The sequence below is a fragment of the Salvia splendens genome, chromosome 7 (assembly GCF_004379255.2).
Source record: "Salvia splendens isolate huo1 chromosome 7, SspV2, whole genome shotgun sequence".
Taxonomy (NCBI): domain Eukaryota; kingdom Viridiplantae; phylum Streptophyta; class Magnoliopsida; order Lamiales; family Lamiaceae; genus Salvia; species Salvia splendens.
In genome coordinates, this window is record NC_056038.1 from 27,444,090 (window position 1) to 27,586,251 (window position 142,162).

A 142,162-nucleotide genomic window follows, 5' to 3' on the forward strand; every position below is an offset into this window, starting at 1 on the left:
CGCGCTGGCGAAGGCGTGGATCAGTGTAGTGGAGGATCCATACGTCGGGGCGAACCAACACATCGACCGGATGTGGTGGCGCATTAGCCAAAGCTACCTTCAGTTCAAACCGCCAGGGGTGAAGCCTCACAACGCAGAGCAATGCCGGAAACAGTGGGATCGGTTGAAGAGGCAGCTCAGCCGATTTGCCTGCATTTACACAAACAACCTCCGTTCGGCAACCAGCGGCATGTCTGCCGAGGATGTGAATCTGTTGTCTCATCAGCAGTTCCCCGACGCTGACAAGGGCTTTGGGGAATTTAAATATTGGTCTGTGTATCTTGTGGTGCAGTCCTCGCCCAAGTTCAATGCGGGTGTTGAATTTGGCTGGCCGAAGCGAACGAAGATCAGCGCATCCGGAGAGTATAGTAGCAGTGCTGGTTCCGCGGAACTCCCCCCCGCCGAGGCAGAGTTCCCCACACCCACATCGTCGACTCGCCGCCGTCGCCCGGTTGGGAAAAAGCCCGCGGCGCGGATGTCGAGGGGAAGCACCAGCGGATCTGCCTAGGCCCAATCGGCAGCACCCCCCAAAACAATCCCGAGAACCCCTCATTCGCCCGCATCGCGGCACATGAAACCTTGTTACGTGCGATGGTTGAATGGCGCCAAGCGACCGACCCCCATTACAAGCGGAAGCTTAAACCCCTCCTCAATAGTATGCGGCGAGATTTGGGGTTCGACGAGATGTCGAATAGCGACGGCAAGGGGGGCGGGGACGAGGACGGCGACGGGGAATCCGAGGAGCGAGAAGCCGGTTTTTATTTTAATAATAATGTACTTTTTTTAGTAATTATGTATTTTTTATAATGAAGTATGTTTGCATTTTCTTCGTATTCCCGTCGAAATTTAATTCCGTAAATTGTTTTATTCCGGAAATGGTTTAATTTGTGCATTTGTGAATTTTTTTTATTGTGGGAAGTCCGTCGGGAATTTCGCGGGGAATTCCGCCACTGTACAGTGGGAAGTCCGTATAACGTGGCAGTGCAGTGGGAAGTCCGTATGACGTGACAAGAGGTGTTTCTGGGAATTCCACGGGGAATTCCGCCGGGAGCTCCGTGCCATTGTTGATGCTCTTACATTACCTACAAGCACAAGTGCCACATCAATAACAACCACACAACACACTCTACAAATTTTCATGGAAATGTGCACTGAACTACCGAACATCCATCAATTTATATGATTCACGATTTAAGTAAAATGCTCATAGCATAATAGTTTGTGAATTTCTCTTCAGCAAAACAAATTATCTAGTACGTGTTCCACAGTCCAATGGGCGAAGCAATTCAATGAAACGATACCAAGTTACTAAATCTTTCTAACCCTAAATCAAAATGCTAACCACAAACAACCCAATGACAATTCGTGATTCTCTCAAACTTAATCGAAAAGAACACGAAACAAAATTTCATACCTTGTGGGCAAAGCATGGCAGATTGCATTTTTTTTGGTGGCAAGAAGGTTTGATGAGAAGTTCATGCTTTTGCCCCCTTGCCCCCTTTTTATTAACGCCCCCAAATCAAATGAAAATTGGAATGAAAAAAATTTGTCACGTTTAATTTCACAATTTACATTGTTTGTTTGACCTGAAGCAAACAAACTTGTCAAAACACAAAGAGAAAAATAAATGTCATAAATTGAATTAGTGGGCCCCATCACTCATTCCTTGGTCAGTGAACGTGTGATTTGATACAAATATATATGTGCCACGTCGACCTAAATCATACTCCCTATGCATGCACAAACCGAACCGGATCATCGGTTAACTGATGGTTCGGAACTGTCTGCTCACAAACCGGAACCGGAACCAGAACCGGCACCGGCGGTTCGACGATTCAAGCGGGTCGGTTTAGGTTCAAAAAAAGCGTGAACCTTAACCGGCGGTTCAGCGGTTACAACGGTAGGATTCCAGCTAGGGCGTAGGTTTTCAGGCTAGGTGTATAGAAAAATCGGCGGTTTCCGACGGTTCAAGACCTTTTTCAGGTAGCAGTGTATAGGACTGAAATCCGGTCAGAAACCTCCAGGTTTCGGCCAGAAACCGGCGGTTTCCGTCAGAAACTGTGGACTGAACCGCTGGTTCAGGCGGTAAACCGGCCGAAATTTGAAATTTGAATTTTTTTATTTCATCTAATTTTACTCATATAAATACTCCACTTCCCCCCATCATTTTTACTCACCCTATTCTTGTGTTAACAAGGATTTCCTTCTCAATCTCAATTTCTCTATTCTCTATCCTCATTCTCTCTAATTACTCAAGTTGTTTACTACTATATTTGTTGTTGTGTTCGTAATTTACCATTTATTCAATACTTCATATTCCATACTAATTTCATTTTGCATTATGTCTTCTTCTCGTGGTGGACCGGGACGTGGTGATTGGGGCAAAGGAATTGCCCAAGATCAAAGTAGTCGTCCCCAAAGATCAAACGACCTAGTCATCAAGAAGTTATGGAAGAGGTTTCCCGAGTGGCGGTTGAACGCATGCAAGTAAGTTCTAAAAAATAAAATTATTTTTACAATTCATAATTTCATAAGATTGAGTTTTTAAATTTTTTTGTATTCCTAATTAAAACTTCAATTTATATAATATTTATAGATAAAAGAAGATCATAGGACCGCCATGCTACTCGCTCAAATGCATCAAGGTGGGGGAGGGGCGGTGGTAGTTCTCAACAACAAGATGACGAGTACGACTTGTCTATATGTCGGACTCGGATAACAATGATGATAGATCTCATTCTCGTATTCCGTCTAGCACCGGCGGAAATGAGGACATGCCTCCCCTCCAGTCCAGAGCCTTTGTCCTAGCGGCAAGGAGCTTAGTCATTATTGCATGAGGTGCTGAGTTCGAACCCTCTTGACATCAGTTGTAATTTCCTCCTATCTTTAGTATAGAAGTTTATTTGTAATTTCATCCCTTATATAGGAGTTAATTAAAAAAAAGACATGCCTCCCCCTTCACCCACTAAAAAAGCATTGAAATCTAATATTTTTGTTAAACACTACAAGAAGGTCCCGGTGGTAATTCCAAGTCCTAATGATCCGTTCTCTCAACAAGAGACATCGGTGTTTCATGCATATTGTAACAATTGTGATAAAGTCTACAAATTTGGGAGTGGTGGGGAATATGGCACCCTCCGTCGTCATTTGGTGACAAAGCATCCGGTAGAATGTGGCACTGCCTCTACCCAAACCCAACTAAACTTCCAACCCGGTGGCTCAGGTTCGTCAGGTACGCCTCTTTTTAAATATGATCCTAAAACTTTTGCTGACGTTATGACTAGATGGGCTGCAATGAAGCTTTTTCCTTTTAATGTTTATGATGACAAAAAATTTGAGGTTACTATGCAAAGTGGGTTGAACGTAGCTGTCAAAAGAGTAGGTTGAATGACCGTTCAACGATCTACCGTTCGACAATGTTTGGAGGAAAAAGTTGAATTATCACGTTATTTACTCAACTTGGGACACAAAGTGAACATTTGCTCAGATGTATGGACATATTCTTTTAATAGACATTCATACATGGGCATTACGGTTCACTTTGTGGACAATAGTTGGACTTTGAATAAGCGTTTGATCGGTTTTAGAGAATTTGAGACACCACACACTGCACCCGAAATTGCTTCTTTAATTATTCAAGTTTTGAATGAATTTCAATTATGCAATAATATATTTTCTGTTGGTTTTGATAATGCAACTGCTAACACTGGAAGTATTAATGACTTGATTGCGGCATGTGCTTTGGTTATTGGTGGTAAGTATTTTCATCAAAGATGCATATGTCATATTTTGAATTTATGTGTACATGATGCGCTTGAATTATGGCAAAAGCATGTTAGTACTATTAGAACTGCAGTTAGATTAATCCATCAAAAGCCGTCTATTGGCAAAGCTTGGAAGAAGTATTGCCATCAAAAGAAGGTAAGATATACGAATTTTACCATGGATGTGTCTAATAGATGGAATTCGACATATGATTGTCTGAATTCTACTTTGGCGCATAAAGATTTTTTGTGTGATTTTTTTAGAACCTATCCCGTTTCTGATTTATATCTGTCGCATAGTTGTTGGGATCATAGCGTGAGTTTATTTAAATTGTTCAAATATTTCAAAAATGCGACTGTTGAATTATCAGATGTTTATTATTGCACTGATGTCGTGTTTTAGAGCATTGCATGTATATATCACTTGGTTTTAAAACTGCGATGGCTTGCTCTTCTCCTGAATTGATGTGTTTTTATATTATATGATTGACAAATGGCTTAAGTATTTTAGTGAGATTCCAACGGTATTTTTGATTGCAAAGGTCTTGGATCAAAAATGGAAATTAGCCGGTACCTCTAAGATTTTAGATTTTTATTATAACAATTTGAGTTCTATTGATCTTGATCCACTTCAAGCATTGCAAGGGGATACCAATGACCAATGGAGAGTAAACCTAACCTAAACATTTTAAATAAACCTCCCGGACTAGTCAATTGTCCAACAAACCTTCGAGTTTACTTCGTGCTCTCTACACCGAATATGAAATCAAGTAAAACAGTACCCACCAAGTCAGAAGACATACCCCTCCTCAACAACATAACCCCGACACGCAATCCCAATTAGCCGACCTATACAGCTTCAGCATCGGCGTAAGGTCGACCTCAGGTATGGTAAGTGAGTTAGATTTATATTTCGATTCACTCTTTTTCTTTGGTGATGAAGGTCCTACTCCTCCTGCCCAAATCGACGTCCTCGATTGGTGGGGAATACACGAGAAAGATTTTTCCATACTTGCGTTAATGGCCAAGGAGATTTTTTCGGTTCCGGCTTCCACTGTCGCCGTCGAGTCCTCTTTCTGTGTTGGATCACGTGTGTTGGATGAATCAAGAAGTAAGCTCTCCGCGAAAAATATAGAAGTCGTGATGTTACTTGATGATTGGGCCAAAGCTGACGTCAGAGAACAAGAAAATGATTGGGATGATCGTCATGAGGAATTACAAGAAGAATTCACCGGGGATGAATCGTAGGCCAACCGTCAACCGCCGGACAAGCCAAATAGATAAGTAAGGTAAGAGAACTACGTAGGCTTTGATTCCCTAATGCAAATGAGCATTGAGGATACGTATGCACCTCAACTTAAATTTTAAATTTAAGTTGAGCTCAAGTCCTTTTTCCTTTATTTTTTTTCCATTTGTTTCTACTTTAAAAATATGCAAATACAATAATTGTATTTGTATATACTCTAGTCGGCTAAGTAGATTTCTTTATAAGGCTAAATCCGGGAGACTTTTGACAATTCTAATATAATTGTTGATTGTTAGACTAAACTCAACATTTAAGGTTGAATTGCTAAAGGTGTCCTCAATTTAGTTATGTAGAAACATCTCCTTCGCCGACTAAGAGTATACATACTTATAAATTTATTGTTCAGAACTTCAAGTCTTTTTTGTAATTTATAATTAGCTTCGTTGTAGACTAGTAGTGTCGTTGTATTTAAATTTTTTGTTTAAGACTTCAAGTTTTTTGTGATTTGTAATTGTTGTAACTTGTAAGTAATCTCAATAAAATTGCAATTTTCATCGTGATTTTTTGAATTTTATGTACACACATTTCATAGATAAATAAATGAGAAAATGCAAAAAAAAAAATTTACGAACCTCCGAACCGGCCCTTGGCGGACCGGTTCCGAACCGGAACCGGCGGTTTTTGAACTGTGTGCATGCCATTACTCCCTCTGTCCCATAAAAGTTGAGTTACTTCATTCCGAGCATTCATTTTGAAAAAATAGTAATAAATAGTTAAAGTGGATAAATAGTAAAGTAAATTTGAAAATAATGTAGAGAAGACTCTTATAGTATATGTTATTCTCGATTTTACTTTACTATTTATCTATTCTAATTATTTATTATGATTTTTCCAAAGTAAATATAAAAAATGAAGTGACTCAACTTTTATGGGATAGAGAGAGGGGGAGGACCATGTTTTATTTCTGCCCTACCCACGTCTCACTAGGTGAACAAGCCCTTAAGGAGCTGTTCAGATTCATAGATATACCAAGAATTGGGGTCAATTCTTGAGAAATTCTCCCGTTCAGTTTCATAGATTTATTACTTCAAAGCCCTAGAAAAGACAAAAGCCCGCACTATTTACTCATGAAATGACCAATTTTAAAACACGGCTCAGAGGTAGTTTTTGTATATGGGAAAGTTGCCCACACCCAGAATTGATACATTTCTACCCATGTGAATCTTATAGATTGAAGACAAGAATGAGAAATGTGTAAGGGCTTTTTGGTCAACATCCTCAAATAAGTAGCTGTCTTTTTCTAAAATACGTGGCCAAAACTTGTTCCGTGAACATGCAAATTGAATTCTTTAGTGGTGGGTCCTACCTCCAAATTCTAGCCAAGATTTATTTCTTGGCTTTAACATGTAGGAGAAAGTGAACACGCCTATGCTTATTTGACTTGGAATTACTACGGAGAAAGTAGGAGTAACTAACTCGGCTCGGAGTAACTAACTCGGAGAAAGTAGGAGTAACTAACTAAAAAAAAAACTCGGTTAACCACCGTCAGCAATACGGCAATACCAGTTTTACAAAATTGGGCAAGTTTTCAACCTTATCTAATTCATACGTGTCAAATAACGAATAAAATTGTTAAAACCCAATAATTGAAAACCTTATTCATCCGGTGTTTAAAGAAAGTCCTACCACGATGCCTACACGTGGCAAAGATACTGTCCAAATGCCTGATTCGTGTCGGGTCGGGTCGGCGCTTGAAGGCCGTAATTAACAAAACCGTCCGTTTCAGTAAGAGCGTCCACTATAATGTGGACGCGGCTATAGCCGCGTTTGGGGCGGAAGCGGGGCGGAAGCGGGGCGGCTATAGTGGGAAAGGTGGGCGGACAACACGCCGCGGCGGTGGGGGTGGCGGACGCGGGATAGCCGCGTTTGGGGCGAGCCCGCGGCTGGGGTGAATGGAGGAAGAATGGGTGGGGCGATGGCCGCGGCGCCCTATAGTGTGGAAACGGGGCGGATGCAGGCGCCGCGGCGGTGGGGCGGCTGTGCGAGAAGGGGGTGCGGCGCGGCGGTCGGGCGTCCGTGCCATAGTGACGCCGTTGCAGTGTAAGGCGGTTAGAAACCACGTGGCGGAAACCGGTTTGCCCCACGACGTAAGCAAAATTTTAAATTAGAAATGACACTTTCTTTTTTATATTTTCAAAATAAAATATTACTGAATAGTTTTGTCCTACAAAACCTTGAGGCGATCACCACATGTGCACCACCACCCAACACCGCCGTGGACGGCGGAGCAAAGTCATCGGACAGATACCTCAGGGCTCTATTGGATCGATTCGAGAGCCTGGAGGCCAGCCACGAGAAGCTCAAGGAGCAGTTCCAAGTTGTCGTGCACGAGAAAGCAGAGAGGGAATCGCCGCCAGATTCCGGCGGCTCGAGGCGGTATCCTGGATGGGGAGACATGCCGGGGGCCTACTTCGCTGAGAGCCCGTACAGGAGAGTGCTGGAGTACATGGGTCATGCGCTCCACGTCAGCAGAGTTGGCTCCGACGAGATCATTTATTGGTACAGCTTTTTAACCTCGCAACTTGATTCAATCCGATTACAATTTTCAAATGAATATATGTTGAAGTTGATTGTTTGATTTGATTTGTTGGTGGTAGTTTGTTTAATACGGCTAATTGGTTGTTGCAAGATCAAGTTGGTTTGAATTACGTCAAATCTGGTTGGGGATGTTATCGTGGGAAATAAAGATGATTTAATGCTGTGCAGAATGTTTTTTGCCTTAATATTGTGAGTATGAACATCTGGCAGTTGATTTTTTTTTAAGTGAGAACTCTCCAGCATTGATTTTGGTGTGAAGTATATAGAAGAACAGTTAATATGGTTTAATATCACTATTTATGTGTGCTGTCATGGTAGGAAAGCTTCATATTACTGTTGTTTGGATTCGTTGAAATTTGAGTAAATGGAACATGTTCAGCTATCACAATCAAAATCCTCTAAAACTGGAATAGGTTGGATAATATTGGATAGTAGTTGCTCATTCTTCTACCTATTGAATCTTTGAACCTCCAACATCCTTATGCTAATAAAGAGTACAGGCATTTGCTACATAGAATAAGGGGGAAAATCTCATGTTGCAGGAATTGCGCTGCCGAAAAATTGTTTGGGTATAAAGACTCTGAAGTAATAGGACAGGGAGCAGTTGAACTACTTTTTGATGAAGAGCATCATAATTTAGTTCTAGCAATCATGGAGAGAATGAGAATTGGAGAATCATGGTCAGGGCAACTCCCTCTCAGGAAGCGATCTGGTCAAAGTTTCATCGCGCTAGTTACACTGAGCCCACTGTATGAGGGTGAGATTACCGGAATAGTTACTGTATCAAGTGATACTGCTGTGTTTAATAAGACAAACTCAGGAAATATGAGAACACGTCAAGATAGTGCTAATGAACAATCTAATTTCCTAGAATAAATTTGAAGAACATCTCGTGGCATCAACGACCACAAATAGCAGGAGTGCCCCACCTTGCATCTTCTGTTTCGAATTTGGCGCTTACATTATGTCCCTATGTGTCTTTCCGCCTCATGTTTTGTCCTCCTTTTCGCATACATTAGACTTTTCTGATAATTGGTCAGGCCTCAAAAGTTTTATCTCGGACACGAGGGAATGTTCCCTCCTCCTCTGATACATATAGAAGTGCAAGAGATGCCGAGGAAGCTGAAGCAGAAAGTCAAGACACAAGAGCAGATAGACCACCAAGAGCCCCTGTGAGTATTAGTTAAGCAGGTGGTATTGATTTATTAATAGGGAATGTAAACTGAGAACTATTTGCAGATTACTAAGGGTGCTTTCGGCTTACCCATAGGGAGGAGTAGAAATGACGGCTCATGCTTTGAAATGGAAAACACAGCATCTGAACTTTCTCAGCCTTCAAAAATTGTATACTCTATCCTCCATTGTTCCTAAAGTTTCCTTACTGTCCAACCTTGTCCATTGGCAACATTAGTGTTGTGACAGAATAGGGCAATTGTGTAATCGACAAACAAAAGAACGTAAGGAGACACATAATTTACGTGGTTCGCCAATTGGCTACATCCACGGGCAAGAACGGATAACAAATTGTATTATGACTGCAGTTACAGATCTAAGATCACGGTCACAGAATTATGTGGTCTACTCACATATAAATAGGCACACATGAGATCTTATTCTAATTAGGAAACATAATCTTATCCCAATTAGGAAGCATAATCCTATCCCAATTAGGAAACAAATTCAAGGCATACTAACAATTAGCTTCTCCCCTTTGCCTTATAACTGCCATTATATCATTCAGTTATAGCAAGAGTTTGTTTCTGTTGCATTCTTTAAGAGCAGTATCGGCTTAGCTCAATTTTAGGCCTTCTGGTAACTCGTGCTTTAATTGATTTTGTGAATGGATTTTATATAAAAATAATCTGGTTTATTTGATCTCATGTAACATTTACTTGGAAGCTTGCTCAGTGGTTGCATGTGAACTGTATTGTAAATTTCCAATCAGTTCGTCTACTGTAAACTGCAGGCAGTAAAAATCTTAGAGAAGTTTCAGATAGGAGCAAGCAGCAACTTGGAAGGAGTCGTGGACGAGAGAATACAACAAAATGGTTTTGAAGATAACTCTGGGAGGAAAGAAGCTGCAAATGGGACATGTTCACCAATATATTCGATGCAAAGTGCTTCTAGTCTTGATACCGGCAATAATGCAGTGGATGCCATGAAAGAAACTTCTGATGTTGCAAATAAAAAAGAAACAAATATGCATAGGAATCCATTCTTTGATAAATGAGAGGCCCTCGGGAGAAGCGTTTTCAGGTGCATATCATGAATATTTTGAAGTTCAAAGACATGCCGATCAGTTTCCTGGAACAAGCTTCCAAACTGATGGAAACAAGTTCGTGGCCAACCCTCCAAATACAAAGTTACTAAATACGGAAGATGTTGATCATGAGCAATTGGATCCTCAAAAGAATCCAGGTTCGGCAGAGAGTTATGGCAGTGGACATGGAAGCTCGTCGAGCAAAGGTGAAAATGATCTCCCTCTGGTCGGTAGTTCTGCGATTCAATGGGAGGATCTACAGCTGAAAGAGGAAATTGGGAAAGGTAAAGTTTAAGGAAATTGTGTTAGAAGCTATGTGTTCAATGCAACATTGAGATACATTCAGCAGGCCAGAATTGGAGTGATGCATGTCTGATTTCTTGATTAGTGTATTATTGATTTTGATGAACAGTGTCTCCTTTCAGGTTCTTTTGCAGTTTTGTATCGTGGAATCTGGAATGGATCGGTATGTAGCCGTATACATTAGTAGCCTAATTACTCGAACAGCAGAGAGCTTTCTCGTCTCTGAAACTTATTATTCTATTTTCTTTATACTTTTCAGGACGTTGCAGTCAAGGTTTACACTGGTAGTCAGTATGATGAGACATTGCTCTACTACAAAAAAGAGGTGTATCTACATTATACATCATGATGTAGTTGTTTCAAGTAACTCATGCAATACTGACTTTGAAGTTCACCATGTTGTTTAGATTGATATTATGAGAAGATTGAGACATCCAAATGTATTGCTGTTCATGGGAGCATCGTGCACGGAGGAAAAAATTGCCATTGCCACCGAATACATGACCAGGTAAGTCGATCTAACAGTGCAATTTGCTTTTGAGTTGTTCCCTGTCAACTATGCAGCATTTATAGCTGCACAAGTCTAATGAATATGATCAGGGGGAGTCTCTTTAAAACATTACATAGGAGCAACCAATCGCTGGACATCAGGCGTCGTCTAAGGATTGCTCTTGACGTGGTATGTATGTTCTCAAGTCGATGATTTACCATCAACTTCTCTGTGTTTGTGGGACAGCCATGTGCATAGCTGGTTGAAGTTATTCACTCTCTTTGATCATGTGTACAGGCTAGAGGGATGAACTATTTGCATCACAGAAATCCACCAATAGTGCATAGAGACCTGAAATCTTCAAACCTTCTAGTTGACAAAAGCTGGAACGTCAAGGTATTTTGTAGGAATATTTCACTGGATCACATCATTTTACTGCATCCAAGTATTTAGAAAAATCAAAAGTACTTCTTTCCAGGTTGGCGACTTCGGCTTATCAAAGCTGAAACATTCAACTTTCTTAACAGCAAGATCTGGAAGAGGCACAGTTAAGATCATTGCCTGTGCCCCCTCTTATGCCACATTTCTCTATCTTGCTTGAGTCTTTTCTTCGCACTATCTGATATGAGTTTCATGAATTACTGCAGCCTCAGTAGATCGCCCCTGAAGTCCTCCGGAATGAACTTTCAACAGAAAAGTAATCCATGACAACTAATGATTTGTAATTTTTGTATTTGAATATACTTAATCTCTGGTATTAATTGAGTCGGACATAAAGGGTGGGGTTTAAGAGGGTGACATGAATCAAACATTACGCTCTAACATCTTATAATATATTTCAAGAGCTTATAAGTTGTTAAATTGGTCGGATAATTTGAGCTTATTATTAGAGGGAGAATTGTGTTAGAGAGAAAAAGAGAACCATGAATAATGAAATGGGAAGGGTATAGGATGGCAAAAACTAAACATAGTAGTGCTATTTTTCCCAGATGATTGTTGCTTGCTAAATCATGAGAAATGGAACGAGGTTGATGAACTTATTGGTCAGGTACCTTATTAGTTATTGGAGTTTATGCTTTAGATCTTATAAGTTGTTAATGAACTTATTTGGCAGACAAATTTCTAGAGTTTTATGGAGTTTATAAGCTCAGCCGAACACACTCTAGTAAATGAAATATTGGATAAGAGGATCCGCAGCCGCAAATACTAGTAAACCGTACACGACCAAATAAGCAAATTGTAGGCATTATATCATACTAGGGGATCTTAGCATAAAAGGGGACTTATTTCTTTGAATAATATGATTTTGACCTTTTTTAACAGGTCCGGATGTCTATAGCTTTGGTGTTGTCCTGTGGGAACTCATGACCGAACGGATTCCATGGAGCGACCTGAATGCACTGCAGGTAACTTAGCTCTAAGCAACCCCTACCACTTGCGAGAATGATGTATTTTCATGGCATGCCATTCTGTTTCTTTCCCATCAAATATTTCTTGTTTATGCTTATAAAGGTCGTTGGAGTTGTGGGCTTCATGAATAGCAGACTAGATATTCCAAGTAGTATCGATCCCCAAATAGCATCCATCATATCGGAATGTTGGACAAGGTAATCAAGCTGTAACATGTGGCTATCAACATGCCAAATATAAAAAATTGATGATTACTGTTGAACTTTCTGCAGCAACTCGGAAGATCGGCCGTCGTTCAAAGACATGATCCCAAAACTGGCAGACTTATTAGTACAAGCAAGTGGTGGAGGTTTGAATAGAGCAGGTTCCCAGACTTAAATTTGTTGATGTTGCCGTGTCACCGGCTGGCCAGAGCAGCACTTGCTCTAACATGAAAGGAAAAGGAATTTGAATGTGCTGTGTTTTTGGTTTTAGATGCTGCTTTTCCTTCTCTTGTAGTTTGATAACCACGTTTATATATAAATACCTCCAACTGTACATTATTGAAATTATGTTTATGAGTTCTTATGAATGAGGCTAATAAAGATATACTGGGCTTTTATCCTCAGCAACGGGAGGATTGCGGAATACTCCCTCCGTCCCATGTTACTTGAGGCGTTTCTTTCAGCACGGGATTTAAGAAAGTTGTGTTTAGTGAGTGAAATAAAGTAGAGGAGAGAATAAAGTAATAGAAAGAAGATAATAAAGTAAAAGAAAGAATAAAGTATGTGTGATTAGATGTTTTGTTTTAAGCAAAAAAGAGAAATGATTTAAGTAACTTAGGACAACTCAAAAAGAAATACGGCTCAAATAACTTGGGACGGAGGGAGTATGTAATATGATGTGGTTTTAATTAAAAGATTTACTTGGGACGGAGGGAGTATGTAATATGATGTGGTTTAATTAAAAAAAATCTTTTGGATGCTTTGGGTCGTGTGGTCATGTTGTGGGCTTTTCTTCTCGTTCCTTGTTAGCTTAGTGGTCTGGTAAAAGATAAGTTGTTCAAGTATAGAATTAATATTTTCGGAATAAAATGAAAACTATTTCTAATTATCTATCCTTGTGTATTTATTATACTATAAGAAATAGACAAAATAGCTTATAACATCACATTTTATCACATAGTCAATTAATTGACTCAGTTAATAACCTTGTTTATTCGGATACTCATTCAATCCAAGCAAGAAATTATGTTCTTGCAGCGTATATATTATTTATCCCTTTAAAAACAAATGGAACTCTCAAGCATAGCAAGGATAAGTGAGAAAATAAAGATCAGGACAAATATAAATTTAATACGATATTTCTTTGTCATTGAATAGGAATTTTATTTTTCGCATGTGTTTTAAGAAATGTTAAAAAGTGTTAGTGTATATGAATCACATTTGTTTATACTCCGTTAATTATATAAAATGTATTACCCTCGTCCCACATTAGGAGTCACATTTAGTGTGGGTGTGGATTTTAAGAAACGCAAATAAAAGTTAGCTGAATGAGTTAGTGGTATAAGGGTCCCTCTTATATATATTAATTTTATAATAAAATGTGAATGAAATTGGTTGGTGGAATGTGGAGTCTACTTAACATTTATGGTAAAAGTGAGATGTGACTCTTATTATGGGCAAACCAAAATAGCAAAATATGACTCTTATTGTGGAACGGAGTTAGTAAGTAAAAAGAGTTAGTGGAATATGAGGTCTTGTTACCACTTATGATAAAAATAAATCAGACTCTTATTAACAGACGGATCGAATTAAAATATTAGGACTCCTATTCGTAGATAGAGAGTGACTATTCTACCTTTATTAGATTGCACAATGCTTCAAAAAATAAACTACTAGAAAAATCGCATTTCAGTGCAATAAGTTACACAATCGCGAATAGGAGTCCCGGTTTATTTTTACTCTAAATGGTAATAAGGTCTATATTCCACTAATTCATTCTACTCATATTTCATTTAAAACTAACACTCCATCCATCTCAAGGTAGTTGTGTCGTATTTCTTATAGGATTGTCTCAAGGTAGTTGAGTCATTTTTTTATTTTTGGCAAAAAAATCTCTCTTACTTTACTTTATCCCCACTCTTACTTTACTTTCTCCACTATAACATTTTACCACATCACTTAAATTTAGGGGTGGGCATTCGAGTTTTAGTTCGGTTTTTTGCCTAAACCGAACCAAAACTGAAAAATCGAATTTAGTTCAAAACTCAAACCGAACCGAACCCGAAAAAACCGAAATCGAAAAACTGAAAACCGAACTTCAAAAACCGAACAAAACTGAAATTTAAAAAAAAAACTGAAAAAAATATAGAGTATATATTAATATATAGGGGAGTGATCAATTGCTAACTCACTCTCTAGTTGCTAACTACAACTAATTTAAAACCATAGGATTTTAGAAATCTAGTGGTCTAAAATTTGCCACATTTAATTTTCGTTTTTATTAATTAAATAAAAAAAAGATAAAAAAAACTACCAAATTAGGGTTTTTGATGAAAATGTCAATATAGTGTTTTGAAAATATCAACACAATGCTTTGAGAATGTCAACCCATTGCTTTAAGAATGACATTATACATGTATTATATTGACATATTTTATATACTATGTTGACATTTGTTGCTGTACGAAAAAATTGAAAATTTTCAAAAAAATTGAAATTTTCGAAAAAAATTTCAAATTTTGATATCGGAACATATGCAAGTGAGATCTCGTTATAATCCTTATGAAATTATCTTTAATTTGATATATGTTGTGCGAAAAAAAAAATTAAATCGAGAAATTTATATGCGTTTTAAAGTTATGTGATATTTTTTATAAGTTAGTTACAACTAATTGGTTGTAAATTGACCTTAATACCTTTATTGACGTTTTTTGTTGATCGTATTGACATTTCGGGACTTATGATCTAGGCCCTTTATTTGAATATCTAAGGGCTATTATTTAATTGTAGTTAGCAGTTAAGTATTGAGTTAGCAATATAACACACCCTTTAATATATATATATATATATATATATATATATATATATATATATATATATATATATATATATATATATATATATGGTAGTGTTAAAATCCTATATACCACTTAGATTTAAGTTCCGTTTTTATTGGGATCGTTGGATCTTGAGGATGAACGATCTAGATTTAATTCTTATAGTAGCATTCCGTAGTTCATTATTTAGTTTATTTCGTGCATTATGAGGGTGAATTAGTAATTATATGTGCTCAGATCTGGAGAAACCGAGGAGCCGAGATTTTAGCGGGATACACCCACTACTTTCCATGTACTCCATGCCTCATTCATCATCATCCTTAATTACTCCAGCTTCTCTCTCCATTTTTGACTTCTCAAATTCCAGCCAAACCCTAGCCGCCTCCACCACCGTTTTCGCCGATACAAGCTTAAATTCATCCGCTGTTACCTTCGATTTCAGTCATCCGTTCTGTTCTGAACAATACTCCACCGCCACCATCACCGTTTTCGCCAATAAGAAGAGGTAGGGTTTTCGAATGTGTATGTACTAGTTTAATTTTCGAGTTGCAACAACCCTTTCTCCAAGTTTCGCCTGTAACACACCACAATTCAACTGCATACCACCGACCGGCCGTATTTGTTAATACAGTCTAATTCCCCTTTGTTTCGTTGGATTCCTTCGCAGTTCTTAAAATGACAAAAGAGGACGACCAACAAATTCACAACAATCCCAGCAAGAGGGTGAGCCTTTGTTTTTCATTTGCAATTCGAATTGATGTTTATTTTGGATTTTACTCCGACATGGTTTAACATAATTTTGCAATTCGAATTGATATTTTATTTGTAAAATATCTGCTTGTTCTGTACTTGTTAAAATCTCTTCATTATTTGCCAATGTTACTACATTATTTGAATATGTGAATGCATTATGGTCATTTCTGTTTTAAATTGTCAGATAACAAATGTAATATTAGTATACTCATTAATTCATATAATCTCTGCATTATGTTCAAATGTGATTGCATTATTTTACTATATCCTTGAATTATGTGTAATGCTGTTTTATACAGTAAAAGAGGAAAGGTATTTAGTGTTACATTATGTGTATTAAAACTGTATATCAATGCATTATTTACATATATGATTACATTATGAATGTTGTTGCTGTGGGTATAGATTGCGGAAGAGTAAATTGAAAATCTGCTTGTTTATTAATTTTTAAAATCTCTTCATTATTTGCCAATGTGTCTACATTATTTTAAAATGTGAATGAATTATGGTCATTTCTGTTTTATATTGTCAAATAACAAATCTAAAATTAATATATTCATTAATTCATATAATCTCTGCATTATGTTCATATGTGAATGCATTATTTTCATATATCCTTGAATTATGTGTAATTCTGTGTTATACAGTAAAAGCGGAAGGGTATTTAGTGTTAGATTCTGTGTATTAAAACTGTATATCAATGCATTATTTTCCTATATGATTACATTATTAAAGTTGTTGGTGTGGTTATAGATTGTGAACGAGTACATTGAAAATCTGCTTGTTCATTACTTGTTAAAATTTCTTCATTATTTGCCAATATGACTACATTATTTGAATATGTGAATGCATTATGGTATATTATTTCATTATTTGGATTTGATAGTGCATTATGTAGCCTGTTTTTTACATTACGTTTGATTTTGATATGCAGAGATGCAATTGTGTATGAGGACAACTAAAAACAAACGGTGCAGAGTGAGTTCCTTTCGTTGGAACCGTTCAAAGCTGTCAGCCCGGTCATTATAGACACTTGGTGCTCTTACTTGAATAACATGGAGAAGCTGAAGGCACCAGATAGTAGTTGTCATTATTTTGGTTGTTGTAGGAAATACGAACTATCAACGGGCTGATGAGTACTTCAATGAGTTAACCGCACAGTTATTAGAGTAATTCAGTGTTATAGAATCCAATAACGAACAAAAATTCGGTGCATGTATCAGTTTAAACGTTGTTATTATTGAGTGCGTACTACACCCTAACCCCTACACTTATTAAACCCTTAGGGGTAACAAGAAACGTGTGGCAAACATCGAAACACACCACATCTTATTCGTATACATTGTAGTTCAAATATGGTGCATTATATAGTCAATAAAATCCATTACTCGTTAACATTCGGTGCATTATTCGTATCAGTTCGTTTCCATTCGGTGCATTATTCGTATCGGTTTAAACGTTGTTATTAATGAGTACGTACTATACCCTAGCCCCTAGGCTTATTAAACCCTAAGGGGAAACAAGAAACGTGTGCCAAATATCGAAACACGACACATCTTATACGTATACATTGCAGTTCACAAATGGTGCATTATATAGTCCACAATATCCATTACTCGTTACCATTCGGTGCATTATACGTTTATGTTTAAACATTGTTATTAATGAGTACGTACTATACCCTAGCCCCTAGGCTTATTAAACCCTTAAGGGAAACAAGAAACGTGTGTCAATCATCGAAACACGACACATCTTAATTGTATACATTGCAGTTCATATATGATGCATTATATAATCAATAATATCCATTATTCGTAACCATTCGATGCATTATTAGTATCAGTTTAAACGTTGTTATTTATGTGTACGTACTATACCCTAGCCCCTAGACTTATTAAACCCTAAGGGGAAACAAGAAACGTGTGCCAAACATCGAAACACGGCACATCTTATTCGTATACATTGCAGTTCACATATGGTCCATTATATAGCCAATAATATCCATTGTTCGTTAACATTCAGAGCATTATTTGTATGTTCATTACTTGACTGATTCTGAACATTATTTGGCTATTTGAATGCATTATTTATCTTGTTTTATGCATCACGTGGTTGCTGTTGTACGTACTAGACCCTAGCCCCTAGGCTTGTTAAACCCTTAGGGAAAACAAGGAACGTGCACCAAACATCGAAACACGACACACCTTAAATGAAACGGGGCTGGATAAATGTTCATTACATATCACAAATAATGCATTACAGAAACTAAAACCACGCATTACACTACATAATATGTACATTATGTATATCTGTTTTAAAAAATGCCTACGCGCTATGCATGTGCAACCCCGAGCAATTACTGCAGCTCGTGTATTTGGACAACGTTTTTTAGACTTAGAACATACTACACCCTAGCCCCTAGGCTTGTTAAACCCTTAGGGAAAACAAGAAACGTGGGTAAAACATCGAATTACGGCACAACCTAAACTAGGGGCTAGGATAAATGTTCATTACATACCACAAACAATGTTCATTATAGAACCTAAACTAAACGGGTAAGGATAAATGTTCATTACATACCACAAACAATGCGTTACAGAAACTAAACTACGCATTATACTACACAATATGTACATTATGTATATCTGTTTTAAAATATACCCACGCGTTATGCATGTGCAACCCCAGACGAATTACTCCAGCTCGTGTATTTGGACAACATTTTTTAGACTTAGAACATGCTACACCCTAGCCCCTAGGCTTGTCAAACCCTTAGGGCAAACAAGAAACGTTCGCCAAACAACGACACATGGAACAACTTAAATTATAATATTGTCAAGGAGTTGATCGAATATTTGTTTGTTCATTACTTGGTATAAGCTGTTCATTATTAGGCGATGTGATTACATTATTTGCCTATGTGCATGCATTATGTTCATTTCTGTTTTTAATTGTCAACAGCCAAATGGAATATTTGTTTATTCATTACCTCATATAATCTCTGCATTACGTTCATATGTTAATGAATTATTTTCATATATGCATGAATTGCCGTTGGTCATTGTTGAAATAGCTTTATGCTCATTAAGTAAATGATTATGTTCATTAATGTGTATATTTGTATTTATTATATGTCATGTATCATGCATCATGTCAAAGTTTTTTTATATTGTCAAGGAGTTGATCGAATATTTGTTTGTTCATTACTCGGTATAAGCTCTTCATTATTAGTTGATGTGCTTACATTATTTGCCTATGTGCCTGCATTATGTTCATTTCTGTTTTTATATGTCAACATGCCTCCTTCGAAGCTAAATATGGCTGAGATTAAAAATTAAACGAAATCTGCATAAAATAATATAAAAATCTGCACAAATACTTAGTGGGAAATCTGCATAAAATAATACGGCTAAAATTATGGAGCATTCCATAACTAACTACAAATGTTAATCTCTATTATGCCCTTTAAACGTTTAAAATTTAAGAAATTAACTAATTATCTGTCAATGTTTTAACCATCCGATCACAACAAATCCACGGCTGAGATTAAAAGGGAGATTGGATTAATAGTGGAAAAAGGATTTGAATACAATCCTATATATATATATATATAGAGAGAGAGAGAGAGAGAGTTGTGATCCATTGAGATTTTTTAGCCTAATTAAGAATTGAGATGCATTATCAATCACTCATTTTTTTAAAATGAGTGGTCTAGAATTTGCCACATAAAAAATATTTTTAAATTAATTAATTATAAAATGGTAGAATGGTAATTTTATGTTTTAATTTACTCTCTAGAGCTTCGCAAATTTGTCCAAACCAATCGATCCTTCCTCCCAGCTGCAGTTTATGCACACTCATATCCATCAATCGATGCTGAATCATGCATATGAATAAAGGCGGGGTTTTAATAGCTATACACATTCGTCAAATCGCCATTAATCAGAGCTTGAAATGAAAGCAGTAATGGCACTGAGACGATTCCGCTCAATCACTGCCGATTCTGCCTTCCTCCGCCGCTTCTGCCTTCCTCCGCCGCTTCTACTCTGCACAGCCGCAGCACGACTACGTTTCGCCGCCGAATCCCCAATCTTCCAATCCAGATTCTTCCGAAGATGAAACTGAGGCTGGCTCCTTCTCCGCCGCAGCGTCTCCTTCACCACCGCCTGCAGGTATGGCAGATCGTCGATCTGCGCTTCCTCAAATCTGTTGCCTTCTCCGACTACGCGGCGGAGCTCTTCCTTCGCCGCCGGGTGGCGGAGGAGCTCCACCATCGCCCACTCGATCGTGTTGCTCGGCGTTTCCAATCCGGCGAGGAAAACCTCCTGCGGTAAATTGAATCTCAAATTCAATGAATTAGGAGTTTAATTCATCGTTTAATTCGATCAATTACCATGGTGATAATGTGGAGTTGATGATCGGAGATCTGATCGCACTCGTCGTCGTTGTTTCCACGATATTCTAGAAGCACTTCGAGAAAATCCTTTCTAGAGCTAGGGTTTAATTTCGTTTCCCTCCTCCGTTTCTCGACGAATTCGGCGACGATCTTCAATGTTTTCTCCATTCCTCGATCAATCTTCCGCCGCAGCCCCTACGGATCAATCCGCCGGAGGAAGGGGAACAAAACCGAAGAGGAAGAAGGAGTATGTGAGGGGGAAGAGTGAGAAGATGGCGGTTGCGAATAGTGAACCGTTAGATTCAAGATTTAGCTATATCCTTTTTTAATGTTAATTATGCACGTATAATGTCAACTACATATATAATCTATTTCAACCACATATATAATTCATGTCAACTACACACATATAATGTCAACATTATATATACAATTCATGTCAACTACACATGTAATGTCAACTTTGTGTACAGTCCATGCCAACTATATATACAATTTATATCAACTACACACATATAATGTCAACTACATATATAATATATGTCAACCACATATACAATTCATGTCAACTACACACATATAATGTCAACTATATATACAATTCATGTCAACTACACATATAATGTCAACTTTGTGTACAGTCCATGCCAACTATATATACAATTTATGTCAACTACACACATATAATGTCAACTACATATACATTTCATGTCAACTATACACATATAATGTCAACTATAAGTTGTTGACATTTGATGTGTAGGCTATTGACATTTGATGTGCAGGCTATTGACGATAATACCCCCGAGTTGATATAATTTACTTGCAGTTGACATTTCAAAAATGTTGTGGATGAGTGGCTGAAAATGCATATCAATTCTTAATTAAGCTAAAAAATCTTAACCTAATAGGACCCTATATATAATATATTTATTTATATATACTAATAGAATATAAATATTCTATATAATATAAAATTAATAGAATATATATAATACTCCCTCCGTCCCATTAAATATGCAACATTTGTTTTTCGGCACGAGATTTTATGTAATGTTATTTTGTGAGTTAATGAAGAGAGAGTAAAAGAAGAGAGAAGAAAAAATAGAGAGAGTATTGTTTTCATTTTTAGAAACGTTTCATTTTTAATGGGACAGACCAAAAAGGAAAACGTTTCATTTCTAATGGGACAGAGGGAGTACATATTATATAAATATATTAAAAGAATACATATTATATAATATATTAAATTAATAGAATAAATTTATATAATATTATATTTAAAATATAATTCGGTTTTTCTATTTTTTCGCCCGAACCGAAAAACAGAAATTTTGTATTTTTAAAACCGAACTGAACCGAAAAACCAAAAAAACCGAACCAAATTTCAAAATTTCGGTTTGGATCGATTCAGATATTCAGTTTTCGGTTTTTTTGCCCACCCCTACTTAAATTCCATGTCCAAAATAAATTCTCAAACTAATTTAGGATGGAGAGAATATATACTCCATCTGTCCCACATGAATATGCATTCTTTCCTTTTTAGTCTGTCCCACGAGAATATGCACTTTCTAATATTGGAAACTTTTTTCTCTCTATTGAGTTGAGATTCATTTTCACTAACAATGTTTAATTACTTTTTCTTTCTATATCTCTCTTACTTTATCATTTTTGCATTAAAACTCTTGTCCAATCTAAATTGCATATTTTTGTGGTACAGAATAAATAAACTTTTAACGGCGAAATAAAACTAAAACATGTATGTATACGTGTGTCTGTGTCTGTGTATGTGAGATGGAGAGTGGTCTACGTCTGTAGAGAACTGAGTTGACGCAGAGCTAGTGACGAGGGTTCCAGTCTGTACACTTTTACTTTTCCCTTTTTTCTAAAAATACTTCGAAATTTAACTAATGAATAAAAAAAACGTGAATTTGGGATAATAGTAAGTAGTAGTAGTACTCCCTCCGTCCCGGGCTACTCGCTCCTTTCCTTTTCGGCACGGAGATTAAGGAATGAGTGTATAGGAAAGTCAAAAATTACGGCTGTAGGTGAAATTTTTTACTAAAAATGGAAAGAGTGCAAGTAACTTGGGACGCCCAAAAAGGAAATAAGTGCAAGTAGTGCGGGACGGAGGGAGTACTATGTTAAAAGTTTATGATTTAATCCAGTTTTTAAATTTATTGAAAATACCAGAAATAATACGCCTATGCGAGTGTTAGTGTGTGAAAGGATAATATTCATTAATATCCATTTAAAACCCTTTTGCAAGAAATAATACGCCTATGCAAGTGTTAGTGTGATACTGCTATCTATCCTATATGATATAAATGTACAAAAAAAATGATTATGAACAAAATAAGAAAAGTAAACAGATGCATGTGATCTTTGATACACCAAAATAGTAGTATCAGTGAAACTGTTGTACTTTTACATTTCTTATTTTAGATGGTGAGTGTGAGGGACATGAATATGGTGAAGCCAACAATTATTTTTTCTTTCTACCAACAATTTTTCATAAAAATCCAATAAAAGCTTACCTACTTGCTAATTGGCTTTATCATTCTCTCGATATGACAATTCAAAATCATTTGAGATAAATAAAATTTTTAATTTATCGTAGCACTATATTTTATACGCATGTGACAGTCCATAGCCCACTGTAGCAGTTGGATAGTAGGGTTATAACCATCACGCAATAGCTTCACGGATCACATCTTTTAGAGCACCCGCAACGGCAACTTTTAGAGCACCCGCAGCCGTTCCAGAGGAACGGTTCCGCGGCGGCACGCGTTGCAGCCGCCGTGTCGTCGCCAAACCGTGCCCATGCCGTGCCGGGTGTCGTTGCCGCGGCCCGAGGCACGACACGTTCCGCCACGCACCGACGCGTGACGGCCACTCTCTGCTCCGCGAGTGGGTTTCGTCACGTGACGCAATAATTCATTTTTTTAAAAAAAAAATTCAAATTTAATTAAAAAAAAATTGCAACGGTATTGTTACCGTTTTTTAGCCGTTTTGTAATTTTTTAATTTTTTTATAATTTATTTACTCTATAAATACTCCTATTTCATATTCATTTCACTCACAAACACACATCTATTCCCCTCAAATCCTCTCTATTTCCACCCCAATTTTCATCTCAAATCAACTCTGTTTTTCTTCTCCCAAATTTAATCAAATTAATGGATCCTTTTGAACAAATGCGTCAAATATTGGAACAATCACTTGAAGAAGATCGACGACGGGAGGCGGAAGAAGCCGGGCCGCCCCAACGACGCTCTCGTACGTACATCCATCGTAACCGGGAGGAAGCCGCCGCAAGGTTAGTACACGGCTACTTCTGCGATAATCCGGTTTGGGGAGATACGTACTTCCGTCGCCGTTTCCGCATGGGGAAACCGTTATTTCTCCACATCGCGAATACTTTGGCAGCCCGGGAAGAGTTCTTCCAAGAAGGGTTCGACGCGGTCGGCCGTCCCAGCCACACGACTGGACAAACGGCCGACATGTTCGACGAATACCTCCACATCGGAGACAGCACTGGGCGAATGTGTTTGCTCAAATTCTGCAAAGGCGTCCGGGCAGCCTTCACCGACGAATTTCTCCGGAGGCCAAGCACGACCGATTGTCAGTTCCTGCTCGACCTTCACGAAACAGTGCACGGATTCCCCGGGATGCTCGGCAGCGTCGATTGCATGCACTGGCAATGGAAGAATTGCCCGGTGGCGTGGAAGGGGTCCTACACGAGCGGCCACAAAGGCACCCACCCAACCGTTATACTTGAGGCCGTTGCCGACTACCGCCTTTGGATCTGGCACGCGTACTTCGGGGTCCCCGAGTCGAACAACGACGTAAACGTGCTCCACCAGTCCGACCTCTTGACCGAAGTTTTGGATGGTAAAGCGTCGGCCATCAACTTCGTCGCCAACAACCGGCTTTATAAAATGGGGTACTATCTCGCCGATGGCATCTACCCGAAGTGGCCTACCTTCGTGAAGACGTGCAGTGGGTCTGCGAACCCAAAGCAGGCTCTTTTTGCGCAGAAGCAGGAGGCTGCTCGCAAGGATGTGGAGAGGGCGTTCGGGGTTCTCCAAGCGCGCTTCAACATCATCAAAGCTCCGGCTCGTACGTGGTTCATGGAGAACATGGTCGACATCATGTATACGTGCATAATCTTGCACAACATGATTGTCCAAGACGAAGGACCCGAGGCGGGAAATTGGTTCGACCCCGAATCCCCCGGAAGCTCAACCGCAAGTAGTCCGCCTCGAAGTGGAGCGCATCCGTCTATACAAGAACGGTTATCTCTTCGTGCAAGGACACGCGACTCTAGCCCCCACACCCAACTCCAACAGGATCTAATTGAGCACATTTGGGCAAACTTTGGCGGATGAAATTATTAAAATTGTGTAATTTTATTTTTTTTAGGATTTTAATTGTGTGCATTTTATTTTTTTTAAGTTTAAGTTGTAACTTTGTTTTAATGTTGTGTGTTTTTTAATAAAGTGTTTTGTTTTTTATTAAAGTGTGTTGTTTTAATTGAATTGAGTTGGAAATAAAAATAAAAAATGAAATTGAATAAATAGTAATTTAAGGAACGGTTAAGGAACGGATGGTTGCAGGTTCCGTTCCTTAGTTAAGGAATGGAGTAAAAAAATACAGTGGGGCCCGCAAATAGTAGTTTAAGGAACGGTTTAGGAATGGTATAGGCAGGGACGGAGCCAGGAAGTCTACATAGGTGGGGCAAAAATATACATAGAGATATTTTAATACATTAAGAAGGGGCAAAAATAAGGAAATTTAAAAAAATTTAAAATTAACTATTAAAAATAGCATACATGAATTTTTTTTAGGTGGGGCAATTGCCCCTTGTGAATGCAATATAGATCCGTCCCTGGGTATAGGAACAGCGTTGTGGATTGCCTTACCATTCGACAAATGTAGTATAGCAATTACTCATTATATTCTCTTTTTTTGTAATTTGGTACTAGTATGAAAATTAGCAATCCTCCTTTACTTATATTTTCCATCTGTCACCAAAATCGCATTTTGTAATTTTTAGATATCAATTATTTAAATACATATTTACCTCTTTTTATTTTTAGTAAGTTTCATACTCTTCTAACTCATTCTACTATAAAATTAATAGAGTACTTATATATAAATAAAACTCACGATCCAATAACTTTTTTACTTCTTTTTTAATAAAGTTAAATAATTTTTAAAATTCGCACGAAGACAAAATCCACCTTTAATTGGCGGACGAAGAAAGTATATATGAGATATAAATCATATACTCCCTCCGTCCCACTGTAAGTGGAACATTTCTTTTCGATGCGAGATTTTATATAGTGTTATTTTGTGAGTTAAATGAAGAGAATAAAGTATTCCCTCTGTCCCAACTAAGTTGAGTCGTATTTCTTTTTGGGATGTCACAACTAAGTTGAGTTGTATTCATTTTTTGATGTCCCAACTAAGTTGAGTCATTTTATTTTTGACAAAAAATAAAACATTCAATCACTCTTACTTTATTTCATCACCTACTTTACTCCCTCTTTATCTTTCCTGCTTTTCAACACAATTTCTTAATCTTTATGCCCAAAAATTTTGACTCAACTTAGTTGGAACGGATGGAGTAAGATAGATGGAAAAAATAGAGAGTGGAAAACAGATCTCATGTGCACAGCAGGGCTGTGCCATTTCAAGACGCACAATTGAATAAAAGAAAATGAAAAAGAAATAGAATAAAAGAAAGCATACATGCATTTCATTCATAAAGTGTTGTGTTTTGAAACACAACCCCTGCTCTGCACAGTAAGGGGTCCTCGCCCGAGAGAGTGATCTTTTCATTTTTAGAAATGTATCATTTAAAGTGAGATATCTTAATCTATAATATTATTCTTAATTACTCCGTATCCATAATATTTTATGATGTCGACCTAAAGTCTACATGCATCTATTATTTAATTCTCAATCTAAATCGAGGCCAACCTATAATAATATTTCCCATCTTTTGGTTATGGGTGGGTGCAGTCTAGTATATAAACGTCACATGGAATTCTAGTTTTAGAGAGCAAAATCATTTGGTATGTTAATTTTGCAAAAACTTTGATATTTTTTTAAAAGTTCTGTCAAAATAATAAAGTTGGTAAAAATTTATTCGTTTGCAATCAGCCGTATTATGAAATGACTCAATGAGTCAAACGAGCATAATACTTGTATATTTTTGCTAAAAATTGACTGTAAGAAATAATTTGCTACTTTCTTAAATTCATACCAACAATTTACAGTTTTACACATAAATCCTCCTTAAATAATACTCCATCCATCTCACAAAGTTAGTCTCATTTAACCAATTTCGTATATCTCACAAAATTTATCTCAATTGAAATCTTTCCAAAAATAGACATTAAATACACTCTCCAATCTCATCAATTCAATATTGCAAATTGGAAGAAATAGCAAATTGTTTCTTTGTTTGGGGGTCCTTTATTTTTGTTTACTTTATTTCTTTAAATTATTTTATTTGCCTTGTTCAGCTTGGTATTTAAAAATCCACTTTTCATTTTTACTTGTTAATTCTTTGTTTTCTTTTGATTAATTATTCTTAAAAAATTGATAGCATGTATTTTTTTTATAAAATACTATTTAAGTTGCAAAATAAATATACTAAATACAATATCATGTTATAAGTACTCACACAATATTATTAGAGCCACAACACATGAATAACTACATTTGATTCGACTTCAAGAAACCAACAACTATCCTTTAAAATCATTAATTTATTAAGTGGAATGGGAAAAATCCCAAAAATGAAGTAGATGAGTTTACAGCTGAAATTTATGACATCAAATGTTGCAGTTAAAACATGGGTGAAGTTTATATGTTGAGGTAAAATTTTCAAAACAACAACATTGTCCAAAATAATTAAAACATGGAGTATTATATTTTATGCTATCCAAAAAAGATACTCCCTCCGTCTCATTAAAGATGACCACCTTTCATTTTTTGTTCGTTCCAATCAAAATGACCATTTTCTAAATTTGGAAATAACTTCCTCTCTCCTTTCTCATCATTAAAATATTCAACTATGTTTTTCTTCTCTACTTTATTCCATCTAACAATACTTTCTAAAATCTTATGCCAATCAAGAATGAATGAGGACATCTTGAGAAGGACGGAGGAGGGAGGGAGTAAAACATAGTAGTAGTACTTAAAAATTTAAGTTTCATACACAGAAAAACAGTAAAAGAATATAGTATATGCTGGACCTCATTATTCCACCTGAGTTGCTGCAGGCTTCAGACTGGAATATATTAAATGCTACGCTAATCCCAAATTTAGTACCCAAGAAATATAAAAAAATTAAATATTTAAGTGCTCTATGCTACTAATACATAAGGGGACTCACAATGGAGGCTTATATCCGAAACCATTTCAAAGCCTATCTCCATTATCTCTTGCCACGTCAATAGGCCCATTTCAGAACCTCTCTCCCTACAATAAGAGCTCATCCCAGATAAGCATGCACAAACCGAACCGGCCCGGCGGTTCGGAACCGCCGGTTCATGAACCGGAACTGGCACCGGCGGTTCAAGCGGGCCGGTTCAGGTTCGGGAATATGACGAACCGTAACTGGCGGTTCAAAATCGATGGTTCGCCGGTTTGAACCGACGGTTCAACGGTCCCAATGGGCATATTCCGGCTAGGGCGTAGGGTTGCAGGCGAGGTGTGCAGAAATGCATCAAGATGGGGGAGGGGCGGTGGTAGTTCCCAACAACAAGATGATGAGTACAACGTGTCTATATCGTCGGACTCGAACAACAATGATGATAGATCTCATTCTCGTATTTCGTCTAGCACCGGCGGAAATGAGGAGATGCCTCCCCCCTCCACCCACTAACACTACAAAAGCTTTGAAATCTGATATTTTTGTTAAACACTACAAGAAGGTCCCGGTGGTGATTCCAAGTCCTCATGATCCGCACTCTCAAGAAGAGACATCTGCGTTTCATGCATATTTTAACAATTGTGATAAAGTCTACAAATTTGTGAGTGGTGGAGGATATGACACCCTCCGTCGTCATTTGGTGACAAAGCATCCGGTAGAATGTGGCACTACCTCTACTCAAACCCAACTAAACTTCCAACCCGGTGGCTCAGGTTCGTCAGGTACGCCTCTTTTTAAATATGATAAAAAAAATTTTGCTGACGTTATGACTAGATGAGCTGCAATGAAGCATTTTCCTTTTAATGTTTATGATGATAAAAAATTGAGGTTACTATGAAAAGTGGTTTAAACGTAACTATCAAAAGAGTAGGTCGAATGACCGTTCAACGATCTACCGTTAGACAATGTTTAGAGAAAAAAAGTTAAATTATCACGTTATTTACTTAACTTGGGCCACAAAGTGAACATTTGCTCAGATGTATGGACTGATTGTTTTAACCGGCATTCATACATGGACATTACGGTTCACTTTGTGGACAATAGTTGGACTTTGAACAAGCGTTTTATTGGTTTTAGAGAATTTGAGACACCACACACTGCACCCAAAATTGCTTCTTTAACTATTCAAGTTTTGAATGAGTTTCAATTATGCAATAAGATATTTTCTGTTGGTTTTGATAATGCAACTGCTAACACTGCAAGTATTAGTGATTTGATTGCGGCTTGTGCTCCGGTTATTGGAGTTAAGTATTTTCATCAAAGATGCATATGTCATATTTTAAATTTATGTGTACAAGATGCGCTTGAATTATGGCAAAAGCATGTTAGTCCTATTAGAACTGCAGTTAGATTAATCCATCAAAAGCTAGCTATTGGCAAAGTTTGGAAGAAATATTGCCATCAAAAGAATGTAAGATATACTAATTTTACTATGGATGTGTCTCATAGATGGAATTCGACATATGATTGTTTGAATTCTACTTTGACGCATAAAGATTCTTTATGTGATTTTTTTAGAACCTATCTGTTCATGATTTATATCTTTCGCATAGTTGTAGGGAACATAGCGTGGCTTTATTTAAATTGTTCAAATATTTCAAAAATGCAACTGTTGAATTATCGGGTGTTTATTATTGCACAGCTGTTCGTGTTTTAGAGCATTGCATGTATATGCCACTTGGTTTTAAAACTGCAATGAAAAATGCTTACTCTTCACCTAAATTGATGTGTGTTTTATATTATATGATTGAGAAATGGCTTAAGTATTTCAGTGAGATTCCAACGGTGTTTTTTATTGCAAAGGTCTTGGATCTAAAATGGAAATTAGCCGGTACCTCCAAGATTTTAGATTTTTATTATAACAATTTGAGTTCTATTGATCTTGGTCCACTTAAAGCATTGCAATCGGATACCAGTGACGAATTCGGAGTAGACCTCTCAGAAATATTTCAAATAAACCTCCCGACCCGGTCAATTATCCAACAAACCTTCGAGTTTAACTTGCGTGCTCTATACACCGAATATGAAACCAAGTATAACAGCACTCACCAAGTCAGAAGACCTCCCCCTCTCAACAACATAACTTTGGCTTCGCATTTCAAGCCGATTATGATGACACCGACGCGCAATCCCAATTAGCAGACCTATACAACTACAACATCGGCGGAAGGTCCTCAGGTAAGGTAAGTGAGTTAGATTTATATTTCGATTCACTCTTTTTCTTTGGTGATGAAGGTCCTACTCCTCCCGCCCAAATCGACGTCCTCGATTGGTGGGGAACACACGAGAAAGATTTTCCCATACTTGCATCAATGGCCAAGGAGATTTTTTCTGTTCCGACTTCCACTGTCGCCGTCGAGTCCGCTTTTAGTGTTGGCTCGCGTGTGTTGGATGAATCAAGAAGTAAGCTCTCCGCGAAAAATATGGAAGTCGTGATGTTACTTGATGATTGGGCCAAAGCTGACGTCAGAGAACAAGCAAATGATTGGGATGATCGTCACGAGGGATCACAAGAAGAATTCACCGGGGATGAATCGTAGGCCAACCGTCTACCGCCGGCCAAGCCAAATAGGTAAGTAAGGTAAAAGAACTACGTGGGCTTTGATTCCCTAATGCAAATGAGCATTGGGGATACGTAGGCACCTCAACTTAAATTTTAAATTTAAGTTGAGCTCAAGTCCTTTTTCCTTTATTTCTTTTTTTCCCCATTTGTTTCTACTTTAAAAATATGCAAATACAATTAAATAATTGTATTTGTATATACTCTAATCGATGAAATAGATTTCTCTATAAGGCTAAATCCGGGAAACTTTTGACAATTCTACTATAATTGTTGATTGTTAGACTAAACTCAACATTTAAAGTTGAATTGCTAAAGGTGTCCTCAATTTAGTTATGTATAAAGATCTCCTTCGTCGACTAAGAGTAAATATACTTATAATATTATTGTTCAGAACTTCTAAGTCTTTTTTGTAATTTGTAATTAGCTTCATTGTTGACTAGTAGTCTCGTTGTATTTAAATTTTTGTTTAAGACTTCAAGACCTCAAGGTTTTTGTGATTTGTAATTGTTGTAACTTGTAATCTCAATAAAATTGCAACTTTCATCGTGTTTTTTTGAATTTTATTTACGCACATTTCATAGATAAACAAATAAAAAATGCAAAAAAAAATTGACGAACCGCCGAATCATCCCGGAACCGGCGATTCAGGCCAAAAACCGGCGGTTTTGAACCACCCCGTAAAAATCGACAGTTTTTGAACCGGAACCGCCAGGACCCTTGGCGGGCCGGTTCCGGTTCATGGGAATAATGAACCGTGAATCGCCGGTTCATGAACCGGAACCGGCGGTTTCCAACCCGTGTGCATGCCTAATCCCAGAGCCTATTTCTGAGCTCATATTATTTCCACGTCATCACTATTTTATTTTATTTTTAATATCAATGTCTAAATATTTTAAATTAAAATATACATAATAAATTAATTCTTCATTGTATAACAATATTGGGAAAAAGATTACAACAAAAGCAAATTTCAATAAAAATAAAATAAAATAAAACATCCTACATTAAAAAAATAAGAGAGAAGTAAAATTGAGATTGAGATTGAAAAGTGATGAATGTGAATTGATGGGGAATAAGGTATATATAGTGGATAAAAGATGAATTATTTTTTTTTTAAATGGGGAGATCGGCTTGGCCGATTTATCGGCCTTGGGGTGGAGGCGGAATGGAGTGACCATCGGCTCCCTCTGCACAATGGGAGCCGGTGGGAGCTGATGGAGGGGCGCGATCGCTCGGCCCTTGCGATCGACCCCATTGCTAATGTTCTAAACGACTACTGTTGGAGTACAATTTATATTAACATTATGGTTCATAGATATTCTCCCAAACATTATGTGTATGAGATTTTCGATTTGCAAGATTATGTCCTACGATTAAATTTGAATTATGTTTGGTTGATGAGATTGAATTTAATGCTTAATCCTACATTGATAGTCATGTGATAATTAGTCATAGTCAATTCACTCCTACTAAATAATCTCACCACTTAATCATAGATCATATCTTGTTACAATTTTATCTAGGAAATAAAACACCACCATAGAGTATGCCTTTAGTCTATTTTAGGCATCACTTGTGGTATAATAATGTTAAAATCATACTCCATCCGTCCAACAAGAGCAAACACTCTTTCCTTTTTAGTCCGTCCCACAAGAGTAACATTTTCTAATTTTGAAAATTATTTTTTCTCTAAAAGATGAGATCTATTCTCCACTAACAATACTTATCTCTCTCTTACTTTATCAATTGTGCATTAAAACTTGTACCTAACTAAAAGTGCATACTCTTATGAGAGAGATAAAGTATATTATTACCACTAATGTAATGAATTAAATATAGTATCCCATAATTAATATTCTTTTCCGCTATTGCTTAAGAAAGTTCACACCCTGTATTTAATTTTTATGATTGCAAGAACACAATTTATTACTCCAGCATTTCGCAGTTAATATTATTTTCTTTGTCAATGATTTAAAGTCTTATTTTGATTAGGTGAAAAGAAAGAACTACATATTCAGTCCATAGAAATTGCACTAATACCATTCGTAGTCTCCATACTTAAAAATAGGCATGCACAAACCGACCCGGCCCGGCGGTTAACCGGCGGTTCGGAACCGCCGGTTCATGAACCGGAACCGGGCCCGGAACCGGCGGGTTGAACCGGCAGAAGGGTCGCAGGGTCATAAGGGCCGGTTCAGGTTCGGCAATATCTTGAACCGTGAACCGGCGGTTCGGCGGTTCGAACCGCCGGTTCAAAGGGTCGAACGGCATAGGGTTCGTAGGGGTTCGTAGGGGTTCAAAGTAGGGATTGGTATGAACCGGCGGTTCGCCGGTTTTGGGCGAAAACCGCCGGTTTGAACCGGCGGTTCCGACCGGTTTCCGCCGGTTCCGGAAGCTTTTCAGGCGTAGGGGCTAGGTGAGGTCAGAAACCGGCGGTTTGTGTCGGAAAACCGTGGACCAACCCGCCGGTTTTGTGGAAAAACCGCCGGTTTTGTGGAAAAACCGCCGGTTCAGGCGGTAAACCGGCGGTTCGGCCGAAAATTTGAAAATTTGAAATTTGAATTTTTTTTTTATTTCTTCCAATTTTACTCCTATAAATACCCCACTTCTCCTTCATATTTCCTTACCCCATTCTTGTGTTAACAAGGATTTCATTCTCAATCTCCATTTCTCTATTCTCTCCTCATTCTCTCTAATTGCGCAAGTTTAATTCTACACTTTCTGCTCACTACTATATTTGTTGTGCTCATAATTTACCACTTCTTTTATACTTTATACATATTTCATTCCAAGTCAATATTACTTTTCATTTATCAATATATTCAATATGTCTTCTTCTCGTGGTGGATCGGGACGTGGTGATCGGGGCAAGGGAATAGCCCAAGATCAAAGCACTACGCGTCCCTCAAAATCTCGACGACCTAGTCGTCGAGATGTTATGGAAGAGGTTTTCCGATTGGCAGCCGAACGCATACAAGTAAGTAATGAAAAATTTGTTTTCCAATTCACATGCACAAAATTTCATTAATTTTTTTTTTGCGTTCATACTTTTAACTTCTACGTACATAATATTTGTAGATGGAAGAAGATCATAGGACCGCCATGCTACTTGCTGAAGATCATAGGAAGAAGTAAGCTCTCGGCAAAAAATATGGAAGCCGTGATGTTACTTGATGATTGGGCCAAAGCTGACGTCCGAGAACAAGAAAATGATTGGAATGATCGTCAAGAGGGATCACAAGATGAATTCACCGGGGATGAAGATTAGGCCAACCGTCAACCGCCGCCGGCCAAGCCAAATAGGTAAGTAAGGTAAGAGAACTACGTGGACTTTGATTCCCTAATGCAAATGAGCAATTGGGATACGTAGGTACCTCAACTTAAATTTTTTAATTTAAGTTGAGCTCAAGTCCTTTTTCTTTTATTTCTTTTTTTTCCCATTAATTCCTACTTTAAAAATATGCAAATACAATTATATAATTGTATTTGTATATACTCTAGTCGATGAAGTATATTTCTCTATACGGCTAAATGAGGAAAACTTTTGACAATTCTACTATAATTGTTGATTGTTAGACGAAACTCAACATTTAAAGTTGAATTGCTAAAGGTGTCCTTAATTTAGTTATGTAGAAAGATCTTCTTCGCCGGTTAAGAGTATATATATAATACACTTATACGTTTAAGAACTTCAACGTCATTTCTTGTCATTTGTAATTAGTTCTTCACTAGTAGTCTCATTTGTATTTAAATTTTGTTTAAGACTTCAAGACCGCCATATGTTTTCAATTTATAATTGTTGTAACTTGTAACGTGTAATTTGTAAACATGCAATTTCAATAAAATTGCAACTTTAGCCGTATTTTTTTCAATTTTATTTACTCACATTGCATACAAAAACAAACTTGAAAAGTGTAATTTAATTTGATTAAAATTGAAAAGTTGAAAAATGCAAAAAAAAAAAAAAAATTCGTCGAACCGCCGAAACGGCCCGGAACCGGCGGTTCAAGCCGAAAACCGGCGGTTTTGAACCGCCGCGTAACCCGCCGGTTTTTTGAACCGGAATCGGAACCGCCGGGAGCTAGGCGGGCCGGTTCAGGTTCGGCAATTTCTCGACCCTTGAACCGCCGGTTCGGGCCCGGAACCGGCGGTTTACGACCCTTGTGCATGCCTACTTAAAAAAATATCACGAGACGACGTCCTTGGACATTGATATAATATCATTTGAAAAATTTGTAGGAGTATATTGTTAAAGACTTTCTTGGACCAAAATACCCCTAGGGTACTGGAGCTATTTATTTATGCTTTACTCATGAGAGATAGAATCATCACTTTGGTTGAACTTAGTTCATTCAATTTTGTTGTATTCCCCCAAAGAAAGTACTCCCTTTATCCATTTAATATTGTCCACTTTTGTCATTTCAGTTCGTCCGCGTAATATTGTCCACTTTGCTTTTTTTTTTCATTTTTGGTAAATGGAACTCATTTTTCACTAACTCATTATACTCATATTCTATTAGTATAAAACTAATACTATATAAATATAGAACTCACATTCCACTAACTTTTTCCACTCACTTTTCTTCATATTTTTTGAAATCCGCGCTTAGTCAAATATGGACAACATTTTGCAGACGAATGTATTATATGACTAATAATTACTCATTACGACACACACTTGAAGGAAAATGAATAAACTAAAATGATGGTTCTCTAAAATAAAAAAAAACATTTAAATAACTCTTATAGTATGGAGGGTATTTTGATTCAGAACAAAGCCTTCCACCGATATTATATTACAGTTTAGAAAATTTTGGAGAGGTATGCAATCTTTGTGGAATTTCGATTCCCACATGTTATATAGTATGAATCATGATGTGCTTTTCGACATTTAATCTTTTAGTTTGGATAATCAGTAGACTCATCTAACCTATTTAGTCCAACATTTAGTCACTCAAGCATGATTTGTAGCAGAATTATAAATCATTTTTTTCTCTCCCCATACTCTCTGTAATCGATGTAGATTGTAGGGCTAATTGCAAAGTTTAAGAAAAAAGAAAATGTTAATAATATACTAGTATATTGAAAATCATATTTTTGACGATTTGTTTTGTAATCCTTATAAAAAAAATATTTATCATATAATTTGTCTGTTTTGTGATTTGTATTTTATAAATACGTGAGAAGAATTTATTTATCTTATTATTAAGTATTAATAATTATATTCTTGGAAATAATATAAGTTGAGCAAATATATCTTCCTTCAAAATTGTAGATTGAATGATAGTCTTAAGGGTTATAGAGTATTTTTTTCAATCGGTTCCTAATAGAAGAAAATTAAAATTCACAATTAAATAGACGTGGATAATCTATTTTAATAATTGCAATTGTAAGGTTCATCAGTCCATACCTGAACATCATACAAAAATATTGTTCGCTTTGGACAGAGCCCTAACGGTTTTATTTTTGGAACACTCTCCAAAAAGCCTCGTACTAATGGAATTGGGATAACCCATATATATTGCTTGCAACTCTATTCATTATGCGATGCGGAATGTGGTTTGCATCCCAACAAACTTCCCCACAAATGAAGACCACAAGTGTCTCAGTCGAAGTTGGATCCCCTGCTGTGCTCCAACCACAGCAGGAGCTACTGTGCCTCACCCATCCCCATTATTTTAATTATAAATTTTAGGGTTTTTGGCTTTAAAAACCAAAAACTTTCACCAAATTCCGGTTTTTCCCACGAACTATGAGATTGGTTTTTAAAACCACGAACTTTCACATCGTATGCCATTTCCCCCGACGGGTCAACGGCTAAACCCGGTTTGTCTATGTGTCAATTTAATCCTACTTGGATCCTATTTGGCAAAATACTAACTTAAACAAATAAATATTACAGAAGATAATTTAATTCAATTAAGTAAATAAATTAAACAAAAAAGACTTAAACAAAAAAAGTTTTCATAGTCGTAAAGTTAGGGCTTTTGTTTCACTCATTCTTCTTCTTTATCTCTCGCATATTTGGGGATTTCCAGTCCGCCAAAACTTCGATTCTTCGATTCGTGAGGAAGGTGTGCGCACAGGTAGTGGATTTCCGCGCTAAACGTGGATTATCGAAGAAGGTGGAAGTTGGTCGGGTTCTTTTACTGGTGTGGTCCCGATTGTCGGCAATGTCTCACAGGTGCGGTCCTTTTCGTCAATGACCCCACTTTCGTTTAAATAATTAGAATTATTCAGTGTTTGTCGGATGTCTCAGGCCCCATTTCGTTTAAAGAATTGAAATTATTCTATGTTTGTCGGGTTCTTTTACTGGTGTAGGGTTTTATACAGTGTTTCCTTTTTAAAACAAGACAAAAAAAATCGTTTCTTTAGGGTTTTTTTGTGCATTGTGCATTTAAGTCGTATAGAGTTTTAGCTTGTACGCTGTGAAAAATATATTTCAGATTTTGCATTTAATGTGGTGATTTTACCTCTTTGAAGGGATGATTTCACTATACAATTCCATCATGGTGGGAAAATGGTGAATGATGGAGGGATGCTGTTATGTTTACTTTGAAACTATTATGTTTACTTTGAAACTATTGTTGGTCAGTCAGTAACTTTAATTTGAAACCGTTATGTTTACTTTGAAACTATTTTTCTCATAAGGGAAAACCAGGCCGCCCTCGCAAGTCTGCACTGCAAGTCGGCTCACAGCCAGGTCCAGCAGCACGCCCAGCAGCACCAGCAGGTCGCCCAACAGCAGCACGCCCAGCAGCAGCACGCCCAGCACCTGCAGCACGCCCAGGTCGAGCAGCAGCAGCACGCCCAGCAGCAGCAGCACGCCCGAAGCCAGCACAAGCAGCAGGTCACCCAAAACGAGGAAGGCCAAAAGCAAGCGCACACTCAAGTGAAGCACAATCTGGCTTATCAACACAAGAAAGCAAGATTTAAGTAATTGATCGGTTTACCTGACCCTTTTTGCCATCAAACTATATTTGTCATGATGGTTTTTTGCTATAACTCAGTATTGGATGTGTTTTGGCAACACTTTATTAGCATATTGTCCAACACTTTATCTGTCACTTTGTTTTGCTATAACGAACTTGTGTTGATGAGGAGGAAACTAGTGTCTTTGATTAGTACTCTTTGATATTACTCGTGTGTCTTTGAGGCATCAAAAGGCATCAAAAGGCATCAAATTTAGCATCCAAAAGGCATCAAAAGTGTTCAAATTTAACATCCAAATTACTACAACAGCTACACATTACAACAAAAATGTTACTACATAATGAAGAAAATTACGACACACAGAAGGAAGATCAACAGCTTCAACTTTAGCGTGGTGCTTCCTAAATCTTCAACCATCGATTTCAGCATTTCACACTCTTCAATCTTAGCATTACACTCTTCGACCTTGTCATTGAACTCTGCAATCTTCGCATTTAGTTCCTCTTCCAGAGAAACCGCCTTCAAGTGTGCACATCTCCATCTTTCTGCGAACTCGGCCTTTTCTTTACTCGTCCTATTAAGGAGAATTTCCCGGCTCAGGGGAAAAGTCGGTTCAATCCACCGAAAGAATTTATAGTCATCACTCTACAAAATGATACAAAAATCATTTTTCACTCCATGCTGCTTATAAACGGTTAAATGGACGAGTACAAAATACCTTCCAAGACGGACAACGATAAAATCGTCTTCCCGGATTATTATCAGTCCTCGACGTCCCAATCTCAGCCCGAACTCCATGGTTACAGATTACAAAGTCACCTTCAGGCCAAAAGTGGTTGAAGTTTGAGGTTTGTGAAGAACTCGACATTTCAAATTCAAACTGCACGCAAGAGAATCAATGAAGTTTGAAATTTGAGAACGATTTGTGCGGACGATTATGAAGATGGAACCCTAACACCCAAAATTGATTCGCCTACCTGAGGAACTAATGAATTCGAAATGAAGATGACCAAAATCTGACTGAATTCGCACGAAGACGTAATGAAGATGAACAAAATCTGACGACTTCGTTTAGGGTTTAGGAGATTTTGATGAATTTTGATCGATTTTCATAATTTAAGTGTTTTAATTCCTGATTGAGGGTAAAACGACGTCGTTTAAAGGGTCATATTTCCGGCATCCATGTCATTTATGCGGCTGTCCACGTTGGACAACTTCTGCACCGGAAATGTGTTATTCGGGTCGGGTTGGGAAATGGCATACGATGTGAAAGTTCGTGGTTTTAAAAACCAATCTCATAGTTCGTGGAAAAAAATCGGAATTTGGTGAAAGTTTTTGGTTTTTAAAGCCAAAAACCCTAAATTTTATTACTTTTTTAAAAAAAAATTATTAATAAAATATAAGTTTGTGTGTGCAGCAGCCCCTGCTGTGGTTGGAGCACAGCAGGGGATCCAACTCCATCTCGGTTGAGCTCACATAGAAACATCGGAGAGCGTGCAAGCAATCGACCGAACCCCCGACCACATAGGTCAGCCCCGAACCAGGGCTATGATACCATTGTAGGGATTAGATCAATGCAGATTCACTATTACCGAGACCTCTTTTCGGCCGATAGGTGAGAGATGGTAAAAAATATCTCAGAAAACAGACCAAGATACAAAGCGCAATTCAACTACATGTGCAAGATACAATTTGAACCCTAGCTATACATGAATCTCAACCGATTCAAGTCCAAGCTATCAGATAATATTACCAGCACACTAAATAGAGGAATTAGTAGTAACAGAAACCACAAATATAACTAGTTCTATAGAAGAATAGAAAAAAAATGACAAAACAGTAAAACAAGAAGTTGGCTCAGATTGCAACGCAACTGCACCGACCAAACCCTATGCTATCTCACCAAAAACCACAAGGTGAGCAATCGTGGAATGACGCCCAAAGTGCCAGTCACACTAGGTCTCACTAATTACCGCACAACGAAGCCGATTCAACACACTATTGTTCACAACTCTTTGCATTTTCTCCACAAGACTCAGAGAACATAGAAACTCTCAAAACTCACGAATAATTGTCGAGATCCCCACAGACTTAGCAGATCGAACCAGAGAGTTCAACCAAGCGTCGGACTTTGCAATGCAACATAGAAGTTACGTCTGCTAGAGAAATCGACGTTCAACTGGCCAACACAAGAGATAGAACACTCAAGGAGTGAGAGAGAATCTCTTCGAAGACGAAGGTCGAAGAGATCTAGAGAGAATGTGGAGAGAAAACCCTAATCATAGACGGAGTGAGAGAGACAAATAGAGAGAGTGAATGAATGACTCAAACTATCGCAAAAGACTTAAGTCTCACAAAAGAAACACGCCTCAATTGGATGGCTAAGAGCCACGATCCATGTTGAGTTCCACATTGCGGCCATCCGTCACATGATGTTAGTTAACGAGCCGCTAAAGACTTGGGCCACTCACAATAAACACAATTAGATAGATCCAAAATCTCACATCAATATCGATCTAAGATCTAAAATCACTTCATTATTCTAAATGACCACGTGTATGTGAAATTAGTATGATACACCCTCCATTCCTGAAAAGTATGGACATTTGGTTCAGCACAAGTTTTAATGCATAATTAGTGAAGTAAGAAAGATATAGAAAGAAAAATAGAGTAGTAATTCACGTATTTTTAGTGGAGAATGAGTTATACTTTATTAAAAAGAATAAAGTTTCAAAAACTAGAAATTTATATTTTTCAGATATAGAATAAAAAAGAAATAGTTGATATATGTAGGGACTAAGAGCATCTCCAATAATAGGCGAGCGACCGGCTCGCTGATTTTTGGCGCTCGTCGGTCCGCTCGCCAAACTATTGCAGCCGGCGAGCGCCAAATCGGCGAGAATTTCGGCGAGCGCATGCCGATTCCCGGGCGCTCGCCGATCCGCTCGCCTCTATTGCAGCCTCCCGATCGGCGAGCGACCGGCGAGCGGATTTTTTATTTTTTATTTTATTTTCGGAACTCTATATATACGCGATTTGCAAGTCATTTTCATTCGCACCACTTGTTTTAACGAATACTTTCTCTATCTTAATTTCTGTACAAGAGCAACAACGGGAAATGGATCTTAACAACGAGCCAACTTCAGGGACGAGGGGGTCTCAAACTCCCACGGTCCTCATGGGAGGTGGATGGAGTCAGATGTCTGGGTACTACAACAACATGTATCCTTGGCAGCAGATGATGCCCGGGATGACATCTGGGGTGGTATGCCGGGATGGCAGGGGATGTCGGGGGGTCCTGCGATGCAGGGGGTACCGGGGATGCAACCCGGGATGCCGATGATGCCGGGGTGGGCACCCGGGATGCAGATGACGCCGGGGTACCCGAGGATGCATGGGGCGTCGGGGGGCGGGGATGCAGGGGACGCCGGGGGCTCTGACGTCTATCGCCCCAGCTTTGATTTTGGTACTGCTTCTTCGCACACATCGACCCCAGCGGAGTTGGGTATAGATCTCGGGGCACCGGACACTCCCGTAGGGCGGGGTCGGGGCGCGCCCAAGAAGAAGAAGGGGAGGAAGGTGGTCGGCGAGTCGTCGCAGCCGGAGGTACGGAGGACGTGGACAGACGCGGAGAATGTCGCGCTGTCCAAGGCGTGGGTCAGTGTTTGCGATGACCCCCTCGCCTCGAACAATCAGAGGATCCTCAACTTGTGGGCTAAAATAGCAGCAGCCTACAAGGCATTTTGCCCGGAGGGGAGGGACACGCAGATGGGAGGAATGCCGGAAGGGGTGGGACCGAATCCGGACTGGGGTCTCCCGATTTTTGGGCTTGTACACCAACGCCCTCCGAATGAAGTCCAACGGCCAAACTGACGAGGACTGCGGGAGTCTGGCAGAGAAACAGTTCCCCTAGCCCGGCCTTTACAAGGACTTCACCTACTGGAACTGCTACGAGGTGCTAATGGACTCCGAGAAGTTTCGGGCAAGTGTCGATGTTGGCTGGCCGAAGAAGCAGCGCCTGAACTATACCGGTGATTACGCCAGCGGCAGTAGCGGCGGTTCCCACGACCTCCCCGAAGATGCTCAGGAGACCCCGTCCCCTCCCGCGTTTACTCGCCGCACTCGCCCGGTTGGTCAAAGGCGGGCGCAACGGGCTCGCCTGAGGTCCAGTCGGCATCCCCCCTGTTGACAGCTCGACAGATAAACTCGTCTTCTTGGCGCGTCAACAAGCGCGGGCTCAGATGATCCAGATCATAGATCAATGGAAGAATGCAACTGACCCCGAGGAGAAGAGTTTTTTCCACGCAGTGCTCGTGAGTATGCGAGAGGATTTGAATCCCTCCGCGGCACAGGTGGGGGGGCTCTGACGCGGGCTTAGATGCCGCAGATTTGGGGGTCCCGGATAGCGGCGACGACGGCGAGGAGTGAGGCGGAGGCGGGGGGCTCGTGCGTGATTTTAGAGTTTTTTTTGTAATGTAATTTTTTTAATGGACTTTTTTTTAATTTATGTACTTTTTTTAATTTTTAATATTATTATTGCATTTTACCGTATCTGTGTCGTAAGTGGAATTCTGTATTTAGTGTGATTGTTAATTATTTATTTTTAGTACTGATGATGTGGCTAGGCTATGGCTGGGCTATTGCTTGTCCTGATGATGTGGTAGGAGGGATTTTAATGCTGATGATGTGTCAGAGGAGTTTGTGGTTGGGCTATGACTGAGCTATTTGCTATTGGAGATGCTCTACGAAAGTAACGATAAATTGGATTAAATAATTTCTTATTATTGGGTCGGCCAACCCCACCATCCACAAGAGTATATGACATTTGGATCCAAAGCGTGTGAATTGTATTGATAAACGCTGCATTAAATTATTCGTTCACACGTAGGATAATAGAGTAAGAGCATCCACAGTGGTTATAGCCCAGCAATAGCCCAGCCATAGCCTAGCCACAAACTCCTCCTGCCACATCATCAATACTAAAAATCCTCCTGCCACATCAGAAATAGCCCAGCCATAGCCTAGCCATATCATAAATAGCCCAGCCACATCAATAGCCACATCACTAATAACACAATACACGGAATTTATTTTACGAGACATATACGGGAAACATTAATAATACTATTTTAATTTTTTAAAAAATTACAATAAATTAAAGAAAGTACAAAAATTTTAAAAAAGTACATTAATAAAAAAAATTACATTCAAAATCGCAAAAAGTACATTACTTAAAAAAAATCACTCGCCGGCTCCCTCGCCTCCGTCGTCGCCGTCGCCACCGCCGCCTCCCTCGCCACTGTCACCGCCGCCTCCGCTGCCACCGCCACTGCCGCCTCCACGCAGATCGTCATTCATGCTCTCGAGCAATGTGAAGAGAAATCTCTTCTCCTGGGGGTCCGTCGCCGCTCGCCATTCGGCTAACGTCTTCACCATCATCTGGCGCGTTGTTGACGCGCGAAGTACTTGAGATCCTCTGTAAACTGGCGGTCAAATGGGGATGCCGACTGGACCTCTTGGGAACCCCCGGCGACCCCCCTCGCCTCCCGTTGCGCCCGCTTTTGCCCAGCGGGGCGAGGTCGGAGGCCGAACGAACGAGGGTTGGGGAGCACCTGGTCCGTCTCGGGGAGGTCGTGGGAACCACCGCTGCTGCCGCTGAAATCCCCGGTATAGTTCAATCGTTGCTTCTTCGGCCAGCCAGCGTCGACACCTACTCGGAATTTCTCGGTGTCGTTCAGCACAAGATAGCAGTTCCAGTAGGTGAAGTCCTTATACAACCCGGGCTGGGGGAAGGCTTTCTCCGCTATCCTCCTGCAGTCGTCCTCCGTTTGGCCACTACTCTGCATGCGGAGGGCGTTGGCGTACAAACCCGAAAATCGGGAAACGGCAGCCCTGATTCGGTTCCACGCCTCCCGGAAATCCTCCCCGTTGTGTGGCCTCCCCTCCAGGCAAAATAGCTGGTAGGCTGCTGCTACCTTGCCCCACACGTTGACGATCCTCTGGTTATTTGAAACAAGAGGATCGTCGCAAACACTAACCCACGCCTTTGACAGCGCAACGTTCTCCTCGTCCGTCCACCTTCTCCGTACCGTGGGGTCATCCCCACCCGGCTGCGACGACTCCCCGACCTTCTTTCCCTTGCCCTTATTCTTTGGGGCGCCACTACCCTGCACTGCTCCCCCCGTTTGAACGGGAGTTTCCGGAACTCCGAGACTATCAAATCCCAAATCCGACAACGCAAAATCATCAAAACCGCTCGGCGTGAACTGCGCATCCGTTGGGGTCGATGTGTGCGACGAAGCAGTCAAAAAATCAAAACTGGGGTGATAGACGTCCCCCCGCGTTACCTGCGTCGCCGGTACGCCCCCCGGCGTCCCCTGCGTCGCCGAACCTCCCCCGAGTATCATCTGCATATTGGGTGCCCACCCCGGCATCATATGCATATTGGGTGCCCAACCCCGCATCGCCGGGAAACCCCCCGGCGGACTCCCTCCGGTCGGCATCCCGGGTAGCATCTGCTGCCACGGGTACATGTTGTAGTACCCGGGCATCTGATTCCATCCGCCTCCAACGGGGATTGAGGGAGTTTGAGAACCGCTCGTCCCTGAACTAGGCTCGTTGTTCAGATCCATTTCTCGGTGTTGATCTTGTACAGAAACTAAGATAGAGAGAGTACTCGTTAATACAAGTGGTGCGAATGAAAATGAAGTGCAAATAGCGTATATATAGTGTTTCGAAAATTAAAAATAAAAAATAAAAAATCCGCTGGGCTATGCGCTGGGCGATCCGGGCGCTGCAATGGAGCCGAGCGGATCGCCCAGCGCATAGCCCAGCGGATTTTGACCGCCTAGCGCTAGGCGAAATTGATTTCCGGAAAACCGCTCGGCGGTTTTCGGCTCCTCTAATGGTTCGCCTAGCGACCGCCTAGCGCCGGCGCTCGGCTAGGCGGTGCACTAGGCGCCATTGTGGATGCTCTAATGGAGTACTAGTAATTAATACTCCCTCCTCTACGTCCTACGTCTCACTGACTCATTTACACTCACATTTTATTATAAAATTAATATATAAAAATTGGACTTACATGCCACCAATCTTGCCCATTTTCTATTACATTTCTTAAAATCAACCTTGTCAACCCACTTTCTATTACATTTCTTAAAATCCATACTAAGTCAAATGGTGATGAATTATTAGGGCAGGTGAGATTAAAAAAAAAAAGGAGTGATTCCCTGATCATTTACAGTTTATAAAATCCCGCAACGTCTCACAAGAAAAAGGGCGACTCTGGAGTTGACTCCCCACCATTTTCGACTGTTTGTTTCTCTCTCTCTTCTTCCTCACATCACAATATCACATAACATCACATGGGCAAGGCCGCCAAATGGTTCAGAGGCCTCCTCGGCCTGAAGCCCTCCGACTCCACCCACCGCCACCCGCCTAAGAAATGGAACTTCACCGCCCGCCACAAGAACGTCCCCGACCAAGACGCTGAGGCCAGCAAGCACGCCATCGCAGTGGCTGTCGCCGCCGCTCACGCTGCCGCCGCGGTTGTCCAGCTCAATACCAGCGGCAGGAATATCTCCGCCGCGCGCCGCGAGGAGTTGGCTGCCGTCGCGATTCAGTCTCACTTCCGCGCCTATCTGGTTTGTCAAATCAAATCAATCTACTCAGATTGGCTAATTTCTTCTTATTCTTTCCAAAAAAAAATAATGCAACTCAACTTAGTTGGGATTGCGGGAGTACTAGTACTGAATATTTTTTTGACAGATTTTGTATCTATGATTCTTCTACTTGAAGAATTATTGTGACGTCAAACTTCAAAAGGCTGAGTTGAATCTCTGTGGACGGCGACTGGCCTCATTCCAAAAAAGAAAAAAGAATTTTGTGAAACATTATTTATTGATTATTTAAATAACGTGATGCATTAATGGGATTTGTGTACGTGGTCGGTGCTAGATTTTTACAATAGGAGTACTAATCACTAAAACTTTATTTGTCACACTATCTCTCCTTCTGGTCAAGATTTCACACTATGTAATGTGATAGTACTACTTCTTTGACTTGCATTTTAGTTTACTCATCTAATTTCTGGGCTGCTTCACTTTTGCAACATCCTAATTTCTGTACTGTACTGTACTACTACGTTTCTTGATTCTTCTAGTAAATGTTACAGACAGAAATTAGGAACATGTATTAAATGACAATTTAGATCTATGTTTGGTACATGTTTGGATATAAAGTTGTATTACTTTATTACTAACATGTCACCATCCTATATATTGTCAAAAGTGAAAAAAAATATATAGACTTGAGGGCCACCAAATTTTAAAATATTTCATGATTCAGTTGCTTAATTACAAAATTTCATGTGCAGTCGAGAAGAGCTCTACGGGCGCTCAAGGCGTTGGTGAAGCTGCAAGCGCTGGTGAGGGGTCACCTCGTGAGGCGGCAAACTGCGTATGCTATGCACCGGTTGCAGGCGCTTGTCCGAGCACAAGTGCGAGCTCGGGCTGTTCGGGCTCTGATGTCGGAATCCTCTCACTTCAATTATCCGGTGAGAAAGTTATTCCATTTTCCCTCCCATTGATTCAAAACCTGAATTGGTTGGTAGTAGATAGTAGTACTATGACATAAACATTACTTACTTAGGAGGGGGGACCATTCCTTTCACTATATCATATTTACCCTTCAAAATAATGCTCATAAACAATTAGCTACCCCATCTATATTTATTAACTATACTATTACATATTTGTACAAACTAGTTGGGGTCAAATAAATTTGTTTTCATTGTTCCATGCTACGGCGTTGTGCATAAGTTGAGCCTCAATAAAAGACGTTAGCCCCTGGGCTAGTAGGTTGGGGGCTCGAGCAACTATGAGTTAGTTTGCATATGTTCGAATAATAAATGGTTGCTTTGTAGGGGCCGGTAACACCTGAGAAATTCGAGCATGCTACTCGGTCTAGGAGCGTGAAGCATGACCAAACTATGATGCTAAAGGTTTGTTGATTGTTGTGGTTTGGTTTGCTAACTATCTCTAACCATATGCCTACTAATGAAAATGCAGAGGAATGGTTCGAGGTCAAGCGGAACTCCCCACCACCACGATCCTGAGAAGCCACATGCTAGCCGTGTGTTGTTGATGGACAGCAGAAGGTTGTGGGAGCAAGGCGATGATAGAAGCGACAAGATTCTTGAAGTGGACACCGGTAATCTACATCATGTCAATTCCAAGCGTAGGACCCTCTTCTACTCGTCTCATCTTAGCCTAGGCTCCGATCAGAACTGTCCGAGCTACACCACATCCAAGGACTCCACAGCCCGACAGTCAGTACGGAGCATGTCATCAGGCGAAGTTCAGTCCCTGAGCCCCTTCAAGTTTGCAGAGGAGGACCCAGACGAGAGTGCCTTCTGCACTGCTGACAACAGCCCGGCATTCTATTCAGCATCATCGAGGTCCAAAAGAGGAGGCCCCTTTACCCCTACCAAGAGTGATGGTACGAGAAGCTGCCTGAGCGGTTACTCTGATCATCCAAACTACATGTCCTACACAGAATCATCAAAAGCTAAGGTGAGATCGCTCAGTGCTCCGAGGCAGAGACCTAACTATGAGAGATCGAGCTCTACCAAGAGGTATTCGGTTCACGGGTATGGCGATTCAAGGCCTGCTCAGAGAGTATCTACGTTGCACGCCAACTTCACCAGCAAGGCTTACCCTGGATCCGGACGCCTAGATAGGTCCGGGATGCCTGTTAGAGGCGACTTCGATGGTTTCAGCAGTGGTGGTGGTAACTGGCAGAGATTTTGAGCTAAAACTTGGCACATATTTTCCTTGAAACTTTTAACTAATTGCTAATGTAGCCAGGTAGAGAGTATTCTAGCTATGGATGGGTTTGTTGTGTTGTGTTGTTTCGTTTAGTATCAATTGTAACAGTAAAAATGTCAAGTAACTATTTAGAGCTTTGGTAATCAGTATTTATAAGCATTGGCATGAATTGAATACATTTCAGATAAAGTTTATATTTACATACTAGTTCCCTACATTATACTAACAAATTTGTATTTCATCCCAAATATTTCAATAATTGCAAATGTACCATATGGAATTCGTCAACTACGATCCAGGTCGACACCACGAACAATACGATCAAACTTTGAGCAAAAGCAAGAGTCCATTATGATCAGAAGTTACCTTGGAACCAGTCAGTCATCTATGGTTCAAAAGTTGGGACCTGATCCATGGGAGCACGAAAAGCTCGGTACATGGCTCTATCAATGATATTCCTGTACGGATCCTGCTCTCTCTTCTTGAGCAGGTACGACATGCTTGCCTCTACTTCAGACTTGATTGACAGATAGAGCTCTCGCGCTTTTTCTCTGTCCTTCAACGTCTCCTTCCTCCCCTTCATTTGAATCGGCTTCCCAAATAGGTAGTACAGCCGCCCAGGAATCTTTGGTACGATTCCGGGAACATACAGATCCTGATTCGCAACCTCACCACTCACCCCAGCCCTGCAGCGATGGCGTTCGACTCTAAGCACATGTTACAACAGCAAGCTGAGTGTAAGGTGGCTATACCTGAAATTAAATTCTTGTGCCTTTTCGTTTTCGCTTCTTATTAGATCACCCAAATATGGGATTTTCATCATGTCATTATAGTCCAGGACTAACTGCCAATAAGAAAACGCAAATGGTTATACACAAGTCTGTTTACAAATAATATTTCTTATCACGAATATAGTTAAAACAATACCTGAGCTAGGTCATCCTCTCCGATAACTCCAAAAGGTACGATAGTGGCTTCAAATCTTGCAGCCATCCTCACAAATTCCGGCTGATCTGGCCAGAATAATTTATACTCTTCACCCTGATCAACAAAAACTTCCCATCAAGTTCAAATAATTAATTTGTCATCATCCTAGTTTTACACATTGAACACTAATATCTTGAGATTGATACAAACATCTTTCTGATCATCTTCTTAGCTAGTTTCATGAGATGAAGAAATACGAAACAGATGCATACTAACCCTCTTGTGGAGAGCCTCTCGAGCGCCACCAGGGTACAACAACACATGAGATTTTGTTTTAAACAGCTTGAAGAGATTGCTTGCGCTGACAGGTAGTGCGCCGAATAATTTTGTATAGTCGTAAAACGGAAACTCCTTATTTTCACTTTCAATAACATCTGAAAATAAAGTTGGATGTGCTATACCACGAACCAAGATCTTCTTCTCGTGCAGAAATTGTTGGACTAATGGGGAGAGTTCTAAACCCATAAGCATGTGATAACCAACTAACAAGACTGGACCTTCCTCGGGAACTCCATCTAGGCCTCTCACGATCTTCCCATCTTTCATAGTAGACAAGAACACTGGACCTCCAAAATTCTGAAGGAGTCTGTATTTGTATTCGATTACAGTCAATTTCCTTAGGAAAAATTCATATATAATAGAATTTGACATACTCACATGACTGAATCTTCTCAGTTATGTTCTTAGCGTAAGAATGAAATATACAGGGATAAAGAATTGTTGGTAATTTACCCATTTCCCTCGATTGCTAGCTTGAACTCGGATTTACTAGGAGGTAAGAAATCCATCACATAATCATGGTTTCTGGACCGACGGTACATGTTAGTAGCTTTGATAATGGTCAATAGATTAATACCATCCTCCTGTAAAAAATAAAACTTGATATGTTCAATATGTGAGAAGTAGGCAGCTCGAAACATTAATCTTATGAATATAGATTTGCATACTTCAATCTTCGCAAGAGGCATTTCAGAAACAAATACCAACAAGGAAAAGTCCTTTAATGCAAGGAAACGTTCTTATACATCTCTGGAGAAACCATAATAATATCCCCACCTACCAATAATATGGTATGCCCATTGTCTTTGAAGTATCTTATATTGCAATTTTTCAGTGATTTTAAGAGCCTCCAAGCTTCATCTCTACTGGGAAGCATGCCATCCTTGCCACTGAGATGCATGATCCACCATTAATATTACAAATTTAAATTATAGCCGCTGTATCCCACTGTGAGTGTGTGACAAGAACAAGTCACATCAAATATAATGTGGACAAATCTTAACAATATAAAGAACACAATTGAACAATTAGTTAAGCTTTAGGATGTAAAAGTCTAGAACAGATGCATATGGTAAATTATTGAGAAAATTTCCTAGATGATTATTGTTTCTTGCCTCCCAAAGAAGAAGAAGAAGATTGGTTTTATCCTTTTTCTGTACAATTTATAATATTGAACAATAGAGAAAGATTGAGAAGAAACCTAGCAAGAACAAGTACTTCAGCTTTAACGGCATGAAGACGAGAATTAGCATAAGCAGCACCCGTTTTCAACTGCTTCAGTCTCCAAAGCAGGGTTTCTTTTGGTATGATATCAGCCAAGCCCTATCCATATTTTATTGAAAAAGTAGCTAGTAATTTATCAAGAAGCCTGTAGACATGTACATACATATGTGTGGGTGTGTTGCCCTGTAAAGTGGCTGATGCAATTACATGTGATGCAAAAAGTTCCATTGAGCATCGTTTTTGCTTCATTTATTTCTCCTGCCATTCTTTTATTGGCAGGTTACAAAAAGCTACCAAATCACAATCTACTTTCTTAGAAATAACTTTTGAAAACTAAGTGCAGATATGATCAAGCAAAAGGAACCAATGTTCTTACAGAAAGACGTGGCAGCATAGCACGAAGGTTGTTCGCTAACTGTTCAAAATATTGGTTAGGAGTGCCCGCTGTATCAATATTCACCGCGGCCATCTTTACTGGATCACCTGGTTTCGGAATGGTAGACAGTTTACAATCAAGACAGTTTGAACAAAATATATGTTTCCAGATAAAATATTGTTCACAAGATGGTAATCAGAGGTGTATTATCAATGTATTATTATTATTATTATTATTATTATTATTATTATTATTATTATTATTATTACAATGTATTTAAATGATATAAAATTATAAATCATACTTAATTTCGTTATAATAAATAACTATATTTAAAATTATCCTAATTATAACTATATTATTATAATATTTATATATATTTGTAATTATCATAATAATAATTAATAATTTATTAAATAATTAAAATATAACTATATAATATAAATTATGTAATAATAATTAATAATTATTATTTTATAAATTAATAATTAATCAATGAAGTCATAGTGAAATTTCAAATTATAAAATTTATTCAATTATATTATATGTAAATATTATAATTATAATTATAATAATCATATTTATTATTATAATCATTTAATACTCCATGTAACTATAATTACAACTATATTATTATATATTATGATGGATAATCCATATTTAAACTAATAATAAATATAATTATTATCATTTGTAATTAATAATTTATTAAAATTTTTATATTATTATTCATTTTTATAAATAAAAATAGTAATAAGTAGGACTATATTTTTAGTTAGGTGTTTAAATCAATAGTATAAAATTTAAAATCTTGACATTTTCCAAACATAGGAAAGTAAAGTTATTAAGAATCATATTCCCAGGATTCATTTTACTTGTCAACTTTACTTTCCCGTCAACCAAACATGGCCTAAATGAGACACATGGAATATTTCTAGAAATAACAGCAAACTTATTATTAACAAATCCGTAGAGAAAATTGTTAGAAATATGTCTACAGATGTGCTATTAGAACACCTAAATCACATGGAATCCTCACAGAAATCCAGATAGCTAATGTTTAGATGGCAATGGCATAACGTCAGATAAATTGACTACTTAAAACAGTAGAATAAGATATCGAACAGTATTGAGTACATACCCATAACAAAGCTTAAAAAATAAGGAAAAGCACTATGAAGTTCATTAGGCAATGCTTCCAACAAAGGTAGAAAAGGCTGCAGCTGAGCCCTTCCAAATGAAGTTGCTGAAAAAAACGAATAATCAGTTAAACTTCCCTATCTGCCAGCCACAGTTGTCAACCGGTGTATCTGAAATTTTTTGAATAAGTCACTAACGAGTGTCTGAAACAGACCTGGATTAGCTAGTATCACTACAAGGTCAATATCAGGATTCCGTGCTGCAACTGCAAGAGCCAAGCATCCACCGAAGGAATCTCCCACCAGATAGATGGGCTTATTAGGACATGAAGAGTGCTCGGCTCTCAAAGTTTCTTCAACCCACACTACCAACTCTAGAAAATTTATGAATGTAAGAGTTTCGTGTTACTCATATGAAACCAAGAAAATTTTCAGGTCACGGGAAGCATGACAGAGCAATAAATCGAAGAATAATACATTGTTTAACTTTGAATACGCTCTCATAAACACAGATACCTGCAAATGGGGTTCGATCTTGCACTGGGATATGCATACACCGAACATCAAAGACCCTGAGACCAAGGAAAAAAACCATTATAATGAACAAACTAATGGAACAAGATACATACTGCTACCACATATGCTTTTATATTCTGATTTCCAATAAAGATAGACTCTGTTGCTTGGAATAGAAGCATATAAATTACTAACACCAATTCTTCAATGTTAAGGATCATGAAAATTGAACGTCAAATGAACTCAATACACTATCTCCCGACACAAAAAGCAAAGCAATTATGCATTTGAATTACACAAAAACTCTTACTAAAATACTTACTTTCCAAGAGATTTGTGGTGCAGGATAAGGCCATCCACAACGCTGTTCCTATACCGTTCCTAAACCGTTCCTTAAACCACTATTTGAGGGCCCCACTGTACTTTTTTACTCCATTCCTTAACTAAGGAACGGAACCTGCAACCCTCGTTCCTTAACCGTTCCTTAACCGTTCCTTAAATTACTATTCATTCAATTTCATTTTTTTTTAATTTCAACTCAATTCAATTAAAAAAACAAACACATTTTATTAAAAAACACACAACATTAAAACAAAGTTACAACTTAAACTTAAAAAAATAAAAAGCACACAATTAAAATCATAAAAAAATAAAAGTACACAATTTTAATAATTTCATCCGCCAAAGTTTGCCCAAATGTGCTCAATTAGATCATGTTGGAGTTGGGTGTGGGCGCTAGAGTCGCGTGTCCTTGCACGAATAGATAACCGTTCTTGTATAGACGGATGCGCTCCACTTCGAGGCGGACTACTTGCGGTTGAGCTTCCGGGGGATTCGGGGTCGAACCAATTTCCCGCCTCGGGTCCTTCGTCTTGGACAATCATGTTGTGCAAGATTATGCACGTATACATGATGTCGACCATGTTCTCCATGAACCACGTACGAGCCGGGGCTTTGATGATGTTGAAGCGCGCTTGGAGAACCCCGAACGCCCTCTCCACATCCTTGCGAGCAGCCTCCTGCTTCTGCGCAAAAAGAGCCTGCTTTGGGTTCGCAGACCCACTGCACGTCTTCACGAAGGTAGGCCACTTCGGGTAGATGCCATCGGCGAGATAGTACCCCATTTTATAAAGCCGATTGTTGGCGACGAAGTTGATGGCCGGCGCTTTACCATCCAAAACTTCGGTCAAGAGGTCGGACTGGTTGAGCACGTTTACGTCGTTGTTCGACCCGGGGACCCCGAAGTACGCGTGCCAGATCCAAAGGCGGTAGTCGGCAACGGCCTCGAGTATAACGGTTGGGTGGGTACCTTTGTGGCCGCTCGTGTAGGACCCCTTCCACGCCACCGGGCAATTCTTCCATTGCCAGTGCATGCAATCGACGCTGCCGAGCATCCCTGGGAATCCGTGCACTGTTTCGTGAAGGTCGAGAAGGAACTGACAATCGGCCGTGCTTGGCCTCCGGAGAAATTCGTCGGTGAAGGCTGCCCGGACGCCTTTGCAGAATTTGAGCAAGCACATTCGCCCAGTGCTATCTCCGATGTGGAGGTATTCGTCGAACATGTCGGCCGTTTGTCCAGTCGCAAGCTGGCGGATTGCTGCAGTACATTTCTGCAGCGTCGTGTGGCTGGGACGTCCGACCGCGTCGAACCCTTCCTGGAAGAACTCTTCCCGGGCTGCCAAAGTATTCGCGATGTGGAGAAATAACGGTTTCCCCATGCGGAAACGGCGACGGAAGTACGTATCTCCCCAAACCGGGTTATCGCAGAAGTAGTCGCGTACTAACCTTGCGGCGGCTTCCTCCCGGTTACGATGGATGTACGTACGGGAGCGACGTTGGGGCGGAGCGGCTTCTTCCGCCTCCCGTCGTCGATCTTCTTCAAGTGATTGTTCCAATATTTGACGCATTTGTTCATAAGGATCCATTAGTTTGATTAAATTTGGGAGAAGGAAAATAGAGTTGATTTGAGATGAAAATTGGGGTGGAAATAGAGAGAAATAGATGTGTGTTTGTGATTGAAATGAGTATGAAATAGGAGTATTTATAGAGTAAATAAATAAATAATAAAAAAAAACCAAACGGCTATAAAATTAACGGTCTCATTACCGTTAATAAAAAAAATTTATTTTTTTTTTATTAAATTCGAAATTTTTTTTAAAAAAATGAATTATTGCGTCATCGGGACGAAGCCCACTCGCGGGGCAGCGAGTGGGCTTCACGCGTCGAATGGGAGTCCGCCACGTCGCCTCGGCGCGTGGCGGAACGTTTCGTTCCGCGTTCCGGAGGAACGAAACGCGGCACGGCATGGGAACGGTGGCGGCACGGAATGGCGACGGAACGCACGCTGCAACGCGTGCCGCCGCGAAACCGTTCCTCCGGAACGGCATAGGAACGGCGACGGCACCGCGTTGCGGGTGCTCTAAGGCCGAGTCCGAGACCATCTATTCCTGCATCAAAAAGTCGAACTTCAAAATATATTCTTTTTAAGGAGAAATATATCAGAAATTAATGAAACAGCAATCAAGAATCAATGATTTTACCAGGCAAGAAAAGTAACAGAGGTGAGCCTCTCAAATGGGGCTCACAAGAGATTGGGGTGAACCACCGCACCGGCCCACCGTCCGGCTTGATTATATCTCCGGCATAATCAAGGTAATCTTGCACAGTTTCAGTCCCATATCCATCATCCCACAAAGCTTCCAACTTTACCTCCTTCTCGCTCCCCTTCCCCTCAATCACACTGGCCAAATCAACCTTCCCCCTCTCCTCCTTCACTGCACCATTAACTTTCACAGATAAACACCTAATTGAATATCTAGATTGAGCAATTCTCTCGAAATTAGAAGCAAAATGAGGCGGTGACAGCGAAAAACTATTCATAGTTGAAGCCATGAAATGGAAGCTGCAAATTCCGAAAAACTATGGGAAAATGAAGTGGCCTTCCATGGTTTTAGATAGGAGTAGAAAAGAGGAAGAGAAAAAGGGAAATGAGAAGAAGCAAGAAAGACACGAAATGTTGCGGGAGTTTCGTGTGAAAATAAACAAGCAAGATAAAACCAGTAGAGTGAGATTGCACATGGACATGGACAGTCGCGGCTATTTAATATATCACAATAAATAAATACTTATTGTTATTTCAATCGATAACATAAATAGGCTGAAATTAGAGCCTTATAACAGAACTAAGACCGATTTTATAATATAAATAAATGATTGAGATTCATTATTATTGCAAATTAGCACACACTTGTTACGTTTAAAAGGACGCGCCACGGAAGACTCGAACCTGAGACCTTTGGCCTCAAGCATTATTAACTTCATTACTGCTTGGTCAACTCACACACATTAAGCATCCACAATAGTGTGGATGCTTGGCAGCGTCGATTGCATGCACTGGCAATGTAAGAATTGCCCGGTGGCGTGGAGGGGGTCGTACACGAGCGGCCACAAAGGCACCCACCCCACCGTTATACTTGAGGCCGTTGCCGACTACCAGCTATGGATCTGGCATGCGTACTTCGGGGTTCCCAGCTCGAACAACGACATAAATGTGATCCACCAATCCGACCACTTCGCCGAAGTTTTGGATGGTAAAGCGCCGACCATCAACTTCACCGCTAACAACCGGCGCTATAAAATGGGGTACTATCTTGCCGACGGCATCTACCCGAAGTGGCCAACCTTCGTGAAGACGTGCACCAGGCCTATGAACGCAAAGCATACGCTTTTTGCGTAGAAGCAGGAGGTTGCTCGGAAGGATGTGGAGCGGGCGTTCGGGGTTCTCCAAGTGCGCTTCAACATTATCAAAGCCCCGGCTCGTACGTGGTTCATGGAGAGCATGGTCGACATCATGTATACGTGCATAATCTTGCACAACATGATTGTCCAAGACGAAGGACCCGATGCGGGAAATTGGTTTGACCCTGAAGCCCCCGGAAGCTCTACCGCAAGTAGTCCACCACGCAGTGGAGTGCATCCGTCTATACAAGAACGGTTGTCTATTCGAGCAAGGACACGTGACTCTTCCGCCCACACCCAACTCCAAGAAGATCTAATGGAGCACATTTGGACAAAATTTGGCGGAGGAGATTATTAAATTATGTATTTTAAATTTTTTAGGAAATTATTAAATTATGTTTTTTTACGAATTTTATGTTGTAAGTTTATTTTATTTAATGAAGTGTGTTTTTATTAATTTAATTTGGTTGGAAATAAAAATAAAAAATGAAATTGAATGAATAGTAATTTAAGGGACGGTTAAGAGACGGAGAGTTGCAGGTTTCATCCCTTAGCTAAGAGATGGAGTAAAAAAGTACAGTGGAGCCCATGAATAGTAATTTAAGGGACGGTTAAGAGACGGCGTTGCGGATATACTTTATTCATTCAACTGTATTACTTATAATTTTATATCAAGTTAAAGAATATTATAACACCTTAAATCTAAGACGCATATTAATCAATAGTTAATGGCTAGTTGTTAATCAACTTATAAGTTTATTAATCAATATTACTGGTTATTGGTATTAGCCAATTAATGCCTATGAAGTTAATTTTGATAAAAAAAGGTTTTCTTATAGTCTAATTAAGTTGACAAGCTCCTGCATTATATTTTATAATTATGAATTAAAAAGTAATATTATAATTGATTAAAATTGGGTAGTACACACATAATCATGTGTATCACTATAGCAACTATCTTGCTAAATTTTGATTGGTTAGCATCATATTACCTAATATTTTAGTTCTTCATTTGTTTTTTTACCTTATGTTGTATATATAGTTGATTGGGATGTTGTTCCAATCCCAAATAAGGTTGCCCAAATTTGAGGAATACGAATTAAATAGATTTCGGTGTACGTCTCATTTAGTAGTATATAATTATAAATTATAATAATAATACTAGCCATAAAAAAACTACGGCCCTCGAAATATAACCAGAAATCCAGTCAGGAAGGAATTATAAGAGCTTCCTCACGAGAGAGAGGTAAACGACGAGGCAAACTAATATAATCACCAAATTTACCTTTTTTTTTGAAAAATTATTCTTCAAGGGGAGGAGTATTTGAGAAAATATCATACCTTTTTCCATTTTAAAGAGGTATCTTTACCTCCTCATCAATGGAAAGGTAAAATCTTAGAGCATCTCCAAAGGAAATGGTAAATGAAGAGGTAAAGAGAAATAACTACCATATTTACCTCTTCTTCATAAAATTTCATGCTCCAATAAAAAGAGTATTTGAGGAGGTATTATACGTTCTTTCATTTTGAGAAGGTATCTTTAGCTCTTCTTGATAGAAAATGTAAAAAGTTATTTATTTTTGTTTACCTTTTTAATTTACCTTTTCTCCTTAGAGTCCATTACTTTTTAAGAATGTATAATAATCTTTTTGAGAAGGTAAACAAGAAATATACCTTCTTAATATACATTTTTCTCTTGGAGATGCTCTTATAACTACTATATTTGTCTTCTTTTCATGAAAAATCATTATGCAAGGATAAAGATATTGAGAAGGTATTACACTTTATGTTTTTTAATGCATTTTGTACTATTATTTTATTTTTATAAAATAATTTACCTTTCTATATATCTTTTCTCTTTGGAATATGTTACTTTTTAGAAGAGTATATTTTACTTTTTAAAGAGGTAAATACATGATATATCTTTTCTATATACATTTTCTCCTTGGAGATGCTAAGAGGGGATAGAAAGGATTTCACTTGGTACAAAAACAGAACACATTAAGACAATATACAAATCATATGAATTTATCAATCATATTGATTGTTTATTTCTATTCATTAGTATTTAATAATATATTTAATGAATAAATTTATTTATCAATAGCTATTATAAAAATCATATTTATCTATCAAAATATAAATTATAATAATATATCAATATACAATTTATTGATTATTCATTGTTATTTATCCAAAATATATTCAAGCAATAAATTCATTTGTTTTATGAGCTATACCTATTAAAATAATACTAGTAAATATTTTTTATACTCCTAAATCATATCAATACATTAATTATATTATTCATCATATTAATTTGTTATATATCATTGAAAAGATGTTTCAACACGTTCGTTGAAAGAAGATCTATTTGAAAAAAAAAAATTCATAGGACTTATTGTATGTGTAGTCTTTATTCTTTCCACCTCACGCCTCGAATTACTTGTCTTGTTCCGGCCCTGTTAAGAAAGATGTCCATTTGATTGTATTAGAGCATAATGTTTGAATTAAGCATACAAGAGAAGGTTACACATTGTACCTGCCTTACTCACAAGATTGCTTCTTTGATGTACACTGATAGCCTGCAACATCTAATAGAAAAGAATAGCACTAATTACTGATCTAACTTGAGTCTCTTTTTGGTAATGTTAAGACAATCAACAAGTCATGTAGCAATAGCATCAATAAAATAAATTGCTGGATTTATAACTCACTCTTTTTCAGGGAGCCAAGATTATCTTTTTATCAGATTTAAGTTGTGATGATCCTGGAGTGTAACATTTAACAGAGCTCAAATCCCACTCTAAATCGAATGCATGTTTGAGCCGTCTTTCCACAGCTTGTCCTATGACTGATGAACCACATCCGGTGTCATGACAAGGCAAGCAACCTCTCTCACTCGTCAAATTTGAGCAGTCAGCAGCGTCCATTGAAGTGCTAAAAGTGCTAGAGCAAATTCCACTAGCTGCTTCTCGATATGTTTTCCTCCGTATGATTGAAGGCGCATTTCTGTAACTTATAGCCGAACTCTTCAGTATGGATTCTGGACTAGAGATAGACAGTGACAGGTTAATGGGGTAGGAACTAACGAGCTGATGACCAGCATGTTCAGTTTTAATATCAGAACCATTCGGCCGAGATAGATCATAACATGACAATCCACTCCCCTCATCAGCCAATAGAGGTGATTGACAGATCCTGCTTCTTTTTCTGGTCTTTTTACTATTGTCAGCGTATCCACGCACTGAGAGACTTAAAACGGTATCAACAGGTGAGAAATCACAACTGCCATCTGTTACACAAGTACTGTCTCTAGACATCTGGGTAGATGTAAACGTGTTTGCATTTGTAGGGAGGCTATCCAGAGCATCTTCTCTAACATTATTCAACAAGTTGGTTGACTGGTTATAGGATCCGACTTTATTGCAGCTGCCATTGAAACAACTGCCACTTATACTGGTGGGCGGGGAACCAAAATGAACACCGTTTGTACTCACATTCTCATAAGATCTGCATGAATCCAGCAGTGCAGGTTTTGCCTGTACATGATCAGCAGGAAATCTCGTATCGCCAAAGGCCATGATTGTAGAACAGTAACCATCACTCTTCTGAGTGACCTTCTGGTCTGGATTAGGCGGTATTGTACCACTTTCAGCTCGCAGTTTTTCTTCTTCATTATTGAAGATATTCAGATATGATCTTCCCTGCGATTCCATTGCCAAAATAGGAGGCGAATTAATATCAGGCCTCTTCTTAACCGAGCAATTCCAGTGATTTTTTATAGCATTGTCAGTCCTGCAGTACCAACCATTTGTTAAGAGTTCATGAAGAGCCAATAACATGTTAAATTCCTACTATGCAGATATGAAACCTTGAAACAGATACCTTCCAGGGAGAAACTTCGCGATTTCTGCCCATTTGTTACCAAGTAGGTGATGGTAGTGCCTTAAAGTTTCTTCCTCCTCTTTCGTCCATGCATCTTTCTTGATTGCCGGATCCAAGTGATTATGCCACCTAGATACTTATGCAGGGAAAATCAGAAGACGAAGAAATAACCTTTACAACAATAAGCACACAAACAACAGATCACAGTAATGCTTGTAGAAAAACACTTCAAGAAAGTAAAAGCATTCTTAACTGATCGGATAAACCTGTTACGAGCTATTCATCAATATACACATATTTGACCAAGTTTAGCAAAAACATAGTCGAATCAAACATCAGAACCATGAAAACCTAGAAGAAAACCGATGCTTGTGTGGAATGGACATGCTAAGACCTGAAGACGCTATTTAAGAAATCAAAACATGAACCTCAGCTATCGATATGAAAGTTCATAAGTTCACTTATCTATTAACTCGATACATAAAATTTTCATTCTGCATCGCTGTCAAGATAAAGTATTATTCCAAACCAAAACCTTAGGATGACCGTTGCATCGACTAGAAAGGATGAAGAGGCATGCCAGTGATCTAATTATACTTATATAAGACAAGCTAATTAAGCATACTTCCAAAAAGTTCATTTCGTTGTAGAAGAGTACAACACTTAAACCCTACTAAGTTGAAGAAATCTTTACATAGACCCAAAAAATAAGACACAAGATGTTTATAGATTATAACCCATCAAAAATCAATACGAATTTGCAGATAAATCACCTTTCGCGACACTGCTTTCCATTTCGACCATGTACAAAGTTTGCAATAAATGACCATTTCTTACTACCATACTTCACAACAAACTCAGTAACACGATCATCCTCCTGAAGAGTGAGAGAAAAGAAACCAATATTTTTTAAGAATCTGATGCTTAGTTAGATATTTATGTTAAGCAATAATGAGGAAAAAACATACCTCCTTTGTCCAAGGGCTTTTTCTGAGGTCTGGGTTCAAAACCTTCTGCCAACGGTGCAAGCACTGAACATCTGTTCTTCCAGGCATGCATTCAGCTGCACGAGAAAATATCAATTGGTCAACAATACGAGAGTGACAGCTGATCAGAAACTGTAATCTCTAGATTCTCTACGACACATGCACATCATGGAGTGACAATGATATTAAATAAAGATAAGGAGATGATGCTGTAACTCAAATATAGCAGCATAACATGCACCAGATTCAAAACTCTTTTTTGTTGGTTTCCATATTTAAATTTGAACAGATAAGACAAGACAGTAGATAACGTCGTATTATTAGAATATATAACAGCTTTCTCAGGCCAAATTGATCTTTACAACTTAACAAGGAGAAGAAGCAGAGAACATTGACAGTCCATAAGGCAAAGATATATTCACACGGTACAGGTTTACCAGAAAGCAATATAATCCAACGAATAGAGAACGAGATTCGGTACAGAGGTATCAAAGGCGGGCCAAATATGTTTAAGAAAGTTATTGCAAGGTAACTAGCTTAAAAACACTACATTGCATACTCACATATTTTTTTCCAGTTCTTGGCATTGAACTTCTGCACTACTTCAGTAAGCCTCTTATCCTGCAAAGGCATATATCATTATCTCAGAAAAATAAGAAACGAACTCTGCTGGTGTCGGCACTAAATTCCAGTATAACTCAAAACAAGTCATCATTTAATAACACAAATGTTCCTTATTCTAGATTAACGCTTTCCCTAGTAAAACTATTCAAAACATATGTTTTATGAAAGATACGTATCTTTCCAACAATCTAACAATAAGTTAGCGAAAAATTACTCAAATTGTCAGATGTGATATAGACAAATTTATAACCCACACCGAGAAAAACAAACAAATTATGACACAATCCAATTTGAATCAAAACATCAGCAAGGTAATTCAGTAATGTGGCAAAACTACTATTTGTATGTAATTTACCTGAACCAAGAAGTTAAAAGAAGGAAGATTTTATAACCGGTGATTATGTTCGCATCAAAAATAGGGGTAAGTCACATATCATAAAGCAGATGCTTACCTCATCGTCCGTCCAGCCTGCTTGGGATGAACGTTTGGTTGGATGGGAACATCCCCGGACACTTAAGCTACAATCAAAGAAACAAAATATAACGTATTAAAGATTAAAGAGAGAATCTTGTCATAAGTTTTCATTCTTTGAAATTCATTCACCATCTTCCTGATATCTTTGCCCCCACCATAAACTGCCCAATTACATAGACGAGAACACAAAAAAGACACTTCTCAAATCATCATACTCCTTCGTATTGCAGAATACTCTCTGCCATTCACAAATAAGTAGTAATAACTAAATAATAATTTTGAGCCAATGATGTAAATTCTGTACATCAGTAACACAAAATGGAAAAATGCTTACCCAGAATCAGAAGAAGATCTTGGAGTCACAGCATCAGAACTGCTGTCAGAAAATGATGAATATGAAGCAAATCCAACTTCTTTTGTTGACTCTGGTGTACATATTACCTTTCTTGCTCGGATCATGACTTCCTTGTCAGTAGACTACCAATATTCAACAAAAAATATTAAAATAGTTTTCACTAACAAAACAATTAGAATCAGGAGGGCATCCACAAACATCCATCAAATCTTTACAAAAGAAGGAACGTGACGTACTAGTTATAAAGAGGAAAAACTAAGAACTTTAGCATAGAAACATGTAGATAGGCTATCAATAAAGTATCAAGGTTCTACTTTGACAGCCTTATGCCATTTATGGGAAACAAAAAAAGTAAAAACCCAAACAATAAACCGGCATTATCTTAAACGAATGCAACATATTACACACTAGACTGGTATGAAATACAGAGAGCAAATCAAACTCAGACGCTCACAAAAAAGAGAATGGGAAGTGAGAAAACAAACAAATGCCCCACGAATTAACAAATCACAGAGCAGATGATTGAGTCATGAAGAATATTCAACTACTTGATCGCAAAATTCAATCAGATTAAGAACAATACAAAACCTAGAAATGGCAATTCATGGAGCTACAATCGGCACCGACAGCCAGTTCGAAGACGAAATGCATAGCAATGAGACCATGAGCGAGTGATAATAAATGCGGAGAGTGAGATAAATACTTGCCACGATCTGTAACTGTAAATCAAGCAGCAACAATAACGTAAGGAGCTCTTAAGAATCCGTAGAGAGAGAGAGAGGGAAGCAATGAGGAAAACATAGAAATAAAAAAGGAAAGCAGCTTAGAGAAAGAGGAAAGAGGAGTGAGCTGCGGAGCTAGGGTTGAAACGGTGGCGAAAAAGAAGGAAGAGTTTAGCAATGAGATGATGGCATTGGCGGAGGAGTAGCGGGAAACTCCCAAGATTCAATTGCCAGCTAAGAAGAGAGAGAGAAACAGGGAATCGCTGCATTTCAAATAAGGATTGTATGACCCGCCAGTTTTTCCATTTTTTACGGAATTTTTATATCTTTCTTTTTCTTCTTTCTTTTTTTAGAATACGTATTTGCAAAGAATCTAGTGCCCAAGTCAATATATTTCAGATACTGATTAAGAAAATCTTTTATTAAATGGATTAAGAAAATCTAAGGAAACTGAGTTTAACTATTTTTGGCAAACAAACATAAAATTGAATCTTTTGTGAATTGTACGATTCTGTCTTCAAACTGCTTGACCGAATATAGATTTATAATTTAATTTCATGGATAGAATATTTGCAAAGAATCTAATCTAGTGCCAAAGTACGTGGCTTGAAACAATCATAAAAGTTTAAAGCTATGAATTTTTTGTTTTTTGATGCATGAAGGAGCAAGCTCTAGCCATTAAAATTGGCGAGCAAAAAGTCCAAAATGAAGAGAAGAAAACCAGCCAAAAGCACCAGCAAAACAACAAAGCTAATCTACCAGAAAATAACACGAGCAACTCCTATCAAAAAAGCAAACCACCATGCTACATTTAGAGCAGAGAGCAAAAACCATGTTTGTAGGAGGAAAACTAAAAACCAGGTTTAAGTTAAAGAAGTCATGCTTAATTTGTACCTCAATTTCTGATTATTCCTTGCACTTGTCCACTCCCTAATTTTACCCAAGTTATCAAACAAATATCTTGGCAGCACCATCCTTTCGCCCAAATTCCAAGTTACCAAAATAGTCTCTTTTTTTATTTATTTTTTTCTCATTCAATATCATAGAACACAATCTTATTTCTTGTTTCCCAGATAACTCATAAGACAATGTAGAACATAGAAATCCAAATTTTCTTATCAAATCCTCTAAAGGGAGGATCACAATAGGATAAAAATCATAAGTTACATCTATGAGACTGATGTTTTGTGGATATACCATTAGTGGTCAACAAATCAGCAGCAATGATTTGACCATATTATGTTTTTTTGAATGATTTCTTATTCTTGTTACAAATGATTTTCATGTGTTCAGATTATGTGGTAAACTTTGGGTGTAAAGTATGCTTCGTGAAAGTTAAATAGCAGTTTTATTGCCACATACTACCTTCATTTTTTTAAAATAGAAAATTTTAAAATGACATAAGTTTTAATGCAGAATTAATAAAATAAAATAAATAAATTAGAGGAGAGAAAGAGAAGAAAAATAAGTAAAATAAAAGAAAAGAAACCTGTTTTATAGATACTGATAAAAATCATGATGTTAATTGTTATCTACTCCCTCACTGTTTATAACTAATGTTAGTTTGCTACAACTGGATTGGCCTTCGTACAATGTCATTTGGGGGGTTATCTAATTAATTCAGATTTTTCGTTTTTATATCGTCTTAACTATTCTTTTAAAAAATCAATTGCTACATATATTTCTTTTAATTAAACTCACAAGCATCTGTTAAGGACCTAAATCCCTAACGATCCGATAAAACGGACAATAACGAGATAAAGATAATCCGGCGCCCGTGAGGGTCGGCGGAGATAAAGATCTGGGCGGCTGTGCGCGGGTTCCAACCCGTCGGGCAACGGCTATAGATCAGATATACGTTCCGGCTGTGCGCGGAGACCTTCCGTCGGGCAGCAGGTAGCGTAGGGAATTACGGATTCAAAGCATAACTCGAGGCATTTGGCCAAAATAATATATTCATTGATTCATTGTTGGATGCCTAAATATGATAACAAGCTCTCCTATTTATAATACTAGAATACTAGCTTAGGGAACAAGAAACAAATATAAGAAAGGATATGCAAATCCCTAATATATCTAAACTAATTAATACTTAATAGAAAAAAGGCTCGTATCAACTCCCCCACGGTTAAAATCCACCTTGTCCTCAAGGTGGGAACCACGAACCAAGGACGAGAGTTGAAAGCAAAAGCTTTAGCTAGACGTCTCCTCCTGGATCAAACATATATCGAACAGCTGAATGTCTCCCTTTATCACCTCCATAAAAAATCAACAAAGGAGACCCAACTTTGTCGGAAAAATTCCTTGCCAAATCGAAAAGCTTGTCCACGCCTCCCAGAATGCCCAAGCATGGCATGTCATTACTCGGAGGGATCAACCTTGCATCTTTGTCGAGCGATGTTGATCGAAGATTCATACTTGGAACATCACCGACATTCAAATCCACATAGACACAAGCAATTACTGGCAAATCGGTGTAAGCACAATCTCCTTTCTTGCCCCAACAATTTTCAACAACATTTTTGGATGACACTTGAACAACATTGAGTGAGGCGATTATCTTCTCCACTTCACCAATAGAACCATCCTCCTCTTTATCTTCTAGCAACGTTTCCTGAAGCAAAATCCCAACGTCATCCTTTATCACCAATTCCATGTGTGATGAAACAACATGATCACCAATCTTATCATCATATGCCACGGTGAGCACGTGCGGTGACTCATTGTCGTTCTTGACAATCCCTTCGTTCCTGACGAACTCTTTAGGGGACTCGTTATTTGGAACATCAAGAGAAGCGCCATCATTGTGAACATCGGTAGTGTCATTGGGAACATCATCACCGAATACTATCGTGGGAGTATTGGGTAGACCACGCTGCTTCCCCGAATCAATAAACTTGCTGGACTGTTGTGGCCGATGCGTGAAGCCGGACCGTGGCGGGGCAACGGCAGTCAACGGGGTTGTGCCGTGACTAAAAAATCGGTCGGACTGCGGTGACTGGTATGTAGGCTGCTCGGCGCGGCCATTATGAAGATGTTGGTGTCGCCTCGGATACTTCTCAAGCATCTCGAAGCGGCGATCTGTGGCGTCTTTCCAAGCATCAAATTTGTCCAATCTGTCCAAAACGCGATCTAGTTTACTGGAAACGGGTTCATAATCCGAGTATCCTTGCGATGCACGGAGGGGCGGTGGTTCCCAACACGAAGGCTGCCTTGACTGTGGTGAGTCATAAGGTTGGAAACTCCGCAGTGGTCGGGTACCGGGAAGATCCCAACAGGTGGGGTGGCGTGTCTGAATAGACCCCATTTGGTGAGGTTGCGGCGGACCGTAGGGTTCACGCCTGTACTTGGGTGGCCGCTGATCATAGGGCGGAATACCCGGTGGATCGCGGCTGCCCGGAGGGTCCCAGCAGGTTGCACGTCGTGGTCGGATCGGCTGGTAAGGATGTAACTGCTGAACGACCTGAGGAGGGTCGTATTGACGACGGTGATAGTCGTATGACATGTTGACGGATTGAGGCGTGGCTGTGGTGGATGATGATCGGCTGACTTCGACGCGGCACGCGGGAATCCTTCCCGTCAGGCGTTGCAGAAGTAGAGTTGTCCGGCGGCTAGAGCTCGGCGGACAGGCGGGACTCGACAACCAAAGCAGTTGCTGTGCGCGGAATGTTTCCGTCGGGCAGCTGTGTAGCTTCGGTTCGAGATGGTGGGAGGGTGAGATCACGATGAAAGCACCAGTTGTTAAGGACCTAAATCCCTAACGATCCGATAAAACGGACAATAACGAGATAAAGATAATCCGACGCCCGTGAGGGTCGGCGGAGATAAAGATCTGGGCGGCTGTGCGCGGGTTCCAACCCGTCGGGCAACGGCTATAGATCAGATATACGTTCCGGCTGTGCGCGGAGACCTTCCGTCGGGCAGCAGGTAGCGTAGGGAATTACGGATTCAAAGCATAACTCGAGGCATTTGGCCAAAATAATATATTCATTGATTCATTGTTGGATGCCTAAATATGATAACAAGCTCTCCTATTTATAATACTAGAATACTAGCTTAGGGAACAAGAAACAAATATAAGAAAGGATATGCAAATCCCTAATATATCTAAACTAATTAATACTTAATAGAAAAAAGGCTCGTATCAGCATCCCATACTAACTCATCCGAATTAGTCGATCCTTAACCCTAATGACTGAAGAGGACAAGTCGTACCAGTTGAAAAATGCGCTTCGTTTTCCCTATTGCTACATAAATAATGACAATTTATAAGCCCTTGGTATTAGAACTAAATTGGGTTTGAAATATGTTTATAACATGGAAATTTCAAAAGATCAACCAATTCAAAGAGTGTATATATTTAATAAAGATGCAAGAGAGAGTCACCTAAATTAGTAAAATTCTTATTGAAAAGAAAAACAAAAGCATGCAAAGCCTATTTGCCTTTGATCTTGATTTTCTCGAAAATGGTATTTACAGTGTTTTGTCATTAGCTTTGTGTATTTTGTGTAAATTATTATTTACAAGAATTTAAAGTTTTTTTTTATTGTTTTTCCTACTCACAGTTTAGGTGTAATTTTCCTAGCGTTATTAATTTGTTATAGTAACTTTATGTTAGACAACGTTTGGCCTTTGAACTCAATTCCATTAGTTTCAACAATATATAGATATAGATAGATAAATAATTAAAGAGTATAGAAATAGCTTATTACTTAAATTAGAACTTATTTCATAAGTAGGAATGCCAAAGCCTAATGCAAGTCAAAGCTATATACATATAGTTTATTAGCTTAACCTTCATCTCCAACAAGATTCCACATCTCTGGATCGTCATAATGTCCACCATTTGACTTAACAAGAAACATTGAACCAGAATTAACAATTAGTTACACTTAATTATTTTAATCCATTCTCTAATTTCATGATAAGTCGGTGAATGCAACTGCTACCAACATGATTGGTAGCTAAATTGTACTTGGATGTGTTAGTTTTACTAAACTATTCCCACCAATTATTGTACCATTGTCATTAATTGTAAAATAAAAACATCCAAATACTCGAAGTTGCTATCATTTTCTTTTGTCCTAGTTTAACTCTTACTATCAAAACTCCTAATGCTACTGTTTACCAAAATTAATAAGCTGCCAGCAATGAAATGACATTCATTATTTCTCTATTCGATGGAGGATGTATTATCAAAGTAAAGAATTATTATGCATTCAAATTTAACGAGGTGAGCAGCTAATTTGATTTATTGTAATAAAAATATAATATAAAATCGCATACAGTTGGTGACGACAGTTATTAATTTTGATAATATGATAAAAGAAGATAAGTTAGTTGACCGCTTCTCGCATCAATAAATTTAATTAAGACCCTTATTTTCTCTTATGAAAGCTTAAATCAATAAATAACACGAGAGAGAATGATAGATATATTCATTATGTTACAATAAGAATGGTAGCAATAATCCAAACAAATTAAATAACTTGTATACTTGCTATAATAATCCAACACAATTTTAATTTCTCCTATAGTTTACAAAACCATAAAAATATGTAATATAATATCTACATCATCTACGCAATTCTACACAAAATGCTAAAAACACACACTACTCTCTGAAAGAAGTTTCTTATCTGAACATAAAATCCTGCTGCAAGAAAATGACTTAATTAGATCAGTTGTGGAGAGGATTGGGCCCTCCCGGTGTTTTTCGATTCGAGACGCCATAAATCGATTCATCTTCTTTACTTCTCGATTTCTTCGGACTTGCTGCCGGCAAATGCCATGTGAACTTTGAAACTAATGTTGACGATGAAGAATCATCAACTGTTGATTTTGCCGGTAATTTGCGACAATCGGACAGGCGACCGATGGCTAAGAAGATCAGAATGATCAGCAGAATTGGGGTTTTGGAATAATGGTTTTTCATAATATAGGAAAATATTGAAGAAGGGAAAATTGAGAGATATGTGAGAAAATGTGTAGTTATGGGCATTAAGAAGCTTAAATAGGTCATTTGATTTTAAGTTGAATGACTAAATTGTCCCCATGATTGTGTGTGAAATGAGTTTTTGTTTTAAAGGCTTCCAATGTGTATCCATTTCCATTGACCATGTTGTATTTATGACTTTTCTTGAATACTTTTACTTTAATCTATTCGAGTTGTTTAATTATGATTTATATGTATGGAAGTTGTATGTATAATTGGTATTGTTGGAAGTCAAGAAAAAGATAATCATACAAAATATATCAATTCCCACACGTTACAACACTTTCTCACTTTCAATGAATCCAAAATTGAAATTTTGTTCGTGGGTGGTTGACAAATTGAGCAAAGTGCTTAGCTTAATTTCTACTTTTGCGTACATTGAAGTTAATTTAAATTCAGCAAGATATGGTTCTTTCTAATCTTATTATTACACTCACATCTAGATTTTAGTCATTACAAAAAAAAAACTTATCTTTTTATGGAAAAAAATAGACACGCAATTAGTTGCTTCAGAATTTTTTTGAAAATAATCATAATTTAAGATGCAAAAGAAATTGTCGCTAAGTTGATGGCAGATTATCTTTGTCTATGCATTTCTTGAACACTTTCATTTTCGTCCCCTAGTTTTAGCTGAGACAACAAAATTAATGATGTTTTTTGAAGTGTTAATGGTATATTTAGAAACATAAATTAGTATCTTTAATTAAAAAATATTCTTAATTATTTGTTTTTTATAGTGGTTATGTACTTATTATTATATCACTATTTTGGTAAAAATACGAAATGAAAATTATTAATTAGTATAGATTTAATGTGAATCCATGGTATGAAGTAGCATTTCGTGGATAATCGAGTGCCAAATCTTGAAGACATTTTGCTGAAATTTTGGGGTAGTTTGACTTGTAACAAGGGGAATCATTCATTTTTGTTCGTATGAGATTTAATAATTGTAAAAATATACATTAAAATTGATTGCTAATAGTAAAGTCTCATGTGCCGACAGAGTAGTGATGCACATGATTTAGAAAGGTTGATATTAAATAATTATGGGCATTGAATGTCCAAATATAATATGCAAGGTGGTCTTCCCACAAATAAATTCATTGTTTCCACACAATTATTAATTGTTGACATTAAAATTGGAGGTATATGTCTTATGTTTTACTGCATTCAATAGGATGTTACTATACCTTGAATTTGTGTCATTTCTTTGCTGTTCCGCCTCATTAATAAATTGTGATGGATTCGATTATACAAATTCGAAATTTTTTTTTTCATTCATTTTATTTCTGATATAAAATCGATGAATATGGATCCAACGAACAATGCATAGCTGACGACACTGGTTACATCACCACCATTCACCTCCAAGGTGACCATCGATGGTTCGAAAAATAACGGGAATGATATTACAAATGGCCTGCTCCGGACCGGTGCAGAGCCTCTCGCGTCCCCTCCTCCCTGCTTTACTGGTGGTTGCAATGGCGGATCTACTAAGGGAGTGTAAGGGGCAATTGCCCCTCCTCAATATTTTCCATTTATATTAAACAGTTAATCAGTTAAAAAAAGTTAATTTTTATAAATGTCCTATCTCAAACTTCTAAAATTTCTTTATATATATTTTTGCCTCTGCTGAATTGAATTTCTGGCTCCGCCCCAGAATGAATGGACATATAGACACCCAAATACATAATTTTAATTAATTTCTAAAAGTAATCCACAAACAACTTTTAAAACAAAATCAATTATGAATCGATCCTTAAGCTCTAATGCTACTATTAGAAAATATTATCATCATCTAATAATACACAATGGAAACATTGCTGCTATTTTACTCTTTCGCGTGCACACAACAGCAACAAATAAGTCTCACATAATAAACCTAATTATCTTATTTGCACTTTAACTTGAACAGATAATTTCATTGACACATGTTTGTCATGTCACCTAATTTTGATTCAAATGATAAGTATAAATAATTTATTAGTATCCGAAGCAATATTTAAAATAATTTAAATAGTAGATGGCCGTTCGCAGCAATATTTATGAATAATTTTATGCCAAATTGAATTTTGATCAAGTGAGTGAGTGAATTGAAGATTACAATTTTGAGTTTTGAAAATTTGCCACATCACGTCAGTTTTGTGATCGTCAATTTTCAAGTAGTCTATTCAATTCATTTAGAAAATAAAATAGTGAAAATGATAGTATATAGTACTAGTAATTAAATCAGAGCATCAAGAAATTAATCACGCGTGCAGTTATGGAAGCATACGCACACTCCAAACATAAACAGGTTGAAAACAATTTAAAACTAGCCATTGAAAATAGAGAAATAATAATAATGTCTGTATAAATATTATCTGGCGAATTAATTATATGATGGCCGGTTATTAAAGACATAATTGAAGGTTGATGGTGAAGTGGAATACCATGCAACGACGTCACTTTCTTCTTTGAAGACAATAATAATTTTCAGATAAAGGTCTCTTTCACCAAACTATTTGTTTTTTGACTATAATTTCGTTTGGTCTTAACTCTTCCATGCATCATACTTTTAGAATTAAAGTAATTCTCATATTTATTTATTTATTTGGAAAGGAAGTAACAAAATTGTGAAATTATTCGTTTTGATATAGAACTCGGATTAATCATCTTCGACTTTGGGAAAAAATAAAATCAAATTGCTAAAAGAAATAAGAAACTCCGACCTTCCAAGTACGTTTTGCAGTTAACCTAACTTTCGAAACTTGCATGGTAATTTTGAACATTTAATTTGCTTTTAAAACATGGAATAAAACCACGTGGTAATTTTGAACACTCTATTTCTATTTGCTCATTTGGTTCATTTTGCAAACACGGACATGGTGTATATAATGCACGATCAGGATCAAAAATAAAAGATAAAAATCACTTTGAAGAGCCAATACCAATCAAATTCAGAAACAAATTTACTTTTTTTATTAAAAATAAATATATTCAGTTTGTCTTTTTAGAAAATCATAATGTCGTCTTTTAAGGCTTTTATTTTCTTGTGTACGAGCTAACAAAATAAGTTAAAGGAGTATGCAAATATATCCTTAAAATTGAACTATCATCTGCAAGTTGTTAGAGTCGTCGTATTTCATTCCGGACCGTCCCAACTTCCAAGTTACTTGAATCATTTTCTTTTATGGCAAAAAATAAAATATTTAATCTCACTTGTTCTATTCTTTTCTTATACTTTACTTTTTCTTTTTTTTTCGCACTTTAGAGCATCTCCTATGGCGCCCCTCCGGTAGGACGTCCGGTCGGACACCGGGAAGGGCGATGGGACGTTCGCCGTTGGGAGGTCGGAGGTCGGATACGGACGTCCCGTGAGGACGTCGGGTGTCCTCGGACGTCCCGGCGACGGGCGGGCGGACGTCCGCCACTGTGGCTTCAACTCGGACGTCCGGTCGGACGTCCCGTTTTTATTATTATTTTTTTTTGTTTTGAAACTCTATATATACGGCTCGTTGAATTTTATTTCATTCGCACCACTTGCGTTAATAACAAGTTTCTCTCTCTACATCTATAATTTCAAGTATATCTAGAATGTCTAGTGAAAGTGATAGCGAGAATGAGTTGGAGGTCGCTGTTTCAGGTGCTATACAGAGGCTGCTACAACAGAGGTTGCAGCGGCGGCAGCAGGCGGCGGTACCTCGGCCGATCCATCGTCGAACTCAAGTACCCCGTGACCACATTGCTGCACATATTCGGTTGTATGCTGACTACTTCGCTCCGCAACCGCGTTTTGGGGAAGCCTTATTCCGGCGACGCTTTAGGATGCATCGTCCGCTGTTTCTGCACATCGTGGGTGCTTTAGAGAGTAGATACCTGTTTTTTAGGATCAGAGAGGATGCAGCTGGCAAACCCGGACTCACGCCCTTGCAGAAGTGCACTGTCGCAATCAGACAACTGGCGTATGGAGGCGCGGCCGACATGTTCGACGAGTACCTCCACATTGGCGAGTCGACAGGAGTCGAGTGTCTGCAGAATTTTTGCGCGGGCGTGAGAGTGATATTCGGGGAGCGGTATCTTCGGAGTCCGAGCCCCGAAGACTGCCAGATGCTGATAGATATGCATGGGTCGGTGCACGGGTTCCCTGGGATGTTGGGCAGCATAGATTGTATGCACTGGGAGTGGAAGAACTGCCCCGCCGCCTGGAAGGGGATGTACACTACCGGCTTCAAAGCCAAGCATCCCACGATGATCCTTGAAGTTGTAGCTGACTACCGGTTGTGGATATGGCATGCTTATTTGGGGGTACCTCATGGAGAGGTCGAGCGGCTGCGTGCATTTGCCGACATGCGGCAAACAGATGCCCATATTCGACTTCAGCAGGATATTATCGAAGAGGTTTGGACTCGGAGGGGTTGACGTGATAATGTATGAATTTTTTTTTATTAGTGTGTAATTTTTTTTTCGAATCATGTATGTTTTTTCCGATAAAGTTGTTAATTTTTCCTGTTCGTATTCTCGGTCAAATTTTATTTCCGTAAACGTAAATTGTTTTATTTGTGAATTTATGATTTTTTTTATTGCGGGATGTCCTAGTGGGAAGGGCGGATATGCATGGGATGTCCTAGTGATGTGGCAGTGGGGTGGGATGTCCTAGTGACGTGGCAGGAGGTGTTTTTGGGATGTCCTAGTGGATGTCCGAGTAGGATGTCCGCCCACTGGAGATGTTCTTATTCTATCTTCTACTTTATTTTATCTCCATTTAACCCATCAAACACAATTCTTTGAATCTTATGCCGAAAAGAAATTACTTAGGACGAAGGGGATACTAAACAATAATACAATATCTTGAATTTCAACTAAAGTTGAGGCCATCCACATCTTGAATTTTAAGTTCATATTAATTATATAAACATTATATTCAAATTAAATCCACGTGATAACAAAATATAAACATGCTATTAGAAAAAAAGGAAAAAAGAATGCAATAAATTAAAATAATTATGAAATAAAAAATAAAAGAATGTGGAATTAGGTTTTGAATTTATAATTTTTTATTTTAAACATAAATTTCAATAAATAAAAATGAAATTTTATAATTAAGTACTATAATTTTAAAACATGGTGGCTTCCCATTGACCGAAAAGGCGACAGTTCTTGTTCCATTGCTTGGCCGAGGGACAGATGGGGGACGGGACATGATGACACATCCTTGCGTTGTGGATGGTCTGAGTTTTTTTTAGTTTATAACATCTCAAGTATTGTGAACTGTGAAGAATTACAAATCATACGCACCAAAAGAGTACGAGAAATGAAGAGATTTCTTCAAACCGAAGAGATGCAACGTTGAAGGAAAAGCGAGGAGCTACTTTCGTATTTGAATGCTAGGGATGCCTTTCAACTGCAGTTTTAATTTATGGAAGAGTGCATGAGGCTTCTCTAGACCGATAGCCGATAGGTGCTGCAAATTTGTTCGCCAACTCCACCAGTCTTGTTTTGTCTCTTTCAATGGCATTAATCGAGTTGTAATAACCAAGCCAAGGTTGATAAGCTACTAGGTGTACTTCTTTTGACACTATGTAGACACTATGTCAATCTGGTTATTTTCTCTTGCATCTTCTGCATTGTTGCCTTTATGGTGGCTATGTGACTAAATGATCTTTACCCAGTTTCTTTTCAACCCATATAACCTTATACCTTTGGATGACTGTGTTGTGATATAAGTATATATCAGTGAACCGATTCAAATTAAGTGAGATAAGTCTTTATTGTTGAATACCAATAGATAAAGTCTCAATGATTATCACTTTACATTAATTTTTGCATATTTCACTAAGCATACATTATTAACTATGCTCTACTTTGAGTTGTCATTTTGTACTTTGTTTTAGTTGGACTTACTGTTTTTTTATGCAAGATTCATTACCTGAAAAGAGTGACCAAGGCTCTCATCTGTTTCATCATATTCAAAAATAAAAATACTGGAACAAAGATCCATACAACATGCAAAAATCTTGGAGACAAAGACCTCTAAAACGGGGGCAAAAACGTGAGTAGTCATTTACAATCTATATGCAATGAGATGTTAATTTCGTTGGTTTTGAAATATAGTAGTAGTATTTCTATCAAACGTGTAACGTTCCTACATATAGAAAGAAAGGAGACATAAAATCCTATGAAAATAAACTTCCCATGTCTATCATTTTATAATTCTATATATCATGCCTCAAACATAGATTTTGAAATCCATTTATGTTTCAACTTATTGGAATTGGGATTAATTGTCTATAAATATATGGACCATATGCCATATCTAAATTTTGGTTTCCAAACAATTTCATTTATATGGTAAAAAACTAGTTGAGTTTGTATTTTTTTAAAATTTGACATAAGTCTAATTTTCATTGTCAATAACTCAATTTTTAAAGTTGGATAAATAACCCAAAGGTACCTATAGAAACTCTAATGTTGGATTTCAATCTTCAAGTGATAAAAAAGATCACGAAAATTACTCACAAAACAATTCCTAGTAATAATCTTCCTTTAGTCGTAAAAGCCAAGGTGAGATGAGTAGTTTCAGTACATTCCGCAAATAGGGAAGAGAAAAAAATACGAAAACTTTATACGTAGTATTGGACAAAGATACCCATGGAAAGCCCTCGATGAAGCTTTCTAATGGTATATAGTGTAATGGGATTTGATCATCAAAAGTGATAAGAAAATAGCATGAAATTTGTTGTAACAAAACTATTCCTTATTTGTTACTGTGTCTCCATGCAGAAGTAAAACAACATATATTGAATATCACAAATTCTAATTCTATTGCAAAAAGATGAAGAAAACTATACGAAAACAAGCTAGAACACTATACAAAGGTATCCATTAAAAGCTCTCAATGAAAGTTTTCTGATGTTACATATCATGTTGGATTCTAACTTTCTAATCATTTAAATTGATGAGAAAATAACATGAAAATTCTTGAACAGAAACTATTCCTAATTTGTTATCTATCATCATACCAAAGGAAGTCAACAGAGATTGAAAAACACAAACTCAATTTTCATTATGATTTTCCTTTAAGTGCAAACAAAGAGAGTGGTACTTCCAATTCATTAGTAATGAAGCATTAGACAAATGTACCCATACAAAGCTCTTGATGAAAGTTTTCCAATAGGAAGTCAATTAAGATTGAAAAACACACATTCAATTTAGACAGAGGAGAACTTCCAATTCAAGGAAAGGAGAGAAAAACAAATTAGACAAAGGTACGATACCCATTGATCAAAGCTTTCCATTGGCACCTATTTATAATTATCATCAAAGAAAATAGCAAGAGAGTTGTTATGAAACTAGTATTTGTAATTTGTTTTCCCATCTTTATACAACAGAGATTGAAAAGCACAAATCCAATTTTAAAGATAATAATCTCTCTTAACTGCAACAGATGAAAGGATTACAGCCAATTTAGTTCAAAAGAAGCACTCCTAGTATTAGTGGATGCTAGAAATGTGGAATCAGTTGCTGCAAACTATAATTCATCCAATCCAAGTAAGGGTTTCAGGGCAAGTTTTGGAAGCAGAGAATACAATTTAGATAGCAATTCCCAAAAAGTAGAGCTAACCAGAATCATCGGATCTTGTGAAGAATGTCGGAGATGAGCTTGTCCATGTCGAGTGTCTTGAGCGGCGGAAAGGGCCTCTTCATGCCCAGCAAGCTGACGAAGACCTCTCCCCCTTCCTCACGAATCTCGAAGCAGCCCCTCCTCGGCTTCTCCCCGTTGACCACCACGTTGACTCCGGCGACCTCCTTCTCAAGCTCCTCCTTCACCTTCATCGCCCTCCTCTTGAACTGTGTGCACTGTTTGCAGTGCTCTATCACGATAGTCTTCGCGCCTTCCGCTTTCTCCACCGCCTCTCCACCTTCTTCCTCGCTGGAAGCCTTAGTCTTGGTTTCGGCTTTGGCTTTGGCTTTGGCTTTGGTTTCAGCTTTGGTTTTGGTTTCGGCTTTGGGTTTGGTTTGCTTCTTCTTGGGTGGCTCTGGGTCGGCAGCGACGGCGGCGCTGGAGAGGCGGGCGGACCTCCGGACAACGGGGGCGGCTTCTTCGGGGGTTGTCTGTTTCCGTTTGGGTGCCATTTTGAAATTGGACGGAAAAGGGCAAGTGTAAGAATGTTTGTTATCTGGTTAGATTCCTTTAAATAGGCATATTTCGATGGGGAGAGGATTTTCCCGCCATTTTGAACGGATTATTGGATCGTGGCTGGTTTGAGCTGAAACCCTAGCAAGGGGGAGGCGGGCCGGGCTGGGCTGGGCTGGGCTGGGCTACATTAACAAGGCTACAAAATTGGGTCAGATTAGACTTATCAATTGGGTTGGGCTGGCCTGTCCTAGCTTGGTCTAGACCTGATCCATCGATGAAGTGAATCGGGCTTGGGCTAACTCATTGTTTGAAGTAAGCTCCAATTGGGTCGTTTTGTAAACCCGGGCACACCCGGAGCCTAGCCCAGGACGGCCAGGTAGAGGCCCACCTTATATAATTAATTTTTTTAATGTAATTAAGTACACCCTTCATCCCACAATAAGAGTCACACTTTGCCATTTTGATCCGTCATACAGTAAGAGTCACACTTCATTTTTACCATAAATGACAAGTATATCTCAAATTCCACTAACTCACTTCACTCACATTTTTATTATAAAATCAATGTAAAAAAGTGGATTTCATATTGCACTAACTTTTTCAACTCATTATTTTTTACCTTTCTTAAAACTTGTGCATACCATAATAGTGACTCCTATCGTGGGACGGATGAAGTAATTAATTATTAATAATTTATGCAATGAACTGCTCATAGTCTACTACATAAACAAATTCCCAACCAGATCCATATTAATGCAACATTCACTTTTGACTGTATTAAAAAAAAATTATATATTTTTATCAGACATTAGAAGAATGGTTGTGGAGTTTATTTTGATTAAATATTACTGATGTCTTGTTATTCAAAATCTAATAACTAATAAACAATTAGAGGATTATTAAATTTATCAGTGAATTCACAAATGTTTAGAAATAAAAATACAAAATGAACTACTATGCCGAGAAAATCGGGTTTATAGGGTATTTTACGTAAATATACCAATTTTGTTATCTCTTCCATAAATGGGAAAAACGCCACCCACATTGGCGTGTTTATTTAAGAAGACGCCACCCGCATTGGCGGCTTACAATTTAGAATCGTATGTCGTCGTATTTTATATAAGTATAGGTACGTGAAAAAACGCCGATGGGGTGCGTGTTTTATTCCAAAAAACGCCTATGGAGTTGGCGTTTCCACTTCCAAAAAATGTCTCCACCACAAACTAACCTCCTCTCCTACTTCATTTCAATCACTACATTTTTATCAAAAGCTGTGCACAGTTTTCTCTCAAGAAAAAGTGAAAAATGGGGCATCTTCTCCACGTGATTTTCATCATCATTGTTTTCTTCCTCATCTCTTTCCACACCCTCATCTCAATCGATTACACCAATCATGGCGTCAACAAAAGCTTTGCTAATCAAGACTCTAAAAGGCTCCTTTTGTTTGAGAAATTCAGAGTCTTGCTTGGGCTCAAGTCTAAAAGAAACGGTGACTTTTCTCATTACTCTGCCTCTCCGGCGCCGGCTCCAGGCCCCGGTATTGCCGCTCCGGCTCCTTCTCCGGTGGCGCAGAGGCGCGCACGCGTCTCTGCGCCACCGCCACCCGCTCCCGCAGGCGCACAAGGTGCAGAAGGGGGAGCGAGGAAGAGGGAAGAGAGTTATGACTGCGGTGCTTGCATCAGTCGGAGTTACCTCGGCGCTCTGCGCGGCGGCGATGTTTTTCGGTTGCCGGAAATTCAAGAAACGGCGGAGGAAACAGAGGAGGAGGGGCTTGTCCAAGTTTGTGAGCTCGGTGAAGAAGGTAACATCCGATCCCGGCCCTGGCCCTGATCTTTTCTACCTCAATTCGCTGGAATCTGTTTTGGAACCGGAGAATAACACGCAGATACCGTTGGCGTGTTTAACTAAACACACCAGTTCCGTTGGCGTGTCTTAAGAAAAACGCCACTACGGAAGGCGTGTTTCACTTATCCCACGCCACGCCACGCCAGTGTAGAATATCTCTCTAAATTGAAACACGCCGGTGGTGAAGGCGTTTTTTACAATAACACGCCAACCAACTTGGCGTGTTTTAACAAACACCGTATTTCAATACAATACGACGACATGCGATTCTAAATTGTAAGCCGCCAATACAGGTGGCGTCTTCTTTAATAAACACGCCAATGTGGGTTGCGTTTTTCCCATGTATGGAAGAGATAACAAAATGAGTACATTTACGTTATTTTAAACGTAAAGTACCCTATAAACCCGATTTTCTCCTACTATGCCATTATCTACTATTAAAAGTAGGGATGTCAATCCGGTCGGCCCACCGGGTTTTGGGCCAACCCTACTCGGGTTGCGGGTCAATCGGGTGCGGGCTAATCGGGTTATGATTTTTTTCAGGTTATAAAAGTTCAACCATAACCCTAAAAGCTCGGGTTTCGGGCTAACCCAACGGGTTAATCGGGTCGCTATCGATAAAATTAACATGCGATCAATTCAAAAATAATGATGAAATTAATTATATTTATAATATGTAAAATATTTAATTATGATAAATTTGAGTTATATACTTAAACTCAAACATAAAATCATGATCAATATTAATATTTGAGATTTGTTCATAATAAAACATATATTAAATATTTTAAATCATGTTTTAGAAATTTAAATATTTTTTTAATGAATGTGAAGTTTCTAATTTATTTATCTATTATTATATTAATAAAAATTTAATATATAATTTCTATATTTAGTATAAAATTGAAAGTTATTCTTTTTAATTATTTATATTATAAAAATAATCAATGAAATGTCGAATTAGGTATCAAACAAATAGAACAATAGAAATTTTATCGGGTTTTCGAGTCTGGCCCTAACAGGTTGTGGGTTAATCGGGTGTGAGCTAAGCGGGTTGTAATTTATCGGGCTATAAATTTTCAACCCTAACTTTATGAATTTAGCGGGCTATTCGGGCCAGCCCACGAGTTGCAGGGTGCATTGACATCCCTAATTAAAAGTAACAATAGTGGTTCCTTATCTGATTATAAATCTAGATAAAATAAAGATAATTAAAATGATACTAGTACAAAGTCAATAAATGAATTTAAACATTACTTAAGTTTAGATTTGATTAAATATATGAAATTTTTGATATTTTGCATTGATGGAAAAGGAGCAAAAAAATTATCTTATTTTATCTATTATATCCACATGTTTTACTAACATTTGAAAATGTAACATCTAAGTGCTTCAAGCGCAGGTGAGACTGTTACAAATATAAGAACTCGATTGGCTCTACCGTCCATCAAATTTTGCATGGTCTTGAACATTTAGAAATGAACAAATTTTTGCGCTCATTATATGAATGGAGAAGATTGACTAAAATCTACTACTTTATATTAGAGCAAAATTAATATGTGAGATTTACAAGAGGGGAAAAGGCTAACAAACTACAACCTCAATATTTCGAGGAGAAGTGATGAGCAGCAGAATCTGAAGCGGAGTCGACACTATCGTCTTTGTTCGTTCAGGCCACCCTGTTGGTGCAGGTCAGGATAACAGCTTTCAGCTCCTCTTTGCTCAAACAAGTTTCCACCATTACCTGTTTGCAAGTCATGTTTCTTCATGCTATTATCCTCACATTATAGCAAGATCAAGTAATCAAAGAAATAACATCGAATAAAAACAAGATTTAGCAACTGAAAATCTGCTATTTTTATACATAAGTTTCTAAAGCATTTATCTAGGTTTCCATTTTCCTAAAATAAGAAGATATAGTACAAAAATACCAATTGAAAGAATAAGTTCAAACAATAAAAATTATCAAGGCTTAACCTCTTGTACTTGATTTCCAGCTCGAGCAAGCAATTTGTACTGCCTTTCAAACATAGAGGCCATATAAACCTGTATAATAAGCTCACATATCAACCATCTCCAACATAGCAAGTCAATCCTTCAAGTGTGAATGATTTAAATTAACAATCACAATATGGTGCATAATTTTGCATCTTGGATTAATCATTAAATTGAAAATGCGGTAGATAATTTAGCCTTTAATGTTTTTATTTATCCAAGATATCACCTAAAGTAAAAGCCCATAAAAGGATATCACCTATTAGCAGTTTAGCACAACAAAGATTTGCATCGTAGGAAAGGTAAGAAAGAATGAATAATTCCAAATCTATTAGACAGAAATCAACAAGTTTAATGATTAACTTCACCTGAAAAGTAGGTGCCAAACCGGGGCTCAAAAAGTACCGTCCTTTTGACACAGACTGGATTCCATCAATCTGCCGCAGTTCTTTCATCAGCGACTCAACCTCGACCCACTACATAGTTTCAGAATAATGAATTTCGCTAGGTGAATATGCAATAGGCAGTTAGAAATTGCCAGTGTTACAAAAAATTAGATATAACCTCAGAATTTGCCTCAGCTACTTCGAGTCTACCATCCAAAGTATTCTGATCACCAACCACGGCCTCCAAGGTCTCCATCAGGGGATCCGGCTGCCACGGGAAAATATGAGGTCATTCTTATTAGTAACAACTCTTAACAGAAAAGTGCCGTTAACAAGGTACAGTAGTTACCATTATTTCCTTTAATGACAAAAATATACGTTCAAGCGAAAAATCCAATTGATGGACTTTGGCATCGACAATCTGCAATCGAACAAAGTATGGGCACAAGAAAGGTCATATTTCTAGTAAAATGGACGCGGAGGATCAATACTTAGTCTTTTACACAACATACCTGGCCAACTTTGAAGTATGATATAGGGTCCAAGGTGGCATCCCAAGAAACTTCTGTCTGGTGAATAAGCGCAGAAACCCCTTCAACCTAGGTAAATATATCATCATATAATTATCCATCAATGATAGATATCCATAACGTGTAATAGACCCTTCAGCTATTTCAAACGCTAATTATTTCGAAATTGTAAAGTTAACATTACACACTCAAAGCTAAAAAACCATAAGATATGTTGACCTTCTGTAGAAGATCATGGATGTATATTGAACCAACTCAAAACAGAAAAATAAACACTGAACTTGGCCTAAGCTATGATGGTAATTTGATTAGTCAATGTTTTGTTTCCAGTTTATAATCGAATACACAACATTCTTAAATAAAGCCTTATCAGGTCTTAAATGAATTCTGATTAGTCATCTCTGGAGAATTTATTTTGGTTGGGATCGTTAAACTGAATATTAGTATGTCTTTTAGACTTGAAATCCAAAATCATTTAGTGTTTAAGTTCAATATTACGTTAAATTTTCTATAATTCTAAAACAAGTCCAAAATTGCACAATGAAAAGTGAAGTCCAACCAAAACTGTTCAAGTTTCTTTTAACAAACTAAAACCAAAACTCTGAGCATTCAATCAGGTTATAACAGTAATTTGCTTCATCCGGAAAGTATAAAATACTAATTCAAATATGTTTGTTGGATATAGTATTAGTTAAAACCAACCAAATGGACAGAATCCTAACCTGTCAGCCTAGTGTAAATAGAACACTTCATTTACCTCAACAAAGACACCGAAGTATGTAATCTTTTTAATGCAGCACTTGACTATATCTCCAACACTCAGACGTGCCTGAAATGCAGGAATGCATAAGGTTCAGGACATTTAGTAGGACATTGAATCAAGCAGACTTCCATACTTCATAGGAATTAAAAATTGTTGGGACCTTTTTCAGCATCTTACCATGAGTTCTCTCTTCTTTTCAACTAATTCTTCTTTCTCTTTTGGTTTTATGGAAAATATTAGCCTCCGAGAATTTCTGTCAGCTGATACTACTCCCACGTAGATTCTCTGCAAGTTCAGGCCCCAGAGATATTAGGTAAAATGTAATAAAAATGAAAGGAGAGGCTATTTGGCATGAAATCTCGTCATCCAAACCTGACCAACAAAGGACGATAAGAATTTAAGTTTCTCTTGGTCATAGAGCATAAGAAGATCCTCCAGTTTCACATCTTGTGTCAATGCCTCACCAGTCTTGCTATCAATTTCTAAACTTTTCACAGACTCGGGAGAATCCATCACTCTACTAGCTTCATACTTTCCAATTATGGCCAGGTTCTGCCTGTAAAGGGATGGATCTAAACCTTTTCTTCTCAACCAGGACTCAAAAGCTAAGAATTTCCACCTAGCAGCAAGATTACGATATGGTAGAAAACCAATCAAGGAGCCAAATGATACCTGTAAGCAAAACAAGAAACTAAAATACTTATAGCTGAACTACGAGTATCGACATTTATAAATACCGTTCAAGCTAGAATAACAAGTTAACCCACAACGAATCCTCTAGTATTGGCGCTGGTCAATTCCACTTCTTCTCTTTCTCCATTCTTAACCAGCTGTTCTACTCTAGTCCAGTCATCCTCCTCCCGTTCCTAGATTAGTAGGGAAGTAGGAAACAATCAGATTCCAAATGAAACAATCAGGAATTCTGTGTACACTAAAGATGGTAGCCAACCTTAATGGGTGATGACGCAATGAAGTTCTCCAGATCTGCTGGATTACCCAAGCTGTCAGGGTTTATTGGAACTGCCTCATTTCTAATTTTCTGATCTGCTGGTTTAACAGCGGGATCTAATCTATAGCATAGTATCACAGTAATTAAAGAGAGTATAGCTAAGGAGTAGTAAGATAAACTTAATGAAAAACTGTATCTACAAGCAATTTTGAAAGATGCAACGGAGAATCAGAAAGACTGCATTACCTTTCTGGTTTGCCTATAAGAATAGTATCTATAGACACTGCATGTGTACTTATAGGAAGTTCATCGGAAGTGAATGTTTGCCCACCAGACCGCATATCAGCCTGCAATTCTTGAAAAAGCACCAAGACATTTAATAGCACATTGAAGTTTTATACTTCAATGCACAACCAAGATATGATTTTGTAAAACAGAATGTTCTACTAATGGCTAATAAAATTACCTTTTCCCAACCCCTCATCTGAACCAGATTCATCTTGATTGGTTTCATGGAACCAGTTTTGATTGATGGTGTTTGTAGTTGCTTGACGATTATCTGAGTTGGAAACATCCGTCCTATTCTCGGTCATAACATCATTGGAGCCAAGTTCAGTATGCTCTTTTGGTGAATCATGATTGGCTTCGGCATTTGAATTGAGCTTCATCAGCTCTGGCTTCTTAAGAAGAGGGGCAGAACCGCTTCCTTCAGTAGATGAATTTTCCACCAATCCAGTAGAATTTGGGCGGCTGTCTTCTTCTCCAACTTCAGATCCGGATGTCAATGGTTCAGGTTTCCTTAACAACGTAATATCACTAAACCTCTCTTTCTGCGGCTCATTTCCCATTCTCAGTGATAAGTTTGGCCTCATTCCGAACCTTGTGGATCCACTCGCACCATCATCCTCATTAAATGATCTTGGTTTTCGCAAGATAACATCAGGAATGCTGCTTTTAGTGTCTTCTGAAGCCTCTGAAGCCTTTTTCATAGGACGACTGATAGGACTTTTAGCACTTGTTTCCACAGGTTTAGCAGTTTCTTCGAACTTGGATCCTTTCTTTAATACAGGTCGGACCAAATTTAGCCCTTGCACGAATTTCACTGACTTCTTTTGACCCGGAAAATCGAATGGGATCTCCTCTACGCCTTCATCCAGTGCTCTCCCCTTCTTCTTATCTAATAACTTCTCAATCTCCAAATAAGACACATCTGGATTCGATTTTCTACCCATTATCTGAAAAATTATAACAAATTATAACCTGAAGATTACATGACAATGCACAACACTTCAAGATTAATAAAGAAAACACAAAGGTTGTGAAAACAACAAAGCATATGTTGTTGTTCTTCATAAATCAGTAGTATAACACACGCATCATAAAACTATGATTAACCGGAGAAGTCCTAATAACCGATTCCAAAAGCTAGTTCGACGCAGAAATTTAGAACTATTGCATGCCCCTTGTAGATGCATAATGCATCTCCTACAAAGTAAAACATTTATCCAATCAATATACAAGCAAACAAACAGCTACCACTTCATTTACAAGAATGTAAATCATGTTTTATCCCTTTCCATCCCAACATAAAAAAAAATCAGCATGATAAGACTATCTATCTGTTATACCATCTATCTTTATCCAATTACCAAAGGAAGCCACATCAAAATCCAAAATTGTGCGCTACAAACACTGCAAACGCAATTTATAAGTGATTATCACACTCATTTAACTCATCAATGATGATTCCCTCCATTAATCAGAAACCCCAGTATAATAAATATACATGGAATATTCTAAAGTTTCAATCTTTCAGCAAGTCTGAGATATCCAAGGAAGGCACCTTGGCTAAAGTGATTTTGGGGTCTTCCCCAATCATTCTACCAAATTTAAGCTCCATTCTATCCCAGTCATCAAGCTGCGGTTCATCTCTTGAGGCAGAAACCCAAAACTTTTTGGGTTTTCTGCCAGGGAAATTCAGTATACCGGATTTCTTGGCATGATAAACGGGTTGTGAAAAGAATTGAATTGAAGAGAGAGAGGTGGAATTGGCGGTAGTACTGAGCGTGAAACTATCCATTGTTGATGAATGATGAGATAAGGTGATGGCAGTACAGTGGTATTGGCCGAAGCCCAAGTCGAGCCACGGCCAAATTTCCACTACACTCCTAACATTAGTAATCACTACTCCAATATTTGTCATAATTAACTTTCACCGTCTTTGATAAAGGATCTCGCATACTACTAACTCGGTGGGAAAGTCACATTTTATTAATAGTAAGATCTATATTTCACTAAATTTTCTCAATTCTTTATTTACTACTAAATTTTTTCAATTTATTTTTTATTATATTTCTTAAAATTTGTACAAGTCAAAAGTGTGATATTTAATAATAGATAAAGGAAGTATGAAATATTTTTTAAAATAATCCAAATCAGCCAAAAGTTTTACTCGTACTAGTGATGGAGGTGTATTTTTGGGACGATGTTTAAATTTCATAAGTACATTCCAAATCGTATAGATATGCTTTGACTACTATTCTGAAATATTGCATGGTTAGATTGAAAATTTTCTTACATTATAAAGCTAATAATAATATAGGTTTAACATAGAACTCAAATGCTTTAATAATAAAATATGTTAAATATTTATTAAAATACGAGTTCTCGGAATATTGTTATTTCCTTATATTTATAAAGTACTACTCCTTCCATCCGTGAATAAGAGTCTCGTTTTTCTATTTTGGTCCGTCAACAAATAGGAGTCCCGGTTCATAATTACTCCCTCCGTCCCACAAGAATATGCACTCTTTTCTTTTTAGTCCGTCCCACAAGAATATACACTTTTTAATTTTAGAAAGTATTTTCTCTATAATGAGGTGAGACTCATTTTCCACTAACAATACTTTAATTACTTTGTCTCTCTACATCTCTCTTACTTTACCAATTTTACATTAAAATCCGTGTAGAACCCAAAATGATCTTTGGAGACGAAGGAAGTACCATATATGGTAAAGAAGTCTCATATTCCACTAACTCATTTCACAATTTCACTCATATATCATTTAAAACTAATACTCCATATGCAAGTGAAACTCATATTCTGCTCACTTTCTTCCACTTTACTTTTCTTAATATTTCTTAAAACTAGTGTCAGAATGAAATGAGATTCCTATTCGCTGATAGAGAGAGTATACAGCGGGGGAGGCAGGTGGGGTCGAGTGGGGTCGGCCGACCCCACCGCCGGAAAACTCCTACCACCGCCCTCGACCCCACGGCATCCGAAATTCTGCCCTACGATTCATCCTCAAGCTGGCAATATCATACTAATTTATTTATAATCTTTTAATCATATTTTATAATTTTCTTTTTTTTAAAATTTGGTAGTAATAATATTTTTGAATTCTTAGAAGATTATCTGATAGTTTATACACTACAAAAGACTTAGGGATACAAAATTTGAGATGCAATTAATAGCTTCTGGAAAATTTTAAAAATTACTCCCCTCGTCCCCCAAAATTCGTCCCGATTTGACCAGGCACGAGTTTTAAGGAGTAGTTTGACTTTGTATTAAATGAAGGAGTGTAGTGGAGTTTGGGTCCCGCATGATGCTATTGTTTTATTGTTATTTAAATGAGGTGTGATTAAAAAATTAATGTGATTACAAAAATCTGTGATTAAAAAAGTAATGTGAAATTAATGTGATTAACTAATTAGTGGGAGAGAGAGAAATCGAGAAGCAGCAATCATGGCGGCTACGGTGAAGACAGCGTGGGCGAAGCCAGGCGCGTGGGCTCTGGAAGCGGAGGAGAACGAGTCGGAGCTCCTCCAGCAGCAGGAGGAAATGGTGGCGGCGCCAAACGGCCACTCTGAGACGGCGGATTTCCCGTCCCTGGCTCTGGCGAAGACTAAGAAGAAAAAGAAGCAGGTCCTCACGCTCTAGGAATTCTCGACCTACAGCGCTACAAAGCCGGCGGCCTTCCAGGCGAAGGGGTTGACGACGGACGAGCTGATGGCTCTCCCGACGAGTCCGCGAGAGCGGACGACGGAAGAGCTCGATCGGAACAAGCTAGGAGGGGGATTCAGATCCTACGGCGGCGGGATGAGGGATGAGCAGTCGCGGCGCCAGGGGAGTTTCAATCGGGAGTCAAATCGCGAATTGGCGCCGTCTAGGGCTGATGAGACTGATAATTGGACGGCGGGTAAGAGGTCTTCTGCTGGTAGTGGGTTTGAGAGGAGAGAGAGGGGGGTCAGAGTGTAAATATCGTGAATATGGAGGAGTATAAAGATATGTCCATTTTTAGTAAGTTTGAAGTGGGACAAATTTTCAGGGACGGACCGAAATGGTAAACTGGGACTAATTTTCAGGGACGAAGGGAGTACTATATAATTTACAACGCAAAAGAAAGCGTCCCTAAGTTGAAAGCATATTATCTTAATCTTTTGCTTTTTCAGGAACTTCTATTTGTATCCTCTAATTTTAGTTGAGACACTAACAATAAAGACACTTTATGAAGCGTTCATGGTATAATTAGACACACATATTAGCGTCCTTAATATCATTAAAAAGTATCCTTATTCGAATTTTTTGTTGTAGTGATAATAATTCAAACAAGATTGAAATAGTTGAAAGAATGTTTTCTATAATGAAATATGTCAAAGCCTAAGCTGCGAAATAAGATGAGATGACTGATTGAACGACATCTTGATGGTATACCGTGAAAGGTATATGTTCGCTAAAATAAGATAGAGATATTTTATTTTTAATGTATTTTTATTTTAAAAATATTTAAATATTATTGTATTTATGGTCTTGTTTGTCCGACCCCACGATTTTTTGTTTCTAGATCCGCCATTGAGAGTATATGATATTGATTATGCATTGTTTTGACTTATAAACACTTGCGATTTTTTTATCACCTAAATGAATAGTGATATCTTGAGCAATAACAATTACAGTAATATCCAGTGGTACTATTATTGTTTTTGCATTTAATTGAGTGAGAAAAAAAATCACTTTTATAATACCATTAAGAAGAGTCCACAAAATGTTTTATTATTCAGGAATCTGGACCGTTGGAATTCAATTCCACCAATAATAAATGAATCTAAACAGTAAGTCTTTGGTATTCATAAAATTCATGTGTTAAGATTTCATTATTATTCCACCAATAATAAATGAATCTAAACAGTAAGTCTTTGGTATTCATAAAATTCATGTGTTAAAGATTTCATTATTATTTTTTTGAATTCATTATCTCCATGAATGCAATCTATGTGTTATATGCGAATTGATTAATTCAAATCATCCAAGTAATTGCATGTGTCACGTGTATAGCCACTTAGACACACTAGATATACTCGATACCCACTTCCATCATATTTACAATACCCGATACTTGTGATTTTTAATGACCACTGAGGGAGGATAATATAAAAAATATTTTATTTCTTGTTGGTCTTCTTTGATTTAACTGTGGTAGAATGATATACTAATCGGGCGTAATACAACTCAAATGAAGAATAAAGATAAAAGTACGATAAACAGAATTGAAATAACAAAATAATAATCGAAACTGTATATCGTAAATAAGTTATAAGCCGAGTCGAGGAGTCCTCTTTCCGCAAGACGTGATACGCCCCGGTAGTACTCTCGGATTGGCGTGTCGTCTCCAAAGATAAAACGGCTTCGTCTTGTTTGTTGCAGCACCGCAGACTGAACAAGCTTCGGCGAATTGGATGATGGCGAGGGCAGAGCTTCGACGGAAGACTATGCAGAGAGAGCTATGCAAAATGATATGCAATATTGTTGTGTAGAGAATGCAATGGATGCATGCCTATTTATAGGCCAAGTCCACTCATTGGACATTGATGGAGTCAACGGCCATTATGTGTGCCATGATGGCTTGACTGTAACCGCCGGAGGTTACAAGCCGTTACGGAAGCTGAAAAGACATGATGCATCTGGACACGCTACACGACGGGATCCATCGTGGACCTTTTGGCACACGATGCGTCGGGGTCCATCGGGGACCTTTTGTCACCCGCTATGCGTCGGGTCCATCGTGGACCGTTTGGGACCCGCTATGCGTCGGGTCAATCGTGGACCTTTTGACACATGACACTCGGCAGACGGGGCACGGGTCATGGGACACGGTGCACTGAGCACGGGTCACAAGACATGGTGCACAGAGCGTGCCTCACGGCTCAAGGTGAGGCATCATACGCGTGTGGGCTCTACCGTTCATCTTAGTCCACGATAATTATTATAAGTAATAATTCATCTTATTAAATACATGTTTAATAAGGATCTCTCCACCAAAAATGAATATATCACGGTCATCTACACCGAAAGTAGATCGTCGCTATTGCATTTAATTTTACAAAATTAAATGTCTCGTCACATTTATTATTGGTCAAAGTCCATTGACCAAACACGATTCCAAGATTTCTTTAATTTTAAATCTGATTAAATATTTTGCACATATTTATAATATGCGGATAAAAAATATACTAAAATAGATGAAATCAAATCATACTAATTATGGAAAGATATATAGATCAAATCAATTTCTCTCATTATAACAATACATTATAAAATAAAATATTAAGATTATCAGCTCACTTGTTAAATAAAATAAATGTAAATATGTATATCATTATCCCCTTTCCAATTTCATCGAATAGCTGTTAATTGATACTCATTGAGTATCTGATTGAGTTAACATAATTTTTTTTAAAGTCGGGTCGCAGAATCAAGTAGTCGAGTATCATCCAGTACTCAAAATCCCATTTTTTTAATCACCCGATCCTGGTCTCGAAATTTGAAATTGTGCGTTCCAGATACCCAATATCTTAGAGTATCCACTATAAGGCGGACACGCCTAATAGTCCCGCCCCAGTTTTTGTCCATAGCCCCAATTTTATTGTCAATAGTCCCAAAATTCTATTTACTTAGATCAAATCGGGTGCCCTACTTGGAGATGCGAGCTTGGGTTGCTTAGGGCTTAGTTTGAGAAAAACTCGAGGATGAGAAAAAAAGAACATGTCTGAAGGCATACAAGTTTCAGCAAATTAGCAACGGAACATTCCGCACCCAAAATATATTAGTGACAGAAAGTGTGATGCAAAAAATAATGAAATTTAGCTATGCAAGTGAGAAATATGTTAATTGTTTTGGAGTTATAGTAATTTATTAAATGATTATTTTTAAAATTTTGTGCTGGATAAATTCGCCGCAAATCAATAAATTTGATCAAATAATAGTATTTCTTTTTATCTTGCAACGGAATATTCCGACACTAAATCCGTCACAAAAGTTCCGGTGCTAATTGGATTGAAACCTCTCCGGACTAACCATGTTCCTAAAATCGTCCTAACTGGTTTATAAATTCGTCATTTTTTTTGTAATCAACTATGCAAGTTTTCATTAGATGGTGTTAGAATGAGATCGCATAATATCGGAAGAATATTATGTGATTGATATGAGAATATATTTTGCCTAAATTAGAGAGAGCAATTATTGTAAATTTAGGTTTATCATATATGTAGAATACCTAGCCTATAAATATGTAGTCTCTGTAACATATTATTCATTCAATACGAAAGGAAAACTTCTTCCACCAATCTTAACAGATGGAAATATATAAGGTTAAAAAAAACCTAAAATCCCTTATAATCACCAGTTAATTTAGATTGTTTCATATTTTGCCACAGAAAAATAGGTCTTCTAATTCAGCAGCACCATTATTTGCCTACTTTAAATTTCAGCCTGTAACTCTCCTTAAAAAAATTGCTTAAAATGCTAATTTTGTAAAAAGGACAGTGATTTAGTTGATTTGTAGAAGATAAAAAAAAGTGAAAGCAAGAATAACAACAAAAAGGAAGAAATGTCGTCGTCTTCCTATGGCACGACGCAGAAATGCCATACTTGCCAAAAAGTTGTGCATGTTGCGGAAATGTTTTCCGCTGATGGAATTCCCTATCACAAGAATTGTTTCAAATGCGACACTTGCAATGCACGTCTCGCTGTATGTATATAGTATTTTTTTGTGAGGGAAACGGCCTCTTACTAATGGAGTAGGGTTGCATTTATATATCGTTCGCACATATTGTTTGAAGCCCAACATTTAAGAAAATGTTTTTTCCTTTTGGAAATATATATTTCATTTTTATGCATGTGATGTTTTAAGAAAAATAACATTATTTGAATAATAATGATAGATAAGCAACTACTCAACAGTGGATGGGAAACTCTACTGCAAGCCTCATTTTGAACAACTCTTCAGGGAGACAGGCAGCTTCACTACTAAGAAGTTTCAATCAAGCTTAAGTCAGTATCCAAACCTCCTTCCATATTATATTCAGAATTAGTGATTCTCATATTATATTTTCTTTTATTTTTGATCAGGTGGCAAACATCCAGAACTGGTAAACACCATTACAAAAAGGGGGGGAAGACTTATTTTTTTGTTTAAAAAATTGGATTTATGAGAGTTATAATAAGTTTGTTGATATGCACAGAATAGGACTCCTAGTAAAGTGTCAACCATGTTTTCTGGCACGTTAGAAAAGTGTGCAGCCTGTAAAAAAACTGTCTACCCACTCGAGAAGGTATGTTTCATAACCAAATTTTAATTTAAATTAGAAAATGAAAAAAGTGATATATATAGAGAAGTGCAGGTGACGGTGGAGGGAGAATTTTATCACCAGCTATGCTTTAGGTGTGCTCATGGAGGTTGCACCCTAACCATGTCGTCTTACGCGGCCCTCGATGGAATCCCCTACTGCAAGACTCACTTTGCTCAGCTCTTCAAGGAGACGGGCAGCTACAACCATCTCACCAAGACTAGTTCTCTCAAGAAAAATGCTGTAGCCCTAGATCTTGATTTGGGCGACCCGCCTGCCGAGATCGAACCCGACGCCCCGGCTGAGCCTGCCCCAGAAGAAGAGACATAGATATCTCAATTTTTATTTAAGTAAATCCAACTTTGACTAGATATGTTACTAGTATTATTTTTCTGAAGTTGTAAGCAATCACATATATATTGTGTATTAAACTTTGATAAATAATTTACTCTAATAATCTCAACTTAATTATTATATATCTAAGTATATTTATTAGCATAAATTATAAAACCTACAATTTGTTTTCTCAAAGTAATTGATGAACAGTTCCACACATGGTCTATGAATAGCATAATGAAAAAAAAATTAAATAATCCGAGTGAATAATCAATTAGGTATGCTTTTTTCAGATAAAAATTGACTTACGTAGGCTATGACATGCACATAAAAGTTATAGTTTGTCTTTAATGTGATTCAAGTATAAATTAAAAAACCAAAAGTCACTTTGCAATGGGTAGGTTTGATCAAGCTCTGCCAGTTTATTTATAGAAAACGTTACATGTATATAGTACATTATATATTTAATTTGTCCTCTCTCATTGTTCTAACAATGCGAATAATGTAGAAAATGGTGGTCAAATGTTTCAAAGTTAAAAAGTCGTAAATTTCCACCGGATATACTATTCAATGTTCATAAGAAAGAGATATAAATACATTGAATATGTCAATTTAATAAATAAGATTAATCAAGACACAAATATGATCTAAATACATTAGTCAGAAAATAATTAGTTACCATCTACTTAAAATACGCATCTTTTAAGTTAACTATAGTATTTTCCTAACCTAATGTATACAAAGATAAATATATATGTGATGACAAAGCCAAACATTTCAAATTTTCAAGCATAGTTGTATTTAACTAGTCCCCTACGTCCAACTTAAAGCCATTTCACATTTTAATCAATTTCAATAAAATCTTTTAAATTCTTCTCTTTATATTCTATTTTTAATATATTAGCCAACCAAATATCTTTAGCCGGCCCCAAGTAGGCTGGCCGGCCACCCCCATCACTTCAATTTCATACTTGTATATATACACTTCCAATAATTTCTTGCACACCACCAATCAAATTATATAACTCATAGTTATACATATTTTCACTCACCCTTCAAACTCTCAATATCATCGCCGTATCTCTAAAAAACCCTAGTTCAAGACTCCAACAAAATGGTGTAGCTGAGAGGAAAAAGAAGAAACCCTAGAAAATGAGGCAACCGGGGGCGTACTCTAATCTTCTGAGTGGGGGCAAGACGGGACCTCATTCGCTGCCACTAGCAAGAATCAAGAAGATCATGAAGAAATCAGGTGAGGATGTGAAAATGATATCGGGGGAAGCCCCCATCGTGTTCTCCAAGGCGTGTGAGTTGTTCATCGAAGAGTTGACGAAAAGGGCGTGGGCGATGACGCTGCAAAGGAAGACAAGGACAATGCACAAGGAAGATGTGGCTGCTGCTGTTATGGAAACTGATATATTTGATTTCCTTGTTGGCCTTGTCTCTCACACTCCTAACCCTAGTGCTGCTATCGAGTCTTGAAGATGCATCTCTTTCTCTCTCTCTTCACATAATGTTTTTCTTTTCTTTCTGTTACTTAAGAATATTATTTAATACACCGTTTTGTCAATACATTTTATATTGACACTGTCTCGACTTTAACTATTAAAGTATCATTTTTCTAAAAATATAAGAAGCATCTTGTTTATGGTAGAAGGGGAGTATTTAGTAGTATTTGATACAACGATTCTCTTTCAATAATAAATAATCAGTGGTTCAAGCCAACTTGTATTAGTGCGTGAGTTGTATTTATAAGTTTAATTTAAATTATACACTTGTATATGCGTGAAAAGTATTTGCTAGCAAATTACTAAATTCATTAGAAAAATGTACACAACGTACAGTGTATATTTCTTCTTCTTCTTGGTATAGTGATAAGTTTAGTTAATAGGTGATTTAAAGTAAGTGACAACAATTGATTGTGCAATGCTAAGACTTGGCAAAGACACTAAATCGACCAACTGGCTAGTTTAATTAAAAGTGTTTACCATAATCGGTAAATTTAATTTAAAGAGTTTTTTTCTTTTATAATACTATAAAAAAGATTGAGCAGAGATCAATTTTCGTAATATGGTACTACTAATACATATTTTTATTTAATAGAAGATCTGTAATTGGAATTATGCCGAGTATATACGATTGGTCACGCAAATGATTTAAGCCATTAGTTTGAAAATTGTTCGCATATTTTAGTCAACTAATTAATTGATTAAACGTCATCTATATGACTATAGCTAACTAAAACGTGCGCTAACTTATTATCAGGTAAACACGCCAGATTTTATTATTATTAACTCGAGTAAAGGAACATAATAAGTTTTTATCCTAAATAGAGAAGTTTTACCTAATTACTTTTTCTTTCTAAAACAATACAATCGGTAATTTATTTTATCTGTTTAATCGACTTTGAGCATTTTTTATTCATAAAAAATTGATGACACGCTTTGTTTAAGCTATCGTGAATAAGGAGTACTAAAATATATAAAAATACAATCATAACTTTTTTTTCATCAATGTTCTCTCGTAGTTTTTCTCTTATCAAATTTCTATATTTTCTTTTCTACTCTCTATATGTTGATTTTAATAAAAATTGTAGGGATCAGACTATCCGAATTCACTAATTACCGAGACATCTTTAGTCTTGTACATGATAGCTCAGTCAAACTATCACCCACGCGACTGATTTACAAACACAAATACTAGCTATTACAATGGTAACTAGCTAATGTTCTAGGTCCATCCACTCCTTCATCAAGTGCATCCACTAGCCTTCGAGAACCCTGCACACTTGAAAACCCTAGTTAGTAACACGAGAGATCCTCTCAGATCTAAACAAGTAATACAAAAATAAGAGAGAAATCAAAGGATTCGAATAGATCTCATAGCTATGGCTCAACCATCCGCTAATAGTACAGATCTATTCACCAGAACCAAGATCCAAGGGAGCAACGTTGAATCCAACCGTGAATCTCTTCACACACCACTGATTCCAATCCCAATCCACTCAGCTACACCAGATCTATCCACTCTCAGAGCACACAATCACAAGAACCTCTCAAACCAGAAACCCTAGTTTCTTCGGAACTCAAGCAACCGAACCAGTTGCTTTCTCTCTCACACACACACACGTTTAATCACTCAAATAGCCGTGTTAAACCATAGTGAAACAACCGGAGACTCATCGGAGAAGAAGAAAGAACAAGGGAAACTCAACAGACGCGAGAGAGAGAGAAGTGAGAGAAAGGAGAGTGCAGAATGAATGTAGCGGGGAGTGAGGGAGAGGGGGTATATCAGAACCCAATTGGGCTAGGGCAAACACAAGCCCAAAACATCACATGGGCCAAAAATAATTCTCAGGCCCAAATAATAGTCCACCAATCAACCAGCCCATATAATCAACAAAAAATTATCAAATATGATTAATGTATTCAATATATGCATATTAAACTAAAGATTAAAAAAGGTGAGCTACAGAATAAGGATTTAAATAATTGCGTTTTAACTTCTAACCGTCTCAGATGCTTAGTACATTTAATATCTCTAGCGGAATATATATTTAGGGATAATCACATTTTCTATGTTTTTTCACTATTTCCGGTTTTTTATACTCTTTTTCGATCTCTTTTCACATTTATGACTTCTGAGGGTATTTCAATCTTTCTCATTGTTTATGTAGGGGGGGGGGGCATTCATCACCAATGTAGATGTCATCAAAGAAGTACATTGTAAGTTCTTCTACAAATTTTTGGTTCATTAAATTCTTATACCAATGTATTTAGTTTCATTAGGTTCTTATACAATTTATAGATTCATTAGGCCCTTATACTAACGCATTTTGTAAAAATTAAAAATTGTATGATTACAATTTTTAAAAGCAAATTAAAAAACACAAAAAACAATTAAAGAAGTTGAGTTGTATATAAAATACATAGAAATTTTTTGATGACAATCCGGCAGTTTTCGCTCTATTAATTAGGTGACGCTTGTTCCTTCCATCCTGATGGCCGATGGGCATTCGTGGATGCCCAAGCTATGTTTCATGTTAATTTTTCTCCCATTCTCTCTCTTTTTTTCTATTTTCATTTTTTTCTAAAAATTCATCAAGTTGATTCATGAAATAAGATTAAATAGTTATCCTAAACTAAATATCAATTAGTTGTGATTTTTTTATTTACAAAACCAATAAAATAACATCTCTTTCTTTCACAACTTTTTTTCCTACTTTTTTCAAGTTTTCTAAGATCGGTATCCTTCATGTTGATCGAACTTTTCTTTTTCGTTTCTTTCTATTTGATTAAAATTTATTTTTTATATTTTTATTTATTTAATTATGTGGGTTTTACATTATATGATTTCTTTGTTGTAATAAATGCAACTTGAGTGTAGAAAATCACATGTCATCAACTTTTTGTTTAATTCATCGTTAATTTGACCTATTTATAAGTTATGCTTGATGTCTATATTTATTTATTCAAAATGTCACATAATTTTGATGTATGAATGCGTACCAGCACTTCCTAGAACGAGTATAATAATGTAGTAGTACTAAAATTTAAAACATTGAATTATTTGAATATAGAATAATAAACTAATTTAAACTAATTAAATTAAAGTACTACTATTTTTTTTACAGAAATGAGTAACATAACAGAATAAGACATAGGACTGATAGGTGTTTGGTTATTCCGTAAATGGATTGTCGGTGGACCCATTTTTAACTATTTTACTATAATTTATTGCGTGACATAATAACTGCTCAGTATCTTGATGAATTATTAATCTCAATTATCAATGATAACCTAGAATTCTATTTGTAATTGAATTTTATACTACAAGAGATATTAAAACCGATCTACTTTATTAAAAGTTAAAATGATCTCTTAGAGCATCTCCAATGTCGGCATCAAAATCGCGACGCCGATTTTTCGCCGATGCCGGTTCTGAAGCCGAACCATTGGAACCGGCGTCGGCGAAATCGGCGTCAAAATCGGCGTGGCCATGCCGATTCGCGCGATGACGCCGGTTCCGACGCCGATCCTCACGGCGCCATTGTGGGTCCCGGATCGGCGTCAAACCGGCGTCAGATTTTATTTTTTATTTTTTTTTCGAAGATGAAGGTGTACAACTGACTGATTGTCGAAAATGAAGGTGTACAACTGACTGATTGGGCCAACGACGATAATGAGGCCGGTCCAAGCCACGGCGTCGCCACCGCCAACGTACGAGGTGGGGTACCTCACGATGAAGAAGCCCTCCTCCAAGCACATGCCGACATGTGTCAGACGGAGGCTCATATTCGACTCCAAAAGGATTTAGTTGAAGAGTTGTGGGCGCGGAGGATTGCAAGGCGTTAGTTTTTATGTAAATTTATGTAATTTTTTTAAATGTAATTTTTTTAAATGTATTTTTTTTAAATTATTGTACTTTTTGAAATTTTAATAGTATTATTCAATTTAAATGTATTTGTCTCGTAAATTAAATTCTGTATGTTGATACGATTGTAAATTAAATTATATAATTGTTATTAGTGATGTGGATATGTAGTATGAAGACTATGTGAGGGCTATTTGATGTCCAGTTGATGTGGCAAGCTGATGTGGCAGGAGAATTGTAGTGCTGATGATGTGGCAGTGTGAAGGCTATGTGAGGGCTATATAAAGTCCAGGCTTACTGGAGATGCTCTTAAGTTGACCTTTAGAGCATCCACAACCGTGCTCTTGCCAGCGGCACGGTTGTGGGCCCGGGCGGTACTATTCATGCCTGCTCTCTGGCAAGAGCACAACACCCACAACTGTGCTCTTCCGCAAGGACGAGCACAATTAATATAAATTCAATTACACAAAACATTTTCATAATACTAAAATTCATTAAAAAAACCACAATAAAAATAACAATTACAAATAAAATAAAAAGACATAATTAAAATCCTAAAAATTAAAAATTACATAATTAAATACTAAAAATTAAAATTACATAATTAAACTCCTAAAAATTAAAAATTACATAATTATTGGCTAATATAACCCGAGGAAGACTACGCATCCGGCGGCACCAACCCCAATTGTTTTTGGAGACCCAATATCATGGACTCGTGCGTTTGAAGTTGCGTGGGGGTCATAGTTGACCTATCGGCCAAATTGAGTTGGGCCAAAAGGGCCCACAACGAGTTGTTCGGGGGTGGAGGTGGAACATAGGGTGCGGGTTCGGGAGCAGGGGCAGATGGAGTCGCGGCGCGACGTCGTTCGGCCGCCGCCTTCTTCCTACCTTGCGGTCGGCGTCGAGAACCGCTTGGTTGGGCATCGGGGCTACCCAAGTTAGCTTCGGCGAGTTGGCTAGCCACTTCTTCGCCGGCGTCGGATAGGGATGCCGACCGTGAGCGTTTGGAGGAGCCGCTAGAGGAGGATGTTATGCCTCCCTTATACTTCGGGTGCGTCCGCGTCTCCTACCAAACGTTAAGATATTTGAACGACTTACCGTTCATGGATTGGTAGGTGCTCAGCGAGGCGGTGATGATGTCGACCTCGCTTCGGCCGCTCCCGGCATTCCGGGACTCCTGGATGAAATAGCCGTTGAACTTGCCAATTTCTTCGTTGGCTCGGCCGATGCAGTTGCGCACCATACTCTCGTTGCGCTCGATCGTTCCCGGCGGCCGGTGTGCATTGTACCGGCTAGAGACGCGCCACCAAAAGTGATCGTCGGATTGGTTCGTTCCAACCACCGCATCTTCGGAGATTTCCAAGTACGCCTTGAACAATCTTTCCATCTCCGCCGGTGAGTACGGTGTGCGGACACCGGCGCGAGATGGAGGATTCGGCATTGGGAAGGGGCGCGAGGCCTAGGCTCCGGTGTCACCCGTAGCGCCCATCGGAGGGCACCTTGATCGTCGATTGGGTATGGCCTGTAGCCACTCGGAACGCCCGAATCTTGGGTGAGAGGAGGGGCCGAATATTCCGTTTCCGGACTATGAAACGGTTGCGAACCGAACCATTCGGGGTTCCAACCGTGAGAGCCGCTTGGGTTGTCGTCGTTACCGGACATAGTGGTGTTGTAGGGTGTGAGAGGAAGATGAAAATGGATATGAGAGATTGATGATGAGAATTGTGTAGTGAAAGTATGAATTTTTTGGAGTGAAATTGAGGGTATTTATAGATGAAAGTGTGTATTTTTGGGGTAAAAAAAATAAAAAAAAATTAAAAAGTGGGGAAAACGGTTATAAACGGATATAATTTTTTGGGGAAGTGAAAATTTTTTTTTTTATTTTTTATCGATTTTTTTAATAAAAATCCGATTTTTAAAAAAAAAATAAAAAAATGTTTGAAACCAACGGCTATGCCGTTGGCGAATGGGAGACCGCCACGTGTGCGTCCGCTGGCACGGACGTGCTCGATACATCGAGCAGCGCCGTGCCAGCGGCGCGGTTGCAGCGGTGGCGGTCCTTCGCCTTGCCGCTGGCACGGACGGCGGTGGCGCCAACCGCCACCGCTGCGGATGCTCTTATGCATTTGAGCAATATGTCCCACCACTAATCTCAATTTAGTGAGTCAGCATTTGCGGAATCCAACCCACATATTTTCCAAAAAATGATTTCGTGTTCTACTCATCTATTCCTAAAGCAAAATTGATGTTTTAACCATGTCAATCCTAAATGTCATTCTCTAATTCAATATTATTATGATTATGAATTAAGTATGATGGTTCAATCTTAATCTTTTATTTAATTCAGATATATTTGTGTTTGTTACAACAAGTATCATTATGAAATTGAAACGCTTTATCTGAGATGTATCAATTGAGGTACTAGTATGTTTTTCATACTAGTATTATTTAAATATTTACGATCAAAATACTAGACTTACCAAGGGAAAATAATAGGCATTGATTACTTTGAGTTAGCTATCAATAGCTTGTCACTCAAAGATTATAGCATCAAAAGATTTTCTTCCATCAACGTTACAAAAATACTCCCTCCCCTCCGTTCCTTAAAATTTATCACTTATTTCCATTTTCGTCCGTCCCTAAAAATTTATCACCTTTCACTTTTACTATTTTTTTATAGTGGACCCTACATTCCACTAGCTCATTCTCACACACATTTTATAAAGCTAATATATAAAAATAATATATAAAAGTACGTAGGACCCACATGCCACTAACTTTTTCAACTCACTTTGTATTACATTTCTTAAACCTCGTGTCCGGTAAAATGGTGACGAATTATAAGGGACGGAAGGCATTTCCGTCACCTCAAAAGGGCATTTTCGTCACTTTCAAAAGGGCATTTCTGTCACCTCACATCACATCGCCGAATCCACAGCCGAATCCATAAATATTATAATCAAGTTTTCACCTAATATTTGATCAAGGTATCTCAATGTTTCAACATAAGCTTCCCTTCTGCTAGGTATGCACAAACCGAACCGGACTGCCGGTTAACCGCCGCTTCACAATCCGGAACCGGAATCGGAATCGGCGCCGGCGGTTCAAGCGGGCAGGTTCAGGTTGAAAAAAAGCGTGAACCGTAACCGGCTGTTCAAAACCGCCGGTTCGCCAGTTTGAACCGGCGGTTCAGCGGTTCCAACGGTAGGATTCCGGCTAGGGGGTAGATTTTCAGGCTAGGTGTACAGAAAAACCGGCGGTTTACATCAGAAACCGGCGGTTTCTGCCGAAAACCGCTGGTTTCCGATGGTTCCGAACACTTTTCAGGTGGCAGCGTATAGGTGACAGTGTATAGGCCTGAAAACCGATCAGAAACCGCCGGTTTTCGGCCAGAAACCGACGGTTTCCGTCAAAAACCGTGGATTGAACCGCCGGTTCAGGCGGTAAACCGGCCGAAATTTGAATTTTGAATTTTTTTTATTTCTTCCAATTATACTCCTATAAATACCTCACTTCCCCCATCATTTTTACTCACCCCATTCTTGTGTTAATAGGATTTCCTTCTCAATCTCAATTTCTCTATTCTCTATACCCATTCTCTCTAATTGCTCAAGTTGTTTACTACTGTATTTGTTGTTGTGTTCGTAATTTACCATTTATTCAATACTCCATATTTCATACTACTTTCATTTTGCATTATGTCTTCTTCTCGTGGTGGACCAGGACGCGGTGATCGGGGCAAAGGAATTGCCTAAGATCAAAGTAGTCGTCCCCAAAGATCAAAGTGACCTAGTCGTCGAGAAGTTATGAAAGAGGTTTCCCGAGTGGCGGCTGAACGCATGTAACTAAGTTCTAAAAAATAAAATTATTTTTACAATTCATAATTTAATAAGATTGAGTTTTTTAATTTTATTATCTTCCTAATACTACAAGAAGGTCCCGGTGGTAATTCCGAGTCCTAATGATCCGCTCTCTCAAGAAAAGACATCGGCGTTTCATGCATATTGTTAATATTGTGATAAAGTTTACAAGTGGTGGGGGATATGGCACCCTCCGTCGTCATTTGGTGACAAAGCATTCGGTGGCTCAGGTTCGTCAGATACGTAACTTTTTAAATATGATCCTAAAATTTTTGCTGACGTTATGACTAGATGGGCTGCAATGAAGCATTTTCCTTTTAATGTTTATGATGACAAAAAATTTGAGGTTACTATGCAAAGTGGTTTGAACGTAGCTGTCAAAAGAGTAGGTCGAATGATCGTTCAACGATCTACCGTTCGACAATGTTTGGAGAAAAAGTTGAATTATCACGTTATTTACTCAACTTGGGACACAAAGTGAACTTTGCTCAGATGTATGGTCTGATTGTTTTAATAGACATTCATACATAGGCATTACGGTTCACTTTGTTGACAATAGTTGGACTTTGAACAAGCGTTTGATTGGTTTTAGAGAATTTGAGACACCACACACTGCACCCGAAATTACTTTTTTAATTATTCAAGTTTTGAATGAATTTAAATTATGCAATAAGATATTTTCTGTTAGTTTTGATAATGCAACTGCTAACACTACAAGTATTAATGACTTGATTGCGGCTTATGCTCCGGTTATTGGTGGTAAGTATTTTCATCAAAGATGCATATGTCATATTTTGAATTTATGTGTAAAAGATGCACTTGAATTATGGAAAAAGCATGTTAGTCCTATTAGAACTGCAGTTAAATTAATATTGCCAAATCTTGGAAGAAGTATTGACATCAAAAGAAGGTACGATATACGAATTTTACCATGGATGTGTCTCATAGATGAAATTCGACATATGATTGGCTGAATTCTACTTTGGCGCATAAAGATTCTTTGTGTGATTTTTTTAGAACCTATCCCGTTTCTGATTTATATCTGTCGCATAGTTGTTGGGATCATAGCGTGAGTTTATTTAAATTGTTCAAATATTTCAAAATACGATTGTTGAATTATCGAGTGTTTATTATTGCAATGTTGTTCATGTTTTAGAGCATTGCATGTATATATCACTTGGTTTTAAAACTGCGATGAAAAATGTTTGCTCTTCACCTAAATTGATGTGTGTTTTATATTATATTATTGACAAATGGCTTAAGTATTTCAGTGAGATTCCAACGGTGTTTTTGATTGCAAAGGTCTTGGATCCAAAATGGAAATTAGCCGATACCTCTAGGATTTTAGATTTTTATTATAACAATTTGACTTCTATTGATCTTGATCCACTTCAAGAATTACAAGCGGATACCAATGACCAATGGGGAGTAAACCTAACCGAAACATTTCAAATAAACCTCCCGGACCGGTCAATTGTCCAACAAACCTCTGAGTTTAACTTGCATGCTCTCTACACCGAATATGAAACCAAGTATAACAGTACCCACCAAGTCAGAAGACCTACCCCTCCTCAACACCATAATTTTGGCTTAGCATTTCAAACTGATTATGATGACCCCGACACTCAATCCCAATTAGCCGACCTATACAGCTACAGCACCGGCGGAAGGTCGACCTCAGGTATGGTAAGTGAGTTAGATTTATATTTCGATTCACTCTTTTCCTTTGGTGATGAAGGTCCTACTCCTCCCGCCCAAATCGACGTCCTCGATTGGTGGGGAACATACGAGAAAGATTTTCCCATACTTGCGTCAAGAAGTAAGCTCTCCCGAAAAATATGGAAGCCGTGATGTTACTTGATGATTGGGCCAAAGCTGTCGTCAGAGAACAAGAAAATGATTGGGATGATCGTCAGGAGGAATCACAAGAAGAATTCACCGATGATGAATCGTAGGCCAACCGTCAACTGTCGGCCAAGCCAAATAGGTAAGTAAGGTAAGAGAATTACGTGGGCTTTGATTCCCTAATGCAAATGAGCATTGGAGATACGTAGGCACCTCAACTTAAATTTTAAATTTAAGTTGACCTCAAGTCCTTTTCCTTTATTTTTTTCATTTGTTTGTACTTTAAAAATATGCAAATACAATTAAATAATTGTATTTGTATATACTCTAGTCGGTTAAATAGATTTCTCTATAAGGATAATCCGGAAAACTTTTGACAATTCTACTATAATTGTTGATTGTTAGACTAAACTCAACATTTAAGGTTGAATTGCTAAAGATGTCCTCAATTTAGTTATGTAGAAACATATTCCTCGCCGACTAAGAGTATATATACTTATAAATTTATTGTTCAGAACTTCAAGTCTTTTTTTATAATTTGTAATTAGTTTCGTTGTAGACTAGTAGTGTCATTGTATTTAAATTTTTTATTTAAGACTTCAAGTTTTTTATGATTTGTAATTGTTGTAACTTGTAATCTCAATAAAATTGCAATTTTCATCTTGATTTCTGAATTTTATTTACGTACATTTCATAGATAAAAAAATAAGAAAATGCAAAAAAAAAAAATTTACGAACTGCCTAACCGGTCTGGAACCGGCGGTTTCCGCCAAAAACCGGCGGTTTTGAACCGCCCTATGAACCAACGGTTTTTTGAACCAGAACCGGAACCGTCGGAACCCTTGGCGGGCCGGTTCCGGTTCATGAAAATGTTGAACCGTGAACCGTCGGTTCCGATTCGGAACCGGCGATTTTTGAACCGTGTGCATCAGCATGTCTACCTTATGCCCGGTAAGATTCCATATTCGAAATATAGAAATAGAAATTTTTGTTTCTATAATAATGCGCTCTATCGGTCACAAAAAATGGTGTGCATTTTATTATTTTGTGATTTCCCATAAAATAAATAGTGAGATTTCCCATAACATTAACAGTCAGCATTTTTAAAAATCAAATACTACTACTATAATTCACCACTATTTATATAAGTATAAATTCGAATCTATACACGAAATATATTACTGTTATGAATTTTTAGTAGGAGTGAACTGCATAAAAGGACCCTAATTTTTCGCTGTGTAACATCAGAGACCCCTAACATTTAAAAATCCCACCACATGGATCTAACAAAATATACAATCACAAACCTTGCATATTTTGCCATTTTTTGGACGAAAATGCCCAAATGGGCCGAAGGGCAGTTTAGTCTCTTTACCTACCATTTCCGACACTCTATGTTGTCTGCTGTGTGCGCTGTCATTCTATTCTGTCAATGAGGTATCTTTTCTTCCAATGCACATTCTCTCTCTGACTTTTATTAGATTGGTGACTTTTCTTTAAATAAAAGTTTGTTTGATAGTAGTATAATATATTCTCTATCCCAAATTGTCAGTATAAGTGATAACTTTTAAGAAATTGGGGATTGTAATATAATTCCACCCACCAATCTTAACCTAATCATTATATTAATCAGAGTTAGGCAATAAAAAGTCACTTTTAACATCATTAATCAGAGACGGCGTCGTTCAGGAATTCCTCGTCGGAAGGGGATTCTATCTCCACCATTGACCAGTTGTTGGGGTTCTCCATCTTCACCACCACCGATGTGCCTATGTGGGATTCCTTCCCCCACCACGGCACCATTGCTACCGAATTGGATTTCTGCTGTGGAGCAATGTGGAACAAAATTGAATCTTGGGAGTGGGTTTTGAGCTACAATGCGACTCAGTTAGAAAGAGAGATTGAGATGTAAAAATTAGTGTTAATCCATAGGGGAATTTGAATGGAGGTTATAAGGAAACAGAAATGCTGTTGTTGAACATCAATAATTAATTATTTAAAAAATTAAATTTTGAGATTGAAGAAGTAGGAGAAGGTTGTGCAGTGAGGAACAGTACAAAATAAAGGGGCTCTACATTCATTTACAGCTTGCAACACATATTCTTGCCCGTACGGGCTAGCTCAGTTGGTTCCAGGGGTGGAGATCTGTAACAATGCAACACATTCAAATTTAGAGAGAGAGAATGTGACAGTAAGGAAAAAGGTATGAAAAGAATGTGACGGTAAGAAAAAAATGTATGAAAAGATGTGACAGTAAAGAAAAAGGTATTAGGCGTTGCTAACAAATAAACTGATTGATATTTCTCTCGTTTTGGTAGCTGCTTTTTTTATTTTGATTCGAGTGAGGATTTCAGTGAGTGTGATTCAGCAGCATTGATCCGCAAGTGTCAATTCCATCCTTGCGCACTTGAATTTTGCTCAGTGACTCAACCGCCTTTCGATTTTTGTGTTGCCATTTCTTAGCTCCGAATTCGAATTGCAATTTGGATTGCATTGATGCTGTTTTGACTAGATGGTGTTTATCCAACGGCGCTCACCGGAGCTCCGGTGAGTTTCTGGCTGAGCTCCGGCGGCTCCTGAAGAGTGAGATCAGAAGGTAATGCTGGGTTTCAGGGTAATATAGGGCAAAATGTTCAAGTCGGCGCGGTGGAGGAGCGACAAGAACAAGGTCAAAGTAGTGTTTAAGTTGCAGTTTCATGCAGCTAAGGTAAATTTAACTCACATATTGTCTGTCTTTATTTGGATTAGTGTGTGCGCTTTTTGAGTGTATGTGGAAATGTAACTGAAGATTGAGAATTAAGCAAATCAGATTGGATCTTGAGCTTTTTGTTTTGGAATAATGGTAATGTGACGTGAGGTGTTGTGAATTGATACAGAAAATGTTTAAGGTGTTGTTTAGTAATTTTCTGTGAATTTTGCAATGGTTTTGAACTAATACCTGTGTAAGAACATATTTGTTCTGTTTAGTGTCGAAATAGTGAAGGCTTTGATACAATGAAGTTGGAAGAAGAGTAAGCTACTTCAGGACTGTTGGGTTTTTCCATCATTCTGTTTAGAATCTTGGGCTGGAGACTTGCAAAATAGAGGCCGTGAAATGTGATTGAACTTGTGATGATCAATCTTTTGGAATGATAGGTGTTGCAAAATGGAGGGGATGCACTGATAGTATCTGTTGTTCCTGCGGATAATGGAAAGCCTACAGTTAAATCGGACAAGGCATTAATTCGGGATGAGAGTTGTTTCTGGGAGAATCCAGTGTATGAGACTGTGAAGTTCAGTCGAGAACCCAAAACAGGGAAGATTCATGAGAGGATGTACTGCTTTGTTGTAGGGACGGTATGGAATGTTACACATTTTATTTATGCTTTGCCTTGCTGCCAAGCGATGATCCAAAGCTAGCGTTATTTCTTTTATGGTACAACAGGGAGCGTCTAAAGGTGGAGTTCTTGGAGAAGCCTCAATTGATTTCTCAAATTATGTGGAGTTAAATAAGGTTTCCCTGGTTGCTCTTCCCCTCAAGAACTCAAAAACTGAAGCTGTATTGAATGTAATTCGCCCCATTTTGAGTCCATGATTAAATTTGCTATAAATGTTGACTTTTTTTTACTGCATTTGACTGGATCAGCATTTGTTTCTTAGCTTGATTGATGTTTCCTTATTTGTTTCAGTTATCAATTCAGAGGATCCAAGAGTCTATTGGCTGCTGATTACTGTAATTATGTTTTCTTTATATTGTTACTTAGCTCGACTGAATTGAGAGTGTTTCTTGGTCTCGCAGAGAGATCGAAGAAACTGAGAGTGTAAAACTATATAAAGAAAACAGCCTGAAGTCGCAGTTGAACAATGTCGACGAAGATGGAACCATAAAGAGCAGTTCTGATGTAAATTCTCATCTTCTATTACCATCTTGTTTTCCTAATCTACCTTACTTGATAAAATTAAATTCAAAATGATAGTCATATTGTTTCCTTCCCTCTGAGCAGGATCTGCCATTGAACAAGACTGTTACCCACATCGTTAAATTCAATGGCAACCGTCGAACATCCAGTGGATCTGATCTAACGATTTCAAGCTCTGATGGCAGTTGTGGAGTTGAGATACCATGGCAACCTCAGATCAAGAATGGCAGTGCCCATCAAGAGCCTGCTTCAGTTCTACCATCTTTGAGGCCGAACTCTGATACACAACCTTCAGTGCATGAAGTGCGTCAAAGGTCACAATAGGATTGGTCAGGCAATTCTGCACTTGAAGTTAGTACAGACGACTCATCTGGAACCCCTAGAGACACCTTTCTAAGGCATAATTCGGATGAATCCTCGGGTATTGTGATTGAGAAGCTCAAATCCGAAGTTGCTGCTTTATCCAGACAAGCAGAGATCTCTGAGTTAGAACTTCAGACACTTCGTAAGCAGATTGTGAAGGAGAGCAAAAGGGGGCAAGATCTTTTTAGAGAGCATGCTTGCTTGAAAGAGGAAAGAGATGCTCTGAAGGGAGAGAGTGATATGCTCAATGCTTCAAGGATACGAATAGACGAAGCAAGAAGTAGAACAAATTCGCTAGATGAGGGAGGGGAGCCTTATGCGATTGTTGAAGAACTGAGGCAAGAGCTGAAACATGCTAAAGAACTAAATGCCAATCTCAGAGTTCAACTTCAAAAGACTCAGGAATCAAACTCTGAACTATTGCTTGCAGTGAAGGACCTTGAGGAGATGTTGGAGCAGAAAGACGGAGATGCATTGAACCTCACAAGTGGATCATCGACTAAAGACGTGGAAGAAAAGACTTACAGAGCAGGCCAAAAACATCGATTTCTCAATGACAGTGATGATGAAGAACAGAAAGCTCTTGAGGAGCTCGTGAAGGAGCATGATGACACCAAGCAATCATATGTTCTAGAACAACAAATCATGGACATGCGTAGTGAAATAGAAATCTACAAGCGAGATAAAGACGAGCTAGAGATGCAAATGGAGCAGCTTGCACTTGATTATGAAATCATGAAGAGAGAACCATGAAATGTCATATAAGCTAGAGCAGAGCGAGCTTCAGGAGCAACTGAAAATGCAGTATGAATGTACATCCTCTTATGCTACTACTCATGAACTTGAAACTCAGATAGAAAACCTAGAGCATGAACTCAGAAGGCAGTCAAAAGAATCGGCAGATGCATTTGTCAAAATCAGTGAACTAGAAACTCATGTCAAGAGCTTGGAAGAAGACCTTGAAAATCAATTACATGGATTTGAAGCTGATCTGGAAGATCTTATGAGCTCAAAAGTGGAGCTGGAGCAAAGGGCTATAAGAGCTGAAGATATATTGAGAAAGACACGGTCGCAAAATGCTAGCACAGCAAAAAGGATTCAGGAGGAATTTAGAAGGCTTTCGGTGCAGATGGCGACTACGTTTGAATCCAATGAGAAACTGGCTGCCAAAGCTCTAGCCGAAGGAAACGAGCTTCGTCTAGAGAAATTTCATTTAGAAGTAGCCATCAAGAAAACTTTTGAAGAGCATCAATCAGTCAAGAGTAGTTATGAGGATAGTTTGTGTCAGCTTGCCAGTCAAGTTAAATCTATGACTAATCAAATAGAAAAGATGCAGTCAGAAATCGATGATAAAACATCGCAGCTTGAATATCAGAAAAAGCAGACTGAAGAATCCCAGAGGCTCCTTTCAGTCGAAGTTTTAAAGCTCAAGGAAGAGATTAGCACATGTGGGAGTATGAATAAAACATTTTCGGAGGACTTAGGGTGTAAAGAGATACTCTTGCATGAGTTGGAACAAATTAGGAACTCCATCAAGGAAATGGACTCGCTTGTGTTGCAAGGGAATGAAGAAAAAATTGTTCTACAAAACAGGATTGCATCATTGAAAAATGATGCTAAGGACTCACAGAAGGAACTGAATAAAATGAGATGTCTTCTGGAAGAAAAAGAATTGATTGTTGGGACTTTGCAGTCAGAGCTAGAGTCCCTTCACTCACAGTACGACGAAATAAAGCATTCCCTATCACAGTATGAATTGGAAAATGAGGAGTTGAGGAAAAAAGTTTCTCAGTTAAAAGAGGACTTGAAGAAAAATGAAGATGCCCTCAGAAGCATGGAGAAGATGATGAAGGATGTAGTCAAAGCAACTTCGGAAACTCTGAAGCCTGTTATTTGTGGCTCCATAGAAGTTGCAGATCTTAAAGAGAGAATTAAGTTACTTGAGGTAGATCCTTATTGAGTATCGTGTGTTATTATTTATGTTGTAGTGTAACACATCCTCAACCACTTAGAGTAAAACAAATGGTGCTTCTTAAGTTTTTGTGATGCTAATGTTGCAGGTTAATGGTCTTTGGAGCATAAATTCTTTTACTTAAATTTCTTTAATAGAGTAGTCGTAGTTCAATTATAACGGGCATACATTTCTGTGTTGTTATCATATCTCAGATTTTGATTCCAAATTCATGATCTCAGGGTCAGATCAAGTTAAAGGAAAGTGCTCTGGAAATATCAAATAATTCATTTCTTGAGAAGGAAAAGGAACTTCATCACAAAACCAAAGAGTTAGAACGAAGAATGGAAGTACTCAACCAAACCACCATTCAATATGAGAATGGACTTGAAAAGGTTTGTAAATTTTGCAGTGTTTGCTTTAATCGGATTAGGCTTATAGCAAACGTTAGAGATCCATAACTCCTTATACTATAGCTATTCTGAAGTTGAATGAATAGAGGTCCCGTAACCATGATGAAATTTAGGAGAAAAAAGATCATTTTACTAATAAAATATTCCGAACTCTCTTCTTCATCATGATAAAATATTTCTGCAATTTGCATTGTATGTCCTACAATTATTTACTCCATTTCATAGGGGTCTAAACATATCCTCCTGATTTGCAGATAGCTACGATTTCAGATGAGCAGGATCCAAATGTCAGATCAATTGAAGAAGCAACAAAGAATGATGAAGATTCAACCAATCTCAATGGGTATGTAGCAGTACCAATGCATATCATATTAATGATATACTACTCTGCTTGCGAGTGCAAATGGTAATGATAAAATTGATTGCATTCTAAAACAAATGCTTCGACATTTGCAGCCACAACGACAATCCACAAGATGCCCAAGAATGTCCAAGGCATCATAATGAATTAACAAATGAGATGGAACTATTGCAAGAGAGGAACAGGTTGATGGAGGCAGAACTGAAGGAGATGCAGGAGAGGTATTCAGAAATAAGCCTCAAGTTTGCAGAAGTTGAAGGGGAACGACAACAACTCGTAATGAAAGTACGCAACCTCAAGAACAAGAAAAATCACCATACCGCTGCCTAAACTTGTTTGGCACAGTATGTAGGTATGTTAACTGTGGCACTTGGGCGGCTTCTTACTGACAGTTTTTGCAGAGTTTTTAAAGAATAATTCTTTGTAAATTGTTATATTATTTTCCTCATAATATATATATATATATATATATATATATATATATATATATATAGATGTATTCATTTCTTTTGTATCTATATATAAGGTAGTTTCTTCACTTCATTGAATGTAATACAAAATCCTCAAGGGTGTCATCGCTCCATACAGGAGTCTCCCTTAGTAGCTGATTCTTTGTTTCTTTTATTTTCTGGGTCACTTTTTGCAGGTTTTGTAACATAATTTGCTTTGTGATCATATAGGTAGAGACTGGAAGTATTTGTTTATGAATATCATATATGCAATTACATCATATAAATTGTTCTTGCATTGATTGGGTTATTTTGCAACATACAAACTTCTTTCAGAAATTACAGGAAGTATATGAGACAAGAAATTGAATCCTGAAAATTGCAATTTATCAATTTAGGTTTTTCATACAACATATGAAAATCTGATAGGTTAGAAGATTCAGTCAAGAGCTATGAATTATGAGAACTAAACCGAACTCAAAATTAATTGTCATTTTATAGTCGGCTTTCATTTCAATAATAACACGATTGCGTATTCATTTCATTAGTACTATACCAAGTTGTGATTTTCTTTTAGGTGCATATGAATTTTACCTCAGATCTTTGTACATATAATAAACTTTAGACAAATTTGATTGAAATCGAAAATGTTAATATATTAATTTTTGGTGAGGACTAAAAATGGAAGCTAGCTTATATTAAAGGGGCACCTAATTATGTTGTTAACAGCTGTTTGAAGTGCACTAGTATTTTTTTTTCCTACCTTAAAAGTCTATTCACCCACCACCACTGCAATTTTTGTTTAGGAAAAAATCACTGTCACTAACTATTTTGCTAATTAAATCATCCTCTTATTTCATCTCACGATATGAAATTACAAAATTATCCTTCGTAAGTCGTAACTTTAAAAAGTTGCATGGATGATAAGAGAAAAGAGGTACGAGAGTGAGAGCAAATGGTGTTCTTGATCCTCACAATTTCATGCTACCATTTTATATTTTTTTTCCCAAAATCACTTAAAACATTCTTCCTCTTCTGCTATCTCCACTCGATTTTGATTTTCTGTTCAATCAGCCATTTTCTTTCTCTCTCACTCACCAAACATCTCTCTTTGAATCCAAGTCTTCCTCACTTGTCGAACTTCATTCTCATTTTTCAGTAGCCTTTGCTTTCATTGGTAGTTACTGATTTTGATTCTAGATTCGCTATCAAGCTTACTTTCTTTTACTCACACATTTTCGGTGCAAAAACCATAGAATCTTGTCTTTCTTACTCATACATTTTCCGCGCTTGTTTCTCATTCTTCATATTCCTCTTTCTCTTCTTCCATAAACCCAATCTGTTTCTTCTTCTCCTTACCCTTATTTCTTGATTTCTTTTAGGGTTTCTTGAATTTTTTACAGATGGGTTCGTTAAGTTCTTGACTTTGGAGTGCAATGCTTGGTAGAAAGATGATATCTTTACCTTCAATTCAAGCTCTTTTACTTGGATTAGGACTCTTATTCGCAGATTGCTTCGCAGTTCCCATAAATGAAGGTAAACTTTTTAGCTTCCAAGATCACCCATATCTTGATTTGTGATTTAATATTACTCTTCAAGAAGTGTTGCATACAATTTGTCGGGCTGTTGGAATTTATCTTGCAATATAATTAGTGTTTTAATCTTTACATGCATGATTTCTCAGACAAAATTTCTGGATTTTGCTATAGTTGAAGCTCTAACTGCTTTCAAGAAAGCTATTTTTGAAGATCTTTGCTGGTGTTGTTAAATTGGAACCCTGTGGTTTTAGACCCTTGTAATTGGGATGGCGTATATTGCTCGATAGCAGGAGACCATGTTGTAAAGATGTAAGGTTTCGACTTCATATGCATACTGTTAAAGCTATGATGCTTGGAGATGCTACATTGCCTGTAAAATGGAAATTCAATGGTATAGGTTTATGATTGAATTTGGGCAGTAATATATCTGAGGCATCTGTGAAAGGGTTTTTGGCACCAGAGTTTTACAAGCTCTCTGCCCTGCAAGAGTTGAGCTTTCCATCCCGTTACTAGTTTTCCTGTGAGTTTTATCACTGTGGCATGGAAATATGTTGATTAAGTCTCCCTCCTGGTTTTAACAGAATTTTGCATGGGAATTTGTTGATTGGTATAATACCTAAGGAGTTGGCTTGTTGACGAACCTCAAGGTATTGGATTTGGGGTCGAACCAGCTGACAGGTTCAATTCCGCAGGAGATTGGAAACTTAACCAGCATCCACAAAATGTCCGTGGGAAATTAGAGTTGGATATGAAGTTGCATTATTGGTTGTGTATGATCTTTGTTGGTTTAAACGCTTTCCCGTCTTTCCCCCTCTCTGTGTTGCAGAAACCTTCAGTCCAATGTGTTGACTGGAAAATTGCCGTATGAACTTGGTATGCTGAGGTACCTTGAGGAACTTTGGCTTGATAGAAACAAGTTTATAGGAACTATCCCTGCTGCAAATAGCTCTGGGTTTTCGGCCATCAAGCATGGAATGTAAGCAGGGAACTTTATGTATACTCAAATATAATGCTATCTTGTGCTTCATCCCAATCAGTCACTGGTCTTGTTTTTCATATGATTATCTGCTGAGTAACACAACTATATTTGTTGAACCAAGAGCGAGCATTATGTTTGCTAGGTTGTCAGTTTCTCCAATAAGAACTACTTGACATTGGTGGATTTATAGATGGTATATTTTGTTCAGCTATCAATACCAAAATTCTGTAGATGCTAGCATTGGAAATCAAATAACATGTTCATTGGCAAATTTCTTAGCTCCTGCACTGCATTTACTAGACTACAAGTGCATGTTTTGTTCCAAGAACGATATCATAAAGTCATTTAGTCACTGGCTTCTTTTAGGTATGCTTCGAAGGGCAGCCAACTGGGGTTCTGCGGAGCCTCCCAATTGAAAGTGATCGACTTATCACACAACTTTTTGGTTGGAAATGTACCCAATTGCTTGGACTACCTGCCTAGGTACTTGATATATATTACCACATATTGTTCATTGTATGTTTCCTTTGCAATTATTTTTCGTTTTTAACGTTCTTGGTTTTTTTATAATAGATAAAGTTTTCTGGGAAATTGCCTTCAAGATAAAGATACTAAGTGTCGCCCTGCTACACAATGTGGTAAATGTCGCCGCTTCATGATTAAAACTATCAAATTTCTTCAGTTCGATTAAAGTCTTGATGATATGTATATGCAATGACTTTTGAAATGTGAGTATGTAATGGGAGTTTTTGCCTTTTTGGTGGATCAAGACTTGTTATAATCTTGTGAAAGCCTTTTAGTTTAAGTAACGCTCGAACTTTAAACTTCCATTATAGGTGCACATGCTGCTTCACCGAATAAAACCCAAGCAGGAATGAACACGACGCACAATGCGACTGAAGATAGGTCGTCAAGACATCAATCAAAAAACTCAAAACCAGTGTGGTGGATCTTGGTTCTTGAAATAGTGACAGGGTTCGTGATTGGTTTGCTCTTCGTTGTTGCTGTTTTTACTGTTGTGCACATGTGGAAGAGAAGAAGACTTTCAATCATCATTCCGTGGAAGAAGTCTTCAAGTTCAAAAGATTGCATGACCATGTATATAGGTCTGTCTGAGTGTGGAGAGTTTCTTCCTCAATTTATAATTATAAAAACATTGTAGATTAAATCAATTGCTCGTGCAGATTCTGAGGCCACGAAGGAGGTCGTGAGATATAGCCGAGAAGAGCTCGAGTTAGCCTGTGAGGATTTCAGCAACATCATCGGTTCGTCTCCGGATAGCGTGGTATACAAAGGCACTATGAAAGGTGGCCTTGAGATTGAAGTAATATCTTTTTGTATAAAAGAAGATCAATGGACTGGCTATCTGGAGCTTTATTTTCAAAATGAGGTATCGTCCTTCTAGAAAAATAAAATGATTTCATGGCGCTTCAACGAGCATATCCGATAATCTTGATATTGATCGACTACAAATTATGTTTGTGGATCAGGTGGCTGATTTAGCAAGATTAAATCATGAGAACACTGGAAAACTGCTTGGATATTGCAGAGTAAGCAGCCCATTTACGAGGATGCTGGTATTCGAGTATGCCTCTAACGGGACACTTCACGAACACCTTCACTGTAAGTTCCTTCCTTCTCTCTATCTTGAAATCGGTAACATGCAATAGAATAACTTAAATGAACCTACTCCATCTTTCTGCAGATGGAGAAGGAAGCCAGTTTTCTTGGACACTGGCGAATGAAAATTATCATTGCCATTGCTCGGGGGCTGAAATATCTCCACACGCAGCTTGATCCTCCATTTACTATCTTGGAGTTGGATTCCAGTTCTGTCTATCTGAGTGATGATTTCACCCCTAAGGTGAGGGAGGCTACGAAGCCCGCCTACTTACCTACCTGCGTTGTACTGTATAAATCGTTAAGTTGTGGTGATTGCATTTCTCTCAACTTGTGCAGCTCGTTGATTTTGAATGCTGGAAAACAATTATCTCCAGGTCGGAGAAGAGCTCAGGCACGATAAGCAATGAAGGCGCGGTTTGCATCCTCCCGAGCTCTTTAGAGGGTCGTCATCTAGATGTACAGGGCAACATATACGCGTTTGGGATTCTCTTACTCGAAATCGTGAGTGGAAGGCCTCCATATTGCAAAGAGAAAGGCTGCTTATTCGATTGGGTGAGTGATCATGTCCAACTTCTCTACTTGGTAACCATCATGAACACGGGGTCTATCACTTTAAACTGCAGGCTATAGAGTTTTTGGAATTCCCGGATATGATGGCATACGTAGTTGATCGTGAGCTGAAGCATTTCCGATATGAGGACCTCAAAGTGATATACGAGGTGGTGAGCCTGTGCATTCATCCTAAATCGAACCGGAGGAAGACTGTGAGCGAGTTGTGCTCGATGTTGGAGAACGGGATCGACACATCCATATCTGCGTAGATAAAATCGTCGGTGGCTTGGGCCGAGCTCATGCTTGCCTCGTGACAAGCTCCTCCGACCTAATATTGTACATGTCAAAAGCCTGATACTCGATTTTTTAACCATTGCTGATGGATACCATTACGTGACACTGGTCGGTGTCCTGTGTGTAATGTGCAGTAGTAGGTCCCACTCGTCGCATGATCACGCACGGGTGGTGTAACCGTAGGTGACGGCTACATCATAGGTGGCTTAGAAGCTCTCATTCTTTTGTATATTTGAGGCCATTGTAAGACAGGAGATTTAGGTTTGATACTTTGGTTATAGTCTAACATGTTATGACAATGACTGTCTGTTTTTCAATTTCATCCGATCTTGTTAATTTGTAATTCTTCTTTAAGATTGTCCGTTACCTTATTTGAAGAGATAATTGATAAGCATACTTTAGACTTTGAATGAATGAACTAAACCATCTTCCGTTAGCTTATTTGATGAGATAATTAATAAATACTATACTTAAACTTTGAATAAATGAACCAAACCATCATCCAATGTCTACAAATGAACATGTTTAGTTTGGCTTTGCGAAACTTCACAAAACCATGACTCATTTGAAGTATCCAAAAACCTATCGGAGCAAAACTTGATTACATCACAACAGAAAAGGAAAAGGAAAAGGAAAAAAAAATACGACTATTCTTGTCTCGAACGTTAGCCACAACAAAATCGATGCATTAAAGCTTAAGTAGATAAAGAAGTATGGTGATTAGCATTTTCGAGGGGCATAACGGATGTCGTTAGGGTTCCTCTTCCCACTGAAGACAGCAAGTGCTTTCCTAACCGGAGGCTGGAGTGGAGCTTTCTTATCATTGTGGTGGAGGAAAATGTCATCCGGTATAAAGAAATCGTCGTTCTGCATAACATCATGTTCAAGTAATGGATTGAGCCAACATCTTACAATCAAAAACAAGAAATACTACTATAATGTAATTGATGAAATAGATAAAACAATGAACCTGCTTATTCTTCTTCTTTGTCTTTGGATACAGAAACTTCTGCGGAAGCTGATCCTCACGTAATATAGGGTTCTTTGTAATTGCATCTCTACCACCTTGAGGTAGAGGCAGTGAATACTGAAAAGGGATATCACATAACAGAGTTTGGTCAGATTTCTGCAAATGTTTGGATCAAAACCGTAAACACAATCAATTTGGAATCTCACAGAAGATGCTGATAAACAAAGCGCAGAACCAACAAACAAGAAATTACATAGCACATCTTAAGAAACCAAACACACTCATCATCTAAATAACAAGTACGAGCAACCTTCACTGTATATCATATAATACTTCAATAGAAGAGACTATTCAAAGATAGAGAATAAGATTAACTAAAGGAAAAATTCCATATTTTGTACTCCACTTTTTAAGTTGTCTAAATTGGGTCACACCACTTCAGTTTGTTATTTTATCAAAACTGAATCTTTGTTCACTCATCCATTTAAGTTAGGTCCTTCTATTGCTCCAAAAGCGAGAAAGGATACAATTTGAAATAGTACTTTGCTTTTATCAAAAGTGGAGTTCCTAAACCCAATTAACAGAAGAAAAAAAGGGGTGAAACAAATAGTGAAAAGGGACCCGAATCTGTTTCAAGTCCCCTAAAGAAATTCATTACTTATTATTTTGTCAAGACAAAAATATTTATTCAGAAACAGCAACCTGCAAAGGCTTCGATATTTAAAGGGCCTTGGAAAAGAACTTTCTAATGTCATATAGCTACAATCAGTATTAAAGAACAAAGTGCGACAGGATGGTTGTTAAAAGAAGTTACTGCTACCTTTGTTCCACGTAAGGATACGCGTGGTCGGCGTGTGGCCAATATAATACCATTGTCACTAACTGTAACAGCCACCTTTCGTAATGTGCCGCCATTCCCACATGTGGGACAGAAAATCTTACCGATTTCTGTAGTCACCTTAGAACAAGCATGGCATTTGAGCACCCACCTAGAGAAAGAGAAAGAATATCAGGATGACATCCATATCATAAATATAGTGACTTATGCATCTTCCAAAATGTGCTGTCCTAAATATAGTGACTCATGCATCTCCCAAAATGTGCTCTTCGGAATAATATATTATTCACTGAACCCATTCATTCTGTTTTCTCCAGCTTCAGAATTGATACCATATATTTACTTGAATACTTATTTTCTACATATATTCAGACTACTGAGAGTAACACTTAGAGAACAGAATCTAGAGCTATCCTTACTCATACCTGTGAAGCTCGCGAATCTGCATTCCTCCAGGGGCCAGAAGTCTTAAACCTATCTGAAGAAGAACATTTTGCATAGCATAATCAGCAGTTATGCAAGCGACACTAGACTCGGATAAGGATCTAAGAGTCCAGCTCTGTTCGCTACTTATATCATCTGTATGCCATGTATCAGCATCTTCATTTGTCTGACTTGTAATCTCTAAGTTCCCGAGCTGTTCAGTGCTCTCAACAAGGTCCTCCTGCAGTGTGTCACTGGAAGAATCTATTGCCTCTACCCTACCGAATTCATCTCTTTGGAAAGGAAGATTAACCCTCTCGCCATTTTGAGAAGACATCAAGCATTCTTCATCCAGTTTCATCTTATTTATACCTTCAGAGATATCTGCATTTCCGTTAACATCCTTACAGAAACCATTAACCGTTTGCTCATAATTTTCATCCACAACAAGCTCTGGACATGCGTCATCATCGATGTTTTCAGTATCTGGATTACTCGGTGTGTCTTGTTGTACAGACGAAGCATCGCTCATGTCACGTCTAGCTTTTCTCCTGAGAAATCTTCTATGAGTACTTCGACTAACTGCTGGTCGCCAATCATCGGAGTTTTCCTCAGACTGACCTAGCGATGCATCAATACCACCAGCCACCATCTTTTTCCCATCAATTTTAACCTCACTCTTCTTCTTCGGATAGTATCTCTTGGGTTTCTCAAAACCAGCATCACCATCCTCCTGGTTACCCGCACACGACCTACCATCATGACTGGAGGCATCCTCCATACTAACTTGACCTTCTGGAATAACACCGAGGCTCAAATCTTTGAGGGGCAAAATTCTAGATTCGGCATGTGATCCATTGTCTTCAGCATGGTCTAGAGCTTCCCATTCCTCAAGATTAGGGACATTAGAACCCCATCCAGGCAAGTCCTTTTCTGGAAGCCTTTTAACATTAACGGCATGAATGGCAGGCGGGTTGTCTCTGAGATGCTGAGTCCCATGGATTTGGGCCTCCAATGTGTAGGTCAAGGCAATGAGCTTCAAGTCGACATCCGAAAGTGTTTGCAAATCACCCGTAGCCCTAGCAAAGCTGGCCACTGTAAAATAACGAATTGAGTAAGAAAACTACTTCACATTAAAAGCTTCTCTTATATAAGTTTTAATACATGTGATTGAGCTTAATATTACCAAATCCACTAACAGTGGCAGCGACAATATCCCAATCTCCTAGTAATGTGCTCTTTTGTAATGTAAAGAAACCTTTTTAAATTGAAACTAAGCTTTATAATCGAACCTCCAAAAACTATGATTTATAATCGAACCTCCAAAAGCAGATATAATTTAATCTGCTTCAGTTTAAGAAGCTCAACTAAATTATTAAGAGAGCAACAGTGTCCATTTATGCGCACAAATTAAACCACAAATACAATAGAAAAACATTGCCCAATTATACATAAACAACAATTATTGAGGACACAATGAAAAGGATCTATGAACGACAACAATACTGCAATAAATGAAGAAAAAAATCACCTTTCTTAAGAGCATCAGGTGAAGGCTCCAGAGTATCAACAGAGAAGGGCAGAAAGTGCAGGGCGTGGCGAGAGGCGGGATCGCGAATTTCGGTGATGACCTCGGCGACGGAGACGAAGCGGTCGGCGGAGTGGAGGAGCTTCTCTCCTCCCTGGATTATCGCGTTGGCGTCAACAACCGCCACCGCGATTCCTTTTGTTGATGAGCAGCTCCCCACCAATTTTTGGGCGATAAATTCATTTGGTTGCTGCTTTTGTTGTGGTTGCGCCGGGGGTTGCTGCTTGAGGATATTGCTCCAGCACATCAGCGGTGAAGCTTGTACTTCCATGGTAGAGAGAGGGATAGAGAATCAGGGAGAACTATAAACCCTATGATATTTTAGTCCTATTATATAAGGAGAATTGGGCCATATTAACTGGGCCGACTTTTCTCAAAAAGGACTTTTAGTAACTAAATAGAATATTTTGAATAAATGATCCTATGGTTTCAAAAGCAATTTATTAAACTAGAAATTAAATACATGTTGGTATAAAAGAAATGCCACATATGGGATTGAAGGATACAGTCAATACAGAAATAAAATAATAAAAAAAGCTATTAAAATAATGGTTATTATTTAAATATTAATAAACAGAAGGCCAAAATTTACAAATAAAGTAACAATATTTCCTTCTAGAAGGAGTATGGCAATGGTACGAAATTACTAAAAACATGTGATACAATTCTTGGTGGATCAGAAACTCATAGAGAATGCCCAGCTTGATCTCATACAGAATCGATCCCTGGTGGATCAGAAACTCAATTCGGATCCCACATTTGGGCCGGTTCTTTTGGGCTCCGTCACTTCCTCATCGGGCCAGGTAAGTCCACTTTCTGGGCCCTCTCTATTAAGTGGTTCTCCACCTCTTTCGGTCCAGCCCATTCCAAACCCCCTTCTTATTTCACCATCAGCCACCAAACACTCCCAGCAGCCCATACTCCTTCTCCCACTAGCCCAATCCACAGCCCAACAGCCCACTTCCTCATTCCCATCAGCCCAAACTAAATTCCATCAACCAAAAAAAATGCCACATAAATCCAAACTCCTTTTAACCAAACAATTAGCCCACTTAACTGTTAATCCAACCACTTCTTCAAAAAATATAGCACCCATTTCAAAATATGGTTCCAAAAAACAGCATGCTTCGGTGATTACCGGAAGAGAGCTTGCGGCAACTCTGTTTTCTGGACGTCCCCAGCACCATACAAGCCTGCCTAAACCAACAGCCGCCTCCTCGACCCTGCCGTGTGTTGATGCCGGCGATGCGTCGGCATTCCCTCCGATCATCAGTTCCAAACATATTCCAGCAGCCACGACTTCTGCCGCGGCTAATCGGACAACCTCTCCTGCTGCTACTTCTTCTACGGTTGTCCAGCAGCCACTCACGTCGGTTACCACTGCCATGATTGCTAATTCTTCCCCTCTTGCTTGGGCTGGTTTGATGGATAAAGGAGCACACAAGGAGAAAGGAGTTCATGGAGAATTTTTAAAGGAGTCGGCTGAATTTAATGGAGACAGATCAAGCATCTTCTTTGGGAAGTCTATGGCTGATGTATTAAAGAAGGGCCAGCCGGCAGAGGGTCCGATTTTTTTGGACCGAGAAAAGGCGGATAAAAGAGGCGAAGTCCGTATTGTCGAAGGTAAACCTTGTTTATATTTTTCGCCTAATGAGACTTCTTTTCTTGTAGGCCGTATAGGACCTGCCATCGTCGGCAAATTCTCACACTCCATCCCTCCTGCCCACCAAATTCAGAAGGCATTAGGTAATTTAGAACTTGTTGGTGCTATGTCTTGGAATTTTCTAAATGCGAAGCATATTTTCATTCAATTGTCTGATATGCGTGATTATGTTAAGTTGCTTAATGGACCGAATAATTCTCCTGTTTGGTATGTTGAGCATCATCCCATGCGCGTGTTTAAATGGACCCCTAGCTTTGATCCTTTTTTCGAGATTCCTATTGTAGCTATTTGGTGCAACATACTTGCTTTGCCTGTTCACTTATTTGAAGAGTCGTCTCTTATTGCGATTGGTGAGATGTTAGGCAAACCTGTACAAGTAGATAGGGCCACTATCACTAGATCCCGTGTTTCATTTGCTCGCATTTGTGTCGAGGTCGATTTGTCGCGCCCTATTCTTGATGAGATTGATATTGCTGGGAAACATGTTACGTTGAAGGTTAAATGGGACAAGATCCCATTATTTTGTTCTGAATGTAAACACGTCGGCCATTCGAAGACGACTTGCTATGCATCCGGGAGGCGGCCTATGCCTCCCAAGAGGGACTACTCCCAAAGGCCGACCCCATAGAACCGACCTCCTCCCAACAGAGAGGGAGAGTCGCATCCGGCAGGCCCTAGTAGACAGCCACAGGGCCCGAGGTTCCAACCTTTTGCTACCCAGCCTACAGAGAGGCCACCCCCAGAGGTTGGACAGCCACAGCGTCAGGACAGGCACAACCAGGGCTTGGTCATCAGAGAGCCGGCCCCTGGCTCCGTCTTACACCCTGGGCCGTCTTCAGCAGCCGTAGAGGGTTCACAGGCTGCATGGGACGACGGCTTCGTCGTGCCTAAGAAGAAGAAGAACATAAGGAGCGCAGCTTGGTATGAGAGGCGACGAGAGAGGCGCCGAGAGAAGATGCAAGTGACAGCCACCTCGAGGAGGACAGCGTCAGACGGTGAGGGACATAAGGGGTTTGAGGGAGATGATTCCTCGTCTGGGAGAGAGCGGGGCTCTAGATCCCGATCGCCCTCTATTACACGCGGCTTCGGGTACGGTCCCCTAGCGATGGTTGTGCATGGCGACAACATGTTCGGGGCCTTGGAGGATTTTCCCTCGGATGATGCCGAGGTTGAGATGGACAGCGATACCCACCAGGATCATATGATAGTGGAGGTACCGAACACGAGGCTTGAATTCGACGATCCGGTACTGCAGTACATTGGATACACTTCCCCTCCCGCAGAGGGTTCATCGAAGAAGGCGAGGCTTTCGGCCTCGGGAGCCTACTGAGTTTCCCATGTCTTCTCACTTCATGATCTGGAATGCCCAGGGGATAGCGAACGCTACTACCCAAGGCACTTTCAAGAATATGATCGATATGCACAGTGTTTTGTTTGCCGCGGTGCTAGAGCCCCAGACGGATCCCCAACCTTCTTTCTTTAGTAGGAGTTTTGGGTTGCAGTTTAGGTGTTCGAACACAAACGGCAAGATTTGGATCTTCTCTCACAGGGACTGGCAGGTCGAGGTCATTGACGACTCTGAGCAGGTCCTTCACGTCCGAGTTACTGCTGTGATATTCCCTTTATCAATCTATCTCTTCATAGTGTACGCTAAGTGCTCGAGGGAGGGGAGATACGATCTGTGGAATAAGCTCAGGGACTTCAACATCTTCTTGTTGGAGGAAGAGAGACAAGGCAGCACGACAGACAGGCACGGAGAGATGATGGACTTCGCCGACGCCGTAGCAGACTGCCAGCTACTGGACCCAGGCTTTGATGGCCCACCGTTCACATGGACGAGGAGTGGGCTCTGGGAGAGATTGGACAGAGTTCTTCTTGGGGAGCATTGGACGACCGCCTTTGCAGCTACTAGGGTGACTCATTCGCCTAGGATCTCCTCAGATCATGCCCCTTTGGTAGTGCGGTGCCAGCTCACGACTCAGATTCCGAGGCCTTCGTTTAGGTTTCAGAACATGTGGGTTCAGCATCACACTTTCAGGGATGAGATTGCCAGAGTGTGGACGGCGGAGACGGGCTTCTTCGGCATGCTTAATCTTCAGTTCAAACTCAACAGAGTTAAGGGTTTTCTCAAGGGATGGAACATGGAGGTCTTTGGGAATATCTTTGACAAGCTGAGGGAGGCAGGGGAGGCAGTTGCCGCTGCGCAGGCGGCTTACGACGGGGACCCGACAGGAGCCCACAGGAGTGAGCTTAGCCGTTGAGGAGGAGGATTTCTGGAAGCAGAAGGCTGCCATTCGGTGGGCGGCAGAAGGCGAAAGGAATTCCAAATTCTTCCACGGATGGGTGCGACAGAAGCGGGTGAAGTCCCGGATTCACGCCATTCAGGCAGGAGGACAAACTCTCACGTTAGAGGATGACATCAGACAGTCAGCGGTTGGCTACTTCCAGCGGCTTCTCACGACAGACATTGAGCACTTGGAGCAGCCGGACCTTGATCTCTTGCGCAGTCTCCCAGAGACCGTGGACCGCGAGGGCCTCTGTGCAGTCTCCGACTACGATGAGGTGAGAGCTGCGGTCTTTGGCATCAGTGGGGACAGCGCCTCGGGACCGGATGGCTTCTCGTCCTTGTTTTTCCAGCATTGTTGGGACATCGTTGGAGCAGAGGTGGTGGCAGCAGTGGCGGACTTCTTCTTAGGAGCTCCCATGCCCCGCAGCTTCACAGCCACGACCAAAATACTCTTGCCGAAGAAGGCAAGCCCGGCGACCTGGGCAGAGTACAGGCCGATTAGCCTTTGCAATGTGACCAACAAGATCATCACTAAGATCTTGACATCGCGTTTGGCGCCGCTGCTTCCACTCGTTTTGGCGCCGAACCAGAGCGATTTTGTAAAGGGTCGCTTGCTTAGTGATAATGTGCTCTTGGCTCAGGAACTGATTCACGACATCGGCAGGTCGCTCATTAAGAAGGCAAACTAGCCTAATCTGGCCCTCAAGCTAGATATGGCAAAGGCCTATGATCGAGTGGAGTGGCCTTTTCTCCTCATGGTGCTTGAGAGGATGGGATTCCCGCCGGGATGGGTGAGTATGGTCGACCGATGCATCTCTTCATGCTGGTTCTCAGTGCTTGTGAACGGGGCTCCGGCAGGTTTCTTTCAGTGTACGAGGGGACTTCGCCAGGGAGATCCGTTATCGCCATCGCTGTTCGTGCTTGCTGCAGATTATCCTTAGAGGAGCTTGAACAGGCTTGTGGACACACATCCTGATATGGAGTACAGATGTGCCAGACACGCGCGGTCATATCCCATTTGTCTTATGCCGATTACATTATCATTTTTGTCAGGGCACACAGACAGCCAGTAGAGAGGCTTGTTCATTGTCTTGAGCACTATTCTGCCGTGTCGGGTCAGATGGTGAACAGGGGAAAGAGTCATTTCTACCTCGTTGTGAAGTTCGACGCTTGGGCGGCTGAGGTGGCAGAGGCGAGTGGATTCCAGCAAGGATTCCTCCCTTTCACTTACCTCGGTGTGCCTATCTATAAGGGGGCTGAAGGCCGGCTACCTTTTAGATATCCGACAGAAGATGGTGGACCGGATTCACAGCTGGTCTCACAGACATCTTTCTCTTGGAGGGCACCTCGTTCTGATCAAGAGCACCCTTGTCACCATCCCTCTTCACATCTTCCAGGTCCTGAAGCCGTATGCGTATTGGATGAGGGAGTTGGAGCAGATCTTGGCCCGGTTCTTTTGGGGCACGGTAGGGGAGCAGAGGAAGATTCACTGGGTTAGCTGGAAGAAGAAGATTTGCTTGCCGTTGGATGAGGGAGGCCTCGGCATCTGTCGTTTCCGCGAGGTCGTCAAAGCTTTCAGCATCAAGCTCTGGTGGAGATTTCTTGCGCAGGATTCTTTATGGGCGCAGTTCACCATGCGCAAGTATTGTTTCCATGCTGGTCGTGCTTTCATTTCTCCTTACTCTGTGCATGATAGTCCTATCTGGCATCATCTCACGGACATTAGGGGTCAGGTTCATGGTCTCATTAGGTGGTCCCTAGGCGAAGGGCGGATAGTTTCTGGGACGACGTGTGGGTCGGGGATCGCCCCCTTAGGACCTATTGTCCGCCTGGGACTGATCTTCCTGCCGCTGAGGTCTCTAGATTTTGGCATGATCATACTTGGCATATTGAAAAACTGCATGATTCTTTGGCTTTGTATGGTGTTCCTTTGTATGTGTTGGATATTATCAGGGCTGTTCCGATTGAGGTGGACAGGCGGGATGTGATGCGATGGAGCTTCACTGGCGATGGCGAGTTCTCGATGGCCTCAGCTTGGGAGCTTATCCGGACACGGTCCCCTAGACATTTCAGACTTCGCATGGTTTGGAATGCTGGGCTGGCCCCTACCATCTCTGTCTTCATCTGGCGCCTCCTCCTCCAGAGGCTCCCTGTTGAGTGTTATGTTCAGGCCCGTGGTATCTCTCTTGCATCCAAGTGTCTGTGTTGTGTCTCTTCTTTTTCAGTCGAGTCGTTTCAGCATTTGTTTGTGTCGAGTCCTCTGGCGAGATCGGTTTGGGATTACTTCGATGGCTGGTTCCCTTACCTTAGCACACACATTCACACGTGCACTGATATTGCACTTAGATTAGGTTTTTGGTGGAGGTCCTCTCACAGGGCCACCGCCTTGCACATCAGCTTCATTATTCCCTGTTTAGTATACTGGTTTATCTGGATGGAGAGGAATAGCTGCAAGCACCGCGACATTTCTTTTCGTTCTTCACATGTTATTTGGTAGGTTGTTCGGCACCTGCGGACGTTGGTGGCGGCGGGTGTGCTAGTCCCCTTTCATTGGCGCGGTTGCACCCCGTCCGTTGACTTCATGCCTTTGGCTCCTCATCGCCGGCGAGTTCTACGGTCCCTGCAAGTGCTTTGGCATCCACCCGACGATCCTTGGGTGAAGCTGAACACTGACGGGGCCTTTATCACCTCGACGGGACAGGCAGGCGGTAGGGGAGTGGATCGGGGCTCAGACGGTTCTCTCTTGGGGGCCTTTTGTACGCCTCTCGTAGCTGGGTCGGCCTTCGAGGCGGAGCTTTTAGCTCTTCTTCATGGGTTGACATTGGCTATGCAGTTCTCCTCGCAGGTTTGGGTCGAGATGGATGCAGCAGCAGTGGTTGCGGTGTTCACTTCAGGACGCGGAGGAGCGGCGGATGTGAGACATCACATGGCTCGCATTCGCACTTTGATCTCACAGTTGCAGGTCATGTTCTCTCACATCTATCGAGAGGGAAACCGGGCAGCCGATTTTTTGGCAGGTAGGGGGGTCCAGACCCCTGCCATCACCTTCTTTGATGCAGATTCAGCACCTCGGTATTTGAAGTCGCTCGTGAGGATGGACCAGTTGGGCTATCCGAACTTCAGATTCAGATATCGAGATGGATGACTACTTCACATGGTTCATGGTTTTGATTTATGGTTTTTTGTTTTCCTTTAGATTTGGCCAACATTTGGCCATCATCCTTGTTATTATTTTGATGTATAGCTTTGTTATGTTTGTTTTCTCGTTAGTTAGATGGTTAGTACCCGGTCTGTGGGGATATCATAGTAGCTCTGTAAGCTCTTGTGATTTGTATCTCTCGTGCGGACCGAGTCACTTTTGGGCTTGGTTGATGTATGTTCTTTTGATGATTTTTTATATAGACAGGTTGGGGGTCAGCCTTAACCCCCCGCCGTGATGGTGTTTGAGGAAAAAAAATTTCTTGTTTTATTATAGAATAATCTAGAACTAAATTAAAACAATTCTAATATAAAATTCTAGAACAAGAGGTGACTTGCTATAAATAGAACCTCAACCTACAAAGGAGTAGGCCTGTCAAATCGCTGGATACCTCATTTCGAATTTCTCAAAATCTAGTATCCGATATCCAATCCGAAAATGATTTGGGTACTCAGATACTCGGATATCCAGTCCTGATTGTGCATTTTTATTTTATTTATTTTATTATTTTTTTAAGAAAATTAACTATAAACTTTTAGAAATACAAACTTGTAGTTCAAGTTTAAGATTAAAAAAACTACTACAAATTTTCAGAAATAAAAAATTCATAAGTTAAGCATCTATCATTCATCCATAATAAACATCACAAAGGACATTTGATTTTTTAAATAATAAAATAAATACATTAAGTTAATTATTTGTTATATAGATAAATAATTAATCCTAGTAATTAGATTATAGAAATTTAATATGATAACTAAGAGGGGTTTTGGCCCACTAATAAATTAGTGTGGGAGGCTCAGCCTCTTCCTCTAATAAATGAGTGATAATATAGTTTAATTACTTCCTTCGTTCCTAAAGAATATGCACTTTGGATTCGACACGAGTTTTAATGTAAAATTGATAAAGTAAGAGAGAAGTAAAGATAAAAAATAGTTAAAGTATTGTTGTGGTTTTGGTGGGGTTGCTGCTTGAGGATATTGCTCCAGCACGTCGGCGGCAGAGCTTGTACTTCCGTGGCAGAGGGGGATAAAGAAAAAGAATTGGGAGATGAACGATAAACCCTATGATATTTTAGGAGAATTGGGTCATATTACGTATGCTAACTGGATTGACGTTTCTCTCTAAACCCCAGACTTCTTCATTAATTAAAAATTGGACATGTTAATGTCCAGTTAATATGTAATTTTCTAATATTTTTTATTTTTAACTAATAATTATAAAGCTTGAATGATTTTATATTAAGATATTCTTAGCCTCTATCTATTAAGATTATAATAATTTGATTTGATAATTTAAAAAACAAATTTAAATCAATCTATTTTTAACTTTTTTGATTAGGATTTCTTATTTTATGAACTGGATGTGAACTTTGATGGCAGTTTCTCTTGCTGAATTCATCATATTTCACTAAATCTGAGTTGTGATAGGATACTGAAGAATGAACCGGATATAGACAGTTCCAATAACACTTAATTGTTTTAGTTAGTATAGCTCTAGATGTTACACTTAGATAAATTTTCTTATTTTTTTACCAGGATTATTCCTAAAGAAAGGGAAGTGAATCCAGGTAGCGCTAAAACCGTCTCCGGAGGAGAAAGAACGTGAAGGTGCAACAAGCGCCAAAACCGAAACTAGGGGCTGATTTAAACAGTTCTTTGTCTGTCAAGATAATGTCCAAATGTTCTTCGAAGACCATCATCGTCTTTATCGTCGAAAGTGCTTCTCATGAGTACCTTGCACGTCTCAATCGAAGCTCGGGTGAGGGGGTCATGGTCCTTCAATGTCAAGCCAGCGACCCGCTAGGTTCGTCCAGACTCCCGAACGGAGTTAGCCAATCACCGAGTTTGCAACATTGTGGCCCCAACGACCTACTGGAATGTGAAGAGTCGCCAAATTTTGAATAGTTTTTTTAGACTCTTCCCATTCCTTGTCCCATCTATATAGGGTCTTTTGCTTTCTTTTGTAATAGAGAGGTTAGAGTTCAATTCAAAGAGTGTCTCCTTTGAAAGAGTGATAGGGCTCGTTTCAAGCATGGTTTAATGGTGATTGTTATACTAATCGGGGAATTAATGTTAGAAAAAGTGGATGTTTAAGCGTGCAGGAGCTGAGAAGCAACAAAGTGGCTAAGTGTTGGTGTGACCTGGTCAAGTGGGGATAGAAGCGAAAAAATTGCCCAGAATTGGAGCAAACTGATCAGGTAAGAGAAGACGGAGCGACTGGACCTGGCAGCTGTGCGAGTTGATCAAGAGAAGTCGAAATCGGGAAGCAGCGAATGATGAGTCATAAGAGAGAGAAAGAAGAGTGTCTTCCTATGCAAGGGCATTAATGCCAAATCATGAGGAGCTTGCCCTAGGGATTGGTGCCCCAAGCAGTCCTATAAATAAAAGAAGAAATGTGGAAGAATGAGGGATCGAACACAGTCTCATATCATCTCGGAATCACTCATCATCACTCACATTCTCACATACACCACAGAGTTAGCATGGAGCAAGGAGATTAGCAACTGAAAGCGAAGTTCTACCACAACAACACTCCCTTCCTCCTCGTCTTGGGAGAAGAGAGCTCAGTTTAGAAAGAAGCTTGTTCGTTCATGTTTTGCTCAAGTCCCGGGGGGTTGATACATTGTTTACTTTGTTTTTCGTTTATTTTGAGATGCTCTGTTGAATCCACTGTAACTTTAAAGCTTTCTTTTAATTAAATCATAATTTTCAAGTTTATTGACGCTCTACCTTTGAATCTGAAGTTTGATTATTGTTTAAGTTGAGTTGCTGAAGTTTTTGTTGATTGAAATGGAGTCTGTGATGGATGTTGGCTTGGATCTGGAGTTTTCGGAGTTAGATTTTGTTCTGATCATGTTCGTTTGCGTTTGATTGTAGCTGATTGCTTAGATCTAGTGTCGTAATGTTCTGATCGTTGTTTGTTGTTTCAGATTCAGTCGTTCTTAGTTAGATTTACGTTGATCTGAGTTTTACGTACGCCAGTTGCATGAAATTAGAATAGGTATTGTTGATTTGCTTTTATTTCCGTTCAAATCGCATGGATCTAGCTCAGATTTACTTTGTTTCCTGTTTTACGATAGACGCTCTGTGCAGATCTGCCGTAGATGCTTAGATAGTTTATTTTGGTTGTTTGGAGAAGAAGAAGACCGTAGTTAGTTAGCATAGCAGTCTTTGTCACCTTTTCATGTGTTTCAGCTTTATTGTAGTGCGTCGCTTTAAGTCAGTGGTCCCGTTTCACTTTATGCAAAGTACCTTCAAGTTGCCGAGTTCAGTTGATCAGTTATAAAAGGAAATGAAATCGTCAGTTTAAGTCTAGCGTAGTTTAAGTTGATCAGTTTGGTAGAAATTATCACACCCCAACCAACCCTTTTGTCGTATATTCTTATAATTATATAAATAAGAAATTTTTAAGCAAATAACCTACATGTAAAATTTGTAAAACACCAATATAAGATAAACTCAGAAATCAGCATAAATCTATTACATATTTCAAAACATTTTGAACTGTATTGAGCCTCTCACACCACTTTATATGTTATGCATTGGTCTACATGCAAAATGACGAGGAAGAGAAGGTTGCTATAATGCTTCAGCCGCCAACCCTGATAACACGTGGAGTTTCTAAAACTCATATCAACCAAAACATCAGCGATATCTTTGCCTGAAAAATATTAGTGGTTTATATGAGCCACAACTCAGTATATATAAATTTCACCTTTAATTTCACATCACAAAAATATCGAGCATATTCTTTAACTATAATATATATATATAACTAGAAACAATAAATATCATAAACAATTTCACATCCATATACATATGCCTTTATGATCCTTTTTAATATTATGTGACTAATCAAGCCTGGTATCTGCCCGTGATTTCCCTTGTATACGACCCGTAGGCCCCTAATATTTATTTGACCTTTTCACGAAGGGCCCTCTTTGTATTGACCTCTCCACGAAGGTCTCTCTTTGCTCTTTTGCTTTGACCCGTAGGTCTATTATCATTGTATATGATCCGTAGGTCTATTGTCATTATATGACCTGTAGGTCCATTGCCATTGTATATCAGATCCAGAGCAAGACCGTCACATATCCTCTTTAATCTCATGATGCGAATAATTCCAATGCCATACGTCAAACATATCCATTGCGCCAATTACATATTTATATATTCCATCAATTAACTCCAATACTATAGATAAACATATCCATTACACAAATCACATATCCACATCATATTACACAATCAATATCAAATAACACATAACCATTTCAGGTTCACATCATATAATTCGAATATTAACTCCAATTTAACACATAGCAATCAGTCACATAAAATATGTAAAATTATAAGTGTGATTTATATATACCTTATTATGATAGATTGATTAACTGAACTTCTGATCTTGTCTCATGATTTCCCGTCATCAATCCTAATGTTATTTAGTAAGAATTTTAATACGACAGTTATATTGGGGTTTAGCAGCGGAAGCATGAATAAATCAGAAAACTAGATCTATTTACCAAATTATTTAGACAAATTCTATTCGCGCAATTATCACATGTATCATGCTCATAACTTGAATTAAAACATGCTTTTGATTAATTAAAACCTAAAACATGCTTTTCTACCTTGATTCTCCAAAGAATCGCGGATGGCTTGTTACTTCTCCACGTGTCGATCTTCAATACTCGACCACAGATCTTTTGACTGGTTCCCGAACCATATTCCGATATCAGTGTGGGCTGATCTCATTAGAACACTAGGACTCCAATAAAGAAGACAGAAAATCTCACGGAGGATAGCTGAAAAATTCGATCCCTACACTATGATGTGATGGACAAAAATTTCAAATAAAATATTAAAATATAATGTCTGTTTGTCTCTCCTTTATTCTCCTATTTATACTTAATTCATATTGGGTCCAGACAAGGATCTATGGAAGGTTTTGGATATGGATAATTGAACCCACAATTTAATACAAGCTTATATTGGAATATTATTTGCAGCAACTACAGAAATAATATTGCACTGCCCATCCAAATTCGAAATTACGAGTAATCCGGGTTTCCATTTTAAATTAAATGTTTATTTCCTGCACTTAAGATAGAAATGTCCATTAATTAATTATTTTCTGCTATGGACGAAAATTAATTAACTTTTTATTAATTTCAAGAGTGGACTTAGCACGAAACCCTTGTTTATTATTCATAGAGTAATCAAACTCCAACTAGCTAGGTTCCGAATAATAAAACGTTGTTTCACACTCCTCTTGAGGACATTATCAAACGAGACTCCCCTCGCGTGCGTTTCTATATAATAGCAATCCTAGCACCGCCAGATATTAATCACCACCACCCAATATATCAGGCATATTGGGTTACGAAAAACCTGCACCATTTGATAAGTCAAAGTAGTGCATAATTAATATCATATGCTCAATGCTAACATATGTAGATTAAGAAATACTTATTTATCAAGACATCGTCTTTCAATAGATAGCATAAAGACACGTCTTGCTGTTAGATCCGTTCAGTGCTATGCCACACCAATGTTATCTTATTTCACTAAGGCTTAGAAACAATCGGACTGACATTGTAATCTTTCTCGATAGGTAGTCAAAGCCTATCTAGGGTGTGAAATTCTTTTTTTTCTTTGATCTGAACTGACCGTGTTATCTTAAAGTGGACGACGCCCACAATCGGTCTACTAAAACAAAGATTTAAACTTTGTTAAGTTTCTTATACATTTAAACATGTAGTAAAACAGCCATTAAATCTAAAACATAACAACATTATAACAAAAATAATTCGTTTTATTCCTTGAAAAATAAAATAAAAGTTATTATAGTATCCAATCACTCGGAAAATGATTTCTAGTATACAAGACTCTAACAAGGCATACATATAAATACATGTGCGACTGTGTAAAATAGCCTGAATGAACTTAACGAAAAATTTCCCTTTCAATTACCTTTTTAATTATTTTATTTTATTTCTCTCGAATTGCTCTTCCTTCCACTGAAACCCATCTTTCTCTCTCGTTGGATATTTTTTCTCAATTCTTTGCTTTAGGCTTTTCGTCTCCAATATACAAAATTAATGTAACCATTTATAGGGATTCATAGTCGGTTAAACCGACTAACAATTCTACTTTATATAATATAATAATTGTGATGGCTTTTGAGTGCATAATTCATTTTTCATATTTATCACCTACATGAATGCATACATGAATTACTCATTATATATAATAAAAAGAAAATTTTATCATAGCCATAGCCAACAATTTGTTATACTCCAATTTTTATTGTCTCACCCATCACTATATATGACACGTGCACTACAAGGAAAGAGTGCTAGGTTTGAATCATCTTATGGAAAATTATTAAGTTTCCAAAAAAGAGCTATTCTTGATTATTAAAATAATGTAAATGACTTCAACTATACTAAATGAATAAAATAGCTACTTATTGAATTAACAATCTTAAGACGTACATTACTATATTTTACTTCACTATAATGATCTAATATTACCATCATATGTACGAATTCTCATTTGCAATTCATTAGCACTTTTATTTTGTTTTGTTTTATAATCCATTAATAATATATAAATTCTTTATTTAACTATATTGTCTCCTCATAATTAATAAAATATTTTCTGTATAAACAACTATTAAATATAATCATTAAATATAGTGTATTATATATAAAGAATAATAACAATATATGAATACGCAATTTAATACTATAGGTTTTGAACGAATGTCACATAAATTAGTTAAGTCAGTTCAATCCAGTAAAGTAAACTTAATCCACTTTCAAAGCGTGGCAGTAGCCAATTCCCAAATGTCCTAAACACAAGTCAAGACACCTTCATCTATGTGTAATTTGACTCTTACTTCCTTCCCTTTACTTTACTAGTTAATAGTACTGTGGGTTAAGGTCTTGAAAGTGAGTTTATTGTGTTTTGTGCACCCAACGACAGTTAGATTGGCTAGGAGTTGTTTTGATCCGTTGATCAGTGTTCCTTGATCAGTCTGATGCACTATCCTTGTTGTTAAAATCGAGCGATAACTTTCTAGCCTTTCAAAGAGCCCATCTCCATGTTGGGTGATATGAATGTTTTATAGTCGGGCTATGGTTGTTTTGTGGTTAGCCCGGAGTTAGTCACTTAGTTAAAATGGTTGCTTGGATGAAAGTAGCTAAGGGTTGCCATCATCGTATTGGTGGAGGTCCTTGGTCTTCAGGAGGTCATTTATTCACACATTATTTCTTCTATATCTCCCATTAATTCTATATTTTGTTCTACTCCATTCGTCTCACTTAAGATGACACATTTTCCTTTTTAGTTTGTCTCAAATAAGATAATACATTTCCTTTTTTTGGAAACTCTCTCTCCAATTAATACACCCAACCATTTTTTCTCCCTCCTATTAAATATTCATCTTTCTTTCTCTCTCTATTTTAAAACTTACACTTATCTTTTCTCTCCCCAATTAAATACATTAATCAATAACTCCTAAAATCTCGTGCCGACCAAGAAGTGTCATCTTAGCTGGGATAGAGGGAGTATCTTTTTGTGGATGTGACCCCTATCTTTTTCAGTGTGTGTTGTTTTATGTTTTATGTAATTTTAGTTATTTTAATTGTTTTGTGTTTTTACAAGAACAAGTCTTACGCTAATTTTAAGATTCGCATTACGTATAATATTAGATTCAAGTAATTATCGTGTTGTGTCAAATTAAATTGTATCGTATCATTAACGGTATGACTAGAAAATTTTGATATAACACGAACACACACAAAGTTAATAGGTTTGGGTTCATATTGGGTCGACCGAATAAAAACCCAAGATTTTAGTGTTGAATTTGTGTTAGGCCTTATTGGGTTGGACTGATTATGTGGTGACCCAATGATGACTCAACCTACATGATTTAAAAACACTATTTTTTCTTATAAAATGATAGAAAATAAACATATGCAAACTAATGTAATTTTCAATGCAACATCATTTTCTTCTTTCATAACATCATTGCTTTAAAAACAAAACACAATACCATTTTCAATTTGGTACAATATAGTAGTCCCTCCGTCCCAAAGAAGATGGCACACTTGGAAGATGGCACGAGATTTTAGAAGATATTGTTTTGTGTGTTAAATGGTGAGAGAAAATATAATTTTATAATTAATGTGAGAGGAAACTTTTTCCAAAAGAGAAAATGTGACATCTTTTATGGGATAAACTAAAAAGGAAAGTGTGACATCTATTATGGGACGGAGGGAGTAGTATTATCTTACATCAACTCAATGGGCTCCTACCCGACCGGATAGGAGTTGCGTTTACCATATTTGGGTTTCCCACTTTAGGAGTCTCGGTTTACCATATATGGGTGTCCCACTTTATGAGTCTCGGTTGAAATATTCCATAAATGGTTATAGGTCTCACATTCCACTAACCTTTTTTCAACTTACATTTTATTATACAACTAATATGTAAAAGTAGGACCGACATTCCATTATCTTTTTTTTACCAATTTTCCTTTACATTTCTTAAAATCTGTGCCGAACTCAAATGAAACTCCTAAAATGGGTCGGAGGGAGTATAATATTGGCAAGTTCTTGTCATTAAAGAAGATGAGCAAGGATGTTTTGGTCCTCACAAAGGGCTCCAACCCGACCTCATAGGAGTTGCATTTTAATTCCACCAGGTCGGATGGATAAGATCAAACTCCAAAGAGTCTTACTCGATCGAATGAGTTTAAGCCCTTGACTCCACCCGATTGGGTCAGATGCTACAGTAGTCCAAGGATTTCTACCAAACCGGATAGTAAATTGTCTATAAAATCCCACTCGGTCGAGTTCACTAAACACAAAATTGAGATTTATCTGTATGAGAGAAACACTATCCAGTCCAAATGACAAATTTAAGAAAGAAAGTTCCCGCTCATTCCACGGAGTAAAGAATGAGACCACAACCAAGATTCCATCATCCAACAATTTAGTTGTTTGGTTTCATATTTTATTTCCACTGTATTTGTACTTTAGATATGATATAGGTAACTAAATGCATTTGTGAAATTCTAAGGTGTCGTACAATAATTCTATAGTTTAATTTTGTCTTTGTTTTCATATACTTAACTCATGTTATTCATTTGGTAGTAATTGTGCTTCTCTAATTTAATGGATTAGCCATTTAATAATATTAGGAGATTTAATCCAATTAAGACTTGTAATTTAAATCGGCTAAAACTAACGGTGTACAATTCTCCCTCCGCCCTGAAAATCTGTCACTTATTTCCTTTTTCGTTTATCCCTAAAAATTTGCCACCTTCACTTTTACCATTTTTGATAATGGACCTCAGGCCACCCGCAACGCGTTATGCTGGTGGTCCGTATTTCTTTCCTGCATGACGGAACCGGGGCAGGACGCGTTGCAGCGTCTCATCCCGTCACCAGCCCGCCCCCAGCCCATCACCAGTCCCGTTCCGCCGTGACGAAACGCGGGACGGCTCGCCACGCGCCGAGGCGATGTGGCGCGCTCCCAGGCCATGCGTGACGCCCACTCGCCGTCCCGCGAGTGGGCATCGTCACGCTGACGCAATAATTCATTTTTTTTTTAAATTCGGATTAAATAAAAAAAAATGTGAAACGGTAATATTACCGTTAATAGCCATTTTTCCTTTTATTTATTTATTTTTTTATTTTTTTACTCTATAAATACTACTAATTCATCCTCATTTCACACACAACTACACATCTATTCTTCCCAAATCATCTTCATTTCCTCTCCAATTTTCATCTAACATCTCATCACAAAATGTCCGGCGACGGAAACTCCGGCGGTGGCGGCTCCGGCTGGTGGGATCTCAACGTGTTCGGCGACTGGGGGAACATGTACAACACATTGGGTGGTTCCGGTTCGTCGACGCCGGGCACCCAGGGTTCGTCGACGCCGGGGGTTACCAACCACCCAATTTTGATGTGGATGCATACACTCGTCCCTCCGCCCCGCGGTATTCGCAGGGTGGAAGGGACTTGGAAAGAGACGAAAACGCGATTAGAATGCGGATCAAGTTATATGGAATGATAACCGAACCGGTCGGATCAGTTAGCAAATGTCGTTGCCACTTAATCAATGCAGTCTTGCTCTCGCTCTTTCTTCCTTACCAAAGTAATTTGTAAACTCCCAATTTTGCACAACTTTAACAGTAAATCGGCAAGTTCGGGGTCGATCCCACAGAGAAGTTGGTGTGTTGAGTGTGTGAGTATTGAACAGGGGGTTGGCTGCTGACACGCTTTAACTTGGGAGTTTTTAACTACTGTTTTTACTGTAGGCAGAATTAAACTAGCTAGCTTGATCAACGGAAATTTAACTACTGGGTCAAGTAAATTGCAGGTAACAGCGGAAAGTAAATGCGAGGATGAAAACGATAACTTTGATTAACTAAACTGAGAGCAATACAACGTGAAATTAAAACTAAGCTAATACTTCGGAAAATAAGAAAGCAAGTAAAACCGAGAAGAATCTCGGCGGGTAATTTAGGAATACGCCGACAGAAAACAAGTATTCTGCAGTGCTTCTTTAATCCCCCTCTCTAACTACGCATTACTTTATCTAAGCTAAGCTATTCTAGAAAACTGGACTAAGCTAAACTAGACGGAAAGTAAAGGATCGGATTCTTTCTTGTGATGGCACACCCTCTATTTATAAGCTCGATTCGGCCTCCAGCTGGATAACGATCCTGACAGGGAATATTCGCTGATGCTGAAAATGAGCGACTCATTGATTGCTATGAGCCTTTCTTCTAGAATGACGACGCTTTTGAGTAACAGATTCATGACTCAGGTCCGTCCTTGCGTCTCATAAGCTAGCACATGTCCCCTTCTAGAACGTTGTCCTTGATAACAGAATGGTGCGCCACATCTAGCTCATTTCCTCACGTGTTCTTCTTCTAGAAGCCAGTGGTCCCCGCCTAACTGCTTGATCACTCCCCTTGATCAACTCCCCCGATTCTTGGCCTTTTATCGCTGAAGGGAGAGAAAGAAAGATGTGTGTTCGTGTTGTGAAAATGCGATGTGCTATGCTAGGTCGAGATACCAAGTCCTATGAACCCACTAGATCACTTGGTCTAGGAACTCAATGGAACACGGAATACTCTGTCGTTGTACACACAAAACTCCCCTTCAAAGATCCCTCAATCCGAATACTATAGATTAGTATAGAGAAGCAGGGGTCGATCCCACGAAGATGGACACGTAAGAAAGCGTTTAGAGACTCTTGACAAAGGCGGCTGCTACCATGCAAACTGGGTTGAGGTATAACTACTACTAGACCTAGGCAAGAAATGTAAACACTAGACCTAGGAAACTGTAAACATGCTGAGATCAAACATCATCAAGACTACGGGATATTAAATTCCCTTCCTAGACCGTGTAAACGGCTACCTAATAGAACCAGACATAAAGCATATAACAGTGGGGACCATAATTCCAGAATTAGCAAGTACGGCAGAAAGGCTGCAAATAACAAACTGAAACTCTAACTAACAACGACATGCATTTTTTTTAACTGAATAAAAAATGAAGATGAAGAAAACAGAGCACGTACCTAGATTCGAACAGAATATAAAAGTTGGGTCGTCGAAAACTTGCAACAAACCGGAAATAACAATGATCTACATATACTCGACGGAATGAAATGAAAACACAAAGGCTAGGCATAAATTTAAACCCACTCTGCTCGGATTCACGTCGGATGCTTAATCCACTCCGGATCCAAGCGATCCGAACCAAACAACAACCTCAATCAACTCCATAACTTCCGATCTAACAGATCTAAACCGATCAACACCGAATTCAAACGATTCCACTCAACTCAGCTACAACACCAAATTCAAACCTCCGATTCAACCAACAACAAACTCTGATCAACCCGATCCAACCATTACTCTGCACAGATTTAGTGAACAATTGCGAACGCATCCAACACAAGTAAACTAACTCAAACTCCAGATAATCACAGAAAGGAAATCAGAAATCAACATCAACGACATGACAGAAAATTAAACTTGCATTAAACACAGAAATATTCGGTAAAAAAAAACAGAGGGTCAAGCTCCGAACAGCGAAGCTCGGTGAAATTCACAAAATACGAGAAAATAAAATGGAACTTGTTTCTTCGCCCTCGACAGGACGGTGTTACAACCCAACTGAAATGCGAGAAAGCGAAAAGTGAACCCAAAATGCAAACCCCCAGAATTTCCCTCTAAAGAACCCAAGTGTGTAAAAGAAAAAAGTGAGCTACGAGCCACAGACTGTTAATGAGGCCTCCACCGAGAAGATCCTTCCAGAATGCATGCTTCCTTCCTTATATAGGTGCTGACATAATCTTCTAGAAGCCGTCGTATAAATTATATGAATTTATCCCCTAGACCTATGCATGAAATTAGCCTTATCAAACTGCTCACACTTAAACCATGCTTGTCCTCACGCATGAAAGACAAAAAAAGAAATAAGGTGAATTTCAATGCACGGTTCCCAAGAACGACTCTTCAAACAAGACTCGAACAAAGAACAGACTCCTGGACCTAGACATTCTACAGACTCAAACGATAAACACAAAGGAAAACAAAACACATAAGCATGAACCAGTTTCAACCTTTAGGCGATCGTCCCCACAAGCTTAAGTTCTATCCGATCGTCTACAATCTTCAAATCCTCCCATTTCCCTCTTCTGCCTAAACGGTCTGTCAGTTTGTCAAGATAGCCTATCAATTTCCCAGCTGTTAGGTTCGCTCAATCACTCATTCCTCACCTGGGATGTTAGGATCGAAGCGCTCTAAAGTCAAAGTTATACCACGGATGCATCGGGTTATGAGAGTTTCTCCTTCTTACTACTCTTTTTTTATTAATTTCCTGGGTCAGGTTACTATTGCTTCCTGCCCTTACGGAATTTTTCCCTTTTCCTATAACAGATTTTTTTTTCTTTCTTTCTCTGGATTTCGTCCAGCTTATACCTCCAAATTTTTTTTTTATTTCTTTTTTTTCAATTTACTCATCCCCTGGACTTCGTCCAGCTTATACCACCAGTTCCTGGACTTCGTCCAGCTTATACCTCCATAACCCTTTTATTTTTTTTTCTTCTTTATACTCTACTCCCTTAGCATCAAGTGGCAGCCCATTCTTTCATGTTAGCTCTAAGTGTTTAGGCTTATAACTCGCTCTTATAGTAGGGCTGCACAACTAGGTTATCTAAGGCATCTTCTATCGTCCTTACTTCATTCAGGCCGCATTCAGCTTATTAAGGGAAAAGGTATCAAAGTTGATGTGCATCCTATCTTCAATCGCTCTCACTAAGGGGATCATGCCTTATTATATCACTAGCTCATGCGATACACAAACACAAAAACCTAGGCTAGACCTAAAGACGTCTAAACACATACAAAACAAAAGAAACTGCACTTACTCCCTCCCCCTCCCACTTCACTCCGGCTTGTCCCCAAGCGATCCTAGTGAAGTGGGGAACAGGAAAGTAAAACAGTACAAAACCAAGACAAAGCAATCAACCAAAAAAAATGCAAACAAAACACAAACTTCTCATACTTAGACCGAACATCGGGCTAAGTGGGAGAAGGTACAACACACATAAGCAAAACATGCTTTAAAACAAAAACAACCTCTTCTCACACTTAGGCCAAACATTAGGCTAAGTGTGTGAAGGCACAACACAAATATATACAAGTTAAAGCATGCTGAGCACAGAACACATAAACTGAAAAGAAATAAGAAAAGAAAAACAGAAATGGAAAAGTTACTTGGTTTTGGGGGAATCAATTCGGGGTCTGGCCCCCGCGGGAGCCAGACTGGGGTGGTACGTACGGTCTGGTCACTTTCACTTTTTTCGTGCCGGTGAGTCTGGTACCTCTTTCACTTCCTCACTTGGTCTGGGTATTGTTTTCTTCACACTTATTGGCTTTGAGGCAGATGGAACAAGTAGGGGTTTTGACACAGGCGGAGGAAACTGGGGAGTTACACTTCCTTGCCTAGGCTGGGTGGACACCGAGCTGGGTCCAGTGGTAAATTTCGCTTGGGTTACGGAGCAATTCTCCTTCACCCACTTGGTCATCATCATCATCAGTTCGATAGCCTCCTTCATCTGACCACTGTGTTTCGACGACATCCCCACCAATTCCTTCACACTACCCCGTATGGCCACAATCTCCTCTCTAACCATCTTGGTTTCAGATCGCATCCATCCCACCTCCCTTCTCATCTCGTCAACTTCAATCTTGGCACCTGCATCCACACTTGTTGGTTCCTACTTGACCTGGGCTTCAGACCTGCCGACTTCATAGAAACACACCTTCTTCCCATGCATATATAAAAGCCCCTTGTTAAAAAAAATAATCGACATTAAAAGCTTCCGGGGGCAAGCACATCTCCACATCACGGTAAGATTTGGCTATCTTTAGTATCATGTTGCGTTGCAAATAGGCCCCTAGGAGATGGCATGTATACATGTGTCTGGAAGAGTTGGCGGTCATCTGATGGCATGCCTGAGCTAACCAGTAGCCCAGGTGGACTCTGACTCCCTTGGCCATGCACCAAGTGAAGTAGAGATCTTCCGTAGTCAAGGCAGCATTTGCAGTGCCCATCAGATTATAACTTATGAAGGTCTGAGCGAATCGCAAGATCCGGTTCTCTATGTGCGAGGCTTTCGAACAACTTGTTTTAAACTGACCCACCTTCGGGTGGGTTATAAACTCCCAAGCACTTTGTGGTTTGAAACCCGGGGTAAACTTAGGCGGACCTACCATCCTGTCATTCCACAAGCCCTCATCATCCTGTGTGCGCGATAACAACCCCATGCGGAGCGACCACTCTTGGATGCTCATTTCTTGCTCCTCGTTGAAAAGGCGGAAGGTAATAGAGTCGGCATCCAGATCAGTTATAGACTTCAAACGAAAGGTCGAGAAAAACTCACGCGCTAATGCAGTTGGGACATCAAAAGAGTTGTGCTTCAGCAACCAGTCGAACCCGATCGCGTCGATGTACTCCATGAATTCATCGTCGGAAGCAATCTCCTTCAGTTCCGCGGGATCATATCTCTTCCCGGACTTCGCGTACTTGCCCTGGGCACTCTTCTCTTTATATGTTGCTGCACGCTTGGGGTCATTGAACTTTCTTATAGCATCAAGCAACTCTTTGGTCAACCAGATTTCAGTGGGTTCGAAATTGAGCTCCTCCTCAAGTTCCTCTTCGGATTCGCTAGATCGAGTAGGGCTGTTTGACTTAGCAGCATACGGAACCTTAGCGGGTGGAAGAAGAGAGGTTTCAACAGATTTTCCTTTCGATCTCTTGGTCAAGGAAGGAGCGGCCTGTTTTCCCTTCCTTTTTCTTTCAACCGCCTGGCGGCGTTCTTCCTCGTTACTCTCCCCACCACTAGGTCTAGGAGAGTTGTCTTGCTCACGGGCTGCGGTCTCTGGATCCAGCGCTTCTCCTTCCGTCTGCTGGACAGAGTCGTCAATTTCATCTATTAAGCTCCGGCTGAGCTTGTCTCCTGGGCTTCCCTTTCATTTACCGGTGAAATCGTCCCCTTCGGGACATCAGTCAAATCCACGACTAGATTACCCTGTCGTCGACGATTTCCTGTACATCTTCAGTAACGAAGGGCCACGCCTTCCTCAGACAGCAAAGGGGTTGCCCCCGTGATATAAACAGGGGTTTCCACCCCAACCAAATCTTGTTCATTGTG

General features: G+C 38.7%; 13 protein-coding genes, 1 long non-coding RNA gene and 2 pseudogenes across 25 annotated transcripts; 9 read left to right on the forward strand and 7 right to left on the reverse strand.

Moving 5' to 3' along the window:
• The first annotated feature begins 2,490 nt into the window (after nt 1–2,490).
• LOC121741360 lies at nt 2,491–3,197 on the forward strand. The gene is made up of 3 exons (XR_006037841.1): nt 2,491–2,526; nt 2,636–2,877; nt 3,052–3,197. It is a non-coding gene; the product is annotated as an uncharacterized LOC121741360 (long non-coding RNA).
• Nucleotides 3,198–7,283: 4,086 nt separating this feature from the next.
• Nucleotides 7,284–12,698, forward strand: LOC121811022 (annotated as a pseudogene).
• A 6,974-nt stretch (nt 12,699–19,672) lies between these two features.
• On the reverse strand, nt 19,673–20,593 carry LOC121741226 (cytochrome P450 76A2-like). Its single transcript, XM_042133931.1, has 2 exons — nt 20,297–20,593; nt 19,673–20,228 (listed from the first exon to the last, which is right to left on the reverse strand). Exons 1-2 carry the CDS (start codon nt 20,465–20,467, stop codon nt 19,842–19,844), a joined length of 558 nt encoding a protein of 185 aa, XP_041989865.1. The 5' UTR covers nt 20,468–20,593; the 3' UTR covers nt 19,673–19,841.
• Nucleotides 20,594–44,485: 23,892 nt separating this feature from the next.
• LOC121741476 (protein IQ-DOMAIN 25-like) lies at nt 44,486–47,215 on the forward strand. The gene is made up of 4 exons (XM_042134238.1): nt 44,486–44,888; nt 45,620–45,799; nt 46,169–46,246; nt 46,314–47,215. The coding sequence occupies exons 1-4, from the start codon at nt 44,610–44,612 to the stop codon at nt 47,052–47,054; spliced, it is 1,278 nt and encodes a 425-aa protein (XP_041990172.1). The 5' UTR covers nt 44,486–44,609; the 3' UTR covers nt 47,055–47,215.
• LOC121741475 (acyltransferase-like protein At1g54570, chloroplastic) lies at nt 47,200–52,065 on the reverse strand. 3 transcript variants are annotated; one of them, XM_042134236.1, is made up of 12 exons: nt 51,916–52,065; nt 51,594–51,649; nt 51,293–51,451; nt 51,080–51,184; nt 49,939–50,045; nt 49,540–49,661; nt 49,120–49,228; nt 48,792–48,922; nt 48,276–48,645; nt 48,000–48,113; nt 47,825–47,916; nt 47,200–47,758 (listed from the first exon to the last, which is right to left on the reverse strand). In XM_042134236.1, exons 2-12 carry the CDS (start codon nt 51,628–51,630, stop codon nt 47,458–47,460), a joined length of 1,647 nt encoding a protein of 548 aa, XP_041990170.1. In that variant the 5' UTR covers nt 51,631–51,649; nt 51,916–52,065; the 3' UTR covers nt 47,200–47,457. The 3 variants fall into 3 exon arrangements, with proteins under 3 accessions (XP_041990170.1, XP_041990169.1, XP_041990171.1); XM_042134235.1 differs by having other exon boundaries at nt 51,594–52,065; XM_042134237.1 differs by lacking the exons at nt 49,120–49,228; nt 49,540–49,661 and having other exon boundaries at nt 51,594–52,065.
• Nucleotides 51,672–54,667, reverse strand: LOC121810657. The gene is made up of 3 exons (XM_042211409.1): nt 54,134–54,667; nt 53,893–54,040; nt 51,672–51,795 (listed from the first exon to the last, which is right to left on the reverse strand). The coding sequence occupies exons 1-3, from the start codon at nt 54,483–54,485 to the stop codon at nt 51,672–51,674; spliced, it is 624 nt and encodes a 207-aa protein (XP_042067343.1). The 5' UTR covers nt 54,486–54,667.
• Nucleotides 54,668–57,704: 3,037 nt separating this feature from the next.
• On the reverse strand, nt 57,705–62,630 carry LOC121811454 (transcription factor MYB3R-2-like). 5 transcript variants are annotated; one of them, XR_006052540.1, is made up of 10 exons: nt 62,248–62,630; nt 61,639–61,781; nt 61,282–61,348; nt 60,769–60,826; nt 60,188–60,282; nt 59,993–60,096; nt 59,220–59,348; nt 58,049–59,129; nt 57,874–57,925; nt 57,705–57,793 (listed from the first exon to the last, which is right to left on the reverse strand). XR_006052540.1 is itself a non-coding variant. In XM_042212313.1 (10 exons), the coding sequence occupies exons 2-8, from the start codon at nt 61,761–61,763 to the stop codon at nt 58,055–58,057; spliced, it is 1,653 nt and encodes a 550-aa protein (XP_042068247.1). In that variant the 5' UTR covers nt 61,764–61,781; nt 62,248–62,630; the 3' UTR covers nt 57,705–57,793; nt 57,874–57,916; nt 58,049–58,054. The 5 variants fall into 5 exon arrangements, 1 of the variants encoding a protein (XP_042068247.1); XM_042212313.1 differs by having other exon boundaries at nt 57,874–57,916; XR_006052542.1 differs by lacking the exon at nt 62,248–62,630 and adding an exon at nt 61,434–61,542 and having other exon boundaries at nt 57,706–57,793; nt 61,639–61,764.
• A 13,354-nt stretch (nt 62,631–75,984) lies between these two features.
• Nucleotides 75,985–76,491, reverse strand: LOC121810659. Its single transcript, XM_042211410.1, has one exon. The coding sequence runs from the start codon at nt 76,489–76,491 to the stop codon at nt 75,985–75,987; it is 507 nt and encodes a 168-aa protein (XP_042067344.1).
• A 3,366-nt stretch (nt 76,492–79,857) lies between these two features.
• On the reverse strand, nt 79,858–85,142 carry LOC121811107. The gene is made up of 14 exons (XM_042211902.1): nt 84,807–85,142; nt 83,430–84,198; nt 83,210–83,318; nt 82,964–83,084; nt 82,782–82,880; nt 82,387–82,686; nt 82,192–82,299; nt 82,009–82,080; nt 81,234–81,320; nt 81,071–81,142; nt 80,900–80,989; nt 80,704–80,811; nt 80,318–80,386; nt 79,858–80,084 (listed from the first exon to the last, which is right to left on the reverse strand). The coding sequence occupies exons 1-14, from the start codon at nt 85,041–85,043 to the stop codon at nt 80,010–80,012; spliced, it is 2,316 nt and encodes a 771-aa protein (XP_042067836.1). The 5' UTR covers nt 85,044–85,142; the 3' UTR covers nt 79,858–80,009.
• A 1,569-nt stretch (nt 85,143–86,711) lies between these two features.
• LOC121810660 (eukaryotic translation initiation factor 4B3-like) lies at nt 86,712–87,224 on the forward strand. Its single transcript, XM_042211411.1, has 2 exons — nt 86,712–86,891; nt 86,934–87,224. Exons 1-2 carry the CDS (start codon nt 86,712–86,714, stop codon nt 87,222–87,224), a joined length of 471 nt encoding a protein of 156 aa, XP_042067345.1.
• A 3,596-nt stretch (nt 87,225–90,820) lies between these two features.
• On the forward strand, nt 90,821–91,921 carry LOC121810661 (LIM domain-containing protein WLIM2b-like). The gene is made up of 5 exons (XM_042211412.1): nt 90,821–90,993; nt 91,187–91,295; nt 91,374–91,393; nt 91,487–91,576; nt 91,646–91,921. Exons 1-5 carry the CDS (start codon nt 90,853–90,855, stop codon nt 91,919–91,921), a joined length of 636 nt encoding a protein of 211 aa, XP_042067346.1. The 5' UTR covers nt 90,821–90,852.
• Nucleotides 91,922–93,079: 1,158 nt separating this feature from the next.
• On the forward strand, nt 93,080–93,409 carry LOC121810662 (nuclear transcription factor Y subunit C-2-like). The gene has a single exon (XM_042211414.1). The coding sequence runs from the start codon at nt 93,080–93,082 to the stop codon at nt 93,407–93,409; it is 330 nt and encodes a 109-aa protein (XP_042067348.1).
• Nucleotides 93,410–105,244: 11,835 nt separating this feature from the next.
• LOC121810908 (myosin-11-like) lies at nt 105,245–110,437 on the forward strand. Of its 6 annotated transcripts, XM_042211642.1 has the most exons (9): nt 105,245–105,715; nt 106,144–106,344; nt 106,433–106,555; nt 106,677–106,720; nt 106,787–106,889; nt 106,992–109,215; nt 109,464–109,616; nt 109,889–109,977; nt 110,091–110,437. In XM_042211642.1, exons 6-9 carry the CDS (start codon nt 108,025–108,027, stop codon nt 110,323–110,325), a joined length of 1,668 nt encoding a protein of 555 aa, XP_042067576.1. In that variant the 5' UTR covers nt 105,245–105,715; nt 106,144–106,344; nt 106,433–106,555; nt 106,677–106,720; nt 106,787–106,889; nt 106,992–108,024; the 3' UTR covers nt 110,326–110,437. The 6 variants fall into 6 exon arrangements, with proteins under 6 accessions (XP_042067576.1, XP_042067574.1, XP_042067579.1 ...); XM_042211640.1 differs by having other exon boundaries at nt 106,677–106,889; XM_042211645.1 differs by lacking the exon at nt 106,677–106,720.
• LOC121810663 lies at nt 105,638–108,023 on the forward strand. Its single transcript, XM_042211415.1, has 7 exons — nt 105,638–105,715; nt 106,144–106,344; nt 106,433–106,555; nt 106,677–106,699; nt 106,787–106,889; nt 106,992–107,159; nt 107,232–108,023. The coding sequence occupies exons 1-7, from the start codon at nt 105,638–105,640 to the stop codon at nt 108,021–108,023; spliced, it is 1,488 nt and encodes a 495-aa protein (XP_042067349.1).
• A 975-nt stretch (nt 110,438–111,412) lies between the features above and the next one.
• LOC121741351 lies at nt 111,413–115,766 on the forward strand (annotated as a pseudogene).
• A 118-nt stretch (nt 115,767–115,884) lies between these two features.
• On the reverse strand, nt 115,885–119,538 carry LOC121811201 (RNA-binding NOB1-like protein). The gene is made up of 5 exons (XM_042212008.1): nt 119,193–119,538; nt 117,664–118,756; nt 117,221–117,389; nt 116,401–116,517; nt 115,885–116,297 (listed from the first exon to the last, which is right to left on the reverse strand). Exons 1-5 carry the CDS (start codon nt 119,518–119,520, stop codon nt 116,151–116,153), a joined length of 1,854 nt encoding a protein of 617 aa, XP_042067942.1. The 5' UTR covers nt 119,521–119,538; the 3' UTR covers nt 115,885–116,150.
• Nucleotides 119,539–142,162: the final 22,624 nt, after the last annotated feature.

What these genes read in the sequence shown, in the direction of transcription:
- LOC121810657 (XM_042211409.1), bottom strand. Translation starts at nt 54,485, where the DNA reads ATGGCTTCAACTATGAATAGTTTTTCGCTGTCACCGCCTCATTTTGCT. An exon ending in TCTGTTACTTTTCTTGCCTG is followed by an intron (nt 54,041 to 54,133) that starts GTAAAATCATTG and finishes TTTTTGATGCAG; the next exon opens with GAATAGATGGTCTCGGACTC. An exon ending in CGCCACCGTTCCCATGCCGT is followed by an intron (nt 51,796 to 53,892) that starts GCCGCGTTTCGT and finishes TTAACATTGAAG; the next exon opens with AATTGGTGTTAGTAATTTAT.
- LOC121741476 (XM_042134238.1), top strand. Translation starts at nt 44,610, where the DNA reads ATGGGCAAGGCCGCCAAATGGTTCAGAGGCCTCCTCGGCCTGAAGCCC. An exon ending in CTCACTTCCGCGCCTATCTG is followed by an intron (nt 44,889 to 45,619) that starts GTTTGTCAAATC and finishes TTTCATGTGCAG; the next exon opens with TCGAGAAGAGCTCTACGGGC. An exon ending in ACCAAACTATGATGCTAAAG is followed by an intron (nt 46,247 to 46,313) that starts GTTTGTTGATTG and finishes ATGAAAATGCAG; the next exon opens with AGGAATGGTTCGAGGTCAAG.
- LOC121810661 (XM_042211412.1), top strand. Translation starts at nt 90,853, where the DNA reads ATGTCGTCGTCTTCCTATGGCACGACGCAGAAATGCCATACTTGCCAA. An exon ending in CTTGCAATGCACGTCTCGCT is followed by an intron (nt 90,994 to 91,186) that starts GTATGTATATAG and finishes TAATAATGATAG; the next exon opens with ATAAGCAACTACTCAACAGT. An exon ending in GAAGTTTCAATCAAGCTTAA is followed by an intron (nt 91,296 to 91,373) that starts GTCAGTATCCAA and finishes ATTTTTGATCAG; the next exon opens with GTGGCAAACATCCAGAACTG.
- LOC121810660 (XM_042211411.1), top strand. Translation starts at nt 86,712, where the DNA reads ATGGCGGCTACGGTGAAGACAGCGTGGGCGAAGCCAGGCGCGTGGGCT. An exon ending in CTAAGAAGAAAAAGAAGCAG is followed by an intron (nt 86,892 to 86,933) that starts GTCCTCACGCTC and finishes AGCGCTACAAAG; the next exon opens with CCGGCGGCCTTCCAGGCGAA.
- LOC121741475 (XM_042134235.1), bottom strand. Translation starts at nt 51,672, where the DNA reads ATGGTTTTTTTCCTTGGTCTCAGGGTCTTTGATGTTCGGTGTATGCAT. An exon ending in CTATGCTGCCACGTCTTTCT is followed by an intron (nt 49,662 to 49,938) that starts GTAAGAACATTG and finishes AAATATGGATAG; the next exon opens with GGCTTGGCTGATATCATACC. An exon ending in CTAGCAATCGAGGGAAATGG is followed by an intron (nt 48,646 to 48,791) that starts GTAAATTACCAA and finishes ATACAAATACAG; the next exon opens with ACTCCTTCAGAATTTTGGAG.
- LOC121811201 (XM_042212008.1), bottom strand. Translation starts at nt 119,520, where the DNA reads ATGGAAGTACAAGCTTCACCGCTGATGTGCTGGAGCAATATCCTCAAG. An exon ending in ACCTGATGCTCTTAAGAAAG is followed by an intron (nt 118,757 to 119,192) that starts GTGATTTTTTTC and finishes GTTATTTTACAG; the next exon opens with TGGCCAGCTTTGCTAGGGCT. An exon ending in CAGATTCGCGAGCTTCACAG is followed by an intron (nt 117,390 to 117,663) that starts GTATGAGTAAGG and finishes CTCTTTCTCTAG; the next exon opens with GTGGGTGCTCAAATGCCATG.
- LOC121811107 (XM_042211902.1), bottom strand. Translation starts at nt 85,043, where the DNA reads ATGGATAGTTTCACGCTCAGTACTACCGCCAATTCCACCTCTCTCTCT. An exon ending in CATACTTCAAAGTTGGCCAG is followed by an intron (nt 81,143 to 81,233) that starts GTATGTTGTGTA and finishes GTTCGATTGCAG; the next exon opens with ATTGTCGATGCCAAAGTCCA. An exon ending in TAGCTGAGGCAAATTCTGAG is followed by an intron (nt 80,812 to 80,899) that starts GTTATATCTAAT and finishes GAAACTATGTAG; the next exon opens with TGGGTCGAGGTTGAGTCGCT.
- LOC121741226 (XM_042133931.1), bottom strand. Translation starts at nt 20,467, where the DNA reads ATGGAGAAAACATTGAAGATCGTCGCCGAATTCGTCGAGAAACGGAGG. An exon ending in AACTCCACATTATCACCATG is followed by an intron (nt 20,229 to 20,296) that starts GTAATTGATCGA and finishes AATTTACCGCAG; the next exon opens with GAGGTTTTCCTCGCCGGATT.
- LOC121810659 (XM_042211410.1), bottom strand. Translation starts at nt 76,491, where the DNA reads ATGGCACCCAAACGGAAACAGACAACCCCCGAAGAAGCCGCCCCCGTT.
- LOC121810908 (XM_042211641.1), top strand. Translation starts at nt 108,025, where the DNA reads ATGTCATATAAGCTAGAGCAGAGCGAGCTTCAGGAGCAACTGAAAATG. An exon ending in AGAGAATTAAGTTACTTGAG is followed by an intron (nt 109,216 to 109,463) that starts GTAGATCCTTAT and finishes TCATGATCTCAG; the next exon opens with GGTCAGATCAAGTTAAAGGA. An exon ending in ATGAGAATGGACTTGAAAAG is followed by an intron (nt 109,617 to 109,888) that starts GTTTGTAAATTT and finishes CCTGATTTGCAG; the next exon opens with ATAGCTACGATTTCAGATGA.
- LOC121810663 (XM_042211415.1), top strand. Translation starts at nt 105,638, where the DNA reads ATGTTCAAGTCGGCGCGGTGGAGGAGCGACAAGAACAAGGTCAAAGTA. An exon ending in TGCAGTTTCATGCAGCTAAG is followed by an intron (nt 105,716 to 106,143) that starts GTAAATTTAACT and finishes TTGGAATGATAG; the next exon opens with GTGTTGCAAAATGGAGGGGA. An exon ending in ACTGCTTTGTTGTAGGGACG is followed by an intron (nt 106,345 to 106,432) that starts GTATGGAATGTT and finishes ATGGTACAACAG; the next exon opens with GGAGCGTCTAAAGGTGGAGT.
- LOC121810662 (XM_042211414.1), top strand. Translation starts at nt 93,080, where the DNA reads ATGAGGCAACCGGGGGCGTACTCTAATCTTCTGAGTGGGGGCAAGACG.
- LOC121811454 (XM_042212313.1), bottom strand. Translation starts at nt 61,763, where the DNA reads ATGATCCGAGCAAGAAAGGTAATATGTACACCAGAGTCAACAAAAGAA. An exon ending in CAGGCTGGACGGACGATGAG is followed by an intron (nt 60,827 to 61,281) that starts GTAAGCATCTGC and finishes ATGCCTTTGCAG; the next exon opens with GATAAGAGGCTTACTGAAGT. An exon ending in AAAGCCCTTGGACAAAGGAG is followed by an intron (nt 60,097 to 60,187) that starts GTATGTTTTTTC and finishes CTCACTCTTCAG; the next exon opens with GAGGATGATCGTGTTACTGA.